General features: G+C 42.3%; 2 protein-coding genes across 3 annotated transcripts; both read left to right on the top strand.

Annotated features, from left to right (window-relative positions):
- The first annotated feature begins 40,038 nt into the window (after positions 1-40,038).
- Positions 40,039-88,320, top strand: LOC109875457 (protein FAM110B-like). 2 transcript variants are annotated; one of them, XM_031810678.1, is made up of 3 exons: positions 40,039-40,265; positions 77,036-77,132; positions 85,293-88,320. In XM_031810678.1, the coding sequence occupies exon 3, from the start codon at positions 85,965-85,967 to the stop codon at positions 87,225-87,227; it is 1,263 nt and encodes a 420-aa protein (XP_031666538.1). In that variant the 5' UTR covers positions 40,039-40,265; positions 77,036-77,132; positions 85,293-85,964; the 3' UTR covers positions 87,228-88,320. The 2 variants fall into 2 exon arrangements, with proteins under 2 accessions (XP_031666538.1, XP_031666539.1); XM_031810679.1 differs by lacking the exon at positions 77,036-77,132.
- A 13,047-nt stretch (positions 88,321-101,367) lies between these two features.
- bpnt2 (3'(2'), 5'-bisphosphate nucleotidase 2) lies at positions 101,368-112,158 on the top strand. Its single transcript, XM_020466844.2, has 5 exons — positions 101,368-102,152; positions 104,427-104,586; positions 107,025-107,120; positions 107,744-107,905; positions 110,615-112,158. Exons 1-5 carry the CDS (start codon positions 101,814-101,816, stop codon positions 110,884-110,886), a joined length of 1,029 nt encoding a protein of 342 aa, XP_020322433.1. The 5' UTR covers positions 101,368-101,813; the 3' UTR covers positions 110,887-112,158.
- The last annotated feature ends 16,330 nt before the right edge of the window (positions 112,159-128,488 follow it).

Raw genomic sequence — 128,488 nt, 5'->3', positions numbered from 1 at the left:
GGCTCCGATGCTCGTCGGATGTGGCAGGGCTTGCAAACTATTACGGACTACAAAGGGAAGCACAGCCACGAGCTGCCCAGTGACACGAGCCTACCAGATGAACTAAATCCCTTCTATGCTCGCTTCGAGTCAAGCAACACTGAAGCATGCAAGAGAGCATCAGCTGTTCCGGACAACTGTATAAATATGCTCTCTGCAGCCTTTAAACAAGTCATAATTCACAAGACCGCAGGGCCAGATGAATTACCAGGACGTGAACTCAGAGCATGCACTGACCAACTGGCAAGTATCTTCACTGACATTTTCAACCTGTCCCTCCTGTATGTAATAGCAACATGTTTTAAGCAGAAAACCATAGTCCCTGTGCTTAAGAACACTAAGGTAACCTGCTTAAATTACTACCAACCCGTAGTACTACCAACCCATGGCTCACATCAACACCATTATCCCAGAATCCCTAGGCCCACTCAATTTGCATACTGAAACAGTGGACTGGAACTGGAACAGAAACAATAATGCCTAGGGAAAGAACCAAAGGGAGTGACATATATAGGGAAGGTAATCAGGCAGGTGATGGAGTCCAGGTGAGTCTGATGAGGCGTTGGTGCGTGTAACGATGGTGACAGGTGTGTGTAATAATGAGCAGCCTGGTGACCTTGAGCACTTGAGAGGGAGTACACACGACATAATCATTGACTATAGCTCAGTGTTCAACACCATAGTGCCCTCAAATCTCATCACTAAGCTAAGGACTCTGGGACTAAACACCTCCCTCTGCAACTGGATCTCCTGGACTTCCTGACAGGCCCCGCAAGGTGGCAAGGGTAGGTACCATCACATCTGTCACGCTGATCCTCAACACGGGGACACCACAGGAGTGTATGCTTAGTCCCCTCCTGTACTCCCTGTTCACCCATGACTGCATGGTCAGGCACGACTCCAACACCATCATTAAGTTTGCTGACAACACAACAGTGGTAAGCCTGATCATCGACAACAATGAGACAGCTTATAGGGAGGAGGTCAGAGACAACCTCTCCCTCAACGTGATCAAGACAAAGGAGAATGATTGTGGACTATAGGAAAAGGAGGACCGAGCAAGCCCCCATTCTCATCCAGGGCTGTAGTGGAGCAGGTTGAGAGCTTCAAATTCTTAGGTGTCCACATCACCAATGAACTATCATTGTCCAAACACACCAAGACAGTCGTGAAGAGTGCGTACAGCCCAGTACATCACTGGGGCCAAGGTTCCTACCATCCAGGACCTCTATACCAGGCAATGTCACAGGAAGGACTGTTCTCTCTGCTACCGCATGGCAAGTGGTACCGGAGCGTAATGTCTAGGTCCAAAAGGGTTCTCAACAGCTTCTACCCCCACAGCTTATCAAATGGCTACCTGAACTATTTGCCCCCTCTGAACTATTTGTGTGACAAATAACATTTGATTTATTAACGTGCAGAAAACCCAGGCTTTTACGAAAGCAGAAATCAGTGAAGCAGATATCAGAGCACAAGTCAGAATTGGGGCTAGCAACGATAGATGGGCCAGGGTGTACATGCACATTTCCAGATATAATCAACAGTAATACAATCAGGGCACGGCAGAGGACAGGGAGAGCTCTGCAGTGTTGATTTTTTATGGCATTTGAATGTATATCAGAAGGTAACAAGATCATATTGTACAGAAATGTAATTAGGTAACATGAAAACAAAGCCGGCGAGAGGTTGTTAGAATAGGATGGGAGGCCAAGAGTCCATGTAACAAATAGAGAGTTAGAGTCGTGAGTGTGGGAACGAACATTGTCTGTCCCATGGTCGGGTAAACAATCAAGTTTATACTCAACAAAGCACACAGGAGTCTATGCAAATAGCATAGAATAGAACAGAATAGAATAAAACTTTATTGTCTATCCAGGATGGACATTTTTCTTTGGAGTCACCTTCCATTACAAGAATCACATACACATGCATTCTCACATCATACACATTTAAACCAGTCAGTCCATCATGTTGCATACACTAACAACATAGAGGACAATTAATACATTCACTCACAAATGACCACTGTCCCAACTGCACTAGAAAGATAAGTAAATATACCGATAAAATTTACTTTCCATTTCGTAGTCCAGCCGCACAAGAAACAAATGAATGTTTGAACACGTTCTTCTTGGCCATGGGCATTCTGAAGCGCCAGCCAGAGGGAAGCCTCTCCAACTGAGGGTGTAGATGGTGTTAGGGGTCGCCAACGACAGCCAGTGTCTTCTTTTTGGTTGCCTTGTGGAACAGAATGCTCAAATGTGCCTGTGGTCGACCAATTACTTTGCTGGCTGTGTTTACTATTCTGGTCAGTTTGCTTTTGCTCATCACACTCAGATTACCAGACTGTCATATTGAACGTGAGGATGCTCTCCACCATGCTGCTGTACACCCTCTCCAGAACATGCTGGCTGACCCCAAACCCCTTTAATTTCCCGATTAAGAACAGGCGTTGGCTTGCTTTAAAGAAAAATACACGGCATTCTCTGTAAAAAGCCTGTTATCAATTTGTGTCACTAGGTATTTGTTATGGGATTTATATGAATAAGGACTAAATGATGTATACTTTTAACGTAGAACTATAACTAAACAGAATACTACCCGGTCACTGTATGAATGTATGAATCTTATAATAATCATAACACCGAATATAATGTGTGTAGTTTTAGTCAAGAATTAGAACAAGGACTTTCTGTTCCTTGTTAGAAACTAATGGAGCTATCGTCAGACCGGCTGGAATACTGTGTTTACTTACAGGACATTCTGGCCCCACCCAGGGAGGGGAGAGACCTTGGGCTTGTAGTAGATTGTTTAACAGGTGGCAGACAATGTGAGAAGGCTTGTGAACTATATTGCCATTGTATCTGAGAGGAGGAGAGACATTTATGACGAAATGTGAAGTATATAAACCAATGTACATGGTATTATGACCAGAGCTCTCGAGAAGAAACGCTATTGGCTAATTTTGGTGGCTGGTCTCTGTTCATTTTATGCAAATAAGAACCTTACAAATTCTTAGAAACGGAGTGTTTTAATTGAATTGGTTAATGAACACATAAGAACTAAATTCCTCTAACAGTATTTAAAAACACTCAACCACCTCCACTGGTTGGTTGTTCAGAGAGAGGGGTTGTTCATCAGAGAGGGCCCCATTCATAAGGACCCTCTGTGGGCATTCAGATAAATAAAGCACAAGAAAAAACTTGGGCTTGAGGCTAGCCATAAGTTCAAAGGGTCACTCGCCCCAACAAGATAACTTTGCACACCTGGATTGTACAATATTTTCTCATTGTTTTTTTAAACTCGTCAAGCTCTGTCAAGTTGGTTGTTGATCATTGCTAGACAGCCAAGTCTTGCCATAGATTTTCAAGCCGATTTGAATATAAACTGTAACTAGGCAACTCAGGAACATTCAATGTCATCATGTGGTGATGCGCAAGTTGATTTATAACCCACCTGCGGTGCGGACGGATTTAGGGTGATTAAATATTGTGTGGATGAATTGCAATTGGGTGGCGAGTGGGTTGAATAAAGACAAAACAATACCTTAAAAATCCCTTAAATGTATAATTCTTGTGCAATTTATATCTATAGGCTACATTGATGTTTTTCTTTCATTATTTTAGGCTAACTGACATTACTGCATAAGCCTAAACTTTAGGGTCTAACTGTGTGCGAGCCAAATAACCTATAAGCCAATTGTCAATCGCCAAATGCTTTTGGAACGGGCAGAAAAAGTTTATCTCAATCCGTGGAGACAAAAATGACAATGTCCGAGTTGAATTCAATAAGAGAAAAGCTGCGGAATGGAGAGTTGAAAATAGAGATGGGAGGGCCAGAAAAGTCATGTTTGGGAAAGATTTGGTGAAGTGGTAAAAGAGAATGATAGCAGTGTCCTCTATGTTATGTGTGATGATTGTGAGGTGCTAAACAAATTCAACAGTCACAAGATGGGGACATCAAATAGAGAAGTTCAAGGGAACTGTAGCCTACTGTTCAGATGGATTAAATGGAACCTGAAATCTGGACACTGACTGTATGTCTGTAACCTCTCACATAGTCTTAATATTAATTCCTGCAGAATTAAGCACTTCTTGCAGTAAAATTATACACCAAATGTAGGCAACATTTTGACTAGGGAACAGGATTGGAGAAATATGGCTTCATTCTTAGAATGCTAATGCTCAGTTAGATACCATCTGTGAGATGTGTTATCTTTATCAGCATCATAAAAGCTGATAGTATTTCAACCATATAAAATATGCATCCAAGCCAAACTGAAATCTTATCAGGTACATATTGGGTCGTTTTGACAGCTTTCTATTTCCTTTTGGACTATGTCATTTGGACATTTGGCACAGAAAATGTTAGCATTTTCTCCGAGGTCCCTAAACGTATTTGCTCCGCATAAGATGACAGAGAAAATTACAGATGTCAACTAGATGAAAGCATTCATTATATGAATTTATGACACTATTCTGGTGACCAATGTTTTTTTTGTCTTCTTGGGTAACATATAATGACAGAAGAGAAGCCGCATGTATCTAATTATAGACAAGTTGACTAAATAGCTTACCAAAATGTTGGAAAGTATAAAGAGAAACATATCCAAATCAGGCAACAAAAAATCCTGTAACCCCTTTCAAAAACCGTTCTGCAGTATTTGACTGTAGCCTACAGCACATTTTCTATATTAGCGCATTAGGTTTGGGTACAGTCCTCAGATTTTCACTTTATCACATAGGTTTTTATGAAATACCACATATGGAATCATGTTGTAACCAAAAAAGTGTTAAACAAATGATAATGGAACTTATATGTTTAAAGTAATGATTAGAATATTCCACCCTGAAACCATATCATTGTATGAAATTGATTATAATCATAAAGTTACTAGTAATGAGGTGTGTGGGTTTAGTCTGTAAAATTATATATCTGTACAATATATTTTTATAGTATCTTAAACACAGACTGTCTGAGCAAAATCTGGTGCCGACCTTGCTAGGGGCCTCTGAGAGATTTGGGAGAGGGCAGGGAGTACTTCTCACATCCTCCCTAATCTTGAGGGAGGACAGGGAGTGCTTCCCACTGTCTCCCTAATCTTTGTCGGCTGGGTAGTGATACCGTGTGTGCATGGGATACCTACTGTTCGTGTGTATGTATGTATGTGCGTATGATATCTGCTGTTTGTGTGGAAGTATGTGCGGATGCACAAATGGATGTCTTTGTATTGTGGACTTCAGAACGTTCTCGTGAATAAACTGTACTAACCTCTTGCATAAGCTGAGTCTTTGACTATTATTAAACCCATGGTCTTACAAACCTCGGGGATTGGTCAAAGCTATTGATTGATTGTTATTATCATTGGGATTGAAAATTCTCGTGGCAGCAAATCAACGTATATTTGATATTTTATATTTTTCAAAGTAGCCGTCCTTTTCCTTGATGACAGCTTTGCACACTCTTGGCATATGTGTTATTTCATACTTTCGATTAACTTAATACAATGTAGAAAATTGTAAAAGTCGAGAAATACCATGGAATGAGTATGTGTATCCAAACTTTTCACTGGTACTGTATGTAGTGACTGGGTTTAGTGATACATCGTCCAAGGCGTAATAAATGACTTCACTATGCTCAAAAAGATATTCCGTGTCTTTTTTTTTACCATTCTCCTTTTTTTGGAAAACCTCCATGGTTTTTGTGGTTCAATCTGTGCTTGAAATTCACTACTCGACTGAGAGACCTTACAGATAATTGCATTTGTGGGGTACTAAGATAACATATGGAATTGTTTTAAGACGGTTATACCATGGATCATTTAGCTATTTCATTTTGAATTTTAGAACCCCTCAATATTACATTTGGCCCTTACTGCTATAACCCATCGAATACATAAGAAAGGTAAGGAAATATTTGTGGTTGCAAGTTCAAATACAGTGTTTTAAGCTATCCCAAACCTTAACCCTTACCTTAACCATTTGGAGTTAATGCCTAACCTTAATATGTCAGAGTTAATGCCTGAACTTAACCCTAACCTTAAAAATGAGTTTGCAACAACTTTGACATGTGACGTTTGAGAAACATAGATGAACGTCTAATTCTGACATGAGACTGTGAGAGCTAGTTGCCACCTGATCAATGGAACAAAAACAGGCACATTTTTTATTACACTACTAGGTACAATTTCTGAATTGGAAGACATTTATTAGCCTGATGATTACTGGTGAGGTTCAATAAAGATATGAAAACAATTTACCAGTCCGATCTGATGTGTCCCTTGTCAAGCTGCCATGGAGCTTTGGTTCAGACTGTTGGCTGGACAGAGAGAGATAACCCACTGCACCCTACTCCCCGATCAACAGTCATAGCGATTAGCAAGCAGTCCAGGGGACTGTTGTAAAATGGAGATACTTTAAAAAGTGAAAGGAATGCAAAAGGGAAGAGAGAGAGGAGCCCTCAGGGCAATTCATATTGACAAAGTTATTGCAGTCTTGTGCTGTCTTGTGCTCCTGAAGATGAAGCATACATTACACTTGTATAAGTAATTCAATAAACAGTAATCATGTCACTCAAATCAATTAAACAACAAGTAATTAAACAAACATATTGTTGTTTCAGGGAAACCAGAAGAAACCGAAGTGATTTGTTTGGTTATAATGACATTGCAGTTACTTTTACAGTGCACCGTACTTGTAGCATATTGTTAAAAGTAAATGACATTAAGGGGACAAGAGAGCTGATGTCCACAATCGGTGCTGCTCCACTCTCTATGGTTCACAGATAGACTTATGGGTGTAGTAGGGTTATCATAAGTCTTGGATGTGTTCATCTTAAACTAGCAAACAATAGGACTGGATAGAAAAGGAGGTGGGATTAGCGTTGATACAGCTGGGCTGATGATGGAATTACTTTGACACTATGTTGATTTTGTTATGTGATCATTTATGATTACTTATGATTACTTATCATTTTCATACTTTCAGCATGTTTGATGTAATGGAAGACCTACACTGTCCCATCGAACAACCTCTACTTTGACACTCTGACCCACGCATGCACGCACGCACGCACGCACGCACACACGCCCCCCCCCCCCTCACACACACAGCTGCACCTTGACACAGACAACAGATGATAGCTGTGGATAATTGGCCTTGACAGTAATGCTGTGTGGAGGATAATTGACCTTGACAGTAATGCTGTTTGACAGATAAGAAGCTGTAGAGTTATCTGCCAACTAGAAATTTATCTCAGATATTCTTCCTCTGAAATACAGTAGTACTGTGAAGAAGGCAAAGATCTGGATTAGAAGAGTGAACGCCTCATGTAATGGTGATCCACAATCTCGTATCGATCTCGTCCTGAATTCTGCAATTCAGATCTAGACCTGGAAGAACTGTGGACTTCTTAGCTAATCAACGACCTTGATCAGTTACAGTTGAAGTCGGAAGTTTACATACACCTCAGCCAAGAACCCAGTTCTTCACATTTCCTGACATTTAATCAGAGTAAAAATTCCCTGTCTTAGGTCAGTTAGGATCACCACTTTATTTTAAGAATGGGAAATGTCAGAATAATAGTAGAGAGAATGATTTATTTATTTCAGCTTATTTCTTTCATCACATTCCCAGCGGGTCAAACGTTTGCATACACTCAATTAGTATTTGGTAGCATTGTTGGAAAAATGACTTGTGTTATGCACAAAGTAGATGTCCAAACCGACTTCACAAAACTATAGTTTGTTAACAAGAAATTTGTGGAGTGGTTGAAAAACAAGTTTTAATGACTCCAACCTCGGTGTATGTAAACTTCCGACTTCAACTGTATATGCAATGGAGGAAGGGAAACACATAGACTAGAGTTGAACAATGTGAGCTATGAGATGCCTCATATAGGTTGTGAACTATTGTTCTTCATTCCTGATCCTTGGGACCCATAGGGCGTTCAGGCTTTTGTTCTATACGAATTCTAACACATCATCAAGCCCTTGATTAGTTGAATCAAGTGTCTTACAACAATGTAATGTACAGGTCACGTATAGTTTACCCATCTCCTTATTTTGGAAAATCTCTCTGGTTTTTGTATTTGAATCTATGCTTGAAATTCACTACTCGACTGAAGGACCTTACAAATAATTGTATTTGTGGGGTAATAAACTAACATATGGAATTGTTTTAAGATGTTCATACCATGGATCCATAGCTATTTCATTTTGAATTTAGGACCCCTTTACATATCCCCAAAAAATATTGATCTTGGCCTGTACTACTATAGCCCATAGAAACGCACTGAATAACACATTCATAAATGGCAAAAAAAGACAGTCAAGAAATAAATAATAAGGAATATTGTTTTATAGTGTCTATCCTATATCTAAAATATATAAGAAAGTTCAGGAAATGTTTAAAAAAATTGACACACATTTTGTTTTTTGCCACAAAACTACCTTCATACTTCAATTTGTTTGTATGGGTTACCTTCAGGTGAGACACTTGTGGGGCTCGGATTTTGATGGGGATTATTTTATTGTGTTACTTCATACACCACCGTGATATTCAATAAGGCCGTGACAACAAAAAGACAAAAGTCACACAGTGGTGGAATAAATGATTTAGAACCACAGAGTTACCGCAAGTCAGCACAAAGACAATAGGATCACTGCCTCCGCTATTCAAGCACCATTTCAACTTAAACATTTAAACATCATCAAACCAACAAGGCTATATATGCTTAATAACCCCTAGAGTTGATTGATGCACCGGTGCGGGCAATCTAAGTAACCTAATAAAAAATCCCCATCAAAATCCGTCAATTTAAGCTGTTTTTTCCATTTGGATGCGTCTCAATCCACCACATCCGCCTATGTCACACTTCCTTATCTGGGGTGAAAGGTGACAGAGCTCAAGCAGTTTTTGTCCATGAGACATTCCGAAAATCAGTCTTCTCGGTCTGTAGCTTCTGAACGGTTTGACCTACAAACTATTACAAACTGACTACTCTATGGAGAAAGGATACTCTCACGAACACGATGGTGTTATCTTTTGCTCTACAACCCTAACAAGTGTCACGGGACTCGTCTGGTAACCAGTACTGTATTTTTTGCCATTTATGAATGTTTTATTCAATGTGTTTCTCTGGGCTCTAGTAGTAAAAGCAAAATTCTATTTTTTTATCAAATCATTAAAAAAATTTAATACCCCCCAAATCATTAAAAAAATGTAATACCCCCCCAACGGCTTAGATTTACAGTGGTTTTAATACACTGAAAGCAAACTTACAGATACCAACAACAATTTAATTCAATCAATGTTGCTAAATATCATGTGGCTGTCCATGGCACTGATTTCTGTCTGTGTGGGCATGTGTGCAGTAAAAATAAAAAATAATACTCACCCTACTTGTAGACTAGTTAAATGCCAATGCCATCCTCCTCTCTTTCATGTTGGCCAAGCGATCGATGGCTCTGTCATACAGTAGACTTTTAGTTTTTGTTTTCATAGGCTACCTAGCTAAAATGCTTGCTAGACTAACTTCCTCTCATGGGCAACAATGAACCAGCTATGTTAGCTAGCTATACTGAATAAAAATATAAACGCAACATGTAAAGTGTTGGTCCCATGTTTCATTAACTGAAATAAGAAATATAAAAAATAAATCCATGCACACAAAAAGCGTATTTTTTGTACGTATGGATTTTGGGCACACATTTGTTCACATCCCTGTTCGTGAGCATTTCTCCTTTGCCAAGATAATCAGACAGGTGTCATATCAAGAAGCTGATTAAACAGCATGATCATTACACAGGTGCACCTTGTACTAGGAACAATAAAAGGCCACTCTAAATTGTGCAGTTTTGCCACACAACACAATACCACAGATGTTTCAAGTTTTGAGGAAGTGTGCAATTGGCATGCTGACTGCAGGAATGTCCACCAGAGCTGTTGCCAGAGAATGTAATGTTTATTTCTCTAACATAAGCTACCTCCAACCATAAGCCGCCTGCCTCCCAAGTGCTTCTCCCAGTCCCTGCTGCTGAAAAACATTTCCACAGAATTATGCTATCACCACCATGCGTCACCATAGGGATGCTCTCAGGCCCACCCATGGATGCACCCTTGTCCAATCATGTGATTAGGGCCTCATTAATTAATTTAAATTGACTGATTTCCTTATATGAGCTGTAACTCAGTAAAAAATGTCAAATTGTTGCATGTTGCGTTTAGATTTTTGTTCAGAATAGTTAACGTGAGTCTACTAGGATACATCTAAGCTACATATTGAACTTCAATCATCTCAGGCCAGTGGCACAACATATTCATGTATGGTTGGATCAGAATTGCCGTTATGATCATTGGCCTGTACAGAGAATTAAGTCTAAACCACAAGTCCAAATCCCCATCTACAACCATGGTTTAGGAAAGGGCCGATTTAGCAAGCTAACTACTGAAAGACATCAACACAAGCAGACTAGAAACAGACAACATTTTCTGATAATGATGACGTTTTGCTTAGGATGTGATTCGCCAGGACAAAACACAGTTGAGCTCAGCTTAGCGCTGATTGGTTAATTCTTTAATAAAAATGCTATCAATGGAGGCCAAATTCTGGTTGGAATCAATCAAATGATACGACGGTAACATGTCATACTCTTTTGTTCCTGACAGAATCAGATATATGAGCTACACAAACTGAGACAGAGGAGCAGCTGTTTCCCTCTCTCGGATTATTTCTCCGGAGAGATTCAGCCACTTTCGAATTGACCGAAAATGATAAAAACACAGAGAGATGAAAGATAAATTATTTATAAATTTTTTTTATTGTTCAAATATTTGGGGAAATCTGGCTTCCCTCGGCACCCATGAATACACACCACTGCATAAAGGTTCCTTTTTATAAACTCTAATTAGATTCTGATTGTCTGAAGGACTAGTCTGGAGGAAAATAACACTGCATTTTATGTATAGTAGCCTATGTCTATAATTCATTAACTAGATCTCTTTATCGAAACATCTTTCAACTTTGTTAGACTACTTTGCAAAATGAAACATGTTATTTGCAAAATTCTTTCAATATGTAAAATGTGTCAAATTGTACCAATGGCAGTATCAAATGCCTGGATTAGCACATTCATTCACTGTAATGGACCACCTGTTTCAGGGCCAACTCGATGACATTCCCTGTAGCTGCTGATGTGAAATCAGTATCGCATTTCCTTCCCTTACGATTAAGGTTCCAATTTGGGGATGGTAAACTGATCCTACATCAGTGCCCTAAAAGCAACCACAACTGGCAGCGTGTAGGGAACTCTGGGTTGAATTGTTACAAACTTGTTTTTCTTTGTGTGTCTGTGCTGCCCCCTTCTGTTGAAACAGTACAGTACTAGTAATAGCTTAGTAACATAGTAACATAATAGTAACATCCAATAGGTATCAAGTATAACAGATAAGACCACAGCAGTGAACCCTCCTGATGATATCTGATTCTGTGTGCAAAACCAACATCTCTGTGCTCTAAACATTGCATAACATTCCCAATGTTGTGTTTGTCCACCAGTGTGTCTTCATACAGTCATCATGACCTTCAATGAACAAAATCATGTCAAGAACATAATGTCAAAGTATTGTTGCCTGCAAGTTTTTTTTACCTACTAAATAAACAATAGAAAAAATAACTAGCTTGCTTGTAGATTATTAATCTCCAATTCATTATATGGTCTCCTATTAATCTATTTATTGCATAGATCCGTTGCTCATAGCTGTTATGCCCAAAATGACACTTTGTCAACTCAACATGTTGTCAAACTGAGGATGTCAAACTGATACACCATTTCGGTGCTAAAGGCCTTGCAGAGTAGGGGTTGGATTCTGGACTCTGGACTGAAAAGAAAGCTTTTTAGGTCAATTATATCCTGCATGACTGCCCCTCCAGGATTTAGCAACCTCGGACACACAACCGTATCAAACCTCATTGATTCCTACCCAGTCTGTCTGAGAAACATACAATTTACCAGGCTAAAATGGATACAATTGAGAAAAGTACATAAAATATGAATAATACTTCATGTGTTAAGAATCTAATGGTTTTGGCTTTTTTAGGCTCTTTGGAATTATAGATTTATGTTTGAATGTGAGGTAGAGTTTAAAAAAAATGTTTTAAAAAATTCAAAAACAAACTGTATCGTTGGTGGTCCTGATTCAACACACCGTGTTTGAATCAAAACACAGATACACCAATTCCACTACAGAATTACCCATGAACCCATCTCCTGTCACCCACTGACATCCTAAACGGGGCTGTGGTCAGTGGTTAAATCCTCCTAACAGCCACTAAATAACAGTCACTGTATTTATCTCTCAGTGTGTTTACAAATCTAATCTGCAGCAGTAGTGGTTGACTGTGTATCAGCTAGTCATTTCAGGATGATCAGGCCATTTCCTCAGAAACTGCATCTAACAGCCCGTAATTCCGATGTACCTTCATGTAGTATTCCAGAGCATCGTGGGAATTCTTTGGAATTGTAGAACATTGGTGGGAATCCTGTTTCTTGGAAAGCATGTTCCCAGAAGTATAGTCTGGAACCACATTGTATTTTTTCTTCATACATCCCAATTCCCGATTTCTGAAATTCACCCAACAGTCATTTGATTTAATGCAATTCATTATTTTACATAAACCATAATCACATGCCGGAAGTCATAACGGAACTACAGCATCTGCATCCAACCTAAAGTATAGAGACAAACACTCATATTACATCACCTGTATTAACATGTATATCACATCTATATACCGTATTTAATCATCTATATGTTTATTTTTTAAATCACATCGATTATCTCAATTATGTGACGTGACTATCTAATGTCAAGGTAGTCTTAGCCATGCAGTTATTGTTGTGCTGTTTCTATCTCCATGTATTCCTTGCTGGATAAAAGTGTGTCACAGTAACCACGGCGACGTCACATTAAACTTGAGTTTATCCCTCTGGTGACAGAAACACTTACAGCAGAACCGACATGACACATGGGGGCTGCCATCTCCACAGCTTCACCCTTCAACAGCATTTTGGAGCCAAACGGCTTTTGATGAATTCAATAGTTTATTCCCCTCCCTGCAATGTTTACAGCAACAGTTCAATACTGCACTCCGTTAGGAAAGGTTTCACACCATATTGGATCTGATCAACTGATTTATAGACCCATTGTGTGACATGGCATTGTCAGTGGTGAGGCCTTCAAACCTGTCTGTCTGTCTGTCCATCGGTTTTACGGAACAACACAAAGGAGACATGCTGTTGAGTGAAATATCTGCTGAGTCTCTTGCATAGCAACGGAAGATCTATAGCACTCATCTGTTACAGTTTCTCTCATTCGCTTTGGTGCATTTCTTAGATCAAAAGTGCAATTCTTGATACTACTTGTACAAATTCCAAATCATCTTGTGCACATCAATAAAGCAATTTCTTATTCCTTTGAACAAATTGCAATTGATAATGTACAAGTGTCAGCTTTTTTTCCACATTATCAATTGCTCATGTCATGTTGATCAAAATATAGTAGATGGTTCTCTGTTGAATAGTCTTACCCCTAAAAACATCTAGGCATTAGTTCCTTGCATAAGCCATTACATGCAAAATTGTTGAACTATTTGTCATAAACTGTCAAGCATAGTTTTACACATTTCTATTAGACCTTTTGTACAAAAACGTGAATTGATGAATCGTGCAGGTGAAATTGACCCTCACTCATGAAGGAATGTAAAGTGTTAGTTCAACCAACAATCAACCAGTTGTCTAAATTGCTCAAAGGTGCATCTCATGAAGAATCAATTGGCAAGCATATATAGACAGACCACAACACAGAGTTGCAATTTTCCAATAATGGATGGACCAGGAAACGAACAGGGTCAACAGCCAAGAGGAGGAAGAAGAAGAGCAAGGATACGTGGTGGAAGGCAAAACAGAGGAAGAGGCAGAAGAGGACAGAGGCGCATATCTGATGACATAAGGGCCACTATTGTAGACCATGTTGTCAATCATGGCCTTACAATGGCTGATGCGGGTCGAAGGGTGCAGCCGAATATTGGGAGATCAACCGTGTCCTCAATAGTTCAAACGTTTCGAAGAGAGAACAGGTATGTCCACCAATGTACAGTGCACTGTTACTGTATATAAGCAGTATACTGTATACTTCCTACAATGCTTCATATTACAGTAGTCCACTTGTATTTCACAGCATACAGAAATATACTCTATACAGATACATACTGCACCTTACATGCACCCACCTGTATGTTTTACAGTAAAATGTGTGTTCGCATAGTTTTTGTCTATGTGAAAGTGTGTGATATATCATTGCATTTTTCCCCACATAGGACTACAAGATTACCTCCAACCGGTGGCAGAGGACGCCTTTTCACACCTCAACAGGAGGAGGCTATTTGCACCATGGTCCGAGCAAACAATGCCATGAGACTCAGGGAAATACAAAGGACCATTATAGAAGACAACGATGTCTTTGAAAACATCCATACGGTTAGCATCTCAACCATCGACAGGATGCTGCATAGAAACCAGATGAGTATGAAACAGCTGTACCGTGTACCATTCCAAAGGAATGAGGACCGAGTTAAGGAGCTACGGTACCCGTATGTACAGGTAAAACATATACAGTGCCTTGCGAAAGTATTCGGCCCCCTTGAACTTTGCGACCTTTTGCCACATTTCAGGCTTCAAACATAAAGATATAAAACTGTATTTTTTTGTGAAGAATCAACAACAAGTGGGACACAATCATGAAGTGGAACGACATTCATTGGATATTTCAAACTTTTTTAACAAATCAAAAACTGAAAAATTGGGCGTGCAAAATTATTCAGCCCCTTTACTTTCAGTGTGGCAAACTCTCTCCAGAAGTTCAGTGAGGATCTCTGAATGATCCAATGTTGACCTAAATGACTAATGATGATAAATACAATCCACCTGTGTGTAATCAAGTCTCCGTATAAATGCACCTGCACTGTGATAGTCTCAGAGGTCCGTTAAAAGCGCAGAGAGCATCATGAAAAACAAGGAACACACCAGGCAGGTCCGAGATACTGTTGTGAAGAAGTTTAAAGCCGGATTTGGATACAAAAATATTTCCCAAGCTTTAAACATCCCAAGGAGCACTGTGCAAGCGATAATATTGAAATGGAAGGAGTATCAGACCACTGCAAATCTACCAAGACCTGGCCGTCCCTCTAAACTTTCAGCTCATACAAGGAGAAGACTGATCAGAGATGCAGCCAAGAGGCCCATGATCACTCTGGATGAACTGCAGAGATCTACAGCTGAGGTGGGAGACTCTGTCCATAGGACAACAATCACTCGTATATTGCACAAATCTGGCCTTTATGGAAGAGTGGCAAGAAGAAAGCCATTTCTTAAAGATATCCATAAAAAGTGTTGTTTAAAGTTTGCCACAAGCCACCTGGGAGACACACCAAACATGTGGAAGAAGGTGCTCTGGTCAGATGAAACCAAAATTTAACTTTTTGGCAACAATGCAAAACGTTATGTTTGGTGTAAAAGCAACACAGCTCATCACCCTGAACACACCATCCCCACTGTCAAACATGGTGGTGGCAGCATCATGGTTTGGGCCTGCTTTTCTTCAGCAGGGACAGCGAAGATGGTTAAAATTGATGGGAAGATGGATGGAGCCAAATACAGGACCATTCTGGAAGAAAACCTGATGGAGTCTGCAAAAGACCTGAGACTGGGACGGAGATTTGTCTTCCAACAAGACAATGATCCAAAACATAAAGCAAAATCTACAATGGAATGGTTCAAAAATAAACATATCCAGGTGTTAGAATGGCCAAGTCAAAGTCCAGACCTGAATCCAATCGAGAATCTGTGGAAAGAACTGAAAACTGCTGTTCACAAATGCTCTCCATCCAACCTCACTGAGCTTGAGCTGTTTTGCAAGGAGGAATGGGAAAACATTTCAGTCTCTCGATGTGCAAAACTCATAGAGACATACCCTAAGCGACTTACAGCTGTAATCGCAGCAAAAGGTGGCACTACAAAGTATTAACTTAAGGGGGCTGAATAATTTTGCACGCCCAATTTTTCAGTTTTTGATTTGTTAGAAAAGTTTGAAATATCCAATAAATGTCATTCCACTTCATGATTGTGTCCCACTTGTTGTTGATTCTTCACAAAAAAATACAGTTTTATATCTTTATGTTTGAAGCCTGAAATGTGGCAAAAGGTCGCAAAGTTCAAGGGGGCCGAATACTTTCGCAAGGCACTGTATCTATGTAACTACTTTACAGCAACATTTTATAGTGATACATAGTACAGTAAGCATAAACTGCATACATTTCCATTGCTGTGGAAGGAACATGCAATATATGTACATTTTGTCCCTCTTCCTTACCAAAACAAATTCAAATGTGTGTTCTGGGATATAGCGTATAATGGAGTTGGAATCAAGTGAACCCTCTCACAACTTTGTATATGTGGATGAGGCTGGCTTCAACCTGACCAAATGCAAAAGGCGGGGTCGGAATATCATCGTTCACAGCTACTGTGGATTTGCCAGGCCAACGGGGAGGAAATATCACCATGTGTGCTGCTATTTCGGAGCATGGTGTCCTAACCCATATCCCCCTTATAGGGCCATACAACACCCAGCATCTACTCAACTTTTTAGAGACTCTCTACAGGGCTCTCATCCCTGATGATGAGAGGGGTCTGTTTAGAGATCATTTGCCAAAGTATGTGGTCATTTGTGATAACGTGAGTTTCCATTGATCAAACATCATAAGGCAATGGTTTGTGACCCATCCGAGGATGCTCATAGAATTCCTCCCACCTTATTCACCATTCCTTAACCCAATTGAGGAGTTATTTTCAGCATGGAGGTGGAAGGTGTACGATCGTCAGCCACACACACAGATGACCCTGCTGGCTGCAATGGATGCAGCATGTGAGGACATCACAGTAGACGCCTGCAGAGGATGGATAAGGCATTCCAAAAGATTCTTTCCACGTTGCATTGGAAGGGAAAATATCCGGTGTGATGTGGATGAGAATATGTGGGCCGACAGACAGGAACGTCTGGATGTGTAGAGACAGCACAACAGTGCTGCGGGCAAAGTTGTGCCTTAGGGGTGGTTTCCTGTGTTTCTTTCTAATTTTGTTTTTTTCCCTTTGTGTCCCTTGGGTTGTCTAGTCTCTTTCAATCAATAACCCACATACAGTAATATGTAAATAGTACTGTTGAAATTGATATTTGCCATAGAAGTGCAGCCTTGTGCATTTTCAATACAGTAACTGTCATCCAAACTGTAGTCTAAGTTTACATCAGGTAATACTGTCAAAGTACACCGTTACATTGACAACATGCCTAAACATTTTGAAGACCTTGTTCGTGAACAATGACTCAATGACTTATCATTCTGATGACACTGACATGATCATTGGCATGAATATTCACTTTTGAGAGATGTACTAAGGATTTTTAGTGACTGACTAGCTTTAGAAACATATCTATTGTATATTGCAGTTTGTACAAATTGTTCTGAGAAATGCATTTATTATTTTGCACATGTTAGGGATGATGTGAAAAATGCCCCAAAGCGACTGAGAAAAACTGTAAAGTCATTTTGCCTTTTTGAGGTTAACCTTTCTCCTTCAGAATGGAGTTGTTGATGGATAAACGAGCAGACAGACCATATTGAATGCCTTTTAACTGAAAAGCAAGCTGAAACTATCAATTGATACGATGGCCAACTGTGATTATTACAAATCATTGTACAAATCTGAACAAAACCCCTAATTTCCCAATGCAATGAGGTAAAGGCCTATATGTAAATCATGTTGCAAAATGTCTACTAATATTCATCAGCAAACAAACCTCTTAAAGGAGCAAATAGATAGGCTTATTTATGCAGACACACTTACAGTACAGTATACAGAAACCAAGACAAGCAAAAACAATCTGTTGAATGATTACAACAACTACATACAGTACAGTGCATTCGGAAAGTATTTACGTTACAGCCTTATTCTAAAATGGATTAAATAAAACAGTTGCCTCATCAATCTAGGCACAATAACCCATAATGATAAAGCAAAAACTGTTTTTTAGAAATGTTTGCAAATGTATTCAAATAAAAACAGAAATACCTTATTTACATAAGTATTCAAACTCTTTGCTATGAGACTCGAAATTGAGCTCAGATGCATCCTGTTTCCATTGGTCATCTACACATTGATTTGATTCCACCTGTGGTAAATTAAATTGATTGGACATGATTTGTAAAGGCACACACCTGTCTATATAAGCTCCCACAGTTGACAGTGCATGTCAGAGCAAAAACCAAGTTATAAGGTTGAAAGAATTGTCCTTAGAGCTCAGAGACAGGATTGTGTCGAGGCACAGATCTAGGAAAGGGTACCAACATTTTTTTGCCGCATTGGAGGTCCCCAATAACACTGTGGCCTCCATCATTCTTAAATGGAAGAAGTTTGAAACCACCAAGACTCTTCCTAGAGCTGGCCGCCGGGCCAAACTGAGCAATCAGGGGACCAAGAACCCGATGGTCACTCTGGCAGAGCTCCAGAATTCCTCTTTGGAGATGGGAGAACCTTCCAGAAGGACAACCATCTCTGCAGCACTCCACCAATCAGGCCTTTATAGTAGAGTGGCCAGACGGAAGCCACTCCTCAGTAAAAGGCACAAGACAGCCCACTTGGAGTTTAGCAAAAGGCACCTAAAGGACTCTCAGACCATGAGAAACAAGATTCTCTGGTCTGAATTCTTTGGCCTGAATGCCAAGCATCACATATGGAGGAATCGTTGCACCATCCCTACGGTGAAGCATGGTGGTGGCAGCATCATGCTGTGGGGATGTTTTTCAGTGTCAGGGACTGGAAAGATGAACAGATCAAAGTACAGAGAGATCCTTGATGAAAACCTGCTCCAGAGCGCTCAGGACCTCAGACTGGGGCAAAGGTTCACCTTCCAACAAGACAACGACCCTAAGCACACAGCCAAGACAATGCAGGAGTGGCATCAGGACAAGTCTCTGAATGTCCTTGAGTGGCCCAGCCAGAGACTTGAACCCGATCGAACTCTCTGGAGAGACCTGAAAATAGCTGTACATCATCCAACCTGACAGAGCTTGAGAGGATCTGCAGAAGAATGGGATAAACTACCCAAATACAGGTATACCAAGCTTGTAGTGTCATATCCAAGAAGACTCGAGGCTGTAATCACTGCCAAAGTTCCTTCAGCAAAGTACTGAGGAAAGGATCTGAAAACTTATGTAAATGTGATATTTCAGTTTTTTATTTGTAATACATTTGCAAAAAAATGTAAACAGTTTTGCTTTGTCATTATGGGGTATCGTTTGTAGATTGATGAGGGGGAAAAAAACTATTTAATCTATTTTAGAATAAGGCTGTAACGTAACAAAATGTGGAAAAAGTCAAGGGGTCTGAATACTTTCCAAATACACAGTGTGTGTGTGTATGTATATATATATGTGTGTGTGTGTGTGTATATATATACATACATACATACATACATACTTTCTGAATACTTTCCGAATGCAGTGTATATGGTCATGTTAAGTAGCCCTAACCTCCTGCAGAATAAAGTCCTTTCCACTCTTCATAGCATTCCTATGTTATTAGACTCGTTGTACTGGGGTCTGTGTGGATCTGCCTGGTCCTGGATGAGCCACGATCCTGGTGATACTGACCAGCGAACAAGCCCTACTGTAGAGGGGAGATTACGCTAAATCATTCTGTATAGTGTTTTTGCTGTTGGACTACCTACATTCATCATTAACGTAATTACAATCCTCTCTCTTGGATTGGCACTGACTGACTGTACTGTACCGTGCTCTTCTCCTCTGTGGAAAATGCTGTAAAAGTTTTTGTGTGAGGCAGAAATCTGTCAGGGTCTCACAACTCATCATCACTAATGATCTCCATATGGGGGGACTGCAGCTCCATGCCGCTTTACTCACTTCCTGTTCTGACTAACCACAGGGAGTAACACCAGTGAAAAAATTCCTGAACTTCTGGTGTAGAAGAAACTAATACACAGATTTGTTTCTGACCATGTGATTTGATAAGGTTGAACTCCATGCACACAGAGCAGCGTTTTCCTAAACTAGGGCGTGACACCGCTTGATTTGAAAATGGGGTCGCAAGAGAAACTCTCTATAATGTGACACTTGGTTAATAAATATCCACTAAATGTGGTTGTGACAAACACAGAGTGTTCTGTTATCTTCCTACAAATGTGGCTCTAACTTTTGAATGGTTGGAGCTATAAGCCAGTGGTACTCAAGTACTATTTGAGAAGGTTCAGTCACACACATTTCCTACGTGGTAAAGGTCTGAATGGATATTGTCATTTATCGACGTAGTAACAAACCCCAACCTGGCAACCCATGCGACCCCAAACTGTTCAAACCCTTCTTGTTGGCAGAGAGAAAAATTTTCAGTTTTAAAACTAATTGCCTGTAATTCTACATGTTTTGCCATGGGGCTGGGAGAAAATTTTGCAGTTTGAAATGATAATTTCCAGTAATTCTACATGTTTTGTCTTATGTGGGCTTATATGACACCAGTGGTCAAGGCCCGACTGACCCCCCCCCCCAAAAAAAAATGGAATAAACAACCGGCGGTCTGTATTGACCCCGTTCTGGGTCCGAATCCGGATTTGATTTGGTCCGCCTGTTGAGTACGTCTGCTATAAGCTATTATGAACCCATTCCTGAAAACTAGGACTCTCAGGAACAGTCCATCATTACTTTAAAACATGAAGGTCAGTAAATAGGGAACATTTCCAAAACTTTGAAAGTTTCTTCAAGTGCAGTCGCAAAAACCATCAAACGCTATGATGAAACTGGCTCTCATGAGAACCGCCACAAGAATGGAAGACCCAGAGTTACCTCTGCTCCAGAGGATAAGTTCATTAGAGTTACCAGCCTCAGAAATTGCAGCCCAATAAATGCTTCACAGAGTTCAAGTAACAGACACATCTCAAGATCAACTGTTTAGAGGAAACTGTGTGAATCAGGCCTTCATGGTCGAATTGTTGCAAAGAAACCACTACTAAAGGATACCAATAAGAAGAAGAGACTTGCTTGGGCCAAGAATCATGACATCCTTTGGTCTGGAGTCCAAATTTCAGATTTTTGGTTCCAACGACTGTGTTTGTGCGATGCGGTGTGGGTGAACGGATGACCTCCGCATGTGCATTTCCCACCGTGAAGCATGGAGTAGGAGGTGTGATGGTGCTTTGCTGGTGATACTGTCTGTGATTTATTTACAATTCAAGGTACACTTAACCAGCATGGCTACCACAGCATTCAGCAGCAACATGGTATACCATCTGGTTTGGGCTTAGTGGAACTAAACTTATTTTTCAACACACCTCTAGGCTGTGTAAGGGCTATTTTATTGAAAGCAATGATGGCGTTCTTTTCAGATCGTAAAGCAGTCTTACAGTCAGACTGATTTGTAATAGACGGTCATAGCCCCAAATTAAAAAAAAGTCTACATTCACTGTTGATTGTGTCACTTTTTTTTTACCAGGTTAAAATAGGGTCACGGACCGAAAAAAGTTTGGGAACCCCTGCCACAGGGTCTATGACTAACCTGGTCTCAGAGTTTTTCTGTCTCTCACATAGACACATTTTCACTTAGCTACCTTTTACCACAGTGTAAATACCAAATATATACTTTATTGGGGGGCAAGACAAATAGCACGCAATGAATAAAAGAGTGAAAAGGACTAGAGTGCCCGCTAAAAGCAAACCTTTGGTGAGTGCATCGCGGGCGGTTTATGCAATTTTCAGCCACAATACTGTTTTGATATCAATCTTTCATGATTCAACACACTCTCTCTTCCCAGAATGTCCTCTGGATGTACTCTCTGAACCCTCTTTATAAATTCATCATCTCTGCTGAGCTGAGGGAGAAGGCACGGTACAGTTCCTCATGTTGGCCACGCAGTTTAGCCCCCTCCCCCAACCACCCTTTTCCTTTGTAAACCTTTAACCCAACTCTATGACCTTTGTCCTAGTTGTGTCAGTTATTTTAGACAGACTGAGGGAGATGCTTAACTTGGTAAAATACAAATTAAAACCCTGTAAGAGGCCAATATAATAGTTTTCAGACCAAAACAAAACAGATTCTGACTGTAGTTCATTCATTTTGTTTTATTCCAAATGAGATTAACATGGATAGAATCTAGATTACTTAGATAAATCTTGTGTATCACCGCAACATGCATGCCTCCTGCACGTGCGCTCTCTCTCTCTCTCTCTCTCGCTCTCTCTTATCTCTCTCTCCCAGATTTCTTTCCCTCTCGCCCTCCTCCCTCTCTCTCTCCTGGTGCTAGTTCAGCAGACGCTTCCTTCTTGAATGAGCACTTCCTCCTCGGGGCCCTGTGATCAGTGGGGCGGCTGTTATGAGGAATGTGGAAAGGAGAGCATCAGCACAATGATCTCTCTCTCTCTCTCTCTCTCTCTCTCATTCTCTTTCACTCTCTCTCTCATTCTCTTTCACTCTCCCCTCTCTCATTGTTTTCCCTCTCCTTTTCACCTCATCACTCTATATAATCCCTCTACACTCTCTACCCTCCCTTTCCTCTCTTGCTCTCTACTTTTCTTTACCTCACATGCTACTCTGATCTTATGAACTGCATGGTCAGGACACTGTGGATATTAACATGGCTTTGAACTACTCTAACCACCTGGTATTTCTGGTATGGCACTGCACAACGGCACCATACCTTTGCATTGTGTATTCATACTCTCCTACAATAGCGTGTCAGTGAGTTTTTCTAAAAACAACATCCAAGCAGGGATATGATGAGCAACCTCAAATGTTCTCCTCCAGTCTCGAGCAATACCCAATGTTATGAATAATACATCATATATGCTCCAGACTTACAAATCATTAGTTTACTGTGACCTTAGAGAACATCTCTACTTTATGAATACCAGACAGAGCCCAGCACCGGCCCTGATTGGTGGATGCGTGAGTTTCTGTGAGTGGGGTCCGTTCAGTACTGTTGTCTGCCAGTTCTCTGGGAGAAGAGAGTGTGGGAACATGACCTACATTATACTGGGGATTGGTTGCAGATGCAGCCTCGGTGCCGTTGTAGCAGGGAGCTGCTATTGAATCAGCAAAAACCCAGGCTTCCTCTGAGGTTTGCCCCCAAGCACGAGCTCTCTCCCTGGGAGGAGGTGTTGTGTGTCTCTTTATGTGTACTCTATCTTACTGTGCACGGGATATGAGGAGGGAGAGAGACAGAGACAGAGAGGGACATAGAGAGAGGGAGGGGGAGAATGAGGAGAGATGAATCAAATCACATTTTATCCATTCAATGCATTGTAAACAACAGGTGAGAGAGAGAGAGAGAGAGAGAGAGAGAGAGAGAGAGAGAGAGAGAGCTTCCATCATATTATAATTCACCGCTGCGGGAAATGCCCTCACACTGATATCTGTCTAATACACAAGACACTTGTAATTTCATCCATTTGATAGGAAGTCGTTCATTGAAATATATACAGTCAAATCAAATCAAATGTTATTTGTCACATGCTTCGTAAACAACAGGTGTAGACTAACAGTGAAATGCTTACTTATGGGTCTTTTTCCAACAATGCAGTGTTAAAGATAATATATGAATAAATACACACAGTGAATAACAAATAACAATAATGAGTAAAAATTAACATGGCTATGTGCAGTGGTACGATGTGCAAGGGTACGAGGTAATTGAGGTTTGCTATGTACATATACTGTAGTTAGGGGTAAAGTTACTAGGCAACAGGATAGATAATGAATAGACTGAGCTGTAACGTATGTGGAGCAGTAGCAGCAGTGCATGGTGTAAGTGTGAAAGTGTGTGTGAGTGTGTGTGTGGCATCAGTATGGGCGTATGTAGTGTGTGTGTGTTTTTAAAAAAAGTAACCTTTATTTAACTAGGCAAGTCAGTTGAGAACAAATTCTTATTCACAATGACCGCCTACCCAGGCCAAACCCGGACGATACTGGGTCAATTATGCGCCGCCCTATGGGACTCCCAATCATGGCCGGATGTGATACAGCCTGGAATCTAACCAGGGACTGTAGTGACGCCTCTTGCACTGAGATACAATGCCTTAGACCGCTGCGCCACTCGGGAGCCCATGTATGTTGTATGTCAGTTTAAGTACTGCATGTGTGAGTTTGTGTCCATAGTCAGTGCAAGAGAGGTAGTTCAAAATAGAGTTGATGCAGGTAGTTCAGGTTGCCATTTGATTAGCTATTTAGCAGGCTTATGGCTTGGGGTAGAAGCTGTTCAAGAGCCTGTTGGTTCCACACTTTGTGCACTGGCACCGCTTGCTGTGCGGTAGCAGAGGGAACAATATATGGCTTGGGTGACTGTAGTCTATGAAAAATGGTTGCGCCTTCCTCTGAAACCGCTAGTTATAGAGGACTTGGATGGCAGGGAGCTGGGCTCAGTGATGTACTTGGCCGTACTCATCACCCTTGTAGTTACTGTATCAAGCGAGTCAAGTAGCTCTCAATGTTGCAGCTGTAAAACCTTTTGAGGATCTGAGGGCCCATACCAAATCTTTTAATCTCTTAAGGGAGGAAGAGCCGCTGTCGTGCCGTCTTACCACGTCGTTGCGTCAGAAAATGTGATGGTGGTGTTGGAGTCGTGCGCAGTCACACAGTCTTGGGTGAACAGGGAATACAGGAGGAGACTAAGCACACACTCCTGAGGGGCCCCCGGGTTGGTGGTCAGCGTGGCGGATCTATTGCTGCCTATCCTCACTGCCTGTGGGCAGCCTGCCATAAAGTCCAGGATCCAGTTGCATAGGAAGGTGTTCAGTCCCAGGGTCCTGAGCTTGGTGATGAGCTTAGAGGGGACTATGGTGTTGAATGCTGAGCTGTAGTCAGTGAACAGCCTTCTTACATAGGTATTCCTTTTCTCCAGGTGGGTGAGGGAAGTGTGGAGTGCAATAGAGATTGTGTCATCTGTGGATCTGTTGGGGCGGTATTCGAATTGGAGTTGGTCCAGGGTGTCTGGGATAATGTTGTTGATGTGAGCCATGACCAGATTTCAAAGCTTTTTATGGCTTTAGATGTGTGTGTTGAAGGCAAAAGGCATTTAGGCAGGTTACCTTGGCATTCTGGGGCACAGGGACTATGGTGGTGTGCTTGGTATTACAGACCAGGTCAGGATTAGGTTGAAAATGTCAGGGAAGACACTCATCAGCTGGTCAGTGAAAGCTCTGAGTACCCGTCCTGGTATTCTGTCAGGCCCCGCGTTCTTGTGAATGTTAACCTGTTTAAAGGCCTTACTCACATTGGCTATGGAGAGTGAGATAACACAGTCATCCAGAACATCTGATGCTCCCATGCATGGTTCAGCGTTGCTTGCCTCGAAGGGAGCGTAGGAGGCATTTAGCTCGTCTGGTAGGCTCATGTCGCTGGGCAGCTTGTGGCTGGGTTTCCCTTTGTAATCCATGATAGTTTGCAAGCCCTGCCACATCTGTCAAGCATCAGAGGATTCAATCTTAGTTCTGTATTGACCTTTTGCCTGTTTGATGGCTTGTCGGAGGTATAACGGGATTTCTTATAAGCGTCCGGATTAGTGTCCCGTTACTTGAAAGCGGCAGCTCTAGCCTTTAGCTCAGTGCGTTTGTTGCTTGTAATCCATGGCTTCTGGTTTGGGTATGTACGTACAGTCACTGTGGGGATGTTGTTGTCAATGCACTTCTTAACTACTAAAGCCGGTGATCGATGTGATAAACTCCTCAATGTTATCGAATGAATCCTGGAACATTTTCCATGCTGTGCTAGATAAACAGTACTGTAGTTTAGCATCCTCTTCATCGGACCACTTCCGTATTGAGCGTTTAACTGGTACTTCCTGTTTGAGTTTTTGCTTCTAAGCAGGAGGATAGAGTTATGGACTGATTTGCCAAAGGGAGGGCAAGGGAGGACCTTTTATGTGTTTCTGTGTGTGGCGTAAAGGTGATCGAGATTTTTGTTGCCTCTAGTTGCACCAGTGACATTCTGGGAAAAATGTGGTAAAACGGATTTCAGTTTCCTTGCATTAAAATTACCGGCCACGACAAATGCCGCCTCAATGTAAATTTTCTTGTTTGCTTATGGCCCAATACAGCTAGTTGAGTGGAATTTTTGTGTCGGCATCGGTTGTGGTGGTAAATAAACAGCTACGAAAAATATCGATTAAAACTCTCTTGGTAAATAGTATGGTATGCAGCTTATTGTGAGGTATTGTAACTCAGGTGAGCAAAAATGTGAGACCTCCCTAACATTAGAGATCGCACACCAGCTGTTGTTAACAAAGAGACACACCTCTCCTTCCTGTCATCCGGTCTTGACAATGTCATTTTCAGGTTATGGGAATTTGTTTCATTAGGTTAGTTATTTTGATTTAGAAATGTTTGATGGGATACCACTTATTCCAACCAACATAACATGTTGTCATAATGCTTGTGTCCATAAAAACAACATCTCAATTTATACAACAGGTGGGTCCAATCCTGGATGCTGACTGGTTAAAACCGCATTCCAGCCGGTGTCTATTCCACAAGTTACCACAGGCTAAATCTATGACGTTGAAATGCTTATTTATTCTGTTCCATCTGACTGTACAATCCAGTGTCTCATCAGCTCAGCCAGGCAATTTATATACTAAATCTACACTGTAAAAACATCTAGACATCATCTCCTAGAATTTGGTTTTCAACAGCGGAGATTTGTATAAACCTTGCTGTCTGTCTCTCCGACATTTGCAGCATTGTTTCAATATTGAAATTTGATCTCCAGCTGTCCTATGGTAATGAACGTGTCGGGAGTCGTGACAAGACAAACAGGCTGGCAGCTTTTCTCAGCCAGTTGAAATCATTAATCAGCATCATTTTTATGGATATATATACAAAGAAATGTCAATAGAAAATGCAGTTAGTTTGCTGTCATTCCAGCTTTAGTTTGAAGTGATTGTGTTAGCTGTGTAGTTGGCTATCTCTTCTGAACAGTGGCCTGGCAAGAGAGCAAATGTTCTATGCCAGGCAAAAATGCACATCATTAGCTCATTGTTATGGATGTACCCGCAACAATAACTACAAACTTACACAAACGCAAATGCAGCTACTTTGCTGTTATTCTGACTGCACAGTTTGACGTGACTGGGTTAGCCAAAATTGGCTAGCTAGCAAGCAAGGGTTAAGAACGTTTCCAGCCATCATGGCAACAGAACATGGCAACAGAACATTTAGAACAAACGACTGTCCATAGATTTAGAACAAAAAGACTTAACGTCTCTGGCAACCGAACCAATAGAACGAACGACCAGCTGGACCAGCTGAGTCCGACATTTGTTGCCGGACTATATCTCATGGAAGGATGAAACAATAGGAATAAATTCATCAAAATAAAGTTTTTAAGGAAAATATGTAAATAGTCTCAGGCCTAACAACACCTGTGCTTATATATCCTCCAAACACTGTCTTCTCGGGCATTATGACAAATAAACCTCCTCCATCCAACTCATGTGAGACTGAGTGAGAAATCTCCTCAAAAATAGACAGTAAAAAACTACTTCTTCACAGTTTTTGCAACAACATAAACAACTTATTGTAGAGGTGACGATAGTGACAGTGACATAATTTATCATGCGTTGTTGTTTACATGTTTTGGATGAAAACGGACGTCATATAACCTGTACCTCTTTTCTCCAAAGCACAGCCTTTTCAACAAGGTTTGCCATTGAGTTCAATTATCCGCCGGCAAAACGAACCAGGGCCCGTCTTCCATGGAAAAGGACTTACCGGATTGTGAATGCGGCCCAGAATGCACCACACACTGTAGTTTAATCTACTGTTGTACGACGATTGACAGCTAATGATGGTGCTGTCACTGCTATCTATAATTGCTCCTGTAACCACCCTAGTTTCAGGGCTTTTAAACATATTCAGACTGCACTGATGAACTGCTTTGCCAGGGAAAATCGAAACAACATCTCACATACCATCTCACATTGCCAGCAGCATACCACCCTGCATACCACTGCTGGCTTGCTTCTGAAGCTAAGTAGGGTTGGTCCTGATCAGTTCCTGGATGGGAGACCAGATGCTCCTGGAAGTGGTGTTGGAGGGCCAGGAGGAGGCACTCTTTCCTCTGGTCTAAAAAAAACATCCCAATGCCCCAGGGCAGTGATTGGTGACACTGCCCTGTGTAGGGTGCTGTCTTTCGGCTGGGACGTTAAATGGGTGTCCTGACTCTCTGAGGTCATTAAAGATCCCATGGCACTTATTGTAAGAGTAGGGGTGTTAACCCCTGTGTCCTGGCTAAATTCCCAATCTGGCCCTCAAACCATCATGGTCACCTAATAATCCCCAGTTTACTATTGACTCATTCATCCCCCTCCTCTCCCCTGTAACTATTCCCCAGGTTGTTGCTGCAAATGAGAACGTGTTCTCAGTCAATTTACCTGGTACAATAACAGATAAATAAAATAAAACATAAGGAGCACAACATACAGTAAACCCCACACACCTGGATGAAGTGATGTCACTCAATAACATTTCCAGGTTTTAAAAAACAAGATTGAGGTTCCTAACTAAGGTTTATGCGTCGGCTTAAAGGGTGTCTGGTATTGTTTTTGTTGTACATCTCACTGCATTCCTGAATGCAGACTTAATTTGACAATGCCTGCTCTCCGTATTAGCGTTCAATGAACCAACAACACGTGCTTTGGGCCAATCGATATGGGAAAACTCAGTCAACCGCGTTGGTCTACATTCACACCCCTCGGCTCTGACGTTTAGAATAGATTAATCCTGATATTAACAGGGTCACTTGACCAACTTCAATTAGTTTCATGAATTATTTGTTGTGTAACCCTCAATGGAGTGTCATTGGAAATGGATCCTCTTCATTTGAACCTGTCAATTATTCTCAAGTGTCCTTCATGTCCCCCTAACACCCGTGTTACATATTTCTAACATCATGTGACATGTATTTTTCTTTTCTTGATCAGAATAATGTTTGGCCTGTATGTTCCTGTCAAATCAAATCAAAACAAACTGTATTTGTCCCATGCTTCGTAAAAAAAAAAACAGCTGTAGACTAACAGTAAAATAAAATGCTTACTTATGGGCCTTTTCCAACCATGCAGAGAGCAAAATTCTTAAAAAAGTAACAATTGCATGACAATAATTCTGGTGTTCCTGCCTGGTTGTGTAATTGCTAATTAACAATGTACAGGGTGGAAAACAGCCCTCCCTTTCAGCCCAGCGCATTGACTTACTGTAATGAATCTCGACACATTCCCCATTCCTTTACATCTCCCTTACCAAAATGAAGAGACAGGGCCCTACACTGAATGGCTACGAGGGGAAGTCTAAATTAAATTAGATATTGTGTTGATACTATTGGACTTCCTGTCTGTACAGTATATTGTCTGCTTTCACAACATCCAGTAACACAGTGGGTCATGCTACGATATTAGAAGATAAGGGATTTAGATCTGTGGCTGCTACAGTATGTCTATTGTTTGAATAAATATTAATTTCATCAAAATTGTGATCTCTCTTTATTAAGTCCGCTTATAGGCACTGGGAGAACACGATTTGTGAGAGCCATACTATGCAATGAATGTGATCTGACACCCAAACCGCAAGCACAAGATGAGGCCACAAGTTCAGAATCCTAGATGTCGCAATTCCTTGGGCTCAACTGCAGTCTATAGGTTCAATGAGGCATTTGTCTTGGTGATGTAAACCAAGACAAATGCATATCTATTTCCTTTCAGTTTATGCAACATTTTAGACCGTCTCTGTGATTTGTCTAAAAGAGATGAGAGCACCCGCCTTTCCCCAAATACCCTTCTGTCTAATCAAGTCTGTAGACAGACAATAGGCTGCCTGACTTAGCCGTTAATAGATAAAAAGCGTTAATAGACTGTAACTGCAGCCATCTCTCTCTCTCTCATCCATCCATCCATCCATCCCTTTCTCAATGCAATACAATTTCAATTTAAGGGCTTTACTGGCATGGGAAACATACTGTATGTAGATAATAAACAAACGTGAAATAAACAATCAAAATGTACTGTTAACATTGCACCCACAAAAGTTCCAAAATAACAAAAACATTTCAAATGTCATATTATGTGTAAATAGTTTAAGTACAAAAGGGAAAATAAATAAACATAAATATGGGTTGTATTTACAATGGTGTTTGATCTTCACTGGTTGCCCTTTTCTTGTGGCAACAGGTCACAAATCTTGCTGCTGTGATGGCACACTGTGGTATTTCACCCAATAGATATGGGAGTTTATCAAAATTGGGTTTGTTTTCAAATTCTTTGTGGGTCTGTGTAATCTGAGGAAATATATGTCTCTAATATGGTTATACATTTGGCAGGAGGTTAGGAAGTGCATCTCAGTTTCCTCCTCATTTTGTGGACAGTGTGCACATAGCCTGTTTTCTCTTGAGAACCAGGTCTGCTTACGGCGGCCTTTCTCAATAGCAAGGCTATGCTCACTGAGTCTACATAGTCAAAGCTTATCTTAAATTTGGGTCAGTGACAGTGGACTGGTATTCTCTGTCCAGTGTCTGTGTTATTTTGCCCATCTTAATATTTTATTTTTATTGGCCAGTCTGAGATATGGCTTTTTCTTTGCAACTTTGCCTAGAAGGCCAGCACCCCGGAGTCGCCTCTTCACTGTTGACGTTGAGACTGGTGTTTTGCGGGTAGTATTAAATGAAGCACCAGTTGAGGACTTGTGAGGCGTCTGTTTCTCAAACTAGACACTCTAATATGGTGCGGCAGATAGCCTAGTGGTTAGAGTGTTGGGCCAGGAACCGAACGTTGCTAGATCAAATCCCTGAGCTGACAAGGTACAAATCTGTCGTTCTGTGCCTGAACAAGGCAGTTAACCCACTGTTTCTAGGCCGTCTTTGTAAATAAGAATCTGTTCTTAACTGACTTGCCTAGTTAAACAAAGGTTAAATAAATACAAATATATATACACTTGTCCTCTTGCTCAGTTGTGCACCGGGGCCTCCGACTCCTCTTTCTATTCTGGTTAGAGCCAGTTTGTGCTGTTCTGTGAAGGGAGTAGTTCACAGCGTTGTACAAGATCTTCCGTTTCTTGGCAATTTCTCACATGGAATAGCCTTCATTACTCAGAACAAGAATAGACTGACAAGTTTCAGAAGAAAGTTATTTGTTTCTGGCCATTTTGAGCCTGTAATCGAACCAACAAATGCTGATGCTCCAGATACTCAACTAGTCTAAAGAAGGCCAGTTTTATTGCTTCTTTAATCAGAACAACAGTTTTCAGCCTGCTAACATAATTGTAAATGGGGTTTCTAATGATCAATTAGAATTATAAAATGATAAACTTGGATTAGCTAACACAACATGCCATTGGCACACAGGAGTGATGGTTGCTGATAATGGGCCTCTGTACGCCTATTCCAATACAAATCAGCTGTTTCCTGCTACAATTAGTCATTTACAACATTAACAATGTCTACACTGTATTTCTGATCAATTTGATGTTATTTTAATGGATATATTTTTTTGCTTTTCTTTCAATAACAAGGACATTTCTAAGTGACCGCAAACTTTTGAACGGTAGTGTATGTATAATATTTTGTGTGCTCTAGGGGAACAGTGTCTAGATGTCATTTGTATTTGTGGTCCTGGCAAATGGACCTTTTTTGGAACACCATTATTTTTGTTTTACTGAGATTTACTGTCAGGGCCCACATCTGACAGAATCTGTACAGAAGATCTAGGTGCTGCTGTAGGCCCTCCTTGGTTGGGGACAGAAGCACCATATCATCAGCAAACAGTAGATTTGACTTGATTCTATTAGGGTGAGGATGGGTGCTGCAGACTGTTCTAGTGCCGTTGCAAATTTGTTGATATAGTTGAAGAGGGTGGGGCTTAAGCTGTATCACTGTCTCACCCCACGGAAAGAAATGTGTATGTTTTTTTTTGCCAATTTTATCCTCACACTTGTTGTTTGTGTACATGGATTTTATAATGTCTTATGTTTTTCCCTCAACACCACTTTCCATCAATTTGTTTCGCTGACCCTCATGCCAAATTGAGTCAAAGCTTTTTGGAAATCAACAAAGCATGAGAAGACTTAGCCTTTTTTTGGTTTGTTTGTTTGTCAATTAGGGTGTGCAGGATGAATACGTGGTCTGTTGTACAGTACTTTGGTAAAAAGCCAATTTGACATTTGCTCAGTACATTGTTTTCATTTCATTGAGGATACCATCAACACAACAGGCCTTTTTCGGTTGGAGGGTTTGTATTTCTGTCCTGTAGTTCATTCAATGTAATTGGAGAAACCCCCACCACCCACCCCTCTCCATCCCTCACATTCTCTCCCTCACGCTATCCCTCTCTCTCTAATCACTGCACAGTCATGGGCTAGGCATGGCAGCATGCCAGCGGGATTGATTTTCAAGACCCTCCTCCTGACAAGGAGGACAAGGAGACCAACGGGGTGGTTTTGTGGGGGCTCACTTCTGATTAAATTCCACACAATCTTTGACTTTTCCTCTGAGGGTTCCACTCCCCCACACGTACCTGTCCACCCCCTCTTTATCCCACACAGCAGCTGGTCACAATGATTACAATAACACCCTGGGTGCTTTGTGACAAAGCCTAGATCAGACCTGGTAATGCCAGCAGTCACATGTGAGGGAGGTGAGATAGTAGCATAGCAGGGGGTGATCTCACTGTCTGGTCTCTGAGGTGTTGTTGTATTGAAGGGATGTGATACCAGGCACACTGTTGATGCTTGACGTAGTAAAGGTCCTTTGACATCCAATTTATGATCTCTTTATGATTGATTCATAATTTTTTGAGTGCCAACCTTGGACATTATACTGTATGTCTGAGAGAAGCAGTTGTTGTCAATGCCTTGCTCTCTTACTGTGTTTTGTGGGAGAATCAGTGGTGTTATGGTACCACCTTAAATGTCCCGACTCTTTGTCATGCACCTGTAAGTCATCAGATGTGGTTGGCCCACTTCCGGTTGATCCATTTCTCCAGGTGGACATCAAATCTCACATAACACCTTGTTGCCCAAATAATTCAATAGAGAGCTCTAAATGTCACTCTGGTCAAAAGTAGTGCACTATAAGATACAGAATATGTTGTGAATTGAGATGCAGAATGAGAGAATAGTATCTGACACCCTTTCCCATTATATTAGATATTCAATACCAAAAGCCTCAATGTCTGTCCTGAGATGTCCTCTGTCAGAGAAGCATCTAAGGATATCCTTGTCAAAGGAACGGTTCATTGAGTCTGAAAATCCAGTAAGATCCTTTTGTTGATTTCAGTCCAAGCATTGTTTAATAGATTTCAATTTTCATTGTTCCTTACTCTGACAGTCTCCCAGCAACACCCCCGACCCCATGCAGTCATGGCAACTCCTGGAGTGTCTGTGCCCATGGTACCCATCCCCCTCCGCTCAGAGGGAGCTGATGCCATTGTAGGACAAGCCTGGCACTGGTAGGGTTCCAGCAGGCCTAGCATGGGACACACGGGGTAGGGCATCCTATATGGTTATTTGTGTGACAGTGGAACAGAGCTTAGCGCCATGTGTTTCTGAAGATCCCTTTAGTGAGAGGGGGAATAAAGCAGCTGTAATCCTGTTGTATCTCCATAAATCCTGCAGCAATTAACATCAAAGAGGCTGGTGAAAAGGCAGATGGGATGTTTACTGAGGCCCCCAAGAACAAAAATAGGTCATTAGTACCAATCTGTGATTGGCATGTCTAAATGACAAGGAAACTAGACTCTTAATAGTTTTCAAATGAGTCTGCTTGTATTCACAGTGATATAATTTGAGGATTTCACTTTTGAGATAAAACTATACTAAATATATATTCATTCACATGTCACCAAATAGCTGATTAAAACACATTGTTTTGCAATGAAGGTCTACAGTAGCCACAACAGCACCATCTAGGGTAGCCCCATGGTACAGCCAGGGGACAGCTATTTTCTATCCTCCGTATACATTAACTTCAATACAAAACCTAGGACGCTTATGGTTCTCACCCCTTCCATAGACTTACACAGTAATTATGACAACTTCCGGAGGACGTCTTCCAACCTATCAGAGCTCATGTTGTCCATCCAATCAAATGATCAGAGAATGAATATAGTACTGAAAGCATAAGCTACAGCTAGCTAGTACTGCTATGCATAAAGTGTGGTGAGTTGTTGACTCAAAGAGAGAAAAAGACAATAGTTGAACAGTTTTTAAAAGATGCTTTTTATTTATTTAAAAGAATTATAGAGATACAGCAAAGTGAGAGTTAGCTATACTTGTTGTATTTTTAAAATTCACTTAGTTTACCATTAGCTTACTTAGCTAATGCAGCTAATTTAGCATACTCAACAACCTGACAAAAAAATGGCAGTTATGTTAGCTAGCTGGCTAAGGCTATGTACACATGGATTGGATTGTGGGTTTCCTAACGCGTTAGTTATAGTTTGTTGACTATGACGTTAGCTAATATGGTGACAACGATGTAGGCTAGCGGTTAGCGTTTATGTTATGAAGGTTTGGCTTGGATAGGGTTTTGCGCCTGGGCACAGACGGCTGTTGTAGACTGAAAGTCCACAAACGAAGGGAAATGGTGAAAGGAGGTGAGCGCGTAGATGTGAGAAGGAATTACACAACAAGCAAAATTATGATGCTATATGTGGCTGCTATGAAAGTGAACTATGTGTGTGGGTGATCAAGGGTGTATTCATTCTGCCGAATATGTTGCAAAATATTTCTTAAACGGAACCAAACGGGGATGGACCTACCTGAATTTGTCCAAAATAAACTTGTTTTAGTTGCTAATCAAAAAGTTTTGCAACTGTTTGGACTAATGCATACACCCCAGATCAGCTAGACGCAGGCAAGAGTGTGCAAGGTGGTATTTAATGCGTCACTGTCTTTCACCTTGATTACTCCAATTTGTCTCTAGACCAGTGCACCTACGATATAAACGTACATTTGTAGGCTAGGTTGTAGCAACCTCGTGATGGGTATAGGGAAAATTAGAGTATTATGTAGTAGCTTAAACCTATCGATGTTACATAGAGCTGGGAGAATGGAATATGAATGACAGTCATCCAGTTTGCTATAATACTTGTCAAACTCATTCCACCAAGGGCCGAGTTTCAGTGGATTTTCTCTCCTCCCTTGTACTTGATTGATAAATTAAGGTCACTAATTAGTAAGGAACTCCTCTTACCTGGTTGTCTAGGGCTTAATTGAAACTAAAAACCAAAAACCTGCAGACACCCGGCCCTGTGTGGAATGAGTTTGACACCTCTGCTGTAATAGAAATAAGGCCATGCTCATAAAAAAAAACTATTGTCCCCACTAATCTTAAATGGCACCGACTGACACTGACATTATCATATCTTGTTAAAATGCACACCACACAAAGGCAAGTCACAAGGTACTTCTTTCAATTCAAGGCACAGATTGGATCATGCTCCCTAATGAATTCAATTTAGCATGAGATGGAAAGAATAATTTATGTGTAAAGCAATGTATATGCCAATGCCTGAGGATCACTGGGATATGGTTAGGGAAAAGGTTAACTGAACCATTAAATGATAGTTTCAAATATATATATATATATTTTTTTTTTAACTTCCTCTATTAAAGTAACTGCCTACTGAAAATCACACTTTTAAAAGTTAATATACTGTTAACTCAATACACAAATCATTTTGTTGACTCGTCCCATTGTCGTATTTGTGGCCAAAGCATAAAATGGAGAAAATACACTTTTAAAAAACCCACCTATCTCCAACAGACTGCTTGCTATCTCCTCACAGAGGATGATGTCATCCTCCTGAGGATGAGCTGGCCAATCAGAGGTCGACTTTTTAACGAACATTATATCCCCACACCATTCTGTTTTTAGGGTACACCCCAACCATTCAAACACAGAAAAACAGCTTTTTAATGTACTTAATAATGTTTAGAAGGAAAACCATTTCACTCATTGTAATTAAATTGTAATCACTCATATTTAATAGAAATCTGGAAACACTGGACAGTTACTTTAATGCTCTGATTAATGTGCATACCAGGCAGCATGATTTGCCCATAGAAATAAAATGGATAGAAGGGGCCTCCCCATTCAAGTCAATGATGGCATAATGGATGGACTGGCAGCGTTTGCAAGTGTACCTTTCGGAGCAAAGCAGGAAGTAAAAGCAGAAAGTGTACCCAACCAATATGTGCTGTGAATTGTTGAAAAAACAAACATTCAGTTTCACATCAGTTATCATAATTTGAATTAGCATTCTACATTACCATGGGAAATTATTGCATCACAATACCAGGCAGCCATAGCGAGTGTACCCATGAGTTGACCCTTTGCTAAGCCCCACCCCTTTAGTTACTGTTGCAACCTTCGACAACATTTTCACGGGAAGCCAATTCCCCATTCTAACTAGTGGAGAAAACCCTTCACAATTATCTCAAAATGTGCATCTAATACACAATTAAACTAAACACAGACTACCCCTTGCTAATCAGGAAACCCTTGGGTATGTTGTGGTGAACTATCATTACAATTGCTTCACGGGAACCTGGTAAAATTATGTAGTGTAGCTAGCCACTGAATGTCTCTGAATTCACTGTCAGCACCAGTGGTGAATTTAGCATGTAAATCTTGGTGGGGCAAAAAGAAAACTACACAACATAACACTAAACAATACAATAATTGCACTTTAAGGGTGACACAAACTGTTAGGGCCTACATAAAGCTGTCCCAACAGCAGTCCCAACACCTTACTACTGCTACACCTCGCTATCTGCGGAGCCTTGTCTGGCAGCGAACCAGTTCATTCAGCCTCATTTACTGCCTTTTAAGAAAAACATAGCTGATACGGCTGACATTAAACAAATGTGGTTTCTACTGACAATTGAGATGCACAAACTATGGAATAAGGGAGTGGATAAGAAATCCGTAATTTTGATTAAAACATTAATGGATGAGCTAGGACGGACGTTGTATATATAACTATTTGTTCAGCACTTTTGAAATATGCAGCAACAGAATTCCGAACATGGGTCTTTCTAAAAGTATTCTCCCTGGAAACCAAGTCAGAACCGTAGGATAAATAAAGGGGGCATATAAGCAGACAATGAAAGCTCTTACAATATTTGATGATGACATTTCTCTAAAACAGGCTATAAGCTATATGTGCACCACCAAGTTTGAACAGTAGGCTAAATTATGCGGAGAAAAGGGACCAAATGATTAGGGTGAGGCACATGGGCTACTAACAGCTTACTACACAACACACACGTAGTATTGCTTTCTTAGCTACAGTATACATATCTCTCTGGCATATTACATCATTTATGCAGTGGCATACAATACATTTTTGGACACACCTTGTTGTGCTTTGCTCACTTGAACAGGAAGGTGGCGTGACGGTCCTTTGTGGACAAACTTTGTCTTCAAAGTCTGGCATTATCTGGATTTATGGTGCTTTCAAGACAACTGGGAACCCGTGGGAAAAAAACAAGGTCGAATCATGATGACATCAGGGATCTTCAGGTCGGAGCTCTAGAAAGAGGCCAGAGTTCCCGACTTGCAATTCTGAGTTGAATGACCGTTCAAAACGTATTTTCCCAGTCAGAGTTCATTTTTTTCTGAGGTCTCAGAAGTCCAAGATTTCCCAGTTTTGTTGTTTTGAGCATGGCAGAAGTCATGCTGGATTGACAGAATGGCTGATGTTGAATGTTTGTCCTTTTTTAAATGTTTTTAATTTTACCCCCTTTTTCTCTCCAATTTTGTGGTATCCAATTGTTACTATCCAATTGTTACTATCTTGTCTCATCGCTACAACTTCCATACTGGCTAGGGAGAGACAAAGGTCGCAAGCCATGCGTCCTCCGAAACACAACCCAACCCAACCAAGCCACACTGCTTCTTTAACACAGCACGCATCCAACCCAGGTGCATGGAGGAAACACTGTGCACCTTGGCGACCTGGTTAGCGTGCACTGCACCCGGCCCGCCACAGGAGTCGCTAGTGCGCATGCGACGCTAGGCCAATTGTGGAGGTCCCCATGGACCTCCCAGTTGAGGCCCCCATGGACCTCCCGGTTGAGGCCGGCTGCGACAGAGCCTGGGCTCGAACCCAGAATCTCTGGTGGCCACCTGGGAGGACCTTGTTTGTCCTTTTTAAGCTTGGAAAAGAGACCCTTAAACCCAGACTTGGACCAAACACCCATTCACCTGAATAGCAGGCTAGTGATTGCTTTAGCCACTGATTCCTTCCGAACCACTCATTGTTAAATTTGCAAATTTCCAACTTGTTGTGTAATGTTTATGTCTAATGGCCGATGAGCACAGACACGTTTGATCTATAATTAATATTCATTATTAATTTTCATATGACAAGGATTGTCGACTTGATTCATGATGAGAACTGCTTGTCTAGCTAAGATTTTAAAAGGGAAAGGGGATACCTAGTCAGTACAAGTACAACTGAAATGTGTCTTTTGCATTTAACCCAACCCCTCTGAATCAGAGAGGTGCAGGGGGCTGCCTTAATCAACATCCACAGTGCCCCCGGGAACAGTGGGTTAACTGCCTTGCTCAGGGGCAGAACGACAGAGTTTTACCTTCTCAGCTCAGGGATTTGATCCAGCAACCTTTTGGTTAATGGTCCAGCACTCTAACCAGTCCAATCAAAGCTACTGTAGATATAACATGATTTGATGTCATTTTAAGTGTTGCAAATGACCTTGAGCCTTCTTGGATGGGAACTTCTAATGTAACTCTATGGCAGCACCCAAGGGGCTTAAATTTGCTAGCTCTACCTGTAGAGCTCACTGCAGTGACGTAGTGTCCCGGGAGTGACAGAACACTGAGCCAATCACGGCGCAACTAAAAAACATGACCAACCCTTACGCTTCGTGTTTTCCAACGGCTGCCTCACCACCACAGAAAGCACTGAGCTAGGCTGAAACACCTGCATTTAAGAGCTGCCTTAATCAAGAAAGCAAAAAAGAGTCCAAGTTTGTATGCGGCTTTATTAACTCAATTATTTATATATATATATATATATATATATATGGTTTGCAAACGGATATGTGACACGTATGCCAAAATAACATGCAAAACAGGCAACACATTATTATTATTATTTTTTTGCGAAACAGGTGGGGCTCAAAACAGATGGGTCTCTGCCCTACCTGAGGGTCGCTACTGGTCAGCATGCAGTCAAAGCTATAACCACTTTTAGAGCTAACTAGTGCTCTCCAATCGTATGCTGATGTCAACAGCAGATGGGAGTTGTAATCATAACATTGCTAAGTTAGCTAGCTAACACACATTTTGAGAAAACAAGTTATTTTAAGTGGTTAGGGAGACTGAGCTAGCAAACAATAACAAAAGTATAATTTCATATTAGAAAAATATTCTATCAACAGGCTGCATTTCAGGAGTCACAGTAGCAAGTACTCCTGGTTCAGTCTTCAATTATTTAGCCATTTAAACATGTATTTAAAAAAAAAAAGGAACTTGCCTAAGGCCTCACTGGCTTTCATGCGATGTAAACGTGAGCTTGACCGAGGTGTCGGACTCGATCCATTGGAGCGCTGCGATTGGTTGCCCAACATTATGAAGCAGGGCATAGCGAAGGCTCGGGGTTAGAGGTTCCAAGGCCGTTCTATTCATTCTATTTCTATGTATCTAACCGTGCCTTGCGTTCATAAAAAAAGAGGTGTATCTTTTAAGAGAAAATGGAACACATCATATGCAATGGTAGGGGTGCACACATCGACTGAGAATAAAACATACTCTCGAATCTCAAACACAAAAATTTATCGTTAACAATCCATAGATATTAACACGAAATAATGTAGGAATAAGAGTTAATCACCATTAGATGATTTATATGCAAGATAACTCGGAGTATTCTCCAAGCACCTCCCCCCCACCCTTCCATGGCGCAGGGATACAGACTGTACAGTCGCTTGTAGATTGCATTGAATGAGCTTGTTTGGCGTTTCCCTTGAAGCTTTGAGGCCATCCCCACACATTCCGTCTAACGGAAAGATACCGCAGCATCTTTTGTTTTCCTCCGCTGGGTATCAAGGTAAGTGTTTTACCTATGGTTTACCTGCTACGATTATATCTTGCGCACTGACTGACGTGGACATACATTCTTATGTCCAGTCGTTATTTTCCCAGAATTATCCACCAACGTAGGCTATACATCAACATGGCTGTTTGACTGATGTCGGGCTAGTCACTTACATTTTTACGACAAAAATATGATAAGGTCAGTCTGAGTGTAAATGTTAAACTGTGCGACGTCGTGTTTCAACAGCCATGCAATCACGAGCCAACGTTCGTACGTAGCCTACTCGGGTTGTTTTTAGGCTCACATTGCACCATACAGGTGGCTGTCATTTAGCTAAACTGGTGATCGAACGTTGCATCTTTGCGTTGTGCATCAGCCTGAAGCAGCAGGTCACAATGAAACGATGTTCCTAAACCTCAATGTCGCTCTTTGAGGTTTTAACATTTTGTCATGATGATGGTTCGGGTGGCTCGAGCGCTGGGGGGATTGCAGAGTCAGCATCGTTATTGTATGGGGTTATGAGATGTGACATAATTCGAGTAATTGCCCACTAACAAGCAAGAGCACTTCCACTGGGAACATGGCAATGTTATGGCTCCTCTGAGATATTATTGTGGTGTTTGTCTGTTTTGTCTGTGTTTTTAGGCTGAGACACTGTGTCATCATAAGATAAGTGGGAAATTAAGAGCAAGTGTAAGTTTGCATTGATCATTCTTCAATGTAATATATTAGCATCAGGGCTGTAGCATGGGATGCATATAGTAACGGTTTGACATGTCTCATCCGTTAGTTCACCTGTCTGTATACCCACTCCTCACACTTCACAGTGAATAGCTGCTGGGACCCTTCAACTCTGTCTGAATCATTTGATCTAGAGAGCCTAGTACACAGCTACACACAACAGGTTTATGAATATTGAGATTGGAGTGTGTGTCTGTGTCAGTGTGTTGGTTGGGGTGGTAAAATGATTTGGGTAAGTGTCAGTGTGACTAGATTGTCATGACAAAACGAGTGAAAGGCATTAGGCTTGGATGACTTTAGCAGGAGCCCTTTATTTGAATGTTCCATCATACTGCCTGCATAAGTCATAAACATGACTTAGCTTGACAGAATAAGTAGCCTAATGACAGTATGTGAAGCATGATGCACTCATAACAGGTTTATAACAGAGACCAGCGAAGAGAAGCAAGTGGTCATAAACAGATGCATTTGGCCCAGGCCTTATCATTTTTAAGCTGGACACTGTTGTGATGCATATTGCATAACATCAATAGCTAACCATTTAGGCTAAAACCCTGACTGTGTGTGTAGTTTACCAACTCGAAGCAACACATTATGACAACGTCAACACATTCCATCCCTGATGTGTAGTTAACCAATTTGAATTCCCCTGTTGATCACATTAAGATTAAACACTTCCCAGTCTCTCACCGATAAACTCTACCCCTTTTTGGCTTGACCAAACACACACCCAGGCTGGCACAGTCAAGACAACAACAGCTGTTGATTCTAGTGTTTCTCACAAAAACGTGTTAGCTGTGAGGAATGCTGAACAGTGAAGAATACGGTTTGTTACGGTCATGACTGGCACGGACACCATGCCTTTGTTTGAGACAGCGAGAGAAAAGACTGCAGTGTTGTGTTCTGGGTCCAAAACTATATCTCTAACATATGGCCTCGAGATCAATGCCAGGTCAATGATGTTTGGGGTCACCGTGGTTAGATTATATTTATCCCACTATTCCCACAACAATGGATATGAAGTTGAGAGTAGAGGTCGACCGATTTAATTAGGGCCGATTACATTGCATTCCATGAGGAAACTGCGTGGCAGGCTGACCACCTGTTACACGAGTGCAGCGAGGAGCCAAGGTAAGTTTAATGCTAGCTAGCAACTTATCTTATGAAAAACAATCTAAACATAATCACTAGTTAACTACACATGGTTGATGATATTACTAGGTTAACTATCTTGTCCTGCGTTGCATATAATCAATGCGGTGCCTGTTAATTTATCATCGAATCACAGCCTACTTCGCCAAATGGGTGATTTAACAAAAGCACAATCGTTGCACGAATGTACCTAACTATAAACATCAATGCTTTTCTTACAATCAATAAACAGAAGAATTTATTTTTTTAAATCTGCATATTTGGTTAAAAGAAATTCATGTTAGCAGGCAATATTAACTAGGGAAATTGTGTCACTTCTCTTGCGTTCATTGCACGCAGAGTCAGGGTATATGCAACAGTTTGGGCCGCCTGGCTCGTTGCAAACTAATTTGCCAGAATTTTACATAATTATGACATAACATTGAAGGTTGTGCAATGTAACAGCAATATTTAGACTTAGGGTTGCCACCCGTTCGATAAAATACGGAATGGTTCCGTATTTCACTGAAAGAATAAACATTTTTGACACTATTTATGACCAAAGGCTCGTATTTCTGTGTTTATTATATTATAGTTAATTCTATGATTTGATATTTGATAGAGCAGTCTGACTGAGCGGTGGTAGGCAGCAGCAGGCTAGTAAGGCATTCATTCAAACTTTACTCAGTTTGCCAGCAGCTCTTAGCAATGCTAACGTGCTGTTTATGACTTCAAGCCTATCAACTCCTGAGATTAGGCTGGCAATACTAAAGTGCCTATTAGAACATCCAATAGTTAAAGGTATATGAAATACAAATGGTATAGAGGGAAATAGTGGACGCGTCATAATTCCTATAATAATTACAACCTAAAACTTCTTAACTGGGAATATTGAAGAACTGGAAATATTGAACCACCAGCTTTCATATGTTCTGAGCAAGGAACTTAAACATTTGCTTTTTTACATGGCACATATTGCACTTTTACTTTCTTTTCCAACACTGTGTTTTTGCATTATTTAAACCAAATTGAGCAAGTTTCATTATTTATTTGAGACTAAATAGATTTCATTTATGTATTATATTAAGTTAAAATAAGTGTTCGTTCAGTATTGTAATTGTCATTATTACAAATATATATTTATTTATTTTATCAAAATTGGCCGATTTTTTTTTTTTTTTTAAATTATTATTATTATTTTTTTTCATTGGAATTTGCTTTTTTTTGGTCCTCCAATCGGTATTGGCGTTAAATCATACTCAGTCAACCTCTAGTTGGGAGTAGTAGGCTACCCTGTGCTGTGCTATATTACACTACATGTTTGTTGCTCCCCTGCAAAAGGATCTAATTTAGGCTAGCCTACACTCTTTGCAATGGCCAGCAGCGAGGGCCAATGTCAAGATGAAAACACAATGTGCATGCTAACACAAATAATGTGCTTGCTGCCTCTCCATCCCATAAAAATGATTCAACATGACCACCATAATATCTGTCAGTTTACATGAAGAAAACAAAGCGTGAAGATGATAAACTAGCCTACAAATTTGCTTGCGCAGGAAAAAAATCAATAGGTCACTTGAAATATGTTCCGAAGCCTACACATTTAGGACATATTCAGATATGTAGCTTAACTATTTGCCTAAATACTCAACCCCATATTAGCCTGCCTAATAGTGAAAGACCAGTAGACTAAATCCCTGTCATGTGCGGTACTAGCTCAGGGATCAGGGGATGGTGGAGCCCTGGCTTTCTGAGGAATGCCATGAGGGTCAAAGCAGAGAGGCTCAGTATAAATGGATGCTGTGAAGCAGGAACAGTTGAGTACACAGTCAGTCAGTCAGACAGACAGAACATGAACAGAACAGTAGTCAGTATGCAGCTCTGCCTGAGAGAGCGCCAAGGGACAGGGAGGGAAAGAGGACGTGGGGGTGGGGATGCTCTGTGGCTGAGGTAGAGATACTTTTTGTTATGAATACTGACTAGGCTGTGCCCCCCCCGGGTCATTCTTTCGAGTGGTCGAAATTTTTAAACTCATAAGGTGTGTCTATATATGGAAAAATAGCCTATGTGTTTTAATAAAATCAACTACTGTATATGTAAGCCACTGAGCTTGTCTGATGCTTTAAGCACACTGTGATTAAATAATCAAGACACACAAATGACTCAGACCAGAGATCAAGATCGCCTAACTAAACAAACCAAAACATTGTTCCCGAACCACCACCTGCTGCTGGCCTTCGCATATTCTGCCATTACGCTCCCAAAGTTGCCGGTAATAGGCTAAACCAGGGATTGGCAACCTTTTCCATTTGTAGTGCCAAATTATCTTACCATTTCTACCCAATCTGCGTGCCAGTTATGATTTTCTTATGCACATTTTCGTAGAACATTTATTATATAATAAAGTCTTGATCTCAATCATTGTCGTGGTTAATAACAATTATATCTAAATGAAAATGCTACAAATCTAAAAGCAACTTCAATTGCCATTGCCAACTATGTAAAAATATCCTACATAAAGCCAACAAATAAAAACAATATCCTGATCAAAATAAATCACATTGGCTTTGCAAGGTAAGGGAAGACCCCCATGAAATGGACAAAAATGAATGGCATCTTATTGGCATTGGACGAACCAAGTACACAATCGCAAATACCACTCAAATGGACAGCAGTTCATCAAAAACATATTGCAAGTGGAACATGGCAAATACCAAGTGTCATACTCCAAAAATCCCAAAGGTGGCGAGCTCGCTCCACCTTCCATTTGCCATATATGATCATAGGTAGTCGGCTTCCGAACCCAAAAGTCAGTGAACCATGTCCAAATGGCATATATGCTATTGTAAGTACCAAATCAGGATGTTATGTCCATTTGCCATATATGATCATAGGAAGTCTGTTTCCGAACCCAAAAATCAGTGAACCATGTCCAAATGGCATAGGAAATGTCCAAATGGCATATATAATGAACAAATGATATATATCACTATGTTAAGCCCTGAATCAACCTAGAAGGTCTATTTGTCATGTTTGATCATAGGAAGCAAGAATTTCTCATTGATGTTGATTCAGCATGTCCATTTCCTAATGGGAAGTCATTATGGATATACATTGGCAATGGACACGGTCAACTTACAGAAGAGCATGTTCACACTGACAATATAGCATATGTGTAATGGACACTGTCCAATCGCTCGTTGGTGTTGATTTCAGCCTGTCCATTTGGTGATGCTAAATCCCTCATTAAATGCATTGGAAATGTACAATTTTACACTGTCCGTTTGCAATGTCTTACAATGGGCATTTACCATGACGAATTGGACATGCTCTAATATACTGCAGAAATGCCCAATTGACTGGCTCGTTGAAGTCGGGATGGCCGAGCAGTGATAGTGGTTCCTCTCCATTGCTTGTTGATGTTGATTTAAACTTGTCCATTTGGTGATGGTAAATCCCTCATAAAATATATTGGAAATTTACACTGTCCATTTGCAATATAAAATGTTCAATGCCAATATATTATACTGCCATCAGGCCAGTCATCAGTCAATAAGATATCATACTGACACCAAACTTAAACATACTGACACCAAACTCACTTTGTCCAACTCTTTTAGAAGCAAACTATCACATCTTTCAGAGTCGGCCCACAATTCATATCGCATTCTGTTAAAACCATAAAAAAACATAAAAAACAGGTTCATTCGAGCTGTGAATCCAGGGTCCAGTTCTGACATTATGTGTATGCCTAGCTGAGGCGACCCCGAATCCCGAATTTTGTCTCGATACGTCATTCGTAGACCGACCAGCAACCTTAATTAGTGCTGAAAATTCACATTTTCCAGGCATTGCTACGGGGTCCCTGAAAGAGCTATTGGACAGAAACTTTAGGGTCCGTCTCTATGGGCCGAGGAGGTTTTGTGTGTGTGTGTGTGTGTGTGTACACAGAAATCACGTAGAGCTCCGAAACCTGCCTTAACACGCTGTAACTTTTCTTTTTTTCTATAACTTTTAAAAAACTATTTTGTTTAACCATCATCAAACGGACGTTAGATAAATGGCTGATTCTATTTTTCCTTACACTGCAGGTTTATGTACTTTGATGTGAAGCTGTCAAATTAGCACTTTATTACCGTTTTCAACCTTTAATCCCAGAAAATGGGCATTAACTCAAAGAGCATTGAGGCCTCAACGTCATCTTGTTTCTGGGCTAAAAGTACATTTGGTTAAACCTGTGCTCACTGAATTTCGTCTTCGAAGTCTTTTCAGTTTACGAGAAACTGCCATGTCCATTTGGTGATGTTTTGTCCATTTGCAATATACTGCCAGTCGCCACCTGGTGGAATTTTTCAGTACAGCAGAAAAATGTCCCAATATTTTACAAAAATATAACGCGGAAACCAAATGTCCTAGAGTCTTCATTTGATGACTTCCCGGAAGACCGGGCCCTGGGGGACGACCGAGAGGCGGTTGGTTAATTTAAAAAACACCCATGGATGTCTAGTAAGGGACCGTATATTTGTAATATGGAGATCCTCATCAAACATACGGGAAATGCCACTTGCGTCACTTAATGTATAAACTTGAAACATTGTATCAACTATCAACTTGGTCCAGCCTTAAGCTAACAAACTTGAAACATTGTATAAAATATTCTAGACCCTCAAGAGTTTCCCCTGCCAGTGAGCTCTGGACAGACACAGCGGGTAGGCTATTTGCGCACGGGATAAGAAGTAATCAGGTAGGCCTATTTTATGAAATTTCCACCGGATCAGAGCATGGATCAGAGAATGACGGGTTATCGAAAGGGAGCGAGCTGGAAAGATGTTTCAAATAGGCTACATTGAGGGAACTATTGTCATTCTCAATGGATGTAAAAACAGACTTTGTTTACTTGCTGTTTGAGGTGAAGAAAAAATTTATTTGAGAATCTGAGAAATACTGTCAGATCCCCAAATGGGCACATTTATACGCCTACATGTGCACTCAAGCCAGGTAGCCTAGGCCAACTTCTATGCGTAGTCAGGTGTGCGTCCTTTGTCAACATTGACAGGAGCGCTCCAAACCAAACACAAAGAATGACCTCGTAAATGGAATGAAATAAACCAAAACGTGTTTCTCACAAGTGTAGCCTAGTATGTGTTCTCTGCATACAACATGTCCACTCCAAAATGGAGAACAGTAAAAGAATAGTAATATATTGAATGCATTAACAGAAATGACGGTATCCAAACAAACATTGTAGATTAGAAATGATGTGAATTAACGGTAAATGTACTATTGGTATGCCATCCCTGTGGCTTCCACAATGGATTAGTCCACTGAGACATGTATCAATCAAGACATGTCCCATACGTGTTTTGGGAATTTTCTGCAATTCTACACATTTTGCCACGGGGCAAAGGGAAATCTGCAGTTTTATAGCTAATCTCATGCTATTGTACACATTTTGCCATGAGGAAGTTTATCATTTTTAAAAATATAAATGTATTTCCATGACAGAATTCAAATGCTATTTTGGACTGACCAATGTAGATAGTTTCAAAAAGTTACATATCAGGAAATTTTGATTAGAAATCTTTTGGATATCGGAGCAACCTTGATGGAATCTTATTTGAGTCAGAAAGGATGTTCATATGATAAGGAAGATATGCAAAACCTTGTGGAGAGCCTATCCAACTGACAATCCCTTAGAAAAAAAATACACTTTTGGAACTTTTGGGACTTAAAACAAACTGATGATGGCACAAGATGGAGGGAATGTTAGAACATAACTAACACAATTACAGTTAAAGAAAATGTACGCTTGCTTAATCCGGTATAAACTAATGTATAGAATGTATTATACGCGAGACAAATTCTACAGCACAACGGCATAGTCATGTCTTCAGTGTTGGCATCAAGACATGGCATTATGGGGGTGTAGTGAGATACCCAATGGGCTGGACGATTTTCTTCTCATCTTGAAAAATGTCTGCTAAAAACGTGGACATCAATCCGCAATCATTAACACAATGGAAAAATCTAAATATTTATTATTGAAACATCATGGGTGACCTAGAAAGCCTTAAATTGTACCAATTTGGTTTAATTTAAGGCTATGTGGCAAACACTAATGCAGGCACTAGGGATGGGGGTGTGAGCATGCAGGTCTGGGCAGATGAGATGTAGTCATTGTTCGTATAAGTTTGTATCTGGAGTTTAAAAAACAATGGAGGGGAAAAAAAGGAAGAATATTAAAGAAACTATCAAATAAAGCTAAAATATAGGTTTATTGACTGATAAAGGCACAGGATTATGAGCTGTGCTGTTTGCTAAATGAACAAGTGAAGTAGGCAGTGGCATAGAGCATATAGCCATAGAAGCACAGTGACATGCCTCAATGCGGTCATATTCATCGTTTATTGGGGGAGGGGGGGGGAGACTTTCAGTTATTTTGGGCCTCCCATAACATGAGTGAATTAAATTTCATTTAATCAGAATGTCATTCCAGTACACTGCTTGCTATGGATTCTATCTGATAGTGTTTGCATGTTTTGGTAAAGAGACAAATCATGTCAAGTGTTCCAAACGGGGACAAGTAGAGAGCATGCGAAAGATGAATTGGTCACACAGTGTGAAAATGTATCTTGATAGTGATGAGTGGGTTGTCATCCTCCAGGCCTGACCTTGTGCCTGCAGCGATGGGATCTAGGGCTGCAAGATGTATCGAATGAATTAGATTAATTCAAATGTATGTTTTTTTTTGCGCAATATTCCAAATACCTATATTGCAAGGTACCTGTATCGTATTTAAAAAAATGTAATGAGCATTTATGTCCCCTTGTTCCCATGTTGTCTTTTTGGTCACGTCGTCTTTGCTCCTTCTGTGCTGTGTTCACCTTCCCATTTACACCAGAGATCTGTATATAATGACAAGATGCTCATCTCTCCGCCCTAACAATGGGAGTCGTTGTCCCAAAGGCGGCACGGCACGGCAGGCGACAAGGTTAGGTCCAAAATAAGCCCATAAAAATGCATTGGGCTTATTTTGGACAGATTTTGGCGAGAGTGAAACCTTACCTCACCTCTTCCTCTGTTTACACACAGACATCAAGCCCCTCCCCCTGACACTCGCACAACAAAGATGAGAGATCACTTCTTCCTCTCTGACAAGCGGTTTCAACTCACTGTTTGCATTTGAGATTTGGTCCAACAGAATGGGTCATACGGACACCAACACATTGAGACATTATTTTACTGTAACAGAGGAGACGTTAACTTTTCTAACCATACCCTCAACTCCTCAAATTGAGCTCATAGTAGACACTACTAAAACAGGAGTATCAATGAACATTGATTCTGGAAAATGAATTCTCAGTTTGTCGCATGGCATTGGGGTACCACTTGTAGCATTTTAGCCAAAGACTGTTATACAAGCTGCCTAGTCAGTTTTTTATGCTTATTGCATATTTATAAAACACAAAGGATTTGGCAACTCATTCTGAGAAAGAAGGTAGGCCATTTGATTTCAACATCTGAACAAAGTGGACAAGCTAGCCTGCTGTTCAAACAGTTGGAGAAGGACAGAAGGGGGTGTTCATAACAATTCAACTGTTCTTCCTTGTTAACTAGCAAATAGATCGAAGTTGGCTAAACTTGAAATATAAAGATTAACTGGCTACGTCCTAGCAGGTGGGCTTGTGCTTGAGAGATTGTTTGAGACCTGTGGTCATTTTCTATAATGCATGCTACAAGATGTGAATGGTTGCATGGTTCTGGTTACATTTGTAACAAAAAGGGCATTTACATAGGCAGAGTTTTGGTTGTGGAAGGCTTATATTTAGCCAAGGTATAATTGAAGAAGCCCTGAATTCATTGGATTATTGTTGACTGTTTGAAATGCAGTGTATTTGACCTTTAATTGTACAACAAAGCTTATTTAGAGAGAACATAAAATCTAGATATACAGTCGTGGTCAAAAGTTTTGAGAATGACACAAATATAAATTTTCACAAAGTTTGCTGCTTCAGTGTCTTTAGATATTTTTGTCATTTGTTACTATGGAATACTGAATTATAATTACAAGCATTTCACAAGTGTCAAAGGCTTTTATTGACAATTACTGAGAGATGCAGAGAGTCAATATTTGCAGTGTTGACCCTTCTTTTTCAAGACCTCTGAAATCCGCCCTGGCATGCTGTCAATTAACTCTGGGCCACATCCTGACTGATGGCAGCCCATTCTTGCATAATCAATGCTTGGACTTTGTCAGAATTTGTGGGTTTTTGTTTGTCCACCCGCCTCTTGAGGATTGACCACACGTTCTCTTTGGGATTAAGGTCTGGGGAGTTTCCTGGCCTTGGACCCAAAATATTGATGTTTTGTTCCCCGGGCCACTTAGTTATCACTTTTGCCTTATGGTAAGGTGCTCCATCATGCTGGAAAAGGCATTGTTCGTCACCAAACTGTTCCTGGATGGTTGGGAGATCCCGGAGGATGTGTTGGTACCATTCTTTATTCATGGCTGTGTTCTTAGGCAAAATTGTGATTGAGCCCACTTCCTTGGCTGATAAGCAACCCCACACCACACATGAATGGTCTCAGGATGCTTTACTGTTGGTATGGCACAGGACTGATGGTAGCGCTCATCTTGATGCCCCAAACAATCGGAAAGGGGATTCATCAGAGAAAATTACTTTACCCCAGTCCTCAGCAGTCCAATCCCTGTACCTTTTGCAGAATATCAGTCTGTCCCTGATGTTTTTCCTGGAGAGAAGTGGCTTCTTTGCAGGCCTTCTTGACACCAGGCCATCCTCAAAAAGTCTTTGCCTCACTGTACATGCAGTTGCATTCATACCTGCCTGCTGCCATTCCTGAGCAAGCTCTGTACTGGTGGTGCCCTGATCCCGCAGCTGAATCAACTTTAGGAGACGGCCCTGGTGCTTGCTGGACTTTCTTTGGCGCAATGAAGCCTTCTTCACAACAATTGAACTGCTCTCCTTGAAGTTCTTGATGATCCGATAAATGGTTGATTTAGGTGCAATATTACTGGCAGCAATATCCTTGCCTGTGAAGCCCTTTTTGTGCAAGCAATGATGATGGCACGTGTTTCCTTGCAGGTAACCATGGTTGGTAGAGGAAGAACAATGATTCCAAGCACCACCCTCCTTTTGAAGCTTCCAGTCTGTTATTCAAACTCAATCAGCATGACAGAATGATCTCCAGCCTTGTCCTCGTCAACACTCACACCTGTGTTAACGAGAGAATCACTGACATGATGTCAGCTGGTCCTTTTGTGGCAGGGTTGAAATGCAGTGGAAATGTTTTTTGGGAATTCAGTTCATTTGCATGGCAAAGAGGGACTTTGAAATTAATTGCAATTAATCTGATCACTCTTCATAACATTCTGGAGTATATGCAAATTGCCATCATGAGGCAGCAGACGTTGTGAAAATTCATATTTGTGTCATTCTCAAAACTTTTGGCCACGACTGTACAGTTGAAGTTAAATTTTTTACATACACCTTAGCCAAATACATTTTAACTCAGTTTTTCACAATTCCTGACATTTAATCCTAGTAAATATTCCAGTTAGGATCACCACTTTATTTTATGAATGTGAAATGTCAGAATAATAGTAGAGAGAATGATTTATTTATTTCATCACATTCCCTGTGGGTCAGACGTTTACATACACTCAATTAGTATTTGGTAGCATTGCCTTTAAATTGTTTAACTTGGGTCAAATGTTTCAGGTAGCCTTCCACAATAAGATGGAATTTTGGCCCATTCCTCCTGACAGAACTGGTGTAACTGAGTCAGGTTTGTAGGCCTCCTTGCTCGCACACACTTTTTCAGTTCTGCCCACAACTTTTGTGGTCAGGGCTTTGGGCTTTGTGATGGCCACTCCAATACGTTGTCTTTGTCCTTAAGCCATTTTGCCACAACGTTGGAAGTATGCTTGGGGTCATTGTCCATTTGGAAGACCCATTTGTGACCAAGCTTTAACTTCCTGTCTGATGTGTTGCTTCAATATATCCACATAATGTTCATCCCTCATGATGCCATCTATTTCGTGAAGCGCAAAAGTCCCTCCTGCAGCAAAGCACCCCCACAACATGATGCTGCCACCCCCATGCTTCACGGTTGGGATGGTGTTCTTCAGCTTGCAAGCCTCCCGCTTTTTCCTCCAAACATAACGATGGTCATTATGGCCAAACAGTTCTATTTTTGTTTCATCAGACCAGAGGACATTTCTCCAAAAAGTACGATCTTTGTCCCCATGTGCAGTTGCAAACCATAGTCTGGCTTTTTTATGGCGGTTTTGGAGCAGTGGCTTCTTCCTTGCTGAACGGCCTTTCAGGTTATGTCGATATAGGACTCGTTTTACTGAGGGTATAGATACTTTTGTACCTGTTTCCTCCAGCATCTTCACAAGGTCCTTTGCTGTTGTTAGTGTGTGTAAACTTCTGACCCACTGGAATTGTGACACAGTGAATTATAAGTGAAATAATCGGTCTGTAAACAATTGTTGGAAAAATGACTCGTGTCATGCACAAAGTAGATGTCCAAACCGACTTGTCAAAACTATAGTTTGTCAACAAGAAATTTGTGGAGTGGTTGAAAAACAAGTTTTAATGACTCCAACCTAAGTGTACGTAAACTTCCAACTTGACCTGTATATCGTGAATCACCCATAAGTTAGAAAAAATCAAGATATTATTTTTTGGTCATATAACCCAGCCCTAGATGGATTATCCAGTACATTAGCCAGGGCGAGTTTCTTTCTGAAACGTGGATACATCTCCCTGCTTTGTCTTCATTCCAGCGATATGCGAAGCGGAGGTGAGTCTGATTCACACGATGGAGTGGGATTTTGATGACATTTAGCTTGCTTGAAGCGATCTTTAGAAGTGAAGCTCTCAGCTGGTGCAAATGCCTGACCTGGAACAATCTGCAAATCACACGAGAATCTTTACATCATATTACTCTGAGAATCAGCAGACTACTAAGAGTATGAGTATTATGTAAAAGACCAGCATTCCAACGAGGGGCTGAGTGGACCTGTGTTTATCAACCTTTTCTGTGCCAGGGACTGGCAAACTGTGGTTCACAACCTTGTACCTGAGATTAAAACTAGTTCTTGAGAGCTGATGAAATAGTGTCAGCTCCCTATCTGACAGAGCAGGAAGCGACATCACAAGGACCGGCGCTGGTCAACGGACCAGAGGGTTGAGAACATTTGTAAGCCTACTTTCCCACCTTTTTTTTCTTTTTTTTTCTCCAAAGTTCATGTTCTTCCTCAGGAGAGAGGGGCAGGTCTTTTGGGATGTTGATGTTTTATGTTCAACATTCTGTTTTATTGCTTGGCGTCCTGCTGAGTAGTAAGATCTGCACCAGCTGTGAAAGGTTGCGTTTCTGCTGTTTTTTTGTTGTTGAAAGAGAGCCTGAATAGAGACATGAACAGAGACAGCCAGGCCTTGTATCTAGGGCTGGGAATTGCCAGGGACCTCGCAAAACGATATTAGCACGATATTTAGGTGCCGATTACGATTCTCACCATTTTTTGCGATTTGATTTGATTTGACAATTTTTTGCGATTTGATGTTCCAAACATGTTGCTCACTATATGTCTGCTGCAGAGGGACCAGAGAGCACGAGAAAATTAGTTTTGATCAGTCATGGGGGAAAAAGCGCTGAAAACCTGTTGGCTCACTATTCAAAAAGAAGATAAGCTATAGGATGAAAAATAACAGAGTTTTGTCTACGGTACAGCCGACTAGCGCTAGCTAACACTACCTAGCAAAATACAATATTATAATAATTGACATGGAGTCAAAGTATCGATATGTCATTCAAAATAATATTGCGATCTGTAAAAATCGGTATTTCTCTCCATCACTACTTGGTAGGCCCCCCTCATCCTGCTTGTCTGATGTAAAATTGGGTGCGTCTTAATGGTCTATAAGAAGCTTCCTTTCCCCCTCACTCTCCTCTTCATCTGCACTAATCTGAAAAGATAGGGTAGGTGAATCATGAAAGGAAGACGCTGGATGCCTACTGGAAATGATCTTTCACCAGTCCAGAGCTTTCAGATCAGGACCAAAGACCATAGTAGCCATCTGAAGTTTAGACTTGCCTGTGGTGATTTTGGTTATTATGAAAGGAAATAAAATGGAACAAATTATTGTAGCACAATCACTTGCCACTCAATAAGGTTTAGGCCTAACAGATGATGCCTTTGGCTATATGAAATAGCAGAGGGAAATCTATGATGTACATGGTGGTCCATTCCATCTACTACGGATCTCAAGGGACACAAAGTAACTTATGGTGACTGGTACGGAGGTTAGTCTGGGGCCCTCGGAATACATATCACACATCAAAAAGCTAGTGGATTGCCTTGTTCGACAGCACCTGTACCACATTTCGTCTTTTCTATAATGCAGGCAGGTCCTTTCTCTGCCCCAGGGCTGGAGGTTGCCAGTGACATGCTGAGAGACCAAGTCAGTCGTGACTAATCAGACATGATGTGGTGGTCAGCGAGACGCCCCCCCCCCCCCCCATGTTTTGATGAGGACATTTGTTAAGACTTAATTATTTGGGCCTTACTTGTTGAGTGTGCAGCTGGCTATGTTTGTGTCATGAACATTTGGAGTCAAAGTGTGGTTGCCACTAGCAGTGGCATCAAATAATCGCGGTTCCTGGAAATGTGCACAAATTACAGTCATAGCAGCATCTCTTAGAGCAGTTATGTTTAGTCAGTGTAACTACAGTGGGGGTCAATCCTGCTAACCCCAAAAACTCTGTTTCTGTACTCAAACAATAGTGCACTCTTGTACACGAGTAGGCCTACATGCTACAGTGGCTGAGGTATGTTAGTTTGCAGTCTGAGGATCAGTAGATAAGAGACTGGGTCAGACAGCGTTCACTAGGACAGCTCCACTGATATGAGCCATGAGGGAGCAGACGAACGGGGAGAGAGGGCAGGGTAAAGAGCGAGGGAGAAGGGTGTGTGTAATAAAGCCTGTCAGCTTTCAGCTGGACCCCCACTTCTCACCAATGGATTTAAAGTAGCAGTGGAGTTTTACTGAGACTGGTATAAAGCTGGCACTCGGGAAGGGAGAAGGGTGGAGGAGGAGAGAAATAACAGCCCAAACACTTTGGGGAGGGGTCATTCACTGTAGACGGTGGGGGCCTTGAAGGTTGACCAGAATCCTCTCTAACTATACTAATTACAATGGGCCTGGTGTGATGGCGGCTCTCTGGCTGATGCTTAATGCATTAAAACAAGCTGTGATAAAAAACCTTGCAGCTGCTGCTGTTGTTCGGGAATGTTCTCTGCTGGTTGTAAGTTAGTATGGTGACTGTTATCTCAGACCTGAGTAAATGTACTGTTTACAGTGCATGATAATGGCTAGGTTGAATAGTACCACAGTTATAGTTAGTGTGGCTGTCATCTCAGCTAGCCTGATTTATGTCTGGGCCATGTTTGAGTTAGCTGGGCTACTTCTGAGATTGCGGTGGCGATAACGTGTATTGGATCATTTGAATGCTCTGGCATGTTAAGCGACGTGATAATGTGGCCGTGTGGTGTCAAGTTAGGGTTGTAGTATTGCGGCTATTGGTTGTGATGGCATAGCTTATGTCTGTGTCATGTTGTGTGTGTCGTATCATATCGGAGATGATAAACCATGTGGTTCGAGCCCAGAATGCAGATTTTTTTTTTCTTCTGAAAGATGTGGTATATCAGACCGTATACCCAAACAAAGGACTTTTCACTGCTATGCGTTGTCGTGTCTAAGAACGACCCTTAGCTGTGGTATATTGGCCATATACCACACCTCCTCTGGCCTTATTGCGTAATTATAGTGTGGCCGTTTCAGTTCTGATAATGTTTCTGTTGTGTTAGTGTGTAGCCTACTAAGTCACGTTTATAGGCTCGTTTGTGATAGTGGGGCAGTCGTTTTGTCTCTCGATTTTGATAGTGTGGCCCTAGTCTCATGTTTCCCCTGCTCATGTGAATCCTCTGGAGGCGGAGGATTCGCATGAAACCCATCTGTCTGATTCCTGACACATCAATGGAGAGGAGACGCAGCTGCATCGTGGACCCAGCAGGCCTTTTCCACACTCGGTGAACATGTCTGTTTGTTCTGTCTTTTGCCTCCAGTCAACGGTTGCCCTACCTGCAGTTTAAACAAACATTTTTTAGTCGAGTGCATCTGCCTCCAGAGAAACAAGAGAACTAGCTGGTCTGATCATGTGGCCTAACACTCACCAGTGTGAGGTGTCCCAGATGGCAATTTGACTACAAAACTCCAGATACCCCTAATAACCATCCAACACATTATAACATGCCAATCAAACACACCTGAGCTCTGGCAAATAGGCCAACTGAACATCTGCATATTGTACTAACACATTGATGTAGAGTAGTGCTGAGCCATTAGTGCTTTTTGAGGTCAGTTTCGGTTAGATTATACAAAAAATGATCACAGTACAAATTAAATGCACTATGCATTATGTGGTTTGATTTCTCAAAAATATAACAATTAATAAAAGTCCCATGATGGTAGTGACTGCCCATGACTGCTTATCACGTATTAACTGTAAGTTATTCACAAATCTTTAATAAACTATTTCATTTGTTGTATATATTCGATTACTTTTTGTTATTTCATTCCAAGTCATCTCATCTCTATAGAGCTGCTTCCTATGCTGTCTGATTTTCAGTCGTCCTTCAAAGTAAATACGGTATACTTTTATGACTGCTGAATACCTTCTATCAGTCACTGGGGCGGCAGGGTAGCCTAGTGGTTAGAGCATTGGACTAGTAACCGGAAGGTTGCAAGTTCAAATCCCCGAGCTGACACGGTACAAATCTGTCGTTCTGCCCCTGAACAGGCAGTTAACCCACTGTTCCTAGGCTGTCATTGAAAATAAGAATTTGTTCTTAACTGACTTGCCTAGTTAAATAAAGGTTAAAAAAATAAAACTTGGATAATGTATTTTCAGATACCTCTCTGTCCCTCTCGATGTCTCTTCTCTCCTTGTCTGCCTCTCACTAACCTAACATAGCAGCCATAAAGGAAACACAGACCGGATAAGTAGGTGCGCAATGGATTATGGTCAGTGTAGTTAATTACCACATTTTCTTCTCTAAACTATGTAGAATATTGGCCTGTGGGGAAACTACAACTCCCTACTACATCGCACAGTTTGGGCTTGATTTGATTTGATTTATCTCTAGAGAAACTGCAATGTGTGCATTGAGCTCGCAGAAAAAACCCAAACCCAAACAAAATGGAATTCAAATAATTGAACCACATTTGTCAGTTGTTTGACATTTTGGATAATCGCTCAGCCCTCCACACGGACTCCTAGGCAGACGCAGTCTGTTCATTTGTGCTTGATTGCGAGGAGAGCTACTTTCAGGGACATTCAGGAACCTCCTTTTTTCTGTGATGTAGGTCAAGACCTTTTCATTTTAGCAAGTGTACTTGTAAGCTGCTTGAGATCTTCTGTGCTGTTATGTGAGGGTGCATATCACGTCCCTTTGTGCACACACTGACTGATTTTCAAAGTCCCGAAGCCTTGGCAGTGTATAGTCTTAGGATTAGATCCGGAGTGACATTTGTCCTGCTGAGGTTGTGCTTATGCCTCACCTTTGCCCTGCGTCTGCTTGGCGTTAACCCTTCCTGGGTCTCAGGCTGTCTCTAGAGGTCTCTCAGGCAGACCTGTTCATATGCATGAGGTCAAATGCCACTCTCGACTGTTTTCACCCTCTAAGAAACAACAAACCCTGATAGGCCTACATAGGGCTGGACTATTTGTGTGACATTCATGGCTGTGTATTAGATCAGTGGTTCACAAACTGTGGGGGGCGAGTCGTTCTAATAGTAGAATGCACAAGGTGCAATTTTGAAATTGGGTAGTGCATCATCAGTTTTCCTCTCGTCATTGCAGACCTCAGAGAGCAATTTTTTTAGCTAGGTCTTTTAGCCCATTGATTTTGTGTTGTAATGTTTGAGTCATTCAGATATCACATGAACACGCATAAGACATGACAAAATGTGTAGAATTGCATGAAGTTTGCTTTAAAATGTTCTCCGCCAACAAGAGGGGTGTGAACAGTTTGTCATCGACAGAACTTGTGCAAAATAGACGTCGCACTTTTTTGAGTGAAAAGGTTTGGGAACCCCTATCTTAGATGTTTTGTGACATTCATGTAACCCTTTAAAAAAATGTTTTATGGTGATTCCATTGAGATTAAACGTCTTGTTTACAAAGGCTTTGTGCCAAACAGGAAGTAGCAGTATTACCCTGTAACTCTGCTTTATTTATCTGCATCCTGTAAGGTGTATTTGTTTGTTGTCCTCCGTCATCGTCTGGGTGTTGTGTAAAGGCTTATTTACAGATGGCTGGGATTGCTACCGGAGTCGTGAGATTATTCCAACATCAAGTCGAATGAAGGGGGATTATACAGCAGCACTGCTGTGAGTGTAAACGACCCGCCAGAAGGTACTGATGAGACGGCCCTATTGTACCAAGCCTGAGCAGATGGTCTCAACCAAAGGTCGCCACAGGAACAGTTGAAGGGTGCCAGGTCACGAGCACTTCCCTATTTCCCAAACGCAAACAAGCAGTGCAGAGGGATAGAGAAGAGCCGTGTCTACAGTAGCACTGCGGACGATTGTGACATTGACAGTATTCGGATAAAGTCACTAACTGCTCTCTACCTGTAAGGGCGAATTGTTTTAGGTTTCGAATTAAGTCAGCCTTGTCCAAGTGTTGGAACATTCTTTATCATTTTTGCTGAAACCAGACTCTACATTGCTGCCGATAAATGAAATACAGGAGAGAAAAAAATGGTGCCTGATTTTACAAATGTTTTGTCCATTGACAAAAATGACTTGCAATTTGTGGCAAATAACCTACATCTGTTGTTATTGTTTTTCCTTCAGCACCTGAGGCATCCCGTAACCTCAGCTGTAGCAGCAGAATCTCAGAATCAGAGAACTAAAGGGCCTGTCATGGCAGGTGGATGCATACAGGTGAACACACCTGGTGCTCTTCAATGGACTCCTATCTTCAGTAGGACTTCTCGTTCCAGGTGTCGTTGACAACTGAAGACCTGTCCTAACTATGACTTGTAACTATGTTTTCCCGTCTTGTAGCGGACTTGTAGCTGATAGAGCCCTTGACCTTGAACCAGTTAGAACTTGTTCTTCTCTGCCCCCTCTCCGACCCAGCCTGCTCCTCCATAAACCTATTTTGTTATGTGCTTTGCTGTCGTCCCTCAATGTAAAATAAAGATGCCCAAAGAACAGTATCAGTATCCCTGCCCCCTAATGTTGCCTCCCTCACTTTTTCCAGTCACAACTCCACCTGCCCGTATCCAGTAACTTAGGGACAAAGAGATCCTTGCTGGTGTTGTTATGACGATGAGTTGTGATCTCTGCAGTATTTACCAGGGAATATATAACAGTAATAGGAGAAAGAACCCAGACAAAAACCCACCTTCCACCTACCAGTGTGCATCCTCTGTAGTCAAAATATTTGACAGAACTGCTCTTAGTGGAGACCGTTCTTCCTGGGACAGGATTGGGCTTACTTCCATTTTAACTCAATAAAAAGAGAAAGAAGCAATTAGCTGTTTCTGTTCAGTCTCCGGACTGACTTGTCCCCAACCCTGTCTGTAGGATTACTTTGAGGTCACGTCATGGTACACTACAGTATCCCTGCTTCACCCATAATGTTTATCTGTGGTATAGCATCGTAACCTCTTCATCTTAAGACCTTTTGGGTCCATGATCCGGTTGTCTCTCTAAGACTTTCAGACTGAGACCATGGCTGTTTCGGGAAGGCTCTGCTTTCTTTTTGAGTTTGTGTGCATTTGTCCCTAGTTATTAGCCCTCTGAGTTGAGCCAGGGTTGTTTTGTTAGCCTACTATTTGGGGATGGGACATTTTTGTCTGATCTTCCTCCGTGAACTCTGTAACCCAGTGTATTGGGACAATAGGCAGTGATTACGGTGCTGTACAGTCGATCTTGGTGAATTAACCCCAGGGTCAGTGAGATCAGTCTGACGATGGGATTAAAGGGTGACCCAAATCCTCTGCACGGGGGTGGGGACGTAGTACCTGGTACAGTAGTACTCTAAGTATTTTTGTTTTGTTTCCGCATCATCTGACCTTTGTTTCACAGTCAGTCACTCTTACGTAGGTCATAACGAGACCAGTTGTCTTTAAAGACAGTGATTCGTTTTTAATGTGGTGTCCACTGACCACTGTCCCATCTACTATTGGTTTTCCTGAGGTAAACTGCTGCATCAAGCACGACGCGGACAAAATAGTTGAAAATATGAATTGACTGGATGCCAAGTGTTCTCTGTACAAATGTACCATATACAGTATCTTTTGCTCAGCAACAACCTCAATATGTGAAAACGCCTATCTTCAGTTTTGCTTGGACGTCCCCTGGGATGAAGACTGACTGTCGTCCAGACTTCAGACTTTCCGGGGATCCAAAACAAGAGGATTACACTTATTCAGGTTGGTGGATACAGGTCCCCTCAGCCAAATTGGTTTCTCTGCCATAAAAAAACATATCCTGTCCAAGTTAATACTCAACTATTTTGGCTAATGGACCCTATGTCTGGAGGGAAGGCTAAATGTAGGCTAGTACATTAGTACATGAGTCCACCTTGGTCGATCAGGTTGTCTCTCATAGTTCGGGGAGTAGGGCTTTAAGTAGGATGCAGTTGCTCATACAGACACTGATTTAAGCTTTTCCCCCAAAATGCTTAAGGTTAGGATTTTATGGAAGCCAGCTGCTACTAGGTCTGTGCTTATGGGCAGCTTTTACCCTGAGTGTTAGAGAGAAATGGCTCTGAAGGGTAGTCAAAAAAGCAGGGTCAGGTCATGTAAAAAGTGGATTGCTGAATTTGGAGAAGCAATTAGGCTAGCGAGGTCAGGTACAGGGTGGCCTGAATGACCGCGTTTGAAGTTTCTCATGTTCTCTTTTGAAGATTTCTGTTATTTTTATAACAACATTAGCCCACACCAGTTTGTTTCAAATGAACCGTGCTAACTTTGCCAGTGTAAATAGAAAGCGGTTTGCATTGTGCGTCTTAACTCAGTTGGGATGCTCATTCTCTGGTCTGAGTGTTCTCCTATCTGGCTGTCAATGTGGGTGTGTTCCTCAGGCTTCACCTCATGTAGTCTTTCGGACCTGTGGACAGGGTCAAGGTAAACTCATGTTTTGGCCTTTTGTTATGTCGTTATCTCTTCAGAGAACATTACCCTGAGAGTCATTGGCCTAATCTGTGTTGAGGGCTGCAGCAAGAGGATTATTTCTCTCTCGTGCACCTTATCAGAATGTCTAAGGGATCTTATCCTTCCCGTGCTCAAAATAAAGAATACGATACCTTTGCTTGTCTTTTCTGTGTTGACTTGTTGAGATTAAACAAGGGCCTTGCCGAATCTGGTCATAAGGGTCTTGCCACATGGTTTGGCTAGCATTAGCATTAGCTGGCCCGAGGCAGGATGTTAAGCTGTGATTAAGGTGGCAGGTAGATCAGACTGTATTAGTTTAATGGGGTCTGACAGCAGGTTCTCATGTCCTACTCAGTTATTTTCCTATGTGTGGTTGTACCATTTGGGTTGTAAAAGGCTCCAATTCGGGCACCCTTATGAAGGACGCCAGTCTACGATGTGTACCGTGATTCTGTGTTTCCTGATACGGCAGCTCTGGAAAGTGCTTGTCAACATTTGGGCTGCCAAGAAGAGCTGCTCAAGCAGTAAGTTTGTCTGCTAATTTGCTTGTTTCTTGTATCAGGCACGGTGTTAGAACAACAACCTGTTAGGAAAGTTTTTTTTCCTAGTAAGATGTGGCACATAGTTTGACGGTGTTGGAAGTTTTTATTTTTATACAGGCGAGTAGAGCTGTTGTGACTATTTAGCAATTGCTATAGGCCCTACACAGGTCTATCTTCACCCTTGAATTCCTGCCAGTGTACCAGTATCTATGGCTAAGCCTTAAGTCCCTTTCCAAGAATGTCAGTCTCATGGCCATGTTCAAACCAATATTCAGGTTTTCAGTCTTAGGCAAAATAGCACCATTGCAAGAAAGTGCATGAAAGTGACACACATTCAGTCAACTTGATATTTGTTTTACTCCATAGCCTATCGTTGAATTCTGTATTATTTATGTGCGAGAAGTGTTATTTTCTCATACCATTTTAACCTCTAGATACCAATTGACTGTCGTGTCGATCTCGATTTCATTGTGGCTCAAATGTGTGACCAACTGTCACAGTACAGGGGGCGTCCCTCTCTCCTTCAGTTTTCAATAAAAGCAGACTGTTAAAGACGTCATAGAATACGGAGGCGGAGATTGATCTCCTCTTTTATTGTTGAGTGTCTGCGCTGGTTTACATGACGGATGAATCACCATGCAGCTGATTGATCGGGACTAACCTCCTTTTTAACAAGAGAAGATAATCCGCCTGCATGGGCCTCCAGTCGAAATAACATGACTCACCTCACTAAGGGATCCCTGTATTGGCTCTTTCTACACGGATGGTTCTTTTCATGTGGTTCTGTAGGTCCTTTGTTGCACAGAAGGCTACCCAGTTCTCACACATGTTAATAATGAACTGAACCATCAGGTATGGTTACTGTTAGGGAGAGTCTTAAGACGGATGTTCTGGGCATACGTCTTACTGCTTGCTTGAACTAGTGCAATGACTCTTGAGAATGTTGGGTCACTGTGCAAAAGGAAAATCTTAAAAGAAGAGGGGGGAAAATGTTTTTACGTAGACCTAGCCGATCCTACAGTGTCGTGCTGCATCTTTGCACACGTGACACCACACACACACGTGCTCTGGAGTGCTGTTACACTAGCATTCACTGCTTCGTGAGGTCATGGCAGGCAGACACTTTCTGTCGCCATTATGTTCTGGCTGACTAGTCTACATACACACACACACTTACATATAGGGACACTGGGGCTGACGTTGGGTTCTGAATTCCTTTTTTGGGTGCAATAAAAATAGTCTGAAATCAGAGCATGCAAAAACCCAAATAAGAACAAAAAGTCTTACCCTACTAAGGCTCTGATATCACATGGACAACACCAGTAAGCCTGCCGCTCTCCGCACTTAGAGCATAAACAGTGAATGCGTGTACGCACACCGTAAGGACAGGCTCGGTCTGTCTACGGGGGCTGGATTGAGATCATTGTGTCTGTCCTCTCGGCAACGTTATGAAAAGAATGGCTGCTTCACTTCGTCTCCTGATGATTCCATTTCTGAAAATATAATACTGCTGCTGATACCCTGCCTGGCTCACCCTCACGTCTGACTATAGTAACAGTCCACTGAATGCCCATAATCAGATTAGAGAGGGAAAGGGGTGAAAGCGGGGTTATAAACATCCTTCAGAAAGGGAGCGAGAGAAGGTCAAATTATTGTATTAAACAGGTCATATTACATAGAAAAAACTGAAAACACCATCAGTGGAATATATTGCCTAGGCCTGGCTTTTTAAATGTCATTTTTTGTTTGTTTTATTTAACCAGTCAGTTAAGAACAAATACTAATTTACAATGATGGCCTACCCCGACCAAACCCTAACGACGATGGGCCAATTGTGCGCTGTCCTATGGGACTCCCAATCACGGCCGGATGTGATACAGCCTGGAATCAAACCAGGGACTGTAGTGACGCCTCTTGCACTGCGATGCAGTGTCTTAAACCACTGCGCCATTCGGGAGACCAGCCTTTCTGTAGCCTACAACATCTTAACTCTCAGCAGCATGTGTTTGCCTGGTGCTGCAGGTGTCAGTGGCACGCGTCAGCTGATGTCACGGTCTGACAGGTGGACTGCTCCCCCCTCCCTGAATCCTGACACTGCGGGTCCTTGCTGCTAGTGGAGGCCATCCATCTCGGTGCCTGCGGGGAAACCATGGGCAGGAAAGGGGAGAGTAAGGGGGGGGGTGACTTTGTTTTCATCTCTCCCTAAAGGTCAGCAAAAAGTATTCAGCAGAAAGCGGCGGCAGTAAGAGAGGTGTGTGGGTGTGAGCGGGGTCAGGTAGCCTAGCGGTTAGACAGTTGGGCCAGTAACTGAAAGGTTGCTGGTTCAAATTCCAGAGCCAACAAGGTGAGAGAGAGAAAATCTGACACTCTGCCCTTGAGTAAGGTACTTAACCCTAATTGATCCCGTATGTCCCTTTGGATAAGAGCGTCTGCTAAATGCCTAAAGTGTGTGTGTGTGTGTGTGTGTGTGTGTGTGTGTGTGTGTGGTCCATAACAAGATTCCGGGCCACATTGATTGTCTAACCCGAGTCATCACTGTGTCCAATGAAATGTAATCAGGCACATGCCATGATCTGGTAATGCCTGCGTGTGCGATCGTGTCTGAGTGGGAGCCTGTTTCCAGGCGCCTGTGTCAAGTGACTGTTGTTTATGTGTGTGTTTCAGCACTGGGAGCTTGTAGATGAATAACCCTAAGAGCTTTTCAGACGGTGCTGATCTGTTTTTTTTTGTGTGTGTTTGTGTTGGTGAGATGCGGAGTAGCCCTCATCGTATTACTTAATACTGCTGCAGAGGTCAATCTAAAGCAGCGGAACCTGTGTAATGGAAATTCATTGAGGCTTTATCTAGATATTTTTTTTCTTTCAGTGTTGTCATAAATGATGTAATGAAGCCTGATTCGAGTAACACTTTATGGATTGAACCATTGTTTTTACCTGGCCGCTATTTCACAGTTGAGCATGTTGTTCCTCTTTTAAAGCGGCACTAAAACAAGCGTATGTTTTGGGTTCTGATGGGGTACGACAGTGGAACTTAAGCTCATGAGGCATTTACAAGTTCTATTCTTCAAGAATCAATGAGTAGACCTACATATCCAAAAAGGGATGTAGCAACTTCTGATTGCTTGTTTAAATGTCCTCAGACGTGCGACTCTGACTGCAGGCTCATGGTAGAGGATACGCCACATGTATCAAGGCTTGTTTGAATAAGACCGAGCACTGTTTCCATGCCAAAGCTGTCTTATTTGGATGACTTGTTGTATTTAAAAATAATATATATTTCACCTTTTTATTTAACCAGGTAGGCCAGTTGAGAACAAGTTCTCATTTACAACTGTGACCTGACCAAGCTAAAGCAAAGCAGTGCAACAAAAACAACAGAGTTACACATGGGATAAACAAACACAATCAATAACACAATAGAAAAATCTATATACAGTGTGCGCAAATGTTGTAAGATTAGCAGGTACCACACACAAGGTACCAGTCAAAAGTTTGGACACACCTACTCATTCAAGGGTATTTCTTTATTTTTTACTATTTTCTACATTGTAGAATAATAGTGAAGACATCAAAACTATGAAATAACACATGGAATCTTGTAGTACCAAAAAAGTGTAAAACAAATCAAAATATATTCTTTAATGTAGCCACCCTTTGCCTTGATGAAAGCTTTGCACACTCTTGGCATTCTCTCAACCAGCTTCATAAGGAATGCTTTTCCAACAGTCTTGAAGGAGTTGCCACATATGCTGAGCACTTGAATGCTTTTCCTTCACTCTGCGGTCCAACTCATCCCAAACCATCTCCATTGGGTTGAGGTCGGGTGATTGTGGAGGCCAGGTCATCTGATGCAGCACTCCACTCTCCTTGGTCAAATATCTCTTATACAGCCTGGAGGTGTGTTTTGGGTCAGTGTTCTGTTGAAAAACAAATGATAGTCCCACTAAGCGCAAACCAGATGGGATGGCGTATCGCTGCAGAATGTTGTGGTAGCCATGCTGGTTAAGTGTGCCTTCAATTCGAAATATATCACAGTGTCACCAACAAAGCACCCCCACACCATCACACCACCTTCTCCATGCTTTACGGTGGGAACCACAGATGCGGAGATCATCCACACCGCGTCTCACAAAGACACGGCGGTTGGAACCAAAAATCTCACATTTGGACTCATCAGACCAAAAAACAGGTTTCCACTGGTCTAATGTCCATTGCTCGTGTTTCTTGGCCCAAGCAAGTCTCTTCTTATTGGTGTCCTTTAGTAGTGGTTTCTTGAACTCTGTGACACATTTATTTGGGCTGCAATCTGAGGTGCAGTTTCCTGTGGCGGTCGTCATGAGAGCCAGTTTCATCATAGCGCTTGACGGGTTTTGCGACGGCTCTAGAAGAAACTTTCAAAGTTCTTAATGTTCCGTATTGACTGACCTTCATGTCTTAAAGTAATGATGGACTGTCATTTCTCTTTGCTTATTTGAGCTGTTCTTGGAATAATATGGACTTGGTATTTTAGCAAATAGGGCTATCTTCTGTATACCACCCTTACCTTGTCACAACACAACTGATTGTCTCAAACGCGTTAAGGAAAGAAATTCCACAAATTCACTTTTAAAAAGGCACACCTGTTAATTGAAATGCATTCAGGGTGACTACCTTAGTAAGCTGGTTGAGAGAATGCCAAGAGTGTGCAAAGATGTCATCAAGGCAAAGGGTGGCTACTTTTTAAAATGTGTTTATTTTTTAATTTTTTTAGCTTTTTTCCCCCAATTTCGTGGTATCCAATTGTTAGTAGTTACTATCTTGTCTCATCGCTACAACTCCCATACAGGCTTGAGAGAGACAAAGGTCACAAGCCATGCGGCCTCCAAAACACAACCCAACCAAGCCGCACTGCTTCTTAACACAGCGTGCATCCAACCCGGAAGCCAGCCGCACCAATGTGTCGGAGGAAACGCCGTACACCTAGCGACCTGGTCAGCGTGCACTGTTTAACACCATTTTTGTTTACCACATGATTCCATGTGTTTTCTCATAGTTTTGATGTCTTCGCTATTATTTTACAATGTAAAAAATTAAGAAAAACCCTTGAATGAGTAGGTGTGTCCAAACTTTTAACTGGTACTGTACAGTGTGTATAATAAATAAATAAATATATATATATTAATATCACATTTACAATAGTATTGAGACCCTTTGCTATGAGACCAAAATTGAGCTCCGGTGCATCCTGTTTCCATTGATCATCCCTGAGATGTTTCTACAACTTGATTGGAGTCCACCTGTGGTAAATTAAATTGATTGGGCATGATTTGGAAATGCACACACCTGTCTATATATGGTCCCACCGTTGACAGTACATGTCAGAGCAAAAACCAAGCCATGCGGTTGAAGGGCACCAGATAATGTCTGTAGCATTGAAGGTCCCTGAGAACACAGTCGCCTCCATCATTCTTAAATGGAAGAAGTTTTGACTCTTTCTCGAGTTGGCCTCATGGCCAAACTGAACAGACGCTTGGCATTGCACGTGATCTTAGACTTGTGTGCGGCTGCTCGGCTATGGAAACCCATTTCATGAAGCTCCCAGTGAACAGTTCTTGTGCTGTAGCCGCTTCCAGAGGCAGTTTGATTTTTACGCGCTTCAGTAGTCCTGTTCTGTGAGCTTGTGTAGCCTACCATTTCGCGGCTGAGCCATTGTTGCTTCTATACGTTTCCACTTCACAATAACAGCACTTACAGTTGACCGGGGCAGCTCCGTCAGGGCAGAAATTTGATGGACTTGTTGGAAAGGTGGCCTCCTATGATGGTGCCACGTTGAAAGTCACTGATCTCTACAGTAAGGCCATTTTACTGCCAATGTCTGTCTATGGAGATTGCATGGCTGAGAGCTTGATTTTTATCCATCTATTAGCGACAGGTGTAGCTGAAATAGCCAAATTTACTCAATTGAAGGGGTGTCCACATACTTCTCTGTGTGTGTGTATATATATAGTGGCCCGTCAGTAAGTCCAGGACACAGTTGCACAGGGCGGGGTTCAGATGCAGGGCCTGGAGCTTAATGATGAGCAGGGAGGGTACTATGGTGTTGAATCAAAATCAAATCAAATCAAATTTATTTATATAGCCCTTCGTACATCAGCTGATATCTCAAAGTGCTGTACAGAAACCCAGCCTAAAACCCCAAACAGCAAGCAATGCAGGTGTAGAAGCACGGTGGCTAGGAAAAACTCCCTAGAAAGGCCAAAACCTAGGAAGAAACCTAGAGAGGAACCAGGCTATGTGGGGTGGCCAGTCCTCTTCTGGCTGTGCCGGTGGAGATTAATTCAGAACATGGCCAAGATGTTCAAATGTTCATAAATGACCAGCATGGTCGTATAATAATAGGCAGAACAGTTGAAACTGGAGCAAGCAGCACGGTCAGATGGACTGGGACAGCAAAGGAGTTCCCCATCATGTCAGGTAGTCCTTGGCAATTGGTCCCCTAGGGTCCGGTTCCTCCGAGAGAGGAGAAAGCGGGAAATTAGAGAGAGCGTATGTGGGGTGGCCAGTCCTCTTCTGGCTGTGCCGGGTGGAGATTAATTCAGAACATGGCCAAGATGTTCAAATGTTCATAATGACCAGCATGGTCGTATAATAATAAGGCAGAACAGTTGAAACTGGAGCAGCAGCACGGTCAGATGGACTGGGGACAGCAAGGAGTCATCATGTCAGGTAGTCCTGGGGCATGGTCCTAGGGCTCAGGTCCTCCGAGAGAGAGAAAGAAGGAGAGAATTAGAGAACGCACCCTTAGATTCACACAGGACACCGAATAGGACAGGAGAAGTACTCCAGATATAACAAACTGACCCTAGCCCCCCGACACAAACTACTGCAGCATAAATACTGGAGGCTGAGACAGGAGGCTGAGCTGTAGTCAATGATCAGCAGTCTTGCATAGGTATTCCTCTTTTTCCAGGTGGGATAGGGAACATCATCCCCTATACACTTTCTGATTATCTCAGTTACTGTGTCAGTGTATGCGTTGATGTTATTCTCAGAGGCAACCTGGAACATGTCCCAGTCTGTGTGATCAAAACAATCTTGAAGCATGGATTCCGATTGGTCAGACCAGCGTTGAACAGTCCTTACCACGGGTACTTGGGGCTGCAGGTAGCCTAGTGGTTAGAGCATTGGGCCTGTAACCAAAATGTTACTGGATAGAATCCCTGAGCTGACAAGGTAAACATCTGTCGTTCTGCCCCTGAACAAGACAGTTAACCCACTGTTCACGTTAGGCCATAATTGTAAATAAGAATTTGTTCTTAGCTGACTTGCCTAGTTAAGTAAAGGTTACATTTTTTAAAATTAACAATGAAATACTTCCTGTTTGAGTTTCTGCCTTCTGATTTACCGAGGGGAGGGCGGGAGAGGGCCTTGTAGCCATCCTGGAAGCGAGAGTAGCAATGGTCGATAGTTTATGATGGAACGGTAGCACAGACAATGTGTTGGTAAACTTCTGTAGCGTTTTCCTCAGATTTGCTTTATTAAAGTCCCCAGCTACAATAAATGCGGACTCAGGATTTGCGGTTTCCAGTTTGCATAAAGTCCAGTGTAGTTCCTTGAGAGCCGTCATGGGATTAGCTTGAGGGGGAATATACACTGCTGTGATGATGACCTAAGAGTATTCTCTCTCTGTAGGTTAATGCGGTCGGCATTTGATTGTTAGGTATTGTAGATTGGGTGAACAAACGGACTTGAGTTCCTGTACGTTATCATAATCACACCATGAGTCACAATCACACCTCCGCCTTTCTTTTTCCCAGAGAGTTCTTTATTCCTGTCTGCACAATGTAATGAAGACCCAGCTGGCTATATGAATGGAGACAGTATATCCGGAGAAATCCATGATTCCGTGAAACCAAGTATGTTACAGTCCCTGGGTCTCTGGAAGGAGATCGTCGCCCTGAGCTCGTCTACTTTTTTGGGATTGAATATTAGCGAGCAATATACTCGGAAGAGGTGAATGGTTTGCATGCCTCCTGAGTCAGACTAAAAGTTGTACCATCTAAACCGCTGTGAAATATATTTTCCATAACCAAAAACATTGTATTTTCAACTGTTTGAAGCTTGTCTACAAAACTAAAAGTAAAATACGCAAAAACTAAACATCACGGGAAGCATAGAAATAGTGCACATAGAACACATCTAATGTTTTTTAGACTTGCTCTTAATGAGAGTGACATCTAGAACTCCCATTTCTATGTGGATTTGGTCGGGTCTCCCAAAAAGTTACATATTTCAGCTTTTAGGGAAGAAAACATTGAATAACTACAATGACCAGAATCCGTTGCGCCTACAGCTGCCTGTTCTCATCGGTTCGTGGCCGGGCAAGCCTGTGTGGAGCCTGCAGACAGACCAGGAGAGCAAGCGTGATAGACACGATGGATAGAGAGCAGTTGCTTAGGTATCTCTACCTGACAATACATCTAATTGATTGATTTTTGTTATTCAGCAGGCTTAAAAGTATGCCTTATCAACTTTGAAGAACCACTGAAATAGTTATTTAGTCAGACCGCTCTGCAGCACAGGCAGCTGCTAGCTAGCAGAGATGATGATGACTTTAAGAAATGAAATTAAGTCATTAAATATTTAAAGGAATATACACAACTGAAATATTGTATTCAAATAATGTGAATAAATGATGGTTAATAGGTGATAAGCACACAGTAATGAGTCAGTCACTACCATCATGGGGCTTTTATTGTTTTCTTCTGTGTCAGACAATATTTGGCTTTGTAATAATTGCAAGGTCATATTTCATAATGTATTTTATTGAAATCAAAAACCTTGGTAAATTGTTTTTAACTGAATCAACCTCAAACAGCACTAATTCAAAACAATATTAATGACTGGAGATTTGGTTCCGATTCAAACTCTATTTTCCACGTTTTTAAAACAAGACATTCTCCCCTTTGATCAAAACCATGAAAAAGAGCAATCTATCAAATCCAACCACTATCGTACTCAAACTGGTCCCTACTTCAAAACACAGGATTCAGGGATAAATTGTTCAGTGTCATCCATCAGCCCAAAAACCGTATCTGTTTGCCTCTTCGTCTAAACACCTTAAAAAGTAGTTGTGATTTAACATTCCCTCTGAGATCCTAAGCAGCCCTCATTCCTTTCTCACAGTTCACACCCTCTGCTGCCAAACCCTGAAGTACTGTAGCTAGCTAGCCTAGCGCTGTTGGCCAACGGAGCATCATCCCAGATGTTCCTTCCTTGCTTCAGTGTTTTCACTGCTACAGTGTTTTTCCACTCTACACTGAGGCCAACAGGCAGCTACCAGGCAAGCAGCAAGGTTCTGCACAAGAAGAAAAAGCAAAGACCCCAAATTCTCCTGGTGTGTTTAGGCTAATGTCAGAACAGAGGACAAACACCAGTGGACTAAGTTTGTCACTCACTGGTGATGAGATTGACATTTTTCCACTGTTAGACACTGAGGCTGGTTGGAAGTTCTCCTTTTAGCCAGCCGAGTTCTCTTGCATTTGGGATGCATTTGCTTTCATCTGAGACAGTGTTCTATCTATGGCAAGGGAAGGCTTTCCTGTCAATCTGTAACCGTAAACTGGTATCTGTACCATAAGCTGGTATCGCTGACAGAGCAATACACTGATCACCCACTGAGTCAAGAAGAAGGGATTTTCAAACACGCCCACCTTTCTGCATCTGCTGGTGTTACTAAACAAACAGATAGATAATGTATCCCAACTGTGACTATCGCCGCTAAGAACAGGATGGATTTAACTGTGACAAGGAAAGCTGTTATGAGCAGAGTAGAATGCTACTGATCTAAGAAAGTTCTGCGTTTGGTTAGGATTTGATCAGGTAGGCCTACTATCTTCTACCTTTTTTAGAGTTTAGAACAGGGAACAGAGGAAGCCAACCATTCTGGGGAGCCATACGGTGCATGTAGTGCAACCTCCTTTGTTCCAGAACACTAAACACCTGACTCAACTAGTTGTGGTTTTGAACCAGTTCTGTCAAGACCATGAATAGTTGAAGCAGGTGCTACGGTGAAACCCAAAACTTGAATTTCCAAAAGGATCACTGCCTTGCTCGGTTCTAAACAGTCATAAGTCACAGTAACCTTTAGCCTACATTGTCTAATTGTACACTGAAAAATCATTACGGCCAAGATTAGATTTAGCCTAGATTAAGCGATCACAGAGGCCTGCTGGTTAGGGAAGGGTCAGTGTAGGCCTAACCACCTGAATGGCAGACCCTCCGACAACTAGGATTACTGTTGTGTGTAGCAAAACAGCAGAGAGTCAAAAGTAGCTAAAGTTAAGCAATAACCTATCAGATGGAGTGCCCCAAGGGTGAGTCCTAGGGCCAGTTTCATTATCCCCACTGCTAAAAGTCATGGTCTTTCAATAATGTTTGGGGATACAGATCCCGGACCTGCTTTTCTACATCAAGGACATTATTCAGCCACCTTATTTCTCCCATGACTCCCACTGTCCGGGACTGTTTTTGTGGAGGTGGGGTCAAGAAGGAGAGGGGAGTGCTACTCTCCTCTCTGTTTTCCTCCTGTGCCATAATTAACACCACCGACACACACAGCATTCTGTGAGATGTTAGGGATGGGGATGAGGTGGGGTGAGATGTAGTCAGGCGGGTTAGCGACTCAAGGTGAGGCAGCGTGTGTGTGCGTGTGTGGGGGCGTCTGCCAGGAACCCTGTTTATAAATAGCCCTGCCTACACTGCTGCATCGTGGGATGCTGAGGCAAATTGTGTGGAGGCTGTGCTCTTTGCAGTGTGTGAGATAATCTGCTGTTTCTTATGAGGGAAGAAGAACAGATGAGGCTATGCCACCATACTGTTACAAAATTTAGAGAACAGATTTGAAAAAGCTTTAGCCTACTTAATTTGCATCAAAATTGAAAAAGTATTTCTTATTAGGCTTATTTGTCAACAAAATAGCCCATACCGCTATTTTAGTCTCTTGATTTAATTGCATTCTCTCAAAAGTCCTCCATGTGAAACTAAAGTAAAATAAGTTATGCTTAATTATAAACTAGGTGGTTCGAGCCCTGAATGCTGATTGGCTGACGGCCGTGGTATATCAGAGACTGTATACCATGGGTATGACAAAACATGTATTTTTACTGCTCTAGTTGTGTTGGTAACCAGTTTATAATAGCAATAAGGCACCTCTGGGGTTTGTGGTATATGGCCAATATACCACGGTAAAGGGCTTTTCTTTAGCACGACGCAACGCGGAGTGCCTGAATACAGCACTTAGCCATGGTAGCCGTGGTATCCCTGCTTCTTGACTCAGTGGGGGATCAGTGTATTGCTCTGTCAGCAATACCAGCTCCACCCCCTCGTGCCTTATTGCTTAATTAGAATATACCATTGTAAAATATTACATATATTTTTGAATTGCAAATACCAACTTCAAAATAAGTTCTAACATACAGTACCAGTCAAAGGTTTGGACACACCTACTCTTTCAAGGGTTTTTCTTTATTTGTACTATTTTATACATTGTAGAATAATAGTAAATACATCAACTATGTAATTTCACAAAGTTTGATCTCTGCGTGTCTGGTTCCCACCGTGAAGCATGGAGGAGGTGTGATGGTGTGAGGGTGCTTTGCTGGTGACACTGTCAGTGATTTATGTAGAATTCAAGGCACACTTAACCTTGATGGCTACCACAGCACTCTGCAGCGATACGCCATCCCATCTGGTTTGCGCTTAGTGGGACTATCATTTGTATTTCAAAAGGACAATGACCCAACACACCTCTAGGCTGTGTAAGGGCTATTTGACCAAGATATGGAGTGCTGCATCAGATGACCTGGCCTCCACAATCACCTGACCTCAACCCAATTGAGATGGTTTGGGATGAGTTGGACAGCAGAGTAAAGGAAAAGCATCCAACAAGTGCTCAGCATATGTGGGAACTAATTTAAGACTGTTGGAAAAGCATTCCAGGTGAAGCTGGTTGAGAGAAGGCCAAGTGTGTGCAAAGCTGTCATCAAGGCAAAGGGTGGCTACTTTGAAGAATCTCAAATATATTTGGTTTTTGTTTAACACTTTTTTGGTTATTACATGATTCCATGTGTTATTTCATAGTTTTGATGTTTTCACTATTATTCTACAATTGAGAAAATGGTAAAAAAAAAAAAAAGTGCATTCGGAAAGTATTCAGACCTCTAGACTTTTTCCACATTTTGTTACGTTACAGCCTTATTCTAAGATGGATTAAATTGTTTTTTCATCAATCTACACAATACCACATAATGACAAAGCAAAAACTGTTTTTTTTTTAATGTTGCAAATGTATATAAATGTAAGTATTCAGACCCTTTACTCAGTATTTTGTAGAAGCACCTTTGGCAGCGATTACAACCTTGAGTGTTTTTGGGTATGACGCTACAAGCTTGGCACTCTGTCAGGTTGGATGGGGAGAGTCGCTGCACAGCTATTTTCAGGTCTCTCCAGAGATGTTTGATGGGGTTCAAGTCCGGGCTCTGGCCGAATGCCAAGACATGACGCTTGGCATTCAGGCCAAAGAGTTCATCTTGTTTCTCATTGTCTTAGGTGCCTTTTGGCAAACCCCAAGCAGGCTGTCATGTGCCTTTTTACGGAGGAATGTCTTCCATCTGGCCACTCTACCATAAACGCCTGATTGGTGGAGTGCTGCAGCGGTGGTTGTACTTCTGGAATACTCTCCTATTTCCATAGAGGAACTCTGGAGCTCTGTCAGAGTGATCATCAGCTTCTTGGTCACCTCCCTGACCAAGGTTCTTCTCCCCCGATTGCTAAGTTTGGCCTGGCGGCCAGCTCTAGGAAGAGTTTTGGTGGTTCCAAATGCTTCTGAGAAGGATGAACACCACTGTGTTCTTGGGGACCTTCAATGCTGCAGAATTGTTTTGGCACCCTTCCCCAGATCTGTGCCTCAACACAATTCTGTCTTGGAGCTCTACAGACAATCCCTTCGACCCAATGTCTTGGTTTTTGCTCTGACATGCACTGTCAACTGTGAGACCTTATATAGACTGGTGTGTGCCTTTCCTGTCCAATCAATTGAATTGAATTTACCACAGGTGGACTCCAAGTTGTAGAAACATCTCAAGAGTGATCTATGGAAACAGGATGCACCTGAGCTCAATTTTGAGTCTGAATAGTTATGTAAATAAGGTACCTATTTCTTTATACATTTGCTAAAATTTCTAAAAACCTGTTTTGGGTTTGTTATTATGCGGTATTGTGTGTAGATTGATGAGGAACATTTTTTATTTAATACATTTTAGAATAAGTATAATGTAACAAAATATGGAAAGGTCAAGGGGTCTGATTACTTTCCGAATGCATTGTATTCTGTATGTGTATATACACTGAGTATATCAAGTTGCACCCACCCATATTGAGTTGCACCCATGCTGGCCCATGTTGGTGGCCAATGTTGACTCCAATGCTTCCCACAGTTGTGTGAAGTTACCTGGATGTCGTTTGGATAGGGGAGCCCGTTGGGGAGTTGCAGCGATGAGACAAGATAGAAAAAGGGGGTAAAATACAAAAAAATAACAACAAAAATCTCCAGCATTGCAGTTCTTGACACACTGAAACTGGTGCGCCTGGCACCTACTACCATACCCCGTTCAAAGGCACTTAAATCTTTTCTCTTGCCCATTCACCCTCTGATTGAGACACACGCAATCTATGTCTCAGTTGTCTCGAGGCTTAAAAATCATTCTTTAACCTGTCTCCTCCCCTTCATCTACACTGATGGATTTAACAGGTGACATCAATAAGGGATCATAATTTTCACCTCGTCAGTCTGTTGTGGAAAGAGCAGGTGTTCTTAATGTTTTGTACACTTAATGTATAGAGCCATGTCATCATGGAATGCTCTGCCACCAGAGGTTACTCAGGCAAAAAGCAAGTTTAGCTTTAAAAAACAGATCAACATATTGTATCAGAGCACCTCTCATCTTTCTAAAGATCTAATTTAACTGCACTGTATATAAGAATATGAATATTTATATACGATTGTTTGTAAATAGTATTTTTGTCGTCTCTTGGCGCCTTTTCAATAGATATCTCATTTGTTTTTCTTGTCTATAACTGTTCTGTACTCTGTTCATGTATTTGTACGTTTCATGTGGACCCCAGGAAGAGTGGCTGTGCAGTAGCTAATTGGGATCCTAATAAACATAACTACGCTGTGACTGTTTCACTCAATGTTCCAGATGTAGATTCTCAAGAGTAGAGCACTAAGTACACAGTGTACTCTTTCACAGGCTATGTCTCCTCTCTTCCAGCGGGGTATGCAACTGAAGTCCTCGAGGGCCTCCTTGCATGGTGCTAGCCCACTCTTTCTCCCCTCCAGCCCAGCACACTAGTTCCCCTGTTTTTCTGCAGTGCAGAACGATTGTGATTTCAGATAAATAATCTCTCTTTTTAAAGACCTGTGATTGAGGCCTATCACTCAGCTTTGAAATGTGACAGGCTTTCAGAATGTCACACGCAAGCCATAGCACCTATCCACAACATTCCCTGTGAAATGTGTTGTCTAGCTTGATTTCTGAAATGACTCTGGTGAGAGAGTGGAGCTTTTCGTCTTCCTTTTGGAGTTTGATGTATCTCTGTGTTCCCTGCATCTAGACAGCTCGCAGCGCTAGTGTCTGATCGGTCTGCACAAGTGCTACTCACACAGCGAGAGCATCTGCATCTAGGAGAGTGGTTGATGGACTATGTCACTGAACCTGACTAGACTGAGTTGTGATAATGAAGACACAGTAGTTGTATATCAGAGTTTCTAAACCCAGAGGTGCAACTTTGCAAGACTTCCCGGGAACGCTTGCGAAGCAGACCAAAACAGACCAGGTTAGGGAAGTCAATGAGAGAAGTGAAACGTTCCTTTAGTTGTTCATTATCTCAACCTAGATTCCGGACAATGTCTTAAGTAGTTGAACATGTTATTACTCCAACCTCTTGTAAGTGACAAAACTATTCTACTACTTGCTGTTTAGAGCTGGAGTATTCCTCTAGTACAATATAGCCTATGTGTCACCTAAGAGTGTTTCCTGATCTAACCAGACGTATGTGTTATCGCAGCTGTTTCCCCTGCTGACAACCTGCAGCGGTTGGAGGACAAGGGGGACTCAGAGTTGGCCAATGGACCAGAGTCTGCCAACACCTGAGCTCTGAAAAGGTGAGCCCCATCATCATCTCTGTGTCCATCCATGCCTACACACCTGATTCAACTGAGTCTAGCCAGCCGGCCTGCCAGCCCCTGCTGGTATGCAGCTGCACCATTCTCCCTCAAACTAGACTACTTCATCTTAGTCCATCTATTGGACCAGATCTATCAATTACAAAATTATCTTTGTGTAGGGCAGACACAATATAGACTACCTTTTGTGATTTGGTAGGCTTGTTAGGGCTAGGCCTATATTACTATATAGCCTATCTACAGTGCAGTCTGCTTCCTAGTGCTGATTAGGCTATGCGGTGTACAGCAGCTATAAAACATAGTTAATTAGTGTGTCTTAGAGGGTGTATTCATGCAGTAGAAGACCTAGCATGTCCGCTCATCTTGATGATATTGGAATGGGACTTGCGTAGACACTTACTGACAGTTGTGGCTGCTTCGCGTTGTGTATTGTTGTCGCCACCTCCTTGCCCTTTTGTGCTGTTGTCTGTGCCCAATAATGTTTGTTGCTGCCTTGCTATGTTGTCTTAGGTCTCTCTTTATGTAGTGTTGTGGTGTCTCTCTTTATGTAGTGTTGTGGTGTCTCTCTTTATGTAGTGTTGTGGTGTCTCTCTTTATGTAGTGTTGTGGTGTCTCTCTTTATGTAGTGTTGTGGTGTCTCTCTTTATGTAGTGTTGTGGTGTCTCTCTTTATGTAGAGTTGTGGTGTCTCTCTTGTCGTGATGTGTGTTTTGTTCTATATTATAATTTATTTTTAAATCCCAGCCCCCGTCCCCGCAGGAGGCCTTTTGTCTTTTTGGTAGGCCGTCATTGTAAATAAGAATTTGTTCTTAACTGACTTGCCTAGTTAAATAAAATATAAAATAATTGTGTTCAAATTAGTCTGTCTTTATGGCTTAAAATCAGTATGGATAGTCCATTGCTTATCTAGGCTATCGACTCCATTACACGCTCTTACAACGTGGTGAGTGACAGAATATGATATCTCTCAATGCTTTTCCAGAAGAGCGGTCCGCCATAACAAATGCAGAATTAGCCAACGGGGGCAGTAAAGTTTAAGCAATGTACCATTAGTCTTACACCGACTAGTCTCTGCATTCACCCAGACCAGTTTGAGTAAATGAACATTACTGCTGGCGTGAATAAAGCTGTCCAAGGTGATGTGCTGGCAGCATGCAGCGTTGTAAAGAAGTGTCTGTGCTGAACAAACTGTCCCAAAACAGCCTCTTCCCCTGCCATCCCATTAGCAATATCTGTCAGTAGCTATTAGGCCTGCTGATGGTGGGATCACATTCACCTAGCCTGTGTGTGAGTGTCTGTGTCTGTGGAGGGGGAGGTTTGTGCGTGCAAGAAGTAGAGAGGAGAGGGAGAGATGGTCAGAATTAATTTAGGATAGAGAGGGTCGTCAAATCACCCAGGGTGAGAGTACACATAACCCCACTACACACAAACAGTACACGTATTAAAAAGTCCTATGTCCTGATACTGGAGACCTACAGGGTGTGTAGGCTTTGGTTTTACACTCCTAGAAAAAAGGGTTCCAAAGGGGTTCTTCCATGTAGGACCCTCTGTGGAAAGGGTTCTACGTGGAACCAAAAATGGTTCTTCAAGGGGTTCTCCTATTGGGACAGCCAAAGAACCCTTTTTGGTTCTAGATAGAAATAAAGGTGCTAAGAGTGTAGCCCACCTCTAACACTGCTGATAAATCTAATCAAGGTCTTGTTGACTTTATGCATGCTATATAAAGCCTTTGTAAGTTAATTTTAAAGTGGGACCAAGCCTCAACACCCTGTGGGACTAGGAGTGACAATGTTATCCATCAACTTGGTGTAGTACACAGTATTGTGGACGATAGTCTCACTACTATGCCACATGAGACTCAGTTTAAAGTGGGTCACCGCGTGTGATGTGGGTGTGTGAGCGTATGTGTTATTCCCATAGAGACTGTGGTGCGTGTGTATTTGTCTCTCTGTCTCTCTAGGAAACCCTGTCTGTCTACCCTTTTACATCTGTTTGCCTCGGACCACAGATGATTCATTCATAGCTTTACCTCCTTCTGTACCATCAACATCGATTATCTCAACATCCAAAATAAGTAACATAGGACTGCTAGTAGTCGTATCAGCACAAAAATGCTTTAATGGAAACGCTGGCACATTTCGCGGAACGTTTTTAGCCTGCATTCGCTCCGTTCTTCCAACGAGCATCAAATTAAACGGACTGAGATTCCTCTATTTGTTAAAAATAGCAGAAGGCCTGAGAGTCTTTTCCTTTTGTAAGATTTAACTGAAATTCTAAACAGTTTTCAGACTGGATGGTTGAACGTTTATTTACGCTGCCAGGACGGCCAAGATGTAACGGGATAGCTGCAGTGTACAAGAACAACAGATCTATTACAGATCTATTTTAGTGTCTGTTGACCGAGGACACAAAGTCCTGGCTGCCGTCAATATCTCCTCAGAGCGATAGAGATCATCCAAAGACTTGTATTGAGATTGAAAAGTATTGACATAACCGTCACTGCAATATTTTGGGGGAAATAAAGCAATTTTCTATTCTACCGACAAAAATCTACCATAGACCCCCCCCCCCCCCCCCCCCCCCCCCCCATCTCCCATTCCTAAATTACCTTTCTGGGCCTGGAGCCAAGAAATAACAACCCTCCCCCTTTAAAAAAAACAGTTCCCCCTTAACCACACTGAGATGAGAAACCTGGGAATGACAGTCCTGTTTCCTGTGGTAACAACATCTGCATGTGAACTTCAGATGAATTGTAGCTGGATTGAACCATGTTCCCGAGAACCACACACAGAGGTGATGGGAGATGGGGTCTTACCTCTGTCAGGAGTCCAGTGAAGCAGTGCCAGCACATATTCAATAAAACCCGGTATCTGGATGGAAGGCTGTAAATCTGTAAACATTTTGGGGAAATAAGGACACATGTTTTGGGTCACAAGGGTGTCTTTTGCATTAAAGTTAATTGAAATGACTTTAAAATGACATGATAATCTGGCCGGTATTTTGGCCCACCATCTCTGCTGTCTGTTGCCGATTTGTGTACAAGACATTGACAGAAGGTTAGGGTTCTGAACCCTATTAAAATTCAACCACCAGTTGAATGACTCAACACAGAGACTGTCATTATGTGGGGGTAGGGCTGGGCGGTATACCGTATTTTACTATATGCACACCCGAAGGTACAGACACATGAATGCGCACACATTGTTTTATGGTGGTATTGAACATGTTGTGTTGTGGATATGTGATGGTGTAGGGATGTTATATGATGTACTGTTTTATCTTTAGCTCATTCAGTGCAAACATAGTTCACTGTTTTATATGTTGTTTTATAGGTAATGTGGATGCTTTGGTGTGTTTGGACCCCAGGAAGAGTAGCTAATGGGGATCGTTAATAAATACAAAATATACGGGTTTGGGTTTTTACTTTACCTTCTATAACGGTATTTGAATGTTTGGTTTGTTAAATGTGATATGCCGTGTGTAACATCCATTTCTATAGTTTACTCCGCTACTTGAATCATCTCGCTCTGCTCTCTCTCTCCATGCCTTTTTTCCACACGAGCTAGCCCCGCCCGCTCACTCAAGGAGCACATTTGTTGTTGCTCGACCATGAGACACTTGCATTCAGTCTGCATGGTCAATGCAGCACATGAAACAATGTTAATGACAATGATGCTGCTTCCATTTTGCTTCTTAATATAAATCCACTCGTGTTCTATAATTACACCATTAGTTTGTGTTTCTTATATCTGCAAACAGCTAGTTTGTCTTTTCTTAGCAAGTTGTGGCTAAGTCAAGCTAGCTAGTCAGAGCAAATGTAGCTAGCTATACAGCCTGATACCAGTAACGGTGTAGGCCTAAATCAGCATGTTTGTGCAACAGTATCTTCTAATTCAAAGAGGAATTGGGAATGCATGAATATGTTAGCTACATGGAGTAGCTAAGAGAAAGCATTTAATATTGACAAAGATTATAGGGTCCGCAAGGAAACACTGACCAACACTTTGGTTACTACCCTGTCACAGTAACTCCTCCCTGGCATTTTCATTCGTTATCGTGTCAAACAATACTGTATTCAAAGTAACGCTTATATTCTAACTATAGAATTAGAATAATCATTATTTTTCCATGATTCCAACAGTGGCAATTGCAACATTTGGTTAAAAATAAGGCCTAGATTGTTTGCCAGTATCGTGCAGCCCTACTTGGCCGTGTGAAAATCATCTCAAATGAGTGCAGGAAATGCAAACATTAATGAAAATGCTGAAAAATACTTTTTTGTTGAAATATAATTGAGCGGTATAAAACCATCAGAATGCAGAGAAATCTATTAACCTCTATTATTAAAAACATAACAGATTTGCAAACATCTGAGTCTTGAATTAGCGATAGCAAAACATTTGCCTAACCCCTTGCGCTTTAAAGCTGACCGTGCGTTTTATTATCAAGCCAAAGTGATTGAGGAAGGTGCTTTTAGCTCGTTAGAGTATAATTGAGTAGCCTAGTAGTAACATTGTGTACTTCCGTTGTAGTCTGCAGCCACCAGGCCTCCCTTGCTTTGAAATGAGTTAGGATTTTGCATTCAGTACTTCCCTGTGCATGATGCGTTAGTCCTGCAGCTATATTGGATGAAAGTCTTACTCCGTCTCACTTCGTCACAACAATAACATGATTTAACTGAACATGGGCCTCTAGCCATATAAGTTCAGTCATTCCATAATGCCTGACTGCATAGTACGTAACACCCTCTTGTATGACCGTCATGTGTTTGGGGCCTAGGGGTGGAAAGAGAAAAGGATTGTCTCCCAGAACCAGCAATGGATTTGACCTCTTGGCTTTATGTGGGGTTTTTCTATTGGCCTTTCATTTATTTTCAAGGAGGAGAATGGAATGTTAGGCTGATGCGGTTCTGAGAACGAAGGACTCCGTTGGGTCGAACATTCTGAGCATACCGCTGTTATGGATGTGGTCATTTTGGTCAAAGGACACTATGTATCTCTGTGTTGCGCTGTCATAATACGATCTATGGAGATTATAGGTCTGTTATAGAGATGGCCTATTAGGGAGAAAGACAGGGCACGTGGTATTAATTAGGGGGAATCGATATCTTCAGACATAGGAAGAGGGGGGGAGAGCCGTTTGTGTGCACGCGTTACATTTGTGTGTGGACTTAACTGATATAGGTACTTTTGCTTTGATTACCGGAATCATGACTGTAGGTAACTGATTATCATACATTCTCTATTCTCTAAATGCTGATTAAATGCCTGGAGAAAAGGTACTGAACTCTGTGATGACATCATGCATATACTGTACAGTACATACAACACAAATTCACTCACCCCCCCCCCACTAAACAAGGAGAGTGTTGCAGGGCAGTCAGGGGACAAAAGCCCACCACAGCTGGTATGGGGTAAGAGGTTAAACCTCTATGGGATTGTTGTCCCTATACCGGGACGGTTGAGCTATTGTGCGCTAATGTGATTAGCATGATATTGAAAGTAACAGCAAACTTTCCAGGACATAGACATGTCTTATTCCATTGTGGCGGCAGGTAGCCTAGTAATTAGAGCGTTGGGCCAGTAACCGAAAGGTTGCTAGATCGAATCCCCGAGCTGACAAGGTAAAAATCTGTCGTTCTGCCCCTGAACAAGGCAGTTAACCGACTGTTCCTAGGCCGTCATTGTAAATAAGAATTTGTAGGCAAGTTTTAACTGACTTGCCTAGGATAAATAAATAAAAAATATTGTTAAACTGCACTGTCCAATTTACAGTAGCTATTACAGTGAAAATACCATGTTATTGTTTGAGGAGAGTGCACAACAACAACAAAAAAATGCAGATTTTTGGTTTGTATGATCTTTTACCAGACCTGTGTTATATTCTCCTACATTAATTTCACATTTCCACAAACTTCAAAGTGTTTCCTTTAAAATGGTATCAAGCATATGTATATCCTTGCTTCAGGGCCTGAGCTACAGGCAGTGAGAGTTGGTTATGTCATTTTAGAGGAACATTTAAAATTTGTAAAAAAGGGTCCGATCCTATTAAGACTAGCCTAGTAGTCAAGGGGGAGGATCATAGTCATTTGGTATATTGGGTAGAGGAGAGCCTGGCTTCATTCACTGTTATTACTGTGTATAGTGCTGGCTCTGACCCCCTCCTGCTCCTTAATTACAGTATGGGGTAGTGTGTGTGACTGCAGACAGTGTGGTGGCAGATTGCAGCCTCATTGTATGGGCCCTGCCACCGACCCACCCCCTTCTAATGAGAGATCAGTTGCCTGTTGTCCCGCAGTTTTACATGGTCCTCTGTCTCCCGTAACATTCATAGGTCATAGTTATATATGCCTCTCTTGTGTTTACATTATAATACAGGCTATCTACAGGGTCCTGTAGATCTAAGGTCTAACCATGACCTTATCTATAGTCAAGACTTGAGGAAATTGAGCCTGGCAGTGTTTCTGTTCATTCAGACGTCCTGCTATGTGTTTTCATATAGCCGGGTTTGAGGCCCCTGAATCTGTATCCAGGGCTAACCAAACAAATGTCTTTCATTGAAACGAATTTGATTGGGGAAAAAAATGTAGGTGGGGGCAATGGGCCTATGGGCAAGGCAGGCCGCCTTGCCTAATTTGGTTTATTACCTGGAGTGTCTTACCGTTAGATGATGAAATTGGGTCCCTACGGTTACCCCGTGGCCAATGGCGTGTCTCGGCTGGAGCGGTGTCGTTGCTGGATTGAGTTTTGCAAATATGTCTGTGCAGATTGCTGTGGGACTCCCCAGGCCCCTAACAATATACTTATATTTCTAAATAGAGGGATGCGGGCTCACTTCAGGTCTTTGAGTGGTTGACGGGTCAGGATATAAGCTGTCGTGGTGTGTTTCTACACCGCACGACGGGGGGGGGGGGAGTGAGTATTGGATGATCTATATCTAGTCTGGGACTATAGACCCACCCCCGTCCCGTTTGGATGGTTTTGATTATGAGAAAACGTGAATAATCACAATGATTCGTCTGGGTAAAATCAGAGCTATTGGATTCGGGCATTTCTATGAAAAAATAATTGCTGATATGTTGGGGTGGGGATAGTCATTAGTCATTGCGATTACATTATGTTGTAGCTTATGCAGTATAAAAAAACTGTCAATTTCAGTGATTTTGAGACTGGAATAGTCAAACGGTGCCTCGGTTAATTGAAGCCCCCCCCAAATAGTTACATCCGCCCTGGTCCAGGACCCCATCACACCATCAGTTTACAAACAAGTCCCAGGCAGGGTGAAACGTACAGGTTGTGCCTTTGAAATGAACTCATTAATCTACTCTTTAGTAAGCCAGACATTAGGGCCACCACCAGCCATGTGTTTTACGTTTTACTGAATCAGTCCAGGCGTCTGCCCCGCATCGCCCCAGACTCCCTCCCTCCCCCTCAGTAATGTATGACGTGTCGCAGGCAGCGCAACCACACACTCGTGCGCGTGCACACACACACAGTGGGTCCATAAAACTGCTTTGTCACTGCAATTTCCCTGTCCATTGGCCAGCACACAAACAGCCCTGTCCCTGATGCCACTGTAATTACTTTTATTTATGATTCCCCCCCCCCCCACCCCCCCAACATCCTTGAGGTTCTTCGGTCTATATTTCACTCTGCACTTTCTCGATCTCTCTCTTCTGTCTCTCATTCCTTTTCTCTTGCCATTCTGTTCCTGATCTCACTCTCGTAGTCCCTTTTCTCTCTCTGGCTCTGTGGTGGGAAAAAAACACACCACTGGCGGCTGTGTCAGCACTTTCTCGTGTGCATCTGAGGGAGAGCTGGAATAATCGCACTCCTCACTTTGACAGACAATGAGGTTCTTCATAACACTTGCGATGTTAGAGCAGTATGCAGGGAAAAGACATGGCTAACTGTATGCTTTTCTACTCAGCCTTCCTCCTTTTGACTAGGAACATATTTCCCTCTGTGTTTAAGTGTGTGTGTGTGTGTGCATGTTTGCGTCTGCATGTGTTCCTATAGGTGTGTCTATATAGTGTGCCCCTCAACAGTCAAGTACATGCATGTGTCCCAGTTCTTCATGTTGTTGCTATGACCGTGATATCACCTGATCCCCTAATGCGATTGGTCTCTCTTTGTTTCAGATCTGTTGCCTCCAGTTGTGGGCGAACAAAGGAGGTGAGACGAGGTTGTTCCTTCCCACAATCCTACACCCCGGTGCCTACTGATCCGGACCACTGCTCCTGCACTCGCTCTGCCTCTCCCTTCTCCCCACTCTCCCTCTCTCTCCCTTCTCCCCACTCTCTCACTCCTCCCCACTCTCTCACTCCTCCCCACTCTCTCACTCCTCCCCACTCTCTCACTCCTCCCCACTCTCCCCACTCTCTCACTCCTCCCCACTCTCTCACTCCTCCCCACTCTCCCCACTCTCTCACTCCTCCCCACTCTCTCACTCCTCCCCACTCTCCCCACTCTCTCACTCCTCCCCACTCTCCCTTCTCCCCACTCTCCCTTCTCTCCACTCTCTCACTCCTCCCCACTCTCCCTTCTCCCCACTCTCCCTCTCTCCTCTTGTTTCTCTCTCTCTCTGTCGCTCCACCCTGGGGCAGGCAGGCTGTGGGGCAGTAGGAGCAGGGCAGCAGTAGGGGCTGATTGATGCTCTGTGGGGATGAGACCTGGCTGTTGAAGGCCAGTGGAGACGGCCCCCATTCTCCGCTCGCCTGGCTTCATGTGCGTGCCTGCAGGCTGCCCTACGCGCAGCAGCAGAGCCACCCCCCGTGTCAGCCACCACGGCGGCCACCCCAAACCACCCAGACATGCCCACCGAGACCCTGACGCCACTGGCAGATAGCAAGCCCCCCGGCCACGGGGCGGCCTTTGCCTCCACCGTCCCCCTGCGCATACTCAACAAAGGGCCCGACTACTTCCGGCGCCAGGTGGAGCCCAACCCTAAGCGGCTGAGCGCTGTGGAGCGGCTGGAGGCGGACAAGTCGAAGTACGTCAAGAGCCAGGAGGTCATAAACGCCAAGCAGGAGCCTGTTAAGCCCCCACTGCTGGCCAGGCCGCCTGTCTGCCCTGCCGTGGCTAAGAGAGGGGCGAATGGGGGCAGTGGTGGTGGGGTGGACCTCAAGGTATCCAACAATAACTCCAAGTCAGACACATGCACCACCACCAGCAAACGGGAGAACCTCAACCTGGAGATCCTTAAGAACCTCCTGAACAGCTCCGGCTCGACCTCTGAGGGCCACACTAAGAGCGCTACTCTAAAGCCCGGGGCCAGGAGCTGGGCCCCCCACCGCTCTATCCCCACCACAACGGACTGCTTTGAGCCCACCAGCCTCCGTTCCTTCTCCGAGTCCCTTAAGGTGCCTCCCCCTGTACCTGGCCGACGGAGCCCACAGGGGGGCAACGCCCAGGGGAGCAACTTGAACCTCAGCCGCCGCCTGTTGGAGGAGCGGGGTGAGGGCGATCGTTCACCCCTCCACGCCTCCCACAGCTCCTCCGACATCCGCAGGCTATGCAACGGTAAGCCTCTAAGGGCGGCCCGAAGTAGCAGCAGCTCCGCACCTCCCTTACCCCCCAAACCCAGCCCCAAAGTCCTTGCCCCTCTCTGCGACAACGCCCCCCTGGCCCCTGAGAGGGAAGCCAACCCCACGCCGCCCTCCTCTGCCGCTCCAGCTGAGCAGTTGGAGCTAGAGCTGGGGAGCTCTGTGGCCCGCCGGCCGTCCCTGCATCGCTCCAAGTCGGACCTGAGCGACCGTTACGCACGAGCCGGCGCCGACGTGGAGCGCTTCTTTAACTACTGTGGGCTGGACCCCGAGGAGCTGGAGAGTGTGGGCGTAGAGAGCTTCGCCCGTGCCAACTCCGACATCATCTCACTCAACTTCCGTAGCGCCAGCATGATCAGCTCGGACTGCGACCAATCACGGCACAGCAACGAGGACATGACGGACGAGGAGGAAGATGCGAGCGAACGCGTGCCTTACGGGATCTCGGCCGTAGAACGCAACGCCCGCGTCATCAAATGGCTGTACAGTATCAAACAGGCACGCGAGTCGCAGAAAGTATCTCATGTCTAAAAGGGAGGGAAGAAACAAACAAAAAAATATATATACTACCGATGCAATGAAGGTCTTTGGACACTTGCGCACTGAATCTCTATGAATGTCAAAGTATTGATCTAGCAAGGCACCCGTGGATGGCTCTTGCGGTCGCTTTCGCGTTCAGTGTTTGTTGTCCTCTGAATCTGCATGACTCCTTTCACCCAACCCGCCAGTGCGGCCTCCAGCTAAAGCAGCAGGTTTAGGAAAAAATAGCCTTTTTCAAGATGGCTGCCGTTCAGTGCCGTCTCTTCGAGCAGCGCAGCTCTCTCATCGTTTTGCTTTCTCTGTTTAGACCAGCATTATGATGCCAGCTCTTTTTAGGTGTGTCTTCTTAATGTCCTTTCGTTCTGAACAACACTAAGCCTGGAAGCCATACGGGTGTGAATGCAGCGCTTCAGTGTGTAACCAGTCTTTAGTCTGATAATTCTCTCTGATGCATCTGAGCTTTGTGTGTGGAAAAAAACTCCCCTGAAAAAAGGACTGTGGAAGCATGGTACAGTCCAAACCTGCGTCACCCCTTTGGTACCAGGAGAGTTTGTTTGGTACATTCCAGACCCAGACCCTGGGGAAACCCCAGCTTAACCCCTCTCTCAGCATTACTATGGCGATAACATTCAGGCAGCATCATGAAACCATTCAGCATTACGTGGTTTTTGCATCTGTTTAGTTTGCTGTCCATAATGTTCTTATTGACAGTTGGATTTTGTGGTACTGGCTTTTCTTTAAGATGTGTGTAAATGCTGTAAGAAAATGTATATACATATTTTTTTTTTTTTTGATTTTTGTCAGAGGGGGCCTGTCAAGCTAACTTCCTACATTGTTCAGTCTTCTCTCTGGGCTTGACTGTGAGACTGCGTCAAACCCTTTTCATCATCAAATGTGTATGACGTTGTTATGATGACATACATGGTTCAGTATATGGGAGTTGGAACTGTTACAGTACTTAAAAATTAAGGCAATTAATTGTTTTCAATGTTAGTTATTTTGCATTATTTTAATAAATGTCTTGTTTTGCCATCTACGTTGAAAAATGTGAGTTATTTCATTAAAATTATATTTGATGAGGAAACACTAAGCTCTGTTCATTTTCTGTACTACAATACTTATGGTTACCGTTACATCAGCCATTTAACTGCTGGAGGATCAGAAGAGTACCCATGTTAGTCAGTGTAGTCTGTTGATGTTAGTTCATAGATCAGAGGTCACCAATATCACCTTCCTTGTGCGGTCCTATAAAGCGAAACGCTGTCAAGATGTATTTTCCATGCTTCTATGTATCGCTCCACTGACAATACAATGAACCTGAGCTAGTATGTAAAACTGAAAAAGAGTCTGTTTACAGTTGCTCCTATCTCCACTGTTCATGTTCCAGGTTTAAAAGGCTGTGGGATATGGCAGGAGAGTGATTCATTGTGGGTAATGCAGTTTCTTTATGTAATTTGATACTCCCCGAGCTCAGAGACGAAGTGATCTAATCTAAAACCAATGTGGAAAGGACAGATTTCCTCATCTTTCAAATACAGTTCAGACGATCATACTATAGATCATTTAGCTATTTGAGTTTGAATTGTAGGACCCCTTTAGGTATAAAAATATTGAATTTGGCCTTTACTACTATAGCCCAGAGAAACACATTCATAAATAGTCAAAAAATCTGTATTTTTTGCCATCATAAGAAACAAGGTTTTGAAGTGTTTGTCTTTATGTCTAGGAGATATAAGAAAGCTCATGGGAATATAAATATACATACATACATACATACACACACAGTTGAATTCGGAGGTTTACATACACTTAGGTTGGAGTTATTACAACTCGTTTTTCAACCACTCCACAAATGTCTTGTTAACAAACTATAGTTTAGACAAGTTGGTTGGGACTTCTACTTTGTGCATGACACAAGTCATTTTTCCAACAATGGTTTACAGACAGATTATTTATCCCTTAATTCACTGTATCACAATTCCAGTGGGTCAGAAGTTTACATACACTAAGTTGACTACCTTTAAACAGCTTGGAAAATTACAGAAAATTATGCTTTAGAAGATTCTGCTGGGCTAATTGACATAATTTGAGTGATTTGGAGGTGTACCTGTGGATGTATTTCAAGGCCGAGCTTCAAACTCAGTGCCTCTTTGCTTGACATCATGGGAAAATCAAAAGAAATAAGCCTCAGAAAAAGAATTGTAAACCTTCACAAGTCTGGTCAATTCTTGGGAGCAATTTCCAAATGCCTGAAGGTACCACGTTCATCTGTACAAAGAATAGTACACAAGTATAAACACCATGGGACCACGCAGCCGTCATACCGCTCAGGAAGGAGATGCGTTCTGTCTCCTAGAGATGAATGTACTTTGGTGCGAAAAGTGCAAATCAATCCCAGAAAAACAGCAAAGGACCTTGTGAAGATGCTGGAGGGAACAGGTAACAGGCAACATCTCAAGACATCCGTCAGGAAGTTGAAGCTTGGTTGCAAATGGGTCTTCCAAATGAACAATGAGCAACAAGCATACTTCCAAAGTTGTGGCAAAATGGCTTAATTATTGGAGTGGCCATCACAAAGCCCTGACCTCAATCCCATAAGAAATTTGTGGGCAGAACTGAAAAAGCGTGTGCGAGCAAGGAGGCCTATGAACCTGACTCAGTTACACCATCTCTGTCAGGAGGAATGGGCCAAAATTCACCCAATTTATTGTGGGAAGCTTGTGGAAATGCTACCCGAAACGTTTGACCCAAGTTAAACAATTTAAAGGCAATGCTACCAAATACTAATTGAGTGTATGTACACTTCTGACCCACTGGGAATGTGATGAAAGAAATAAAAGCTGAAATAAATAATTATTTCTACTATTATTCTGACATTTCACATTCTTAAAATAAAGTGGTGATCCTAACTGACCTAAAACAGGGAATTGTCACTAGGATTAAATGTCAGGAATTGTTAAAAATGTATTTGGTTAAGGTGTATGTAAACTTCCGACTTCAACTGTATACATAATATTTCTACACATAGCCCCTTTTTTGGGTAAGCACAAAACTACCTTTATACTTCCATCCCGTGACACCACCATCGTGTTTGTGAGAATCTCCCCTTTCCACAGTGGGGTCACATTAGTTTGTAGATCAAACCATTCGGATGCCGCAATCGTTTTCATGAGAAGACCGATTTTCGTCTCATGGTCTGATAAACACCACTCTAGCTCTGCCACGTTTCACCGCAGATGCAGAAGTGCAACAGGCGGATGAATGAGCAGGATTGAGATGCTTTCAATGCAAAAAAACATACTGTATCTCTATCTTAAACCGACGGATTTTGATGGTGATTTTTGTATGATGTTACTTAGATTGATTCACCGATGCATCAATTGACTCTAGGGGGTTAATCAACACTTGAAGCACGAGGTCACACGTTACACAGTGAAACATCACTGATGGACCCGCCTCCCGCATTGAATGAAAGTGCTCAGCCTCAGATTATTTCTCCTATTGTAATTGGGTGGTGAAACCTCCAAGATAAGACGGTCGGTCTGTCAGATGTTTTTAACCACAAGTCTAGTCACCACACCCGAACATGTTTCACTAAGGGGTGAGTATGAACGCACATACCCATACTTTAAAACTACAACTGCTAGAAAGACAATATGATTATAGTATTATATAGTAATATGATTAAGCATTTCCAATCTTCATCCCACACAACTGGTTGTTTTAAAAACAGTATGATCTCCAGCAAGACCAAGCATGACCTTAGCCTCACCCTTGAGTCACAAATGGTTAGTGTCTGTCTGCTGGTGTGCTGCCAGGATACTTCTAGGGTACCTTTTAGATGGCCTAGAATCTGGAACAGGACAGTTGCCAAGACAGTAAATAAGAGTGTTTGACAATGAGGGGTGTAGATAATCATTGTAACATCTAAACCGCCGTGAAATATCGTTTCCATGACCAAAAATATTGTATCTTCTGCTGTTTGAAGCTAGTGTAAAAAAGTGAAAGTAAAAGATGCAAAAATAAAACATAAGAACGGGAAGCATAGAAATAACGCACAAAGAACAGATCTACCGCTTCATATACTTGTTTTAAATGAGAATGACAGACCTAGAACTCACATTTCTATGTGAATTTGGTCAGGTTGACCAAAACGTTACATATTGCAGCTTTACATTCAGCTAAAGTGGGGTTTATTTCAAAGCCATGGGGTCAAACAACAACAACCTCACCAAACCCAATACAAAACATTAACGAGGGCCTGCTGGCCCAGGGCCGGTAAAAATGTGTGTCCGGCTAGTGTATCCAGTGACTGTATATATGAATGGAAAAAGCCATCGATCACATGACACCATTTATTATTTTGTGAAGACTCAATACCACATTGAAGCCAAATAAAGTCAGTTAAGATGGTGTCTCATGGAGAAAAATCATGAGCAGTTTGAGCTACTACAGGAAGGGACGTTACAGGCTAGCTCAGTGCTGCCGCCTCTCATTGAGTAACTCAATTTGAAGGCCGACCGGGGTACTGCAGGCTGTCATGAGCAACTCAATTATCCGTATACCTTATTCTGTGTGCGATTAAAAAAATTATCTGTTCAAGCACATACATCTGGTGAATTAGAAGAAATTATGGATACCATTATTGACTTCGATTTATTTATTTATTTAACGAAGATTGAGCATGAAGATTTTTCCATTCACTAAAATGGGGGATCCTTTTTTCTGCTATCAATATGGTTGGCCTTAAACTTCTGTAGCTACAATGAGAGGGGGCAGTCGTTCTCCTCTTAGTGGTTCTCTTCAGTCATTGGCGTCAATAATTTACCTACTCTGTCGCAGTCTACCATTGAAAACGACACACATAATTTTTTATTTTATTTGAGCAATACGATTAGACGTTCATTCATGCACCAACACTCTTCCGCAAGTCACAACTTCTCTAGCCCAAAGCCCTGCAGATGGCAAATTTGAGCGGTTTCATCTTACCGTGCAAAGGCATTGTTTGCATCCTGCTATACACTTGTATCTTCCGTGGACCGGTTCGTACATAAAACATTCTCCATTCAGGCTGCAAAGCGTTGATTTCCTATTTAACTCAATTTAATGGAGATAAGGTGGGGGGGAAAACTGAGAAAATATGCGTGCATTCGCTAGAGTGACTAATATCTAGGACTGCTAGTCCCAAATGTTGCTCGTCACTTTCAGAAAACAAGTTTGCAGCAATCTGTTGTTTACGACCTGGCTGAACGTGAGGCGCAACATGCTGGTGGGAAATGTGGCATACAATGCTTTTGGAAGGTAAGATGAAACGACTTTAATATCGCCAACTGCCAGCCTTTGGGTTACAACTTCTCGAGCACCCTAGCAGTCCAGAAGTTGATGCATTCAAACTGCACGTGCGTGCTGTCCTGAGCAAAAAGAAGCGCCCAACAATCTACTCCGTGAGGTTATTTATTTTTGGGAAAGTAATTTCCAAAAGTAAACTTTCAGTAGTGAACATACCAGCAATATGCTGGCTACTGTTGACTGTCTGCAAAAAGACACTGTAGCATGAGTCTTGGTTAGTCTACCATATCCTCGAACGCATTTATCTGAAAAGGGGCAGCGCACATTTTGAAATGTAAAGAAATTATTCTCAAAATGAAGCACTTCAGAAAATAAACTGTGTTCAATGCAATTCAAAGAATAATGGCTTCGTGCATTCGGAAAGTATTCAGACCCCTTGACTTTTTCCACATTTTGTTACATTACAGCCTTTTAATTAAATCCTCATCATTCCACACACACTACCCTATAATGGCAAATCGAAAACAGGTTTTAAGAAATGTTTGCTTAGCTCCGAGACAGGATTGTGTCGAGGCACAGATCTGAGGAAGGGTACCAAAAAATGTCTACAGTATTGAAGGTCACCATCATTCTTAAATGGAAGAAGTTTGGAACCACCAATACTCTTCCTAGAGCTGGCCGCCCGGCCGAACTGAGCAATCGGGGGAGAAGGGCCTTAATCAGGGAGGTGACTAAGAACCTGATGGTCCCTCTAACAGAGCAACAGAGTTCCTCTGTGGTGATGGGAGAACCTTCCAGAAGGACAACCAACTCTGCAGCACTCCACCAATCAGGCTGGTTTGGTAGAGTGGCCAGACGGAAGCCACTCCTCAGTAAAAGGCACATGACAGCCCACTTGGAGTTTGCCAAAAGGCACCTAAAGACTCTCAGACCATGAGAAACAATATTCTCTGGTCTGATGAAACCAATATTGAAATCTTTAGCCTGAATGCCAAGCGTCACGTCTGGAGGAAACCTGGCACCTTCCCTACGGTGAAGCATGGGGGTGGCAGCATTATGCTGTGGGATATTTTTCAGTGGCAGGGACTCAGAGACTAGTCAGAATTGAGGGAAAGATGAACGGAGCAAAGTACAGGGAGATCCTTGATGAAAACCTGCTCCAGGGGCGAAGGTTCACCCTCCAACAGGACAACTACCCTAAGCACACAGCCAAGACAACGGTCTGAATACTTACGTAAATGTGATACATTTGAGTACATTTGCAACCATTTCTAAAACCCTGTTTTTGCTTTGTCATTATGGGGTATTGTGTGTAGATTGATGAGGAGAAAAAACAATTTAATACATTTTTGTAACAAACCTCGTCCTCCTCTTCTGAGGAGGAGTAGCGAGAAGGATCGGAGGACCAATTTGCAGCGTGGTAAGTGTCCATAATGTTTATTTTAATACATAAACTGAACACTACGAAATACGAAACAATAAACGTGAAATGAACGAAACAGTCCCGTGTGGTACGAACACTAACACGGAAGACAAACACCCACAAACTAAAAGTGAAACCCAGGCTACCTAAGTATGATTCTCAATCAGGGACAACAATTGACAGCTGCCTCTGATTGAGAACCATACTAGGCCGAACTCAAAAACCAACATAGAAAAACAAACAGACTGCCCACCCAACTCATGCCCTGACCATACTAAAACAAAGAGATAATAACAGAATAAAGGTCAGAACGTGACAATTTTAGAATAAGGCTGTAACGTAAGAAAATGTGGAAAAACACATGTGGTCTTAATACTTTCCAAATGCACTGTACATTGCTAAACTATATTCCACAGCTTTTTAATACATACTTTTTGTGTATGTGGACACCTGCTAGTCGAACATCTCATTCCAAAATCATGGGCATTAATATGGAGTTGGTCCCCCCTTTGCTGCAATAACAGCCACTCTTCTGGGAAGGCTTTCCACTAGATGTTGGAACATTTTTGCGGGAACTTGCTTCCATTCACCCACAAGAGCATTAGTGAGGTCGGGGACTGATGTTGGACGATTAGGCCTGGCTCGCAGTCAGCATTCCAATTCATCCCAAAGGTATTAAATCGGGTTGCGGTCAGTCAAGTTCTTCCACACCGATCTCGACAACTACATATTCTTGAAGCTCCAGACGAACAGGTCTTGTGCTGATGTTTCATCCAGAGGCAGTTTGAAACTCGGTAGTGAGTGTTGCAACCGAGGACAGACGGTTTTTACATGCTACGTGCTTCAACACTTGGTGATCCCTTTCTGTGAGCTTGTGTGGCCTACCACTCGCGGCTGAGCCGTTGTTGCTCCTAGATGTTTCCACTTCACAATAACAGCACTTACAGTTGACCAGCGGCAGTTCTAGCAGGGTAAAAATTTGACAAAATGACTTGTTAGAAAGGTGGCATGACGGTGCCACATTGAAGTCACGGATATCTTCAGTAAGGCTACTCTACTGCCAATGTTTATCTCTTGGGATTGCATGGCTGTGTGCTCGATTTTATACACCTGTCAGCAACATGTGTGGCTGAAATAGCCAAATCCACTCATTTGAAGGGGTGTCTACAAATTTTTATACATATATTGATATCAGAATAACCAAATGTAGCCTATTAATAGCTTAGAAATATAGAGAGAAGCATGCCAACGTATAGGCCCTGCATGACCCCAATGCATTTCAAAACTACACAATGTCTGTGTGTGGAACGGTAGATTTTTGGCCAACTGGCCGGACCGGGCCAGTGAGATAAAAAGGGAGGCTTTGGACTTCACTCTAACATCTCTGGATTTGGTATTGGATTTGGAAGCTTCTCTCCTGCCGCACTCCTCCACACACAGTAGAGAACCGCCTGCTGCCTTTGAAGCCTTTGAGTCATTCTACTCAACTGCGGCAGCTTAGCCGATGCCCATTCGCCGTGCGAAACAGAGCGGAGACGTTTAGCTCTGAGTAAAGAGCTGACAGACTCCTTAACTCAGAGACGCTCTGTCACCGCCACCATCGTGGAGTCTCCTCCACTGAGCTTCAGAGCCGCAGTTGTGTGTGAAGTGGTGAAAATAATGGAGCTTTCTGTGAGGCAGCGCTTAACTGGAGGGGGAAAAGGCCTAAAAGGTCTGTTTTTTCGATAAGCCTACTATTCCCAATGTTAATCATTATGAGGTTCCCTGCACTATCACTTTAGGGCCGCAGTCACCCAGTCAGGTTTTAGCTGTTGGCCAGGCTCCATATAAATAGACATCTTATAAGTAGAGCCAGGAGTTCTGCCTGATCAAATGAACTGGCCAGGCAAAACTCAAGGTCCTAGTTATAGGGTATTTTGCCAACAGGTGAGCAGGTCATGTGAACCATGGGAGGTAGGCAATACCAGTGTTCGGTTGATACTTTATGAACCCCGCTGCACCCAAATGTGTGTTACACCATCCATAGTAATTTCTACGCAAACAATTAAGAAATCGAATGTCTCAGGTTCAAAGTTGAATCTCTAAGGATTTGTGTTCCATACCATTCCTATGTTAAATGGATAGATGGAATGTGTTGTAAAGAAATCTAGCTACTGTAGTCTGCCCCACTAAGCAAAAGAGCAATAACTGCTCAGAGTGAAACTGAGAAAAAAAATATATTGTCCAGCCAAATGAATTGGTGGCAGATCATTGGAGATATGGTTATCTTTATGTCTTACTATGAGGTAATTAAATTGACCCTGACCTCTGACATGACCTTATTCCCTGGACGCCAGTTACTGCCTTCTTGCTTGGTACACCCACTGGAATACGTTTCCATGACGATTGTTCTTCACACAAACTGGTGTTAATATGTTTATTTGTATGCGGCTGTCAGTGTCATATAGTTTGACACTTGTATCAGCGAAGAACAATAACTAATACCAAGGTCAACCGTAGACACTGCAGCACAAAGCTCAGTGACACCATGGTAAAAGGCAGTAACTGACGTGTGATGGCAGTTACTTCCTTTTTCCTTGGTTTCGCTGTAGCTTTTTGCAGTTACTGAAAACATGACCCCAAATGTTCTCCATAACACAACACAATGGAGGCGGGATATTTATCCACATGATAAAGCATGTATTTAATGTACAAAAAAAAGTTAATAACTACTTTTTGACCAAATGCACAGTTACTGCTTTTTTGCGTACAACTCCAAAAAATGTTGTCTATTAGTCAACTAATGAGTGGAGCCTGCTTTTCAGGAAGAGCATCTCATACAGCACTACCTCGAGTGTTTTATGCTATTAGACTGCAGTGTTACAGCTCTCCCACGTGTAAGTCATGTGGGCATAGCTATTTTCAATGCCATGCCTGTGTGTCAAGTAATTTCAATGGTGATATGGCCCTATTACATCACCTGAAAGGATTGTAAGCCAAAAACCTATACTCATTTCTATGGGTGTAGGGGTGCATGTTTCACCTCATTCCGCCTTTGTACAATCATACCATGTGTACAAAATGCCAGCCCTCTTAATCTGATTCATCCAACCAATAAGGGAACTTGGATGCATTCCAAGGCTTCGCCCCCGACACCTCACGTTAGTGCCTGTGTTTACATGCCGCCGCAAGAAGAAGAAAGTGTTGTGCTGATGGACAGTTCGCATGCTGTTAACTAAACCCATGTGTTTTGGGCGTCAAATGGCATAATCACAATCACATGAAGAACTATTGCCGCATTCAAGACAACTGGGAACTTGGAAGAAAACCCTTTTTCCCGTCTGAGCTTGTTTTCAGTGATCATCCAACTCGGAATTCCAAGTCGAAAACTCGGGCATCTTTCTAGAGCTCCGACTTTACAACCTAAAGGTCACGGACATCATGATTTGACCTTATTCCCATTTATCATCAAAGCACCATATGAAACAGCTGTGTTTGCATATGTGTGGTAGTGACAGACAAGGGTATAGTTATGGGCCTCAACATCAAGTTCTAAGCAGACACCACTATAGTGGGATGAACCAAAACCAATCAGCATTAAAAACATAGCGGGTGAGGGCTCCGAAGCCCACCACTCAGAGGAGCTCCAGCTAGCCGTTTTTTTCATGGTTCTAGTTTTTCGCCGGATTTAGTGACCAACCGTTTTTATCACCATGAAGACCTGATGGCTACACTGATTCAATGACTCAAGACTGATCCTTGATCATACCAGTAAACATCTGGTCCCCTCTCTCTCTGTCACACATTCACACAGATCAAACCCCCTCTCAACACCTCACCCTACCCGCATGTATGGGGCCGGCAGACAGCAGGACAGGACAAGGCAGAGACAGACAACTGACTGTTAACCACAGAATAACATACCCCCATTCCCATGGAGTAACCTATATATAGGGCCAGAAGTTTGGGGGCACTTTTTGAGGCACTGTGCTTTTACTGGTATTTCCACCATTATCCACTAGCGTTGCTGTAGGTAAGAAATCCTATGAAATGTTCTGTAATTGACAAGCTGTCTCCAATCAATGTCTAGTTGTGCATGTGTGTTTGGCAGGGGGATTGCCTAAGCCAGGGGAGGTGTAGCTCTGTAAATCTTAAATCGCACAAAACCTATTATTTGGCAGGGAATACTATTTGTAGATCAGTGATTCTACACCTCACTTTGCTCAATTAAACCTCTCCGACAGACTCGGAAGATGTAACTAAAAATGGGTCAATTAGGGGCAGTTAAAGAGGAGAGTCAATGAAACCAACCATGGAAGTACAGTATATTGTACAGAATTCAGGGGGGTAGCCCCGAACGGGACTACATTTGAACTGTTACCATAGTGTTTTTGCGGACATGCCTGTAGTATAGTGTAGTGGGTTTGTGGACATTACTATATTATACTACAGTATTCACTGTAGTGTTTTTGCGGACATGGCTACTACAGTAAAGTCTGTAAAAGTCTTTAATCGGTTCAACACCCGCAAGGCCACGACGGTATTCAAGTTCTGAGAGAATGCGCAGAACAACTGGCAGGCACATTCACTGTAATTTTCAACCTCTCCTTGTCTCAGTCTGTAATCCCCACATGTTTTAAGATGACCACCATCCTTCCTGTTCCCAAGAACTCAAAGGATTGATGCCACAATGACTACCGTCTTGTAGCACTCACATCTCTAATCATGAAGTGCTTTGAGAGGCTGGTTATGGCACACATCAACTCCATCATCCCAGAAACGCTAGACCCAGTCCAATTTGCATACCGCCCCAACAGATCCATAGACGACGCAATCGCAATTGCATTTTACACGGCCTTCACCCACCTAGATAAGAGGAATACGTATGTGAGGATGCTGTTCATTGACTATAGCTCAGCGTTCAACACCATTGTCCCCTCCAAGCTCATCACCAAGCTTAGGACCCTGGGACTGAACACCTCCCTCTGCAACTGGAACCTGGAACTCCTGACAGGCCGACCTCAGGTGGTGAGGGTAGGTAATATCACCTCCGCCACGGTGACCCTGGACACAGAGGCCCCACAGGGGTGTGTGCTTAGTCCCCTCCTGTACTCTCTGTACACCCCTGACTACGTGGCTACGCACGACTCCAACGCCATCATCAAGTTTGCTGACGACATGATGGTGGTAGGCCTGATCACCGGCGACGATGAGACAAACTACAGGGGATAAGTGACCTGGCAGTGTGGTGGCAGAACAACAACCTAGCCCTCCACATCAGTGAGCCCAATGAGCTGATCGTTGACTACAGGAAACAGGGGGGGGCACAAGACTGCTAATTACAAAATAGATAACAAAATGGCTACATGGACTGAGTTGACCATTGTTTTTTAAAATTTATGCACACTCACGCACCTCATAATTTGCTCACACACACAATTCTTTATTTTGACTATTTTCTACATTGAAGAATAATAGTGAAGGCATCAATACTATGAAATAACACATATGGAATAATGTAGTAACCAAAAAAGTGTCAAACAAATCAAAATATATTTTATATTTGAGATTCTTCAATGTTGCCACCCTTTCCCTTGGCACACTCTTGGCATTCTCTCAACCAGATTCATGAGGTAGTCACCTGGAATACATTTCAATTAACAGTGTCACACCCTGATCTGTTTCTCCTGTCTTTGTGTTTGTAGCCAACCTGCCCCATTATCCCCTGTGTATTTATACCTGTGTTCTGTTTCTGTTGTCAGTTCGTCTTGTCAGGTCTTACCAGTGTGCTTTCCCGTCTTCCTGTTGCTCAAGTTCTGTTTCCTAGTTTTTCCTGGTTCTGACCATTCTGCCGTACTGTACCTGCCTGACTATGACCTGTTCGCGAACATCTGCCTCTCTTTGTGAGACGCAGAGTAGGTGAACGGATGATCTCCGCAAGTGTGGTTCCCACCGTGAAGCATGGAGGAGGAAGTGTGATGGTGTGGGGGTGCTTTGCTAGTGACACTGTGATTTATTTAGAATTCAAGGCACACTTAACCAGCATGGCTACCACAGCATTCAGCAGCGATACGCCATCCATCTGGTTTCCGCTTAGTGGGACTATTATTTGTTTTTCAACAGGACAATGACCCAACACACCTCCAGGCTTTGTAAGGGCTATTTGACCAAGGAGGAGCGTGATGGAGTGCTGGGGGCAGCAGGTAGCCTAGTGGTTAGAGTGTTGGGCCAGTAACCGAAAGGTTGCTAGATCAAATCCCCGAGCTGACAAGGTCATTCTGCCCCTGAACAAGGCAGTTAACCCACTGTTCCTAGGCCATCATTGTAAATAAGAATTTGTTTATAACTGACTTGCCTAGTTAAATAAATAAAAATCAGATGACCTGGCCTCCACAATCACCTGACCTTAACCCAATTGGGTTGAGTTGGACCGCAGAGTGAAGGAAAAGCAGCCAACAAGTGCCCAGCATATGTGGGAACTCCAACACTGTTGGAAAAGCATTCCTCATGAAGCTGATTGAGGGAATGCCAAGAGTATCTCAAATATAAAATATATTTGGTTTGTTTAACTATTATTTTGGTTACTACATGATTCCATGTGTGTTATTTCATAGTTTGATGTCTTCACTATTATTCTACAATGTAGCTGTCAGTAAGTGTCCATGATTGAGTCTTTGAATGAAGGGAATGAGAAAAACTGTCCAGTTTGATTGTTGCAGCTCGTTCCAGTCACTAGCTGCAGCGAACTGAAAAGAGGAGTGACCCAGGGATGTGTGTTCATTGGGGACCTTTAACAGAATGTGACTGGCAGAACGGGTGTTGTAAGTGGAGGATGAGGGCTGCAGTAGATATCTCAGATAGGGGGGAGTGAGGCCTAAGAGGGTTTATAAATAAGCATCAACCAGTGGGTCTTGCGACGGGTATACAGAGATGACCAGTTTACAGAGGAGTATAGAGGGCAGTGCTATTGCCATACCAATTAGTGGTGCAGCCAGTCAATATGCTTTCAATGGTACAGCTGTAGAACCTTTTCAGGATTTGAGGGCCCATGCCAAACTTTCTCAACGTAGACCAGAGCTGTTAGTATTTGCTGACACCTAGTGGTTGATAAACGCAGTTAAATAAAATGCAACAATGTATATGATCATTCGGAATTAACAACATATATGAAGTACGGAATGATTTCGTAAAAATAAGTATTTATTGCACTCGCACTTGTCTTTTACTAGCACTAATTTCACTGAAACTACTATTTTTGGGGGGAGGGAAATAACGTTACTTACTTGCAATGACTGTGATATGTGGTTGTCTTACCTACCTTAGTTAAATGCAACGACTGTAAAGTCGCTCTGGATAAAAGCGTCTGCTAAATGGCCAAAATGTAAAATACTCGCAAACATTTTATGTGAACCTAAATTGAACAGGCCATGTGATATTCGTGACCCGGAAAAGAAACAATCAGATACTTTGAACTCTGACCCCGCCCACCGTGTACGTGGAGCAAAAACAATTACTCATATGCTGCTCGTTTTCTCTTCTGACCTTAGTCGTGCAAGAATTTTTGAGAAATAGGTACTGACCGATGGTATATTATTTAGCAAACTATATGGGGAAGCTGATGTTGTCTTTAGAAGTCATGTTTTCTACGTTTGCTTGACAGCCAATGATAGCACTCCAGGTAACGTTAGCTAGCTAACTAATGTCGCTAGCAAGCTAGCTAGGTAACCCATAAAAAAACACAGGTAAATTGTTCAACTGCGTAAGCTAGGAATGTAAATAACTTTTGAAATGAAAACTAGCTAGCAATCATTATCATTGTCTTGCATTTACGAACCCTGGCAGTGGTTGTGTGTGACATTTAGCTAGCTAGCTGATTAACTAAACCGATGGCTCCTATGGGAATCCGTCTTTCGCCACTCGGAGTGGCCGTGTTTTGCTTATTGGGACTCGGCGTGATCTACCACCTATATGCCGGAGTTATATCCAGCCGCATAGCTGCTTTCACGTCGAAGAGAACAGTGAATCTCCGCGACCTGCTCGCACTGTCAGTCGAGGCTGCAGTCCAGGGCGGTCGGGAGGTGAAGAGGGTCAGAGAAGAGGACAAGTTAGAAGAGAAGACCAAGGGGAAAACGAAGGAAGGGGCGAGTGAAAAGCTCACTCAGGGGGACTTAAACTCTCACAGAAAGATGTATTATCTTATCAAGAACACTTATCCATATGTACAGGTAAAGAGGAAATTATATTTGTGTATTAGTGCATGAGTAGTTGGAAAAGGGGGGTACCTAGTCAGTTGTTCAACTGAAATGTGTCTTCCATTTAACCCAAGCCCTCTGATTCAGGGGGCTTCCTTAATCGACATCCACGTCATCAGGCTCACACTATGTACCACATTGTTTATTTATACCCTTTATAGATAGACTTACCGGTATGTTGCCTGTAAAAAAAAAATATCTGTCAATGTTTTTTAGTGCCCAATTCACACAGACCAATTTTTACCACATTCCCGGGATAAGCCTTTTATATCTCCCGTGCATGTTTAGGAGCTGGAGTAGAAGTGGGCTGATTTTGCTGGGCATCTATTTGAATAGATCCATTGAATATACACTATCACAAAGAAGTCCATTCTTAATTATTTTTAGATGGGCCCTAAGAAACATAAGAATAATACCATTTATTTTCTAAATAATAGTGTCATATTGTGAGTAGCATAGTGTTACTGGTCTGTGCAGCCTGTATGCTAAATCAAATTGTATTGCTCCATACATACACAATTGTAGCAGTTATTGCGGGCGTAGTGAAATGATTTTGTTCCAAGCTCCAACAGTGCAGTAATATCTCGCAATACACGCACATCTAAAAGTAAAAGAATGAAATTAAGAATTATAGAAGTATTAAGGTGAGCAATGTTTGAGTCTGGAATATGTGTGTATGTTCTATCCACATACTGTTCATGTCTGAAGAATACATAGAATAGTATATGTACAGCAATAGTAATATAGGATAGGCCTTGACTAGAATAGTTTATACATATGAAACGGGTAAAACCGTATGTACATAAGTCACCAATGTTCCATTATGAAAGTGACCATTGTTCCATGTCTAGGGCAGCAGCCTCTAAGGTGCAGGGTTGAGTAACCGGGTGGTAGCCGGCTAGTGACTGTGACTAAGTTCAGGGTAGGGTACTGGGTGGAGCCTGGCTCAGTCTGATGACCTTGAGGTAGAAGCAGTTTTTCATTTAGCTAGGCAAGTCAGTTAAGAACAAATTCTTATTTACAATGACTGCCTACCCCGGCCAAACCCGGACGACACTGGGCCAATTGTGCGCCGCCCTATGGGACTCCCAATCAAGGCCGGATGTGATGCAGCCTGCATATGTCACTAAATACTCCAAAAGTAATCTGATTTTTGTAATACATTTCAGGCAATATTTCAACAGCTAACATTTCTACAGCCTAATTGTACCCTAACCAACGTACAAACGGAGATTCAGTGGGGGGGAAAAACATTCGGACATTGATTGACGTATCAAAACGAATCCCCACACTTGTCTCAAAGCAGCATGAAACGGTGCTGTAATAGTTGAACATGCGGGCAGGCTATTGCTTCAAATGTGTTATAACAATTGGATGACTGGGAGTTTCAGTAAGCAACAATTTGATGCCTTCCATGGCATTAGCCTACTTTATTCCAATATTTGTATCATTCAGTAATATTTATTCCCACAGTTATTCTTTATAAATCTGTCCAGTTGTGGTTAAGAAAACAATGCATATGGTGGGCTATGCAAAGAGATGGGCGAAGTGACATGCTTCACAAAGTTAAGAACTAGCAGAAGGATCGTAGTAACGGGCACTGCCTAGCAACCATCAAGAGCGTAGTATGTGCCACATTTCATACTAAGCCGTAGGCAGAACTTCACTGCAATCATGATTAGGTCGTTTAGCGGAAATATAATTAGAGGCTTTGTCGCCGACAATACCTTTCATGTATAAAGAAAAGTCGGCAAAGAGTTGGTAGGATCCTTTGGGCTGCAGGTAGCCTAGAGCGTTGGGCCAGTAACTGAAAGGTTGATGGATCGAATCCCAGAGCTGCCTAGGTTAAAAATCTGTCCTTCTGCCCCTGAACAAGGCAGTTAAACCACTGTTCCCCGGTAGGCCGTCATTCTAAATAAGAATTCAAATAAATAGTAGATAAAGTTTAACTTTTTTGGTTGTTTTTAAGTTGGTGGGAAAACATATTGGTTTGAAATGTGTATTACTGACACATACCATGACCTATTGTAGTTCCATTGTCTACGCCCCAGAGAGTTTGCAATGGAAAGCACACCCTTATTTGTCCCTGTATTGTTCAGTGTCAATCACCATAAGAGGCATTGGTCTCTTTTCATGTCGACATTACTTCTAATATAACCACGTGTTCAACAGAACAGCCTTAGTCTTCATAGTATTGATAATGATTTTTACATGCTGATGTTTATGTGTGTTCTGTCCCTTTTGTAGGTGAACTCTGAAGAACATGATGAGACCAACAATGAGCTGGGGGTGTGGAACAGAGACATCCCTGCTGACATCCTAAAAAGCGTGGAGGTGGGCAGGGATGTGCCTGCTGACAGTATCACCATCTGGATAGACCCACTGGACGCCACTCAGGAGTATACAGGTATGGTGTCATGTAGCAACCCACTATGGTCGGTGTTCTGAAGGGTCATGCCACCTCACCAATTCCCTATTTACCCTCTCGACACGCCCAACTCTTGCCAACTCACCTTAACTGAACTCGCTCTGATAATCACCATTCCACTCCCTTCCTCAGTAGCTTGTTTTACCTTATTGTTTGGTGGCATGGGGCGGCCCAAGTCCTTATTCCTTTTCCTTTGTTGTACGTGACCTGACTAAAAACCACAACATCCAAGAACAACCTCTTATCACAACTTGTATCTCAAATGTACCTACTGGCATTACAAGCCATCAAATCTTCATCCTAACCAGAGCTTGAAACTTACCCTAAGATGGTCCACCCTAGTCCTTTTATTTCGTCGGCCAAACCCATGAACCTGCGCCGAAATCACACGTGTACACTGGTTTGCCTAATGCCGAACCTTCTCAATGATTTGATTATCTATATTAATGTTCAGACTTATACTAAGCTTTACTGCTAGATGCCATGTCAAAATGGAGCCCTACTGTAGATGTGCCAAAGCAATAGGAGGCCAACAGATGGGTTTACTTTCACCAGTCCTGTTATACCATGTCAATGTTAGCCATTGTCCAGATAAGAAATACAGTGCCTTCAGAATGTATTCACTGCCCTTGACTTTTCCCACATTTTATTGTTACAGCCTGAATATAAAATGGATTAAATTGAGATTCTGTGTTACTGATCTACATGCAATACCCCATAATGTCAAAGTGTAATTGTGTTTTTAGAAGTGTTTACAAATGAATAAAACATGAACAATTTAAATGTCTTGAGTTAATAAGTATTCAACCCCTTTTTATGGCAAGGTTAAATAAGTTCAGTAGTAAAAATGTGCTTCACAAGTTGCATAGACCTACTCTGTGTAATAGTGTTTACCGTGATTTTTAAATGACTACCCCATCCCCTGTAACCCACATCTGTAAGGTCCCTCAGTCGAGCAGTGAATCTCAAGCTGAGTCAAACACAAAGTCCAGGGAGGTTTTCCGATGGTTCGCAAAGGGCACCTATTGGTAGATAGTTTAAAAACAGAAGCGGACATAGAATATCCCTTTGAGCATGGTGAAGTTATTAATTACACTTTGGATGGTGTATCAATACACCCAGTCACTACAAAGATACAGGTGTCCTTCCTAACTCAGTTGCCGGAGAGTAAGGAAACCGCTCATGAATTTCACCATGCGGCCAATAGTGACTTTAAAACAGTTAGAGTTTAATGGCTGTGATTGGAGAACTGAGGATGGATCAACAACATTAACATAGATCCAAAATACTAACCTAAATGACAGTGAAAAGAAGGAAGTCTGTACATAATTAAACTATTCAAAAACATGCATCCTGTTTGAAATAAGGCACTAAAGTAATACTGTAAAAAAAACTTTTTGTCCTTAATACAAATGTTATGTTTGGGGCAAGTCCAACACATTACGGAGTACCACTTTTCATATTTTCAAGTATGGTGGCGGCTGCATAATGTAATGCTTGTTATTGGCAAGGACTATGGCGTTTTTGGGATAAAAATAAATGGAATAGACCTAAGCACAGGCAAATTCCTAGAAAACCTGTTATCTGCATTCCAACAGACACTGGAAGACAAATTCACCTTTCAGCAGTACAATAACCTAAAACATAAGGCCAAATATACACTCGAGTTACTTACCAACACAGCATGGAATATTCCTGAGTGGCCTAGTTAATGTTTAGACTTAAATTGTCTTGAATCTATGGCAAGACTTGACAATGAAAATGTCTGTCTAGCAATGATCAACAACCAATTTGTCAGAGCTTGACAAATGTAAAGAATAATCAGCAGATATTATATAATCCAGGTGTGCAAAGCTCTTAGACTTACAGCTGCAATCGCAACATGTATGGTCTCAGAGGGTTTAACACTTATCTAATCAAGATACATTTACATTTTAGTCACGTAGCAGACGCTCTTATCCAGCGCTACTTACAGTAGAGTGCATACATCTTCATACTTTCTTTCCATACTGGTCCCCCGTGGGAATCGAAACCACAACCCTGGAGTTGCAGGAGCCATGCTCTACCAACTGAGCCACATGGGATATATTCGTGTTTGTGTAGATTGTTGACTCAAAATTACAAATCTATTTTAATCCCACTCTGTAAAAAAATGATAGGGGTGTGAATACTTCCTGAAGGCACTGTAGTTTAGGACAGATCTATACTATAGGACAAGATGGGAAGAAAAAAAAAATATATAAGTACTATTTAGGCACAGCTTAAGTTTGATCTCTACTCCTCTTTGTGTGGGTGATTGAAATGAGACTGTGGGGGCTACCTATACTCAGCTACAGAGTAGTTGTCTTAGCAGTGTCCTGTTTCCTAAGCTGTATCCTGTTTCAATGAGCCCATTGTTTTCTTTCTCCTATTGACAGAGAACCTGCTCAAGTATGTCACGACCATGGTGTGTGTGGCCGTGGATGGGAAACCTGTCATAGGCGTGATCCACAAACCTTTCACAGGATACACAGGTGGGTTTTTCACTGTCACCGATTTGTATACAAGGTGTGTACGTGTGACACTCCCTCAATGGTTTAAAGCATGGGATTTTTTTGAGTAGACAAAATGCTCACCATATTTCCTACACCAATCTAATGCTTTTAAATCTGTTAGGGGAGTGAACGAGTGCAAGCTTTGGAGAGAAGGGGGAGAGACATCATTTGGGTTCAGGACAGAGCAACACTGTTCTACTGTAAGATATACCAGTCAGTGGACTGGTGACAACAGGGGCTAAGTCACTCCTTTGAGAATTCCCCCGGGAGGGGAGCTCACTATAAAGTGGCTTCATTGGTGATTGTGAACGGCTGCATTGTGTCCATTGAATGGCGAGACGATGGATGTGCGAACCCACTGTCCGGAGAGTGTGGGTTTGTGTTGACTTGCAGTGTCCGTCCATGCCCAATGAAAATGATTTCAATTCATCTTTATTGTTACAGCCAAAATAAGTCATGGCCTAGCCTCTACCCACAGGCGTTTCTTTCCTGACAGTTATATCTGTTTCTTGCATTCTATATTACATAACTGTAACCAGTCCTGTTGGTGTGGAACTAAAAGTCCATCTCCAGCTATTTAAAGCATATGTTCCTGTCCACAGCTTGGGCCTTGGTTGGTCATGGGTCTAACATGAAGCCTCGCACCACCTACAACATGAACCCCCCCAAGGTCATCGTGTCCCGGTCGCATGCCGGGAAGGTGAAGGGTTTCATCGAGGAGGCTTTCGGCAACACTACAGTTATTCTCCCAGCAGGGGGTGCAGGTACGGCGCTGTGCTTAAGCGTTCACCCACATTTGTTATGGTAGTAGTCTATCGCCTATGATTGAATGCAACCTATGATTAGTCATTACTTAACAATTTGAGAGGCATACGTATTTCTGCGGATGTTAGTTTCATGCAATGTTATGCGTGGCCGCACACCTCCTCCAGGACTGCCGCGCAGACGAAAGACATTAAACTTCACTTCACCCCATTTTAATTTGCACTATATGGATCCATGTTTTTTCTGTGATCATATCGGCATTATATCAGCCCCTTTTTCGATGCAACAAACCAAAACAAATCTAACTTTGTAAGATTGAGTCTGTGATTTTGTTATAGGCAGATTCAGAGTGCAACAGATTAGAATTCTATTGGCGGGGGAGTAGCCCACGAGTGGTCTTTCAATCACCCGTGAGTGAATGTGCTTTTCAGATCACTTCATATCAGAGCGCAGAGCTGCGTGTGCACATTTGTTGATATTCTTTGCTAGTTAGTGAGTTATTAGCCCCGTTACAGATCAGTATAGGTCAGCAATGGGGAGTTACTGCTTCCTGCAAGAGCACAAAACATCTAGGCTACATTTCAAGCTGTCTTTTTGAAAAGCCAGTCAAGCTTAATTAAAGGGGCGGTGTTGTATTTTGAGACCGGCTTGAATATGCAAATAAGCCAATAGTCGGAGGGGTAGTCTACATTGTCTAATTCTCTATATGGTAATAATAATTGTATTTTGTAAAGGGGTTTCTTGCAACATGCAACACAGTACCATGCAATTTTGTCATCTATTTGGCCCATGGTATTAGACCAAGTAAAAGAAAACATGAATTAATGTAAAATTGGATTTAAAAGTCTCATGCAATGTAGGCCTGCATTGAACACCACATATAGGCTACTGTAGGCTATATCATGTACATTTCAAATGTATTTCCATTCCAAAATGTAATCTGAATTGGTTTTGTTGGTTGGCCTATATTATGCTCAGATAGCCGCAATAGCCTATTGGCTACTGTCTAAACTGTAAGGGTACAGCCTTAGTGTTCACTGTAAATGCGTGCCGGAAGTTGCACAAAATTCCACTCACAAGACCAAGAATTTGCTACTTACTCGCAAAAAATTTGAGGGAACATTGGTTTCAAGTGTTATGTAATTTTGGAATCAAATTACTTCAGGTATGTAAACTCAGCAAAAAAAGAAATGCCCTGTCACTGTCAACTGCATTTATTTTCAGCAAACTTAACATGTGTAAATATTTGTATGAACATAAGATTCAACAACTGAGACATAAACTGAACAAATTCCACAGACATGTGACTAACAAAAATTGAATAATGTGTCCCTGAACAAAGGGGGAGGTCAAAAGTAACGGTCCGTATTTGTTGTGGCCACCAGCTGCATTAAGTACTGCAGTGCATCTCCACCTCATGGACTGCACCAGATTTGCCAGTTCTTGCTGTGAGATGTTACCCCACTCTTCCACCAAGGCACCTGCAAGTTCCCTGACATTTCTGGGGGGAATGGCGCTAGCCCTCACCCTCCGATCCAACAGGTCCCAGATATACTCAATGGGATTGAGATCTTGGCTCTTCGCTGACCATGGCAGAACACTGACATTCCTGTCTTGCAGGAAATCATGCACAGAACGAGCAGTATGGCTGGTGGCATTGTCATGCTGGAGGGTCATGTCAGGATGAGCCTGCAGGAAGGGTACCACATGAGGGAAGAGGATGTCTTCCCTGTAACGCACAGTGTTGAGATTGCCTGCAATGACAACAACCTCAGTCCGATAATGCTGTGACACACCGACCCAGACCACGACGGACCCTCCACATCGATCCTGCTCCAGAGTACAGGCCTCGGTGTAACGCTCATTCCTTCGACGATAAACGCAAATCCGACCATCACCCCATGTAAGACAAAACAGCGACTCGTCAGTGAAGAGCACTTTTTGCCAGTCCTGCGAGGGAGGGTTTGTATGCGTAGGCAACGTTGTTGCCGGTGATGTCTGGTGAGGACCTGCCTTACAACGGGCCTACAAGCCCTCGGTACAGCCTCTCTCAGCCTATTGCGGACAGTCTGATCCCTCCATCTGAGTACTGATGGAGGGATTGTGCATTCCTTGTGTAACTCGGGCAGTTGTTACCATCCTGTACCTGTCCCGCAGGTGTGTTGTTCAGATGTACCGATCTTGTGCAGGTGTTGTTATACGTGGTCTGCCACTGCGAGGACGATCAGCTGTCTGTCCTGTTTCCCTGCAGTGCTGTCTTAGTCGTCCCACAGTACGGACATTGTAATTTATTGCCCTGGCCACATCTGCAGTCCTCATGCCTCCTTGCAGCATTCCTACGACACGTTCACGCAGATGAGCAGGGACCCTGGGCATCTTTTTCTGTTTTTCCAGAGTCAGTAGAAAAGCCTCCTTAGTGTCCTAAGTTTTCATAACTGTGACCTTTCCCACCGTCACTGTAAGCTGTTAGTGTCTTAACGACCATTCCACGGTTGCATGTTCATTAATTGTTTATGGTTCATTGAACAAGCATGGGAAACAGTGTTTAAACCCTTTATGATGAAGATCTGGGAAGTTATTTGGATTTTTACGAATTATCTTTGAAAGACAGGGTCCTGAAAAAGGTCTTTCTTTTTTTTGCTAAGTTTATATAGCTCATTATTACTATGGTTTGCAATTATTGCTGTTGTATTTTCCATTGATCCCAGGCTATAAGGTGTTGGCTCTGCTGGACCCCCTTGATGAGGACATTGAGAAGGCTGACGTGTACATCCACGTCACCTTCATCAAGAAGTGGGACATCTGCGCCGGCAACGCCCTGCTCGCGGCCCTGGGAGGTCACATGACTACGCTGAAGGGCGAGGAGATAGACTACTCGGGGGCCGCGGGCAACAGGGAGGGTCTGCTGGCCAGCGTCAAGGTGGACCACCAGGACCTGGTGGCCAAACTGCCGGCATGGGACTCCTCTGACAAACACTGAGGATCACACACACACTCACACACACACACACACACACACACACACACACACACATACACACAGATGATCAGAGACAAATGGATAAGATGACCATAAGCCTTGAAGATCTAACAAGCACAGATGAGAGGACAAGACAATAATGCAATATATTACAAAGCCCGCCAGTCTCCTTCAAACTCCTTTCTCCATTTGTTAACGTTTGTTAAGCTAGATAGGTTAACCGTTTGAGGAGATAAATTGTTTAACTCTCGCTTAACACCTTACATGATAGGGGTGGGGTTTTGGCTGCTGCAATGCGAATCGAGTTTGAATATTGGAATGGTAGTTTGAGTAGACCTTTCCTTTAAAAAATATAATACATTTTCCGCTTGACACAGTCCCAACGTGAAAATCCTACATCCTGGAAAGTCTTAACTGCTGACATGCAAGACATTTTGGGATTGTACAGTGGACTAATGGAAAAAAATACCAAAAGATTGTTTGAGTGGATTTGTACTTTAATGCATGGTACTTCCTTCAGATTCACATTCATTTGATTGTTCTGTATGCATGTGAAGGTACAGTTTCCTTATTTTTTCATGAATATCATCAAAGTTCACTTTGTATCGCAGCCTCCTTCGCCTCCACCTTTTGGGAAAAAGGCTATACAGTGTGTTAAATCCATATGTGGCTTATTTAGTCAATGCATTTGTAAGTAAGTCTTCTCTACTAGAAACCATGCTTTTGTATGTATGTTAAGTGGAAATACTTATTAGCTAAACATGCTAATTTAGCAACAATATATTGGAGATCTTTGGTAATGATTTAGATTGTCAACAGAACACCCCTACTGTATATTGACATTCGGAATAGACCATCCATACATGGATATCACTAACACTGTGAATACTAACTGTATTGTCCAACTGCGCTTTCTCAAAAGGACTATTTTTGTGCCGTGTGTGCACATGTTTTGTGTCTGAACTGGATGTGATTGCTAAGCCTGTGCATATAGCTGTCATGTAGCTGTGTCTCTCAAACTCCCCTCTTTTGTTTCAAATGAAATGGCGGTGTGCATGACATCAGTGACGGGGTTATGACTGCTTCATACGTGATCGAGATCATTTCATTTCTGTTTGACGTATGTTGCACTGTTGAGAATTACAGGTTCAAAGCTGTCCCTGTCCATTAATTGAACCCGTTTCTATAAGCACTTGTCATGTTTTCAAAAGATAGCGTATCTTATGAAGAGATTACAGCAAAAATAAAGAAGCAGAATGATGGAATCCTAAACGATCAAGTCTGTTCACTGTACATAACCCATGAAGGTGGATTACAATGGCACGACGTACCACGGTACAACTAAAATCCTGAGTGGCCCAAACAGTTATCTACCAGCAAAGTCCAACCTTCCATCACCCCTGACTTATGAGGCACAGACTACCCACTGGGCACAAACTGGTTGGTATCAATGTTTCAGTGTTTTGCGGGTGAAATGTCAACCACAGGATAATGTGGTTACCAGTGTTCAACATAGACAAACCTTTTATAAAATATGTTGAATTTGTACGTTTGAAACGGCGTTAGATCTTCAACATTATATCCACTATCAAAAAAATAAAAAACTATAGGCTGGGCAACACCTCCCTGTGGAGAATTCATCTATCTACAGCACGTGTCAAACTCATTCCACAGAGGGCCCGAGTGTCTGTGGGTTTTTGCTCCACCCTGGTACCTGATTGATGAATTAAGGTCACTAATTAGTAAGGAACTCCCCTCACCTGGTTATCTAGGTTTTAATTGAAGGGAAAAAACGAACACCTGCAGAAACTCGGCCCTCCGTGGAATGAGTTTGACAGCCCTGATCTACAGCAATCCCGTTGGTCTCCCATCCAGGGTTTTAACTAAGCCCTGCTTAGCTTTGATACAGTATATGCCACTGTCTTGACTATTACCAATGTGCTATCGCGCAAAGGATTTGAGAGATCTCCACTTAAAAACAAAATAGATTCATTGATGTCAGTTGACAGGGTAGGTTAAACTTTGGTTGATTTCAAATGGAATCTACAAGTTAATAATTAGTTGAATTCACATCTTCATCTCAACCAAAAATCGAAGATACAGAATAGGCCTTGAATCAAACTTTATATCAAGTGCATTTAAAGTTTGGTCTGATTTAAATGTAGTCCTATTCTTTAACTTTCTTTTTTGATTGAGATCAAGATGTAAATCCAACATATCAATTATTCATTTGTAGCTAAACTGGAATTAAACCCAGAATAATTCAGTTGTACAGATGGGACTATCCAAGGAGAAGATAATCTCCTTTAAATGTTGATATTTGGTTGCTTTGTCAACCAAATACAATTCAATATTGCTTTTGTAGTAGGGGGGAGTGGGGTATGATGAGAATTGTTTTTATATTCAGCATCACTACGCCATGGGAAATATAGTATTCTTTAACCAAGATATCTGCATATATTTCAGGATGTTGTGTATCCCTAGAAATAGAACAATTATGCTGTTAGAGTGGGCTACATAAACAATGGTGTGGCCTGCTGAACATGATGAGATTAGTTTCCCCTTTAATATGCTGCGTTCATAACCATGTTGAAGGTGCTATTTACCATATACGACTGGGAAAATCCGCTTGAACGCCCCTCCAACTCGAAATTACTAGTGGGAAACTATTATCATCCCTGAGCTCTGACTTCTCCCACATGCTGACGTCTGACGTCACCTACTAAGGAAATAACCTTGATAACAGCATTTTCGGCACTTAAATGTAACAACAAAACACTTCTAGAACGCTAACACATTCTAACCGTTCTGATTTGTCCCAGAAACTGATGAGTTGGGCCCAGAGCAGAACACACGTGGGTAAAGCGATGTTTTGAAAATGTGTCATTGGCTTTGATATGCTGATTAGTTAGAGATGATCCAATCGCTGATGACTTTGTTTTGAACAACGCCCCTCATTTTGACGTTACCACAACTTCAGCGATGGCAGCCTCAGACTGACGTATGTAGCGAACATAAAGCAGCGGAATAATTCAGTTTGATTTGTCAGGCAAACAATTCATAGGCAAGTTCTCTGCATTTGAGGCTACTAATCCCATGAAACTGGTCCTTGACATGTTTATCAAGCTGAGACTCCATGTCCTCTGCTACTCTGTCATAGCCTCTCTTTATCAAGCTCAGACTCCATGTCCTCTGCTACTCTGTCATAGCCTCTCTTTATCAAGCTCAGACTCCATGTCCTCTGCTACTCTTGTCATAGCCTCTCTTTATCAAGCTCAGACTCCATGTCCTCTGCTACTCTTGTCATAGCCTCTCTTTATCAAGCTCAGGCTCCATGTCCTCTGCTACTCTGTCATAGCCTCTCTTTATCAAGCTCAGACTCCATGTCCTCTGCTACTCTGTCATGGCCTCTCTTTATCAAGCTCAGACTCCATGTCCTCTGCTACTCTGTCATAGCCTCTCTTTATCAAGCTCAGACTCCATGTCCTCTGCTACTCTGTCATAGCCTCTTTCAGACAGGTACATGTTCATGTCTTTATTGTCAATGTACCTCTTCAGTGTCCTTCAGTCTGTTTTTTCCTCCCTAGCTGCTGCTTCCCTTCTCTCACTTCCTTGGCTGCTCTTTCAAGAACCTCAAGGGTGGCTAGACTCCTACATGTTTTACTAGACTATCTTGAGTTCATATGCATGACACATTGCAAAAATACTCTGCATATTATGCATAAAACTGACTAAATGTAATAATTTGTATGGGGTATGGTGGCCATTGGCACAACTTACCCAATGAGCGTTGGCTCAATTTACCACAAGGAAAACATTTTGACTATGTAAGCCCACTCAGCTACAAAGATGCAATTTCATGCTAGGTTTAGGACCGCATATTGTTGCTTATACAATCTAAAAATTAGGGGTTCAACAAGGGTTCTTCTAAGATCCTCAAAGTTCTTCGAAAAACCTTAGGGTTCTTGGCACTGAAAATGGCCCCCAAAAGGTTCTTCCAAGAACCCCATTAGAGGAGGTGTTCACCAAGGAACCTCCTTAGTTGTTGGGGGTTCTTGCAGGAACCTAACTGCCCAACTGAAACATTTGGATTTGAATGTGAAAGGAGAGCAGGTGCAGGCACTTAACTGAAAAATGCAAAGATCTCCTCAATTTAAGGTAAGGTTTCTCCCTTGTATGATCTAAATTGATATTGTTTTATGATGATAGGATCTATCTTTACAACAGAAAATGGACACAATTCAATGAATATCAATCAACAAAGAGGTAAGGCTATGTAGGCTGTAAGAACATGTTGAAGGCTAACTGTATTGGGTGCAGATGACTGAACTGCTCAATTTTGTGTGTCTGTGTCTGCAGGTATACAGACGAGGAGGCATACAAAGGTATGTCAATTGGTATTGGTACCGGTATATCACATTTACCATCCTCCTCCCTTTCCTCTTCAATGGATATCCCTTAGGCCTCTACATTATGGACAAGGTATGTGTATGAAAACCATTATCAAAACAGTTTTATTCATTTACCACAAAAACCTGGGTATGAATACTGTCGTGTGCATATTTTGTTAATCATCTGTATAATTACTATTTTGGGGGGTTCACAGACTTCACCCTCCCTACACTTCTGATGAATATAACAGGAAACCTATTCGATCACCATGTCCTGCAAAATCATTCTGGCTATGGATAAGGAGAACATCAACACATTAACATCAACACGCCAGATTCAAAAGTGTTTCAGGTGGGCAGTTAGTTAGGTTCCTGCAAGAACCCCTAACAACTAAGGAGGTTCTCTATTGAGGTGCTTAGAATAACCTTTTGGGGGCCATTTTCAGTGCCAAGAACCTTAAGGTTCATCAAAGTACTTTGAGGATCTTAGAAGAACCTTTGTTGAACCCCTACATTTTAGAGTGCGTTGGACTTGGGGCTCTGCTGAGAGTTTACATTATATTTATATATTTTTTATTCTGCTTTGCCACTAAAATCATAAGACTGAACTAAAATATTGTGTTATTGTGAAAACAGTAACCCCAAAAGGTTCTTCAGATAACTTATAAGGGTTCCCCCCATAGTTTCAACTTGAAGAACTCCTAAAGGATGTTCCAGGAACCTTTTCTTTTTAGAGTGTGGAGACCCCAAATTATATACTGTATAACATGTCTACTTAGGTTTAGATACAAGCATCATGAAACCTACAACACAAAACATTCATTTGACTTAGTGAGAATCCGCTTTTTGGACCTATCTAAAAAAGTTGTGGTAAACAGAGTATCCTTAATGGGTTTTTCAAATTGAAACTGTGTGGGAAACCCTATACGTTTTTCAAAGAACCCCTTTTTATGGATTCTCAAATAACCTTTTGAAGAACCTTTTGTGGTTTGTTTTTGAACACCCCCCCCCCCCCCCCCAGTTATGATTATTATTATTATTAATAATAATAATATGCATAACAATAATTACACAATATTTTAGTTCTCAGTGTTCATTATGATTTTAGTGGCAGAGCAGAAAAAGTCCAATGGGTATATCCTCTGGTGTGTTGATGTTAATGTGTTGATGTTCTCCGTATCCATAGCCAGAACGATTTTGTAGTGCAACGTGATCAAACAGGTTTCCTGTTATATTCATGTGTAGCGAGGGTGAAGTCTGAATCCCCCAAAAATGTAATTATACAGATGATTAACAAAACACATGACAGAATTCATACATTGGTTTTTGTGGTAAATGAATAAAACTGTTTTGATAATGGTTTTCATACACATACATATGCCTCGTCTGTATACCTGCAGAGACAGACACAAAAGTGAGCAGTTCAGTCTTCTGCACTCAATACAGTTAGCCTTCACCATATTCTTATAGCCTACATATTCTTACCCCTTTGTTGATTGTTAACCATTGAATTGTGTCCATGTTCTATTTTAGAAAGATTTGCACAAATCTGAAAAGATAGATGGTATCATCATAAAACAATATACATTTAGATCATACAAGGGACATAACTTACCTTAAATTGAGGAGATCTTTGCATTTTTCAGTTAAGTGCCTGCACCTGCTCTCCTTTCACATTCAAATCCAAATGTTTCAGTTAGGCAGTTGATCACTTGCACCATGTGCAGAATCTCAAACAGCATTGATCACTTGCACCATGTGTATACTTTTAATGTCATCTCAACAGCAATCCAGGTCATTTGGTTCTGCTGTTAGATGAAGCACAGTGATAACACATTGATGTTGTTGTATAAAAAAAACGAAATAACTGACATTGTATTCCCATTTGAACTTTTTGTGCCTTTAAATGGTTGAAAGCACAGTGATAACACATTTATGTGACAACTACACCAAAATTCAGACATCGTTTTTCTATTGGAATTTGGTTGTGTTTTTAGATGTTTGAAAGCATTGTGAAACACATTGTGAATTCAAAAACCATTTGCCTAGGTGACTATAGGCTGTAATCTCATTGATCTCAACGTCTCAACCAAATATTACCCAACTGTGCACGTTGAAATGACGTGATGTGCCCAGTGTGTAACATTTTTCAATACTGTATTCTCTCATTTCAATTTACACATCAAACCCCAACCCACGCCCTCTTTAACCGGGCTCACTTTTAAGTGCAATTATTCTCTGCTTCCTCAATGGCTCTGGAATGAAAAAAGTGAATTAGTAACCGCTGTGATGACAGATTTTCCTATTAAAAATGAGGCCAAAAGTATGAATAGAGCAGATTTGCTTGGAATGGATTGACTGTGAATGTCAAAAGCACTGTGGTTTTCTTCCTGCTGTGTCTGAAGTTGAGCGAGAGTACTTCCTTTTAAGTGAATTAATTCCTTGAATTAAATTGCCTGGTCTTTCGGACCCTCTTTGCCCTGAAAGAGCAGCTTAGCTACTGTGACTTTGTTCACATTGTGAACAACAACAAAAAGTGCATCAAACTTTCATCCCCAGAAACTTTCCTGTGGCGGTAAAAGTCTTCTTTCTATGTTGGTCTGCGTCTGTCTTTCTCTCTGTCCATCTCTGTCCATCTCTGTCTCTCTCGTCTTCTCTGTCGCTGCCTCTCTATCTCTCTCCCGTTCGCTCTCTCTCTGTCGAGAGTTACACCTTGTATCCTATGCTCTTTAATTCAAATGTTCAGGGTTTCAACGCATTGGCGAGAGACCCCCCCCACCCCCCCCCCCCCACCCCGAACACTGGTCTGGTTTGGCGGGGCCATCGACTGGTCTCAGAGAGTGAATATCTGTAGCCTGGCAACAAAACACAGGTCACCTTGTCAGCTAATGCTTAAATCTATCCAATTTAGTACCGAGAGAGCTCCTATAGATGTTTCAGTCATTGAACATGCACTGTTCTATCGCTGACATTTTGTTGTTGTCATTGATGTCAGCACACAGATTGTATGTGTTCAGATATATTTTTATGGCTACTGAAATCATCCCTGACCACAAATTACTTTAGATTCTGGGAGTTTTTGTTGCAATTGCAGCCCATTTCGTTATCATTTCCCTCAATGAAATGGCTACATGCTGCGGAAATATGTATCAAGACTATATATCTCAGCCACCTGTCCAGAGGTACTTTAGTGCAAAAAAAAAATACCACAATTTATGTAAGATTATATACATTAGTGATGAGTAACTCCTAGCGCTTCTGTCTTTCAGTAACAATAACCGTTCAAATGTACATACAATCTAAACTGATCTCACATTGGGAGGTAATGTTTTTGTTTTCTGTGATTAAAAAATCAAGTCTCAATTTTGCCCCAAGTGTGCATGGTGTTGTGATGGCGTTTGATTTGATTTATTCATCATATCTTATTTACAGTGTTGGGGAGTAGTGAACTACATGTAGTTTAACTAGTAATTCAACTACATTTTGCAGTATTTTGGTGATAGTTGAATTAAATTCAAATCTTGGTGTGTTCAGTAGTTAATTACTTGTTAGCCATGTAGCGGTCTAGCTAACTACTGGAACTACAGACTACTTATTTTTGCAAAAAGATCATTCAATATGCGTGAAATATGCAATTATTTCCTTTTTCGGCATCAGACCTGCCTTATTCTCACTTGAAACATAGTTTTGTGTTTAATAGTGTAAATTACACATTCTGTTAACACCTGAAGTCACACCCTGGCCATAGAGAGGCTTTTATTCTCTATTTTGGTTAGGCCAGGGTGTGACTGGGGTGGGCATTCTAGTTTCTTTATTTCTATGTTTTCTATTTCTTTGTTTTTGGCCAAGTGTGGTTCCCAATCAGAGGCAGCTGTCTATCGTTGTCTCTGATTGGGAATCATACTTAGGCAGCCTTTTCCCCACCTGTGTTTTGTGGGTAGTTGTTTTCTATAGTTTATTTGCCTTACAGAACTGTTTGTTTTTCTCTTTGTTATTTTGTTAGTGTTTTTTGAGTAATAAAGAATCATGAACACTTACCACGCAGCGCTTTGGTCCGATCCTCATTCCGACGAGAGCCGTAACACCTGACTCCAGAGTGATATGTTCTTGCAATTTGCAGTCTATGAAATTTCAGATTTATATATGATAATTTATCACAAAGTAGCTTGGGTTAAGTAAACTATATTTTTCTTAAGGGTAGCTTTAGTGTAGCTTAACTGCTTCTAGTGTGAAGTAATTGGTCATTTGGTGAACTACCAATTATCTTGAGTATATCAGAGTATCTTCCCCAACACTGCTTATTTATTCTGCATTCATAAGTGGCTACACGTGCTTTCATTGAGCACTACTTCTCCTCAGGGGGCCTTTTCCAAGGAAGAAGAACATTCAGATGTTCAAGTGTGAAACACCCTCAAGTGTTTATCTGAAGAGGGAGTGCAATCAAAGAGTGAGGTCTTCTTGAGATGGAGAATCCGATGGATGTGGAGGGTGAAAATCAAATTTTGTTGGTCACATACACATGGTTAGCAGATGTTAATGCGAGTGTCGCGAAATGCTTGTGCTTCTAGTTCTGACAATGCTGTAATAACCCACGAGTAATCTAACCAAACAATTTCACAACTACCTTAAACACACAAGTGTAAAGGGATGAAGAATATGTACATAAAGATATATGAATGAGTGATGGTACAGAACGGCATAGGCAAGATGCAGTAGATGGTATCGAGTACAGTATATACATATGAGATGAGTAATGTAGGGTATGTAAACATATAAATGTGGCATTGTTTAAAGTGGCTAGTGTTACATGTATTACATAAAGATGGCAAGATGCAGTAGATGGTATAGAGTACAGTATATACATATGAGATGAGTAATGTAGGGTATGTAAACATATAAATGTGGCATTGTTTAAAGTGGCTAGTGATACATTTTTTACATCAATTTCTATTATTAAAGTGGCTGGAGTTGAGTCAGTATGTTGGCAGCAGCCACTCAATGTTAGTGGTGGCTGTTTAACAGTCTGATGGCCTTGAGATAGAAGCTGTTTTTCAGTCTCTCGGTCCCTGCTTTGATGCACCTGTACTGACCTCGCCTTCTGGATGATAGCGGGGTGAACAGGCAGTGGCTCGGGTGGTTGTTGTCCTTGATGATCTTTATGGCCTTCCTGTGACATCGGGTGGTGTAAGTGTCCTGGAGGGCAGGTAGTTTGCCCCCGGTGATGCGTTGTGCAGACCTCACTACCATATGGAGAGCCTTACGGATGTAGACGGAGCAGTTGCCGTACCAAGCGGTGATACAGCCCGCCAGGATGCTCTCGATTGTGCATCTGTAAAAGTTTGTGAGTGCATTTGGTGACAAGCTGAATTTCTTCAGCCTCCTGAGGTTGAAGAGGGGCTTCTGCGCCTTCTTCACCACACTGTCTGTGTGGGTTGACCAATTCAGTTTGTCTGTGATGTGTACGCCGAGGAACTTAACTTACTACCCTCAACACTACTGTCCCGTCGATGTGGATAGGGGGGTGCTCCCTCTGCTGTTTCCTGAAGTCTACGATCATCTCCTTTGTTTTGTTGACGTTGAGTGAGGTTATTTTCCTGATACCACACTCCGAGGGCCCTCACCTCCTCCCTGTAGGCCGTCTCGTCGTTGTTGGTAATCAAGCCGACCACTGTAGTGTCGTCTACAAACTAGATGATTGAGTTGGAGGCGTGCATGGCCACGCAGTCGTGGGTGAACAGGGAGTACAGGAGAGGGCTCAGAACACACCCTTGTGGGGCCCCAGTGTTGAGGATCAGCAGGGTGGAGATGTTGTTACCTACCCTCACCACCTGGGGGCGGCCCGTCAGGAAGTCCAGTACCCAGTTGCACAGGGCGGGGTCGAGACCCAGGGTCTCGAGCTTGATGACGAGTTTGGAGGGTACTATGGTGTTAAATGCTGAGCTGTAGTCGATGAACAGCATTCTCACATAGGTATTCTTCTTGTCCAGATGGGTTAGGGCAGTGTGGTTGCGATTGCGCCATCTGTGGACCTATTGGGGTGGGAAGCAAATTGGAGTGGGTCTAGGGTGTCAGGTAAGGTGGAGGTGATATGGTCCTTGACTAGTCTCTCGAAGCACTTCATGTTGACGGAAGTGAGTGCTACGGGGCGGTAGTCGTTTAGCTTTGTTATCTTAGCTTTCTTGGGAACAGGAACAATGGTGGCCCTCTTGAAGCATGTGGCAACAGCAGACTGGGATAAGGATTGATTGAATATGTCCGTAAACACACCAGCCAGCTGGTCTGCGCATGCTCTGAGGACGCGGCTGGGTATGTCGTCTGGGCCTGCAGCCTTGCGAGGGTTAACACGTGTAAATGTTTTACTCACGTCGGCTGCAGTGAAGGAGAGTCCGCAGGTTTTGGTAGCGGGCCATGTCAGTGGCATTGTATTGTCCTCAAAGAGAGCAAAGAAGTTGTTTAGTCTGTCTGGGAGCAAGACATCCGCGACGGGGCTGGTTTTCTTTTTGTAATCTGTGATTGACTGTAGACCCTGCCACATACCTCTTGTGGCTGAGCCGTTGAATTGCGACTCTATTTTGTCTCTATACTGACGTTTAGCTTGTTTGATTGCCTTGCGGAGGGAATAGCTACACTGCTTGTATTCGGTCATGTTTCCGGTCACCTTGCCCTGGTTAAAATCAGTGGTTCGCGGTTTCAGTTTCACGAATGCTGCCATCAATCCACGGTTTCTGGTTTGGGAATGTTTTAATAGTTGCTGTGGTTACGACATCGCCGATACACTTGCTAATAAACTCGCTCACCGAATCAGTGTATTCGTCAATGTTGTTTGACACAATGCGGAACATATCCCAATCCACGTGATCAAAGCAATCTTGAAGCGTGGAATCAGATTGGTCGGACCAGCGTTGAACAGACCTGAGCGCGAGAGCTTCCTGTTTTAGTCTCTCCCTAAGGGGAGAGGGGCAACAGAGAACCTCCACTCTGCTACCCTGGCCCTGCTACTGGTTCTCTAAGGGCCAAGAGTCACCCTTCATTCCTCCATCAAGACCTTGTTGATTTGTTCATGCAAAGCTGGGGTGAAAAAAAGCACACACCAAGAGCGCCTACTGTATGTGTTGACCTGTATGAACCTGTGTAACCTGTTTCTTATCTTTGTTTCAGGGTATGGATGTGTTCTGTTTGAAATGCGGGGATCCACATAAACAACCTGATCAGTTATCCTCTCCAGTCAAAGTACAGTCAGGTCTATTTTTCAGTTCTTTGGTTGAATCCAACATTAGTCCTATCTGAGCAACAGATTTGCGGAGCTTTGGGTGGGTGACTGTATTTGAAAGTGGAAATATCTTACTTAAGGGCTCTATTCAAAGTTCAGCTTTACAGCGGGATTGAAATGTAAAAGCAACGGGCCGGGCCGTCTTTAGCGGAGACTGCATTCCCAGTAAATGCTGCAGATGGAGACTGCATTCCCTGTAAATGCTGCAGATGTCGGCTCAATCGGAGTAACCTGTACATTTCTAACGCGGAATGTGTAACGCTTCATCTTTACAGACTGAATAGAGCCCCTACAGTATTGCCTATTATCATACAATACAGTTCATTACAATACCGTCCCCATTCCAGGGCCTTGCGCAGTGAGGAGTGACACTGTCCTATCTGCCTGGTGATGTGCCTTTTAATACTACAGTACGGCAGCTTTTAAGTGCTGATATATTAACTGTGCTAAATTAAATTCTGCCCTGACCCAATAGTTGATTTCACCCTACATTTCCACGTCATCACAGGTGGAGAACACCTGGATCGTGTCAAAACACACATTTTAATTTGCCTGGCTACACATTTGGAGATGATAATCATACAGGTTGCATAGCCGGTCTGTCACTTTATTGGCCTCTGACTCCAACTGGTAATTAACTTCCTCCTGTGCTGCTGTTTGCTCTTCATAGGGAGGAACCATAAAGAGATATTAGCAATGGGGGACAGGTCAACTCTTTGTTTTTCCATGGAGATGTGGGAGAGGAAACACCTGGAAATATACACCATGCCCCTTCCTGGACCTACTACCCACTAACATACACCACCCTGCTCCAGAGGCCACAGCCAGAAAACCTTGCACCTCTTGTCTCCTGGGCATATTTCTGTCTGTAATAAAGCCTTTTTGTGGGGAAAAACTCATTCTGATTGGCTGGGCCTGGTTCCCCAGTGGGTGGACCTATGCCCACCCATGTCTGCGCCCCTGTCCCGTCATGAAATCCATAGATTAGGGCCTAATACATTTATTTCAATTGACTGATTTCCTTACCTGAACTGTAACTCAGCAAAATCTTTGAAAATGTTGCCTGTTGCGTTTGTATTTTTTGTTCAGTATAGTTTTATATTGTGTGGATCTAGTTTTTTTTTATTGTGTATATGAGAGAGAGAGAGAAATACACAGGAAACAAGAAAGACAGGAAGAAAGAGGTTGGTGTAGAATATATGCGTCAGTGTACTCCTCAGGCATATAGTGTAGTAATTATCTAAACCATCTGCATGTGCTGTGAAGCAGATGGGGAGACCCAACCCAACCCTGAGTTTATGCCTGAAAGGTATAAAACAAAGGATTCCTGGAGAAGTTGAGTGAACTCATGTATTTCACGAGACTGAAGTGAGAGGACTCACAAGGTCAGGGACAGGGTTTCCAACAGGATTCCAATGTACACTATGGTCAAAGCCATACTACTGATATGCTACATAACATCAATAGCAATTGTATTATGGTATACAGAATGTCTAGTCTGGTTTGAATATACCCAGTGTTCAGTCTTGAACGTTTGAAATGTTGCTATAGTCCAAAAACGAACATCGTCTATAGCTCAGTTGGTAGAGCATGGTGCTTGCAACTCCAGGATAGTGGGTTTGATTCCCGGGACAACCCGTACATAAAATGTATAAATGCGTGACTGTAAGTCGCTTCGGATAAAAGAGTCTTCTAAATGGCATATATTAATTATATTGTATTATATTTCAATATTTTCACACATACAGTGGAGCAAAAAAGTATTTAGCCAGCCACCAATTGTGCAAGGTCTCCCACTTAAAAAGATGAGAGAGGCCTGTAATTTTCATCATAGGTACACATCAACTATGACAGACAAAATTAGAAGAAAAAAATCCAGAAAATCACATTGTAGGATTTTTTATGAATTTATTTGCAAATCATGGTGGAAAATAAGTTGCCATATAGTTACATTAGAAGTGCCCATCCAAAAAGGCTCAAGGTCATTGGCCACAGATAAAATGACGTCAAATCACATTATATCTACAGTAGCTTTGATTGGACTGATTATGTCAACATCATACTTTCAAAATCTTAGCTAGCAGTCATCATCATGAATCAAGTCAACAATCTACTGGCAAATAATTTTTTATCCTTGTCATATGAAGAGAAATAATGAAGAGAAATTATAGATAAAACGTATCAGTGTTCAATCGGTCATTAGACATAAACATTACACAACAAGTTGGAAATCGCAAATTCAACAATGAGTGGTTCGGAAGGAATCAGTGGCTAACTGCAAGCATTGCAAAGTAATCATTAGCCTGCTATTCAGTGGTGTGTCTGTGTGGTCCCAAGTCTATAATTAAGGGACTCTTTTCCTAGTTTAAAATGATTGATCAAAACATTGGCCATGCTGTCAATGAAACATGATTTGTGCCGCTCTCAAAACAACTGTTAATTCAGAACTGCAAAATCTGACTTCAGTGAGTTCAAGACAACTGGGAACTCGGGGAAAACGAGCTACGACTGGGAAAATACGTTTACAATTTTCTTCCAACTCGGAATTGTAAATCGGAAACTCAGGCCTCTTTCTAGAGCTACGACCTGAAGATCACTGACGTGACTTTTTTTTTCAAGTTCCCAGTTGTCTTGACAGCACCATAAATCCAGAGAATACCAGACTTTGATGACAAAGTTTGATGACAAAATTTGCCCACGAAACACCGCCGCGACACCTTGCTGTTCAAGTGAGCACAGCACAACAAGGTGAGTCCAAAAATGTATTGCTGCTGCATAAATTATGTAATATGCCAGAGAGATATGTATACTGTAGCTAAGAAAGTAATACTAAGTGTATGCTGTGTAGTAAGCTATTAGTAGCCCATGTGCCTAATAATTTGGTATATTTTCACCTCTTAATTCCACCTACTGTTCTGACTTGGTGGTGCACATGTAGCCGCTAACCAGTTTTTGAGAAATGTAATCATTGAATATTGTAAGAGCTTTCATTGTCTGCTTATATGCCCCCTTTATTTATCCTATGGTTCTGACTTGGTGTACAGGGAGAACACTGTAAGATGACCCATGTTCTGAATTCTGTCGCTGTACATTTCAAAAGTGCTGAATAAATAATTATAATGACTACATTCGTCCTAGCTCGCTCATTAATGTCTTAATCGAAATTACGGATTGCCTCTTATCCGCTTGTCGTCCCCTTATGCCATAGTTTGTACATCTCAATTGTCAGTAGAAACCACATTTGTTTAAGCAAGTCAGCCATATCAGCTATGTTTTTTTAAAGGCAGTAAATGAGGCTGAATGAACTGTTTCGCTGCCAGACAAGGCTCTGCTGATAGCCAGTTGGAGCAGTGATAAGGTGGTGGGACTGCTGTTGGTGTAACAGTTTAGCTTCCGTCCCTCTCCTCAACCCTACCTAGGCTCGAACCAGGGACCCTCTGCACATATCGAAAACAGCCACCCTCGAAGCATCGTTACCCATCGCTCCACAAAAGCCGCGGCCCTTGCAGAGCAAGGGGAACAACTACTCAGAGCGAGTGATATCACCGATTGAAACGCTATTAGCGCGCACCCCGCTAACTAGCTAGCCATTTCACATCGGTTAGACTCACCCCCCTTTTGACCTCCTCCTTTTCCGCAGCAACCAGTGATCCGGGTCACAGCACCAATGTAACAAGTTTAGCTTCTGTCCCTCTCCTCGCACCTATCTGGGCTCAGAACCAGGGACCCTCTGCACACATCGACAACAGCCACCCTCGAAGCATCGTTACCCATCGCTCCACAAAAGCTGTCTCAGAGCGAGTGACGTCACCAATTGAAACGGTATTGGCTCGCACCCCGCTAACTAGCTAGCCATTTCACATCAGTTACATTGGGACAGCTTTTTGTAGGCCCTAACAGCTTGTGGGTACCATTTGTCACCATTATAGTGCAATTAATGTATTGTTTAGTGTTGTGTAGAGGCTTTGCTGGCATCCATCCCGATTTACTTGCTAAAATGGCCACTGGTAATGATCATGCTGTTTAATCAGTTTCTTGATATGCCACACCTGTCAGATGTCTGGATTATCTTGGCAAAGGATTATTTTTTATATTTTTTATTTTATTTCACTAGGCTAGTCAGTTAAGAACAAATTCTTATTTACAATGATGACTTACTAGCAGGGATATAAACAAATGTATCCACAAAATTGGAGAGAAATAAGCTTTTTATTTTTTTATTTCAGCTCATGAAACATGAGACCAACACTTTACATGTTGCACTTATACACTGCTCATAAAAATAAAGGGAACACTTAAACAACACATTGTAACTCCAAGTCAATCACACTTCTGTGAAATCAAACTGTCCACTTAGGAAGCAACACTGATTGACAATACATTTCACATGCTGTTGTGCAAATGGAATAGACAACAGGTGGAAATTATAGGCAATTAGCAAGACACCCCCAATAAAGGAGTGGTTCTGCAGGTGGTGACCACAGACCACTTCTCAGTTCCTATGCTTCCTGGCTGATGTTTTGGTCACTTTTGAATGCTGGCGGTGCTTTCACTCTAGTGGTAGCATGAGACGGAGTCTACAACCCACACAAGTGGCTCAGGTAGTGCAGCTCATCCAGGATGGCACATCAATGCGAGCTGTGGCAAAGAAGGTTTGCTGTGTCTGTCAGCGTAGTGTCCAGAGCATGGAGGCGCTACCAGAAGACAGGCCAGTACATCAGGAGACGTGGAAGAGGCCGTAGGATGGCAACAACCCAAAAGGAGGACCGCTACCTCCGCAAAAGGAGCAGGAGGAGCACTGCCAGAGCCCTGCAAAATGACCTCCAGCAGGCCACAAATGTGCATGTGTCTGCTCAAACGGTCAGAAACAGACTCCGTGAGGGTGGTATGAGGGCCCGACGTCCACAGGTGGGGGTTGTGCTTACAGCCCAACACCGTGCAGGATGTTTGGCATTTGCCAGAGAACACCAAGATTGGCAAATTCGCCACTGGCGCCCTGTGCTCTTCACGGATGAAAGCAGGTTCACACTGAGCACATAACAGACGTGACAGAGTCTGGAGACGCCGTGGAGAACGTTCTGCTGCCTGCAACATCCTCCAGCATGACCGGTTTGGCGGTGGGTCAGTCATGGTGTGGGGTGGCATTTCTTTGGGGGGCCGCACAGCCCTCCATGTGCTCGCCCGTGGTAGCCTGACTGCCATTAGGTACCGAGATGAGATCCTCAGACCCCTTGTGAGACCATATGCTGGTGCGGTTGGCCCTGGGTTCCTCCTAATGCAAGACAATGCTAGACCTCATGTGGCTAGAGTGTGTCAGCAGTTCCTGCAAGAGGAAGGTATTGATGCTATGGACTGGCCCGCCTGTTCCCCAGACCTGAATCCAATTGAGCACATCTGGGACATCATGTCTCGCTCCATCCACCAACGCCACGTTGCACCACAGACTGTCCAGGAGTTGGCGGATGCTTTAGTCCAGGTCTGGGAGGAGATCCCTCAGGAGACCATCCGCCACCTCATCAGGAGCATGCCCAGGCGTTGTAGGGAGGTCATACAGGCACGTGGAGGCCACCCACACTACTGAGCCTCATTTTGACTTGTTTTAAGGACATTACATCAAAGTTGGATCAGCCTGTAGTGTGGTTTTCAACTTTAATTTTGAGTGTGACTCCAAATCCAGACCTCCATGGGTTGATAAATTTGATTTCCATTGATAATTTTTGTGTGATTTTGTTGTCAGCACATTCAACTATGTAAATATTTCATTCATTCAGATCTAGGATGTGTTATTTTAGTGTTCCCCGTTATTATTTTGAGCAGTGTAGTTTTGTTCAGTGTAGATATACTATAACTTTCTTCAACTGAACAGCAGCAAAAGTGATGCCATACTTGTTGGCACCTCCCACCAGGTCCAGCACTCACCAATACCTCACCAATACAGGAC

This window comes from Oncorhynchus kisutch, linkage group LG30, assembly GCF_002021735.2.
Source record: "Oncorhynchus kisutch isolate 150728-3 linkage group LG30, Okis_V2, whole genome shotgun sequence".
Lineage (NCBI taxonomy): Eukaryota > Metazoa > Chordata > Actinopteri > Salmoniformes > Salmonidae > Oncorhynchus > Oncorhynchus kisutch.
Note: the sequence above shows the minus strand (reverse complement) of the source record. Positions and strands in the feature narration are given on the sequence as shown.

Bases quoted from the DNA above. Each gene is read 5' to 3' on its own strand.
- bpnt2 (XM_020466844.2), top strand. From the start codon at position 101,814: ATGGCTCCTATGGGAATCCGTCTTTCGCCACTCGGAGTGGCCGTGTTT. The intron at 104,587-107,024 runs GTATGGTGTCAT...TCCTATTGACAG, and splicing joins CGCCACTCAGGAGTATACAG to AGAACCTGCTCAAGTATGTC. The intron at 107,906-110,614 runs GTACGGCGCTGT...CATTGATCCCAG, and splicing joins TCTCCCAGCAGGGGGTGCAG to GCTATAAGGTGTTGGCTCTG.
- LOC109875457 (XM_031810679.1), top strand. From the start codon at position 85,965: ATGCCCACCGAGACCCTGACGCCACTGGCAGATAGCAAGCCCCCCGGC.